Here is a 140,993-nt window from a genome sequence, read left to right as displayed (position 1 = left end):
GGCCCTTTAACAAAATGTAGCAACAAAATGTGTGTGTGTGTGTGGGGGGGGGGGGGGGGGGGTATCTACCATTAATTACCATGTGATATATTAAAAATATTATAATATGGTTTTCTGCTTCTGGGTATCTATTAGTGGACAGAAGACAAGTATCACATTGTGTTTAACAGGATTTTGAGCAAAGTTTATACCATAAATTAAAGCAAAATGTCTCAGAAACTGTATGTGACAAATATGTCACGTTGGGCTCTTATGAGTTAAAGGCCATATATGCATAGCATTTTTGTTTATGTAAAGCTATTTTCTCTCACATGGGACAGCAAATTATTTCCCAAAACTTTAGTCTAATCTAGTCCTTCATCATAAACAACAGCACTTTCAAAAACGTTGAGATGTGTGAATGCAAATAAAAACATAATGCAAAGAATTGCAACGCTGATAAACCACTATTTTATTTACCATGCACAGAGATAACACATCAAATACTCTAAGAGAAACATTTTACTGTTTTATAAAATACATCAGCTTATCTTGACTTTGATCCAACACATTATTAACATACAAGGGCGTTCGCATAGTTCACCTCAGTCTCTTGTGTGTGTGAGAGGAGAAGCTTCATGTGCATCACAAGCCATAATAGTGTAGTGAACGTTCATCAGGTTTTTTCTTTTACCTTTATATTGGCTCAGGTTAAGAGAATGTTGCATGCTCAAATGAAACCATGAACCTGGAAGGGAAGTTATATGGACTCTTTAAACTTTTCTGAATATTCGCATATCTATTATATTTTTTTAATAGGCTACATGATGTCCATTAATAAAAAGAAAATAAGTATATTGTAGATTTTAGAGCCAAGTAGATTGACAAAGAAGGTCGAACTTATGTACTTATTGGTCAAATAGGGTCTATATTCCTTTCTCAGTAATCTATGCTGAGGCTGTGGCTTCAAAGTCATAATCACATTAATTTATTCATTTTAGTCGTTTACAATGTGAATTTGGCATATTAAAGTTTAACTGGGTGTTATTTATTGTTTGCTGATCCTCTCTAAGTCTTATCTGTATATTCTACAATGAATGAAGAAGTATAAGAAGAACTGGAAGTAGTTTTGCTGATGATTGAGAGGGTATGCACTGTCAGTGTTTCTGTATGATACTGCCCTCTGGAGGCTGAGAAATGGTGTTTCTACACAATCTACATTTAGAATATGTAGCTGAGGAAATAACAAAAACAAACAATTCTTGCTTTGTCATGTAACTAAAACAACCATCTCTACCTTTCATAAACTTGTATACTCTTTCATGGAGAAAGGTTTGTCTGGATCATGTAAAGTAAGAATCAGACTGAGGATATCTCAACTGTGAGCAGCAAAACTACAAAGATGCTTCTCTTCTTCCTGCTTGTTTCTTCCAGGAGGAAAGCCATGCTCATAAACAACATGTCAGCATTTATTGGTGGAAGTCTGATGGGAATGTCCAAGCTTTGTCGCTCCTTTGAAATGATGATCCTTGGGCGTTTTGTCATTGGTGCTTACTGTGGTGAGTCATCCACTGCTCTGTGCCCTTTTTCTGTTCTTTTTCTGTCCTATGATGTTTTTATCAGAATAAATGTCATCTTTTTTTTCTCATAGCATTCTTGTTGGTCATCTAGTTTATTATTATTATTATTATTATTATTATTGTCTTTTCCTCTGCACAGGGTTAGCATCTGGCTTGACACCCATGTACGTGGGTGAGATAGCACCAACAAGTCTTCGAGGGGCTCTGGGCACGCTGCACCAACTGGCTATCGTTACTGGCATTCTTATAGCACAGGTATAGTGCTGTAGGTATAGTAAGGCAGCATATTCTTAGCTTCTTGGCTTAACCTCTTTACTTCAATTCACCAAGAACTAGACTCTCGAAGCCTTGCAGTTTTTTTCTTGGGTTGAATTCGTTAACTAGGAAGCAGTTGATGTTCCCATCTGTCACATTATTATTATTTTTTAATTTAATGTGATTATTCTTTAAAACCTTGCACTCTTGAACTTGTTTCCTCACCTCACACAGATCCTTGGGCTGGAGTCATTGCTCGGCAGTGAGCACTTGTGGCCTGTTCTGCTGGGTTTAACTGTTGTGCCAACCGTACTCCAGATGGGTCTGTTGCCCTTCTGCCCTGAGAGCCCTCGATTCCTCTACATAGTGCGCTCTCAGGAGCACCATGCCAAGAGTGGTGAGTGCATCTAGAGTGGGTCACTTTTAATGTAACCAGGATTTTATGTTATTATACGATTTTACACTTGCAGATGAGGGTTTCTTATTAGAGGAGAAAACTCAAGATGAAGGGAGGGTCTTCTGAAACCATATGTTGAGCTGCAGTATGGGAAAATTACAACTACGTGGAATCTTTCATCATTATTCATTCATCTCTTGTAACTTTATTACAACTGCCACAAGAATGAAGCACAAAAAGATTTTTTTCTTTAGTCACTTCAGATGGCATTTCACTGATCAAGGTTGAGATACTAAGTGTACACTTTTATGTTGTGGAGAACTACCCCCTTAATTCCTTTAATTTATCCAAGAAATATCTATTAACTCAATTCTAACCTGTAGACAAAAGTAACTTTATTTCATGGATTAAAATTGCATGGATTTTTTTCTTTGTATAGGTTTGAGGAGGTTAACGGGTCGGCAGGAGGTGGGCGACATGCTGGCAGAAATGAAGGAGGAAAAAAGGAGGATGGACATGGAGAGGAAGGTGTCCATCCCCGAACTCTTCCGTTCCCCTCTTTACCGCCAGTCCATCATCATCTCCATCTTGCTGCAGCTCTCCCAGCAGCTCTCTGGGGTCAATGCAGTAAGTCTGTTTTTACTGTGATTTACTAATGTTTATTAATCTCCAACAATATTATAGCTTTCTTTACATTTGGCACCACAGTGGCATCAGCTTATGTGATCTTCCAAAACTAGGAATTACTTGAGTGCCATATTGGCCTAACCTAAATCTGTTTAACCCTGTTGCAGATTTTCTACTACTCTACTAGTATCTTCATGAAAGCGGGAGTCCAGAGTCCAGTCTATGCCACCATAGGAGCTGGAGTAGTAAACTGTGCCTTCACCGTGGTCTCGGTGAGCAATCCCACCAACAGGCCTTTATCTTGGCCTTTTACACCTTTCCTCTCAAGAGAATCTGTATATCACATATATCATATATCACAGTAAAGGCTACATTCCTACTATGACCTACATGGACTCAATCAGTGCGTCTCCATTACTGTTTAACGCTGTTATCAGAGAGCAAACAAGATAAGATGAGGTGGTCACTCTGTGTCATGTGCCCGTCTATCAAAATGCTCCTTCACGCAAGTGGGCCAAGTTTAGTTTGTCAAGTTAAGAAGTGTTAGTGTCATAATGCTACTAGCCTGAGTTTTAGGTCTATTTGCTGGTCTACCACTTGGATGAACATAAATGAATTGTAGCCAATTTTGTTCTAATGAATTTGTCAAAAAAAAAAAAAGTTTTTTCATTTTTTGACCCAATTTTTTAAAAATGGTGTTAATCCTTTCGGTTTCAGTTGTAGTTGTCATTGGGGGCTAACTAGCTATTGCTAGCAAGCTAGCACATTATACTTTGAATGTAAATATGGTAAACATAATTTCCATTTGTGACTCTATAGAACCTCATAACCTCAAAGAGCTGCTAGCATGTGTGCAAATCTTTTTATGTTTTAGAAATAATCAGATTTGACAAAGTGATGGCTTAACTAAAGTAAATATGTATAATTTTGCTGCTACTGTGGATAACAGTTTATCTGTTGCCCCATATTTCTCACATGGACAGCTTTTCCTAGTGGAGAGGATAGGTCGAAGGACACTTCATATGTTGGGACTAGGAGGAATGTGCATTTGTGCCATCATCATGACCATGGCTTTGGCTTTACTTGTGAGTAACTCAAGGATTGGAGTGCACTGCACTACTGTGGGTACTTAATCTACCAGTCTCAACAATCTTCTGACTACTCTTTACTTTCAATTGGCAGGACAGCGTTCCTTGGATGAGCTACATCAGCATGCTAGCCATCTTTGGTTTTGTGGCCTTCTTTGAAGTGGGCCCAGGTCCCATTCCCTGGTTCTTTGTAGCAGAGTTGTTTTCTCAAGGTCCCAGGCCAGCTGCCATGGCTGTAGCAGGGTTTTCCAACTGGACTGCAAACTTCATTATTGGCATGGGCTTCCAATATATAGCAGTGAGTACCTTCAAAACATAATGAGAAGCCCACAAATCAGATTTTTTTTTTTTTTTTTTTTTGTATTTATTCCACCTTTTTATTTCTCCTCAGGAACTTTGTGGGCCATATGTCTTCCTGATCTTTGCAGTACTTCTCCTCTTCTTCCTCATTTTCACATTCTTCCGAGTGCCAGAGACCCGGGGCAAGACCTTCGACCAGATTGCAGCAAACTTTAATCAGCACTCAGCGGGAGGCATGATGGATATGGACATGGACCTGGACAAACCCAGCACGGAGCTCGACTATTTGGGGGAGGACAACATCAACTGAAGAGGTCCTTTCAAAAATAAAACTAAATCGAACAAAACTGGAATTGAGTACAACTTCAGAGGAACTTCGTATAAGGGCCCCTACTCTAAACTTATTTCTTACATCTACTGAATTCATATTAATTGTGGTGCCAAAGCAGTGTTGCGTGTGACAATTTAGGTGTTTTGGAATCGTCCTTGGCTGGTACCACTGTAGTACAAGAGTAATGGTTACAAATTTTGTCTTGACAAAGGCTTCAAATCTAAGGGTTAAAGACTGACCATTGTACTTGAACAATATGGACTGTTGAGGCACTGACTGCTGCTGTAGTAGGATGTTATTCCATGCTTATGCACTTGGAAGTATTGATGGATAGCAGAGGAGACACTTTGGAATTCCTGCACTTTAACAAAGACATCCAAAGTTTTCCAAGTTTGGGGATAAATAAAGAAGTTGATGCAACTTGCCCAGCTTCACTTAAGTTGGGAACACAAATTATTTTGACAATATTTAACTTTAGAGAAATAGGTCCTTAAATATCAAAAAGGTCCAACAAAATGTTAAACACACAAAATTGGCACTGTGTAGTTTAAAGTGCAGTGTTTATTTGTTTTAGAATCAGGTCTCTTTTTAGATCAAGACATGTATCTGTACAGGCAGAGCTGTTAAATTTGTAGAATCACATCTATGCTTTGAAATTAAGGACCTAATTAATAAGCCAGCTGTCTAGTGAACTACAACTGATCATTTGGACAGAAAATAATGTTTTTACTGCCAAACTGATCTTCCAGTTGTGTTCCCCTGGGTGTTAAAGTGCATTTCTGATGAGAAACTCGAGGCACAATCTGCAGAAATGCCATTTTTTAAAGAAACCACTTTGGTATGTCATGTAAATAGTGTCTGAAAATGTTAAGGTATGAGGGTCGGAAAGTTTTATTTCTTCATGCACTCCAGCTGGTGTTTGGTTTTGTAAGAAGCCCAGTATGTTAGGGCGAGATGTGCAATTATACAGGCTGCATATAGATTTTGTAGCTGAATTTTATAATCATACAAGTTTGTATTTTCTTTGTCATTTGTCATGTTTGACAGATTTGTGTTGATTGTTCAGTGAACCTGTAATTTGATGCTGTGGTCATACAAATGCTGTAAATAATTTTGCTGTAAACACTCACAGGGCTTCAGTTAATTTGTAGCAAAAGATGGGGTTTGGTCCAATCCTAAAAAACAAATATGGTCCAAAACTTATTCCTCTATTCTGAACTCCAGTCAGACAAAAAGGAACTCAATCATGAGATTTGCAAACAAGATTTATTCATTAGCATTTTAAGTACAACATTGCACATAATCCCCTCCAAAGAAAAGCACAAATAAAACTCAGGAAATAATTTTTTCCATCAATCCATTCTCAGCTGAGGAGATGAGAGGGAGTTGATTCTGGTGGAAACAGAACTAAACTGACTCCCACCAACTACACACCTGCTTGGGGTTCCCTTTAAATTAAAAAGCTAAATAAAAAACAAGGCTGGTTCCTCTAAACTCCTTGATGTACCCCATCTGGTCAATTAAAGAAAAAAGATCTTTTAAGGGAGGGGCTGGAATAACTGGGCTCCCAAGCAGATTTTCCATTTTTCCTCCCACATTCTTTTTAAAGATGCATTTCTAACTTCCAAATATGCACCCACCAGTATCCCCTTTCCTCCCAACTCAGTTCCTCTCAAAAGGTCAGCATCTAGACAGGATAACACAAGACAAGAAGAGGGGAGGGAGGGTCGGAGGGGTGACAATGAGATGAGGAGGGTTGGAGGATTGAGGGAGAAGAGGGGGGAGTGCAGTGCAAAGTTCCAGTCCTCCAACCCTAGGACCTAAGAGAAGCAAATGAAAGGGAAATTAAGAAGAAAAGAAAAAAAACCACAAGAGGCACAGGGATTGAAATTAAACATGATACTTCTAATCCATAGATTATACTGGTCTGAAATCCTCATTTCCAGACTGTGAGCCTAAAAATATTTCCCTGTATTTAACAAAAGCCTAATTCCCAACATAAGCTATATCTTAAGACTCCATAAAAATCTTTTCATCCTTTGATACCAATATTCCACCTTAAATCCATTTATGACCAGACAGCCCCTTAACGGCCATCATCAGGCCTTCTGGTGGCCAACGTGGCAGCACAATAAGAGCAATCTTATCCCCTCCAGTGTTCCAACCTTCCCAACCCAGGGTTGCACAGTTAGTGTGGGGTCCCACCTCTTGCCCAGGGTCATGTGAGTGGACAGTCACTCTGTTGGAGCTTGGTCTGTTGTGGCAGCTTCCTAGGAAGAGGATGAAGGGTGAAAGGTGTTGAGTCTCAAGATTCACTGAAAGTTAACCAAATTAAAATAATGCAGCTCCTTACCCCAGGTGATTTGGGAGATTTGGGAGGGGTTTTTGGTGAGGTCTTTGGAGATTTTGATGTAGACTTCAGGTCTGCTGGTTTTGACGTCTGTGGTGGCGTGCCGTGTTCTGATGCAGACTTCTCTGTATCATTCTGCATGACAGAAAAAGAAAAAAAAAAAAAAATTTACTTTTGATTCTTGTAACCAAAACAGATTTCTTCAGATTTTTAGGAGAAACATTGATCATTGTTAGACATCTTAATTTGAACTGTAGATGAGGAAATATGAGAAATTCTTTACTGATTAAAAACCTAATCTATGAGATCTAAAAATGCTTCTTGTTGAGGGGTTCTCAATGAGCTTGGTGGTGTCACCATCTTCTACAATGCTAAACAAACTACCTTGCAACCCTGCTCTTAGAGGAAGCTTATCATAGATTTAAAAATCAGTTCATTGATTCAAGGCTGAGAACAAGACTGTTAGACTCGAATGTTTAAGGAGCCTGATTGTTTAGAAAAAAAAATTCAATGAGAATAATCTGCGCTGATTCTTCAGCCGTGTTTGGAAAACACCAAGTTCACAGAACTCCTACCTGATGCATTTTATTATCCATAAATAATAAAATCACACTTGCTTTTGAGGCAGAAGACTCGGAATTCCTTTGCCTGCGTCGTCTAGATGGACGCCGTTGTTTCTGGCCTTCTGATGATTCTCCATTGGTCTGAGGGCCTTCAGTGGCTTCAGTAGCCTCCACCTGCTTCTCCTCACCCTGCTCCCGTTTCTGCTCCTGCTTCTGCTCCTGCTCCTTGGTGTCCTCTGGAGCAGAAGTCTTATCATCTGCCGACTGATCAGGAGGTGGGCGAGGACGGAACGGTCTGAGTTAGTGGGAGAGGGTATTAAAATTCAAGCATACTTCAAGTGTCCAGGATTTTTCTAAACAAAAAAAAAAAAAAAGCCAGAGTAACACTGATATACCTGCGATACGGGCGCCAGAATCTGCGTCGTGGTGGCCTCTGCTGTGTTTCTTCACCCTCTTCAGCTACATCCTTCTGTTCCCCAACTTCACCCTGACAAAATGCAACCAAACCACCATTACAGCAGTTTCTTGTGACATTTAACCTCCAATTTCCCGTAATTCCACTGCCTCAAACTTGCCCTTTAGGAATGACTGTTTAATCAGCTGACTGCGAGTAAAATATTCTCATTAAAAACCCTCATTTTATTTTTCTTCTGCCGTCTTTTGCAAACAGATTTCCAACTGCCATCTAAGTTTACGTTTTGTGCCTGCTGCCGCGGTCTGCGGGGCCTACGGCGGCGCTGTTGTGGCCTTACTGCCCCATCCTCCACTGATCCGTCCGTCTCAGGAGTAGGAGCTTGGCCATCAGCTGGCTTGCCCAGGTCACTGGGCCGAGGGTTGCGGGGAAAGAATCGTCGACGGAAACGCCGCTTGTTTGGGGCATAGCGGCTGCCTTTAACTGGAACACCCCCTGGACCAGTCACATTGGCTGCCTCTGAACCCTGAGGGAGAGACACATGGGAATGAAAGATGATTTTCCTATCGGATTAAAAATTATATCACATTATACTTTAAAACATCCCTTACCTTAGCTGCTTCAATTACATCGAACTCGACAACTTCCCCATCTCCAACACTGCGAAGGAATTTCCTAGGATTGTTCTTCTTTATAGCAGTCTGAGGAAACATGTTTATCATCAGAAGGGGAATGGATCAATATGTGTAAATATTGAAGCTTTGATCTCACCTGATGAACAAAAACATCTTCTTTAGTATCATTTCTGTAAGAAACACCTTAATGTTAACAGTGGCTAAGGATTACATTTTAACCATTAAGATACTTTCAGTTATTATCAAAAAAGGAGTACCTGTTAATGAAGCCATAGCCATTACGCACGTTGAACCATTTCACTGTGCCTTGCACTGATGTGGCTGCAACAGAATCGTATTAATATTAAAAGCAAATAAAAAAATTTCACATGAGACAAGAGGTGTGGAGGCAGTCAAAGAATAGCCTACTGTTATCTTTGGATTACTAGCAACTTAGCTAACATCAATCATTAACCGCAAGGATTGAAACCAGGTCACGAGGGAGAAGTGCAGAACAAAAACATATTTTCAAAAAAGAAAAACATCACACAAATAGCTACTCTAACTTACGCGATGAGCAGCCACTTAAAAATAAATTAATAAATAAATAACTATTTTAATTGGTACTTCTGCCATTTAGCAAGATGATTTGCAGCTGCGAGAGGGCACGCGCGACAGTTGATAGGACTAAATTTAGGTCAAATGGTCATACCGTCAGGTTAGCAAGCTCTTCAGTTTCCATCTTAACTTGCGCAAAATTTAATAAACAAACAGTAGACTACCATTTTATTAACGGTAAACAAAGTTTTTTTTTTAAAAAGTCACTTTTTAAAAATCGATTTAATTTTTTTACCTTGTCAAATAAATACTTGCCATAATGGCGTCCATATAGGTCAGGGTCTTGGCATTTTTGGTTTTAATAATTCCTATAAAACAAGCATTAAAGACTTGTACAGCACGTGTTACTCACAAAACCCGAAACATACCATGGTGTCACCGTGTCTCATTGTGATCCGCTGATTCATTGCTTTACATTGATTTGGCTGCCAAATAACTTTCACACATGTCAGCGAGTCAAAAATGGAAAGTGTCATGTCAAACCAAGCCTTTAATTACTGATTAAAACTAATTATACCTACCTATGACTTTCCTCTCGGGCTGCGGTTTCTCATCCACCGGTACCGGGGGTGGAGGGCTCTGCAGCTCGACGTCAGTCATGCTCGCTGTCGGATGACTCTCGTATCACTGCTCAATCCCCTCCCTCCTGCTCCTCACGAAACTTTTCTACCCACAACGGCTAAGTTTTTATCCTGCCATCCCCTTGGGTTGCCACACGGAAGCCGCGCCCTCATTGGTTTCACAAGAGCTCGAGCTTGAATCTGATTGGCTATGTGAGGTCGGCAATTGGGAGGGAAAAATTGACAGGTGGAAGACAGGTATGACTGAGAAGTGCCTGATTTTTATTTTATTTTATTATTTTTTTAAGTACTGAAAGAGCAGGCTCTGGTGTGAAAAGTTTGAGAGTTTATGACTAGCCAGGCACAGTTTATAATGATAAATTTAATGTAAAATATTCAAGGATTTTCTCTTTGCCACGATAGGTTTTTAGACTTACTGTTTTTTTAATGATATATGACAATGTGACTAATTGTCTTTCAAGTCATTAAAAAAAGAAACATTTGCAACAAAGGTTTAAAACAAGTCTCTCTCTCTCTCTTCATTATTATTATTATTATTTTTTTTTATTAATGATCATTTAATATTGAGAACCATAGATCCTTGTTTGCATTTTGCATGCAGTATTCTTGTCTAATCCATTGATGGAATTTGTGAAAACTGGTAATATTTTGGCTCAGATTAACATCACAGTGTGTGGTGGTAACTTGATGAAGTCTGTGTTTTCTATTTAATTTTAATATTCTATAACATTTATTTGATCAAGCTGTTGTAATTCAGTCTGCCAAGAAGAAAAATAGTTCAACATGAGGACTTTATAGATTCAGATATCAATACAGGAGGATAAATTAGCCATACAATATATAACTTTTTTCCCCCCCAAGAAATATATTTTTATCGCTAGATCAGCAAGTCCATGTGTTGTTCTCAACCTATGGCCTCATTAGAGCGACGCTGTTTTCAACCAGAATAGGTGGAAGAAAACTTTATGAATTAATCCAACATGATACACCAAAACATATTATTGCTATAAAGGATTTATATTTGTTGCGATAATTTTATTCCAGGGATATGAATATTTTTCATGCAACTGCATTTGATGGATACTTTTCTTTTCTCAGCACAGAGAGGACTTTCTGCAACTCTACATGGAGCAAATGTTCACCCCAAAATGATTTTCATAGTAGATGCAATTGCTAAAGATGTATAGGCTCGCTTTATATTATAGTTTGAACCATGTACAAATACCCTCTTTGACTTTTAAAAGGCTATCTTTGTGAAGAAACGCTCACTGTTGGGTTTATAGTCCTTTACTCTTAAATGCAACTTCATCTGACGGCAGTAATATAAATTTTATTTTCTCTTTAAGTGCAACTCACATAGGTCATTGGAGTCTAATTTCACAGCACTAAATTTAACTTACCCAGTCAGACAACAGCCAAGTGACACCATTCTCTGCACACTTGTCATAAGTCTTTTACCAGACAAAAAGATTTGAGAGTGCAGCCTAATTATTGGTTACAAAAGAAACTGCAAAAGGACAAACACACACTGACGATTCAGCAGCAGTGACACAAAGGATGAGGAAAGCTCTCAGTAACACAATTAATATATAAAAATAAACACTTGGATCATGTTCAAGATTTACTTGCACTTTCATAAATTTTTAATCTATCATGATATACTGAAATATGCAGTAGGCCTTCATCACATCTGGAGCTCTAATGGGAATGTAGAAAAAAAAGTCTCATGATAGATAAAGATGTTCAATTTGGAATTTATTTTTACTTTTATTTATTTCTTTGCTAAATCTATGTAATTATCTGTATAATACTTTACTGGGTAAATAAATGCAATTAACCGAATAAGAACCATAACTTAAGAGGTCCATGCTGTGTAAGAATGAAAAACTACGCACGCGCACAAGAAGCTTGCCGAGGTTTCTTAATGGGCATTCGTTTGGAAAGCGGCATCAAGCTGCTTTAAAGCAGTTAGAACAAGACAGGAAAAGCTGCAGCATCACCTTCAATGTAAAATTAGGTTATGTTGGAAGACAATGAATAATATTAAACCCTTTTTTTTTACATTTTAGTCATGATATTACAAACAAAATCATACCTATAACGTAGTCTGATATTAAAGCATAAAATTACATTATGCAGATTATGCAAGACTCTTTTTCTCTAGAAATCCATCTTTTACTCAATTTTTCTTTTATACCCAAGTGCCATTTCGAATTTAATGTGGTAACAGCTTCAAAACTATGAAATAAACAGCACTCTGCAGAGTAATGTAAGAACAGCTTTTAATATTTCTTATCTAAAATTATTAGACTTGTTTTAGATTATGATAGAAAAATGGACATGTTCCTTAGTGGTGGCTTGAAATAATCAGTAGTAATTGTTACTTCACATGCAATATCACAGCATTCCAAGTGTAGGATATTTTTCACGTTGGTTTTTAAACAGGCAACTTTATAACTTCTCTGTAATTTCATTTGTTGATCTATTTCAATCTTACTCATAAGGCAGATTTAGTTTTGTGTTTTAATTAAGCCAAGTCATTGTTGTATACAAAATAAAACTTTATTAATTTAATTTAATCTTCATTAACAGGATCTTGCAGAACCTCACAAAAAGCTGTTGGAGAACTATTGCATTTAAATCATGGAAACATCTAAAAAACCACAGACCAGCCCTCAGGGACTGGAGTTGGCGACCCCTGCATTTGGGTGTTCTGTCACCGATGATAGCCGCCAGGTTTGTTGGGGTTTAAGTGTGGGGATTTAGGCAAGTTTGGCTTGAGAAATTGGCACTTTTAGCCACATTCAGCTAGGAGTGGAGCAGTGTTTGGTAATGTGATATTATGATTATTCGGAACAAACAGAATTGATTAAGTATTAACTATTCAACTGGGCCTGGCTTATTAGATTTTGATAATTGTAGGCCCAATCCAGAAAAGAAATTAAAGTTCTTGAAATAGCCTGTAAACTATATTTTCTTTCTTTTTTTAACCATTTCATTTACTTTTTATTTGATCTCTCACGACTTCACAATAACACTGTAATAACTTTATATTTCTGTGGGACATTTATTGTCACAGGTCCAACAGGAAGTCGTGCTCTTTTATGTTCTTTTCTTTTGGTGTGTCCGCTGTGTCCGGGCGGTGGTGGGGAGCTGGATGAGGGAGAGACAGGGAAGGTGGAGTGTAGGGTACAGACAGTACATATACGTAGCGGGGTGCAGGGCTTTGATCCTTTTCGGCCCGGTGGCTGACTTTATCGGTTGCATAGCTCCATAGGAGGTAAACAGTTATCTTGATTGCACACAAAGAGAAGAGGAGAGTCGAGTGGGAAGGGTTGGAATGAAAGAAAAATAAAACAGATAGCTAAAAGCTAACAAAAAAAGAGAAAGCGACACCGCAAACGAGCTACCAAGCAGGGAAGAGACCCGGCCAGCCAGACGACCAGTTGACACGGACATCGAAAGGCAGAGAGGAGGAGGAATTAAAGGGAGAAAGGCTGACAAGTAACACAACAGAGGATACCCATTATCGCTAGAGTAAGTTCCTTATCAAAACATCCAATAGACGGGGCGTGTTTGCGCCTGAGCAGATGAGTTATCCCATGCACATGTCTGTCTGAAGCGATGTTATGACATATTCTCCCTTAATTGTCAGGTTTAGCCTACCAGAGGACCACCTGACCATCCAGCGAACTGTTCCAAGTCCTGTTGGGAGTTTTGTACTCCTTTATTAGCAAAAATTGAAAAACACAAGATGTTTGTTCGCCTGCATCATCATTTCAAGTTTTTGAACCCTTTCAAGAGTTTGCTCTATTTAACCATTTGACTGGTTTCGCTTGCTCTTAAAACACATGCTCCCGGCTGCTAGTCATCCCTCAACTTGATTGGACAGTCTACTGTCTCGAAGCGCTGGCATTTGAGTATTAGCTTAGTCATTATTGTACAGTAGCGGGCCAAAATTCAATCATTTCCACTCCTGTGGGCGTGTAACTGGCCGACCCGGGGTTGGAATAATCTCAGAGGTCCCTGTTATTATCACGAGGGGTTAAACTAAAGTCATTAAATGTTGTCATTTCGCATCGGAAACTTGAGTCTCTTCACAGGGAGGACCTCGGCCCGAGAGTAGTCTGCGCGTACGGATGCGGGGACACATGTTACCGCTGACGGGCCGTGGCACGCTCAGTACGCAGTCAGTAGGCCGCAAACAGACCCGTCTTCGCAACAATGCGGACGTACTTTACAACAGTACCCAGGGGTGTGACTTGCCGCATGTTAGCTTAAAGCATGTAAGGATTTAAGATGAGGAGGCGGTGAAATTAGCCACGCACAGAGACGTCTGTTGGAAGTTTGATTTACTGGTTATTAACACGCATTAGCGGCACCGGTTTAACGTTTCACCAGGAGACTGTTCACCCTTTTTAGAAATTAATCACAAAAAGTTGTGTTGGTTCACTTGTTTTCTATAAGTAACATTGTTTATAGAAATAAGTGTGTAGGTTTAACTAAAGTAAAAGTGTTTGTTTTAGTTAACGGTCACTAACATGTCCTCGTGGCAGGTAGCCGGGCAGCAGTACCAAGATTAACAAGTAAAAATAAACTCTAGTGGCAACCAAATTGTACATTGTGGCATTTAGTTATTCGTTATCTATTCAACAGTATACTTCAGCCATGTTTCTATTGGTATATTAATCTCATTGGCATTGAATGAAAGTCGTTCCCTCTGCTCCTCCAACTTTAATTGGACTCACCATTTCCAACTTGTTCTGCTGAGATTTTGGCAGATATTCACCAAGCAGTGCAGTCTGCTCTCTGTCATCCTCAAGAAGGAGCTGAAAGCATCACATCACTGTTAATTCAATATCCTTTAATAATTTTCCCATCGATTAGGCAAAAAGTCTGGAATCAGATCTAAATGTTGAATTTCACATTTTGAAGCTACTGTGATCTCAAAAGAGAGCAGGAGCATTAGTAGATGCCATAGCAACAGTCTTTAATAAAACAATGGCAATAGAAAAAAGGCAGGGTATTGGAAAGCTTGAAATAAAACCCTAATCCACTCATCCAGTTTGGATGTGCGAGTTCATCATAGGAACAGAGCATCAATATGTTTTGGTTAACACATAAAGAACAAAAATTGTGTGTGCCTTTTCTTAACCAGCAGGCATGGCAGATGCAGAGCTGGACTTCCAGACAGGGGATGCAGGAGCATCCGCCACCTACCCAATGCAGTGCTCTGCCCTGCGCAAAAATGGCTTTGTTGTGCTGAAAGGCCGCCCCTGCAAGATTGTTGAGATGTCCACCTCAAAGACCGGCAAGCACGGTCACGCTAAGGTCAGTAAATCACCGATGTGCTGTGACACCGTGTATGCAGATGATCAGACTTCAGCAACAAACATTTTTTGAACTAACGGGGGAAAGAAAAGCCAGTTGTTGTGCCACTAATTCATAGCTAAAACAAAGAATAATTCTTTCTAATATGGAAACTTTTTCTTTGAATGTCATTAGGGAAGAGAAAGACAGAGGAGAAGAGCCAGCGAGTTATCCATGTACTCTCAATCCAATCAATTCAGTCATTAATATTAATGCACATTAATGGAGACTCTCAGTACAGAAATATTACTGTGTTTCTGTTTGGCTACAGTTTTCATCTTCATACTTAAAAAGATATGCTGAAGAAACTCAATCAAAACAAGAGTTATGATTTGTTGAGTCATATGTTTGTTTGTTTTTTCCTCTATACTTAAATCTTTCCTCTTGTTTTGTACTATTGCAGGTTCACTTGGTTGGTATTGACATATTTTCTGGTAAGAAATATGAAGATATTTGTCCCTCTACCCATAACATGGATGTCCCCAACATCAAAAGAATGGATTATCAGGTGAGACAGATGAGGTCCACATTTACAGCGTTTGCTCAAGTTAAAAAAATCTGCTCCAGTCTGAAATCACATTGTTCCTGCTGAGTCTCAAAACCACCAGCTTTACCAAGAAACTATGTCAAGTGTTGTGTAAATGATGTCATTCCAAAGATCCAGGCCTTTTCTTTTCCAGTATAAGGTTATGAGGAGTATATTATTTGTCCATACTTGAAAATTATACTCATTATGCAGCAATTTAGAAATTAGGAAATTCCTTTGAATCTGAAACTTTTGGAAACATAAGGATGTAAAGACAGAAGAGCAGCAGGCAGCAACTACCAAAGGGACACTACTAATTCACTTTATTATATCAAATTATTATACTACTATGTGTTTTAAGCAATGCAGTAAACTGCAAAGGACCACCCACACCAAGAACAATAACTAAAGCAAAGACTTTAAATAGACGGTTAATATAATACCACATAAAGGTAGAAGAAAACAGTGTAAGACAAAAACTGTTTTTCTGCAAGCTGGTTCTTCAGAAATGGTGAGAGGAGACTAGGGATGTAATGCCTTTGCAATAAACAACAACATGCATTTTTTCCTGATTTAGAGAAGACCGTCTTAAAGGGTCACACAGGTGCAGTGGTGAGTGCATGCGTCTGCATTTGTTACAAGGCACAATGCAGCATGATTGGTAGAATCCAACTTTTTAAAGAAATGTGTAAAATGCATGAATATAAATAACATCACCTAACGCAGGGAGAGAAGAACAATGTACAGTTTTCTTTCTGGCTGCAAAGGGAAATCACTTTTTTTTTTAAATAAAAAAGCACAGTTTAGGTCTAACTCTGCCCCTGCAGCCTGGAACAGCTTACAAACTGACTCAAAACCGTAGGAGCTGATCATTAAAAATGTCTTAAAGTGCTGGGAGGCTGACTCAGTAGGTGTCTGTAACTGCTTGTCCAGCTTACTATGCTTTCTGTATTCTATTGCCTCGTAGATTTATATTTTATTTGTTTTGTACTGTATGTTTTATGTTTGTTTTTTGAATGGTTGAACAATTCTTGTCTGTGATGAAAAATGGACTGCTGCTGTCTTGGCCAGGGCTGCCTTGAAAAAGAGATTTTTTCCTTTATTTAACCAGGATATTTTGTAATCTCAATGGGACTTTCCTGGTAAAATAAAGATTAAATAAAAAAAAAAAACAATTGTCAACATGAACAATAAAAGATAGTTTCCTTCAAGTTGTATGCTGAGATATTTTTGGAAAGTGATTTGTGGAAGTCTTACATTTTTTTAAATGCAGTACTGCTGGGCAGATTTTTACGTTCTGGCGACCCCTAACGAAGGCCAGTTTGACATCCCTCTTGCATCCCGTATCTTCTTTGAGCTCTCTCCAGCCAGTAAAGGTCACTCTGACGTTGACTCTTGTTTTACCTCTTATGCTGTCACTTTCTGTCTTTCTTTTTCTCACTTCTGCTTAAATTTCTTTACTGAATAAGCCATGGTGTGTGTCCAAAATGGCCAATTTGTTGATATTGATACAGCTGTGAAGTGCAGTTTCTGAGCCTGCAGGGTGGGCCATCAAAACAAGTCAGAAGCAGAGTTTTAAAGATGGAAACTTTTTGCTTTAAAGTCTATTTAAAGTTCAACAGTGAGAGCTTCAGTGATTGAAAAGTTTCCTGCAAGAGCTCTGAGCTTGATCAAAGAAGATGCCACTATATAGTGTTCAGTTAAATTGGTCGACAACTACAAGGACAACACTGGTGGCAACTGAGGTCATTGGGATAACTTTTGAAGCAAAATAATATAAGATTAAAAAAAGGATAGCTAATGAAAATACACTAAGACGGACAGCGTCCTGGCTGTGCTACACAGTTTATCATTCATATTTATAATAATTAGTCATTTATAGATGTCCTGTTTGAGTTTCTGAGTACTTCTTTTTTTGTGATGTAATTGATTAATTACATTTAATTTATCCCAGAGATAACTTGCAATGTTGCAGTAGGCTTTTTTTTTTTTTAAATAAAAACAACAATAATAATTAATTAGAAGAATATATTGCCTTGTTCCAGAGGGACAGGAATGATCTCTGATACCTTTGTATCTTGCATTGGCCTTGACGAAGCCTCACACTGAACACACTGTTGTTTCCTCACTGTGCTGCTTTGAGGAGGTGAAGAATCGTCTATTATTTGCAGCAGCTTGTGCAGCATTCTTCTCTGAACAATCAGCTCCAGCAGCTCCAGAATTCTCCCCAGCACAGAACCAGCCTTCCTAAACAGTTTGTTCAGTCTCTTTATGTCCCTGACTCTGATGCGGCTGCCCCAGCAGATGGCTGCAAAAGCTGACTGCACTTTCCACAACATACTTAAAACATAAGATATGCAACATCTTGGTGCAGACAGTGAATGATCTTAGCTTCCTTAAGAAGTAGAGTCTACCTCTTCTCTTCTTGAAGATGCCTCTGTGTTGCAGTCCCTGTCTAGTCTGTTGTCTAGCTGAACTCCTCCACCATACCTTATTCCTTTTAAATCACCAGGCTTTGCACAAGGCTGTCACCTATTAATCATTCAGTTAATGTGATATGAGGCAGAACACTAGACATAGAAAGAGCATCAAATTATTTGCAACCCACTGTGAAGCTGTGACAGGTGCAGGTGTTTTTTTCAAGTGTAGTCTTTATTGATGTCATCTTTGACAGGATCTAGGTTATTAAACTGATAATGAGTCATATAAAAGTATGAATAACATCTTAAAATATTTTTCTAACTCTTACCTTTTGTAGTATTTCACAAATCCACAGTTTTCTGGTATTAACCTGGAAATCATAGCGAATGTTTACCCAACATTAATGCTTATCATTCTTGTTGTCTTGTTGTTTTAAAGTCTTTTCATCTGCTTGTTCTTAAAACTGAGTAGCCAAACAGCTGATTGTGATGTGTCCTTTTGTAAGTACACATCCTTGGTTGAGTTAAAACATTACAGATAGCAGGAGAAGGTTTATGTAATATGCACGTTGTTATAAATCAAAAGCAACCTTTTACAAAAGTGTGTAAAATCGGATCTAAAAGACAACAGGCTGAACATGTAGCAGACATTTTTACATGGCACTGAAGCAAAATCACAAGTGAAGTCCTAAATAATTAAATGAGTAATGCCTGATGGTGTAGTTTCAATGTCCAGCTATTGTTGTTGTTAGTGCACCATCCCTGATCTGCCTTATGTTATGTTCTGTTTGCTTGGAATTTCTTAAGTTGATGCAGTCAGCAACAACACTTAACAACAACACATGCAGTATTTTGTGCAGGCACACACTTTTGCAACCCATCTGCACATATAAAGCTGGGAAGTATGGGTGTGTATGACTGATTTAATGAAACTAAAATAGTAAAAACTCATGTTAAAAAACAACATGTTACTGTAGCGCTCATCCCAGTTGATTTGGTTTGAAGCCATCTTTGATTTTTAGGTCAAGGTTGGTGAGGATCCTCTGACTTTTTAAAACTGAAATCTGCCTCTGAGAGATGTGATAACCACAATAATTGATCATTTGTGATAAAAATTCCTTTAAAATCAGAATATATCTTCATCTTTGTAAAAACCTGCCCTTTGACAAACACCTGACAAAAGCACCATTTTGATAGTTCTGCTATATTAGCTGTTACCAGGTGCTCATTTTGACATTGTGATTCAAAGATATGCACAAACACTGTGTTTTATGCACTGTTAACAGTTTAATTCAGGTTATTGTAGCTGTCGCCCATCATTGCAGTTTCATGAGGTTTTTTTTTTTATCTTTCAGTTCTTTTATTTTGTTTTTTTTGTTGTTTCTGTTACATGAAAATGGATTGTTTTGGCTCTGTCACAGCTGTCATCAGTCTTGTTTTCAGAGAAAAGCCTTTTCAGTTAACCTGGTGGCAGTTCAGCGTGTCAGTGGCCTGGGTGAATGACTCTCCTGAGTCAAAAGCAGGAAGCATCATAAGTATAGAGATGGGGAAAGGAAAAGAAAAGATGACAAAAAGAAAAGGTTAATGTCACACGTTCAGAGAATCCAATTGATGTAAACAAAGAAAGAAAGAAGTTAAATAAAATGGTCAGTGCATGATGGTGTGGTGGTTAGCATTGTTGCCTTGCAGCAGGAAAGCTCGTCACTGGGTCCTTTCTGTGTAGTTTGCATATTGTATATTTTTCCTGTGCACGCATGGGTTCTTTCTAGATTCTATGGCCTCTTTACAAAAAAAAAGAAAAAAAAATTAAGTGTGTTACTTTAATTGGTGATTTTAAACTCAGTAGAAGTGCGTGTGAGTGGTTATTTGCCTTTGTGTTGGCCTACTGATGGACTTGTGATCTGTCCAGGTTGTACCCGTCCCTCACCTGACAGCAGCTGGTGTATGCTGGGATTTCCTGTTCTTATTGTGTAAATAAGAAGCTGTTTGCAATATCAAACCCATTATACACTGAAATGGAGAACCTGAAAGAAGGTATTGAGTTTAACACTGCTGGTCAAACAGTATGGACTCAAACATGATGTAGTAGAAGGGTCATTTTCCTTGGATCATTGAAGCCAGTGTTCCCATACAGCTATACATGTCAGGATGCTCATGTTTGCAGGTTCACTAATCAGTCGCAGCCTCGACTCTGATATATGACAGTGGAAACAATTCAACAGGGCAGAGCTGAACAAGAATACTGTAAATAGTCTGTGTAATGAAGACTAGATTTTAATTTAATAGAGCAAAGACGCTGTAAGGACCATGCTTCCAAGTGATTTATCATTCTGATTATTATTTCTCTCTCTCCACTTCCAGCTGATTGGGATCCAAGATGGCTACCTATCCCTGCTTCAGGACAGTGGGGAGGTGAGAGAGGACCTTAAGATTCCCGAAGGAGACCTGGGAAAAGAAATCGAGAGCAAGCACGAAGCTGGAGAGGAGATCCTGGTCAGTACTGCCTCAGTGACCACTCTAATATGCTGTTTATATATTTACAAAAAAGTAAAAAAAAAAAAAAAAAAACCCGTTCTTATTACTTCTTGCTTTTCAGATCACTGTTCTAAATGCAATGGATGAAGAAGCTGCAATTGGCATCAAAGCCTTTGGTAAATAAGCCACTGCAGGTAAATACAGAGCTGCAGCTGTTCTCTCACCCCACAACTACCGCTTGACCCAAGCCTGCCCGAAGAGGAGAGTGTTATGTAAAATTATGTATGTGTGCGTGTGTCCGGGTGTTGCACCACAAGCCACCAGCATGTGCCATGCCAGTTCAGTGTGTGTGATGTCATGTTCTGCAGCAAGGGGAAGGCAACTCCAGCCGTCATGTTCCAAGGCTGTTACTGAGGTTTGTCATTCAGATTGGACATTTAGTATATCAATCACCATTTTAAGTTGTTAATATTTACATTTCTGTGCATATACTATACTGGAAATATCTGTATTTGTCATATTAATGCATAGCTTAATTATATTTTTATGTATATACATGTTTGAATTAGGCATGTAGTGATTAGGTGATATTTTAACATATACATCTGGCAGAATGTAACATATCAGTTGAGCAGTGTGCCACTGTGGATTTGCCTACCCCTTAATATACTTTCTCTTTCATTTGAACACTTTTATGAGCATGTGTAATATTTTATGTAGCACGATGGAATGAGAGCTTACTGTATGGTTCATATTGTATTTTGGAGCAATGTTCCAGTTTTTTCTTCAGTGGGTTGCACTTCATTTTACAGCCTCATCATAGACACTTTGTCCTGTACTCCTTTTTCCTAAGAAACAGCTTGTAAATCTGTTAGGCCAAACTGTTTCATGCACTTTGTTTTCTATTCTTCACCCTCAAACTGTGGGCTGTAGAATTAAGTGTCCACAAAATATGTGCTTAAAGATGTTGTGCAATGTTGACTAGTTAAAAATAATCAACAAAGAACTAATTAAAATATGGTTTCTCTCATGTTTTATTCAAGCATCTTCCTTTTGTAGTTCCTGACTTCCCTCCTCTTTCTTGTTATTCCTCCCCTTCCCTTGTAATTCTGTTTCAGGGGCAAGCGTGATGCACTGGACCTGGGGAAAAGGAGGGGATATTGCATCGCCAATGCTATTCGCCCTCTTTTTTTCCATCTGTTTTTAATATTTTGTCCTTCACTCTACTTTTTGATCCTTCTTTGGGCTCAGTTGGAGAACTTTAATAGTTAATTGGAAGCAGTAAAATAGAAGGAGAAAAAAAAAGTTCTGTATGTATAGTATATGCACATAATCTAACCTCGCCTGAATTCAGGCGTGCAGGTGACAAAGCTAAGTAGTGGGACGCCATTTAGGTTTCAGTTGGTCAACAAATATTCTGTAGCTGCCCCCCTTTAAGGGCAAGTTGTTTATAATGTCCCAACTGGGTTTTTTTTTATTTTTATTTATGTTCCTAATATATCAAGGGCTTCAACTCTAGATCTGCAGTTCTGTTGAGGCTTGTTCAGCAGGTGCCATGCAGGACATGACTTGATTTTGTATTTCTGCATGTCACTATTCCTTTAACGAGCCCCTCTCTCTATTGCTTTAGCACCAGAAACTTGTCTATTAAACTAAGATTGCCAAGACGGAGCAAGGTTCTACTTTCTGCGACCTGAAAGCTCATAAATTTGGCAAAGATCTAAAGATTCCTAAAGGCCTTTAATGAAATGTATTCAATTCATTTGTTTAAAGATCTTGACAGAAACCCTCACTCAGCTGTTTGGAGAAACAACTGGAGTGTTACTCAGTTCGCTCACAAACTTTGATTCCAGGAAGATGACTTATGGCAGTTTGTGTTTATACATCCAGTCCAAACTTCTGCAAAATGTTTCCATGGCCAAAAAAAAAAAAAAAAAAAAAGAATAAAGATTACACAAACTTGATGTGGTTTATCTTTTATTAAGCAACATTTATGCAAAAGCTTAAAATTACAACAGATCTAAATTTGACTTATGAACAAATTTTGGATTTGTGGTAACCAAGGTAAGACACAGTTTAAGTCTCAGAAGTGTTCATCAGTGTGTGACCAGTAATAAAATTAATTTATTTACATATTTGATAATGAACAACTAAAGTTAAAAAAAAAAAAAAAAAAAAAGTTTTCTATATTCTGGATTTTTCAGTGAGAAGTCATCACAGACACTAGTGTGACTGAGAACATGAAAAGGTAGTGGGTCATGAAGTTATCAACAGATGCACACTCTATAATGGCCTCAGCATATGCAAAACATCCTGTTTTTCCTCAAGTAATAATATTTATTTGAAAGTGTGGAAAAAAATGGGGTTTTAATGCTCAAAGAAGCACGCAAGGTTGAGACCGGTCTATAACTCATTACTAAAGTCTAAACTCATGAAAACATACTGTACAATGAATAAAACAAATCATATGGCATAATCCAACAAAAGCCTTTTTTTTAATATATATAAATCCGTTTAGATGTCCTGTTAGATGTCCAACAGAATGTCCAGACTTTTGAAAGACTGAAAATGGCTGAGAGTTACTTTCCGTGGTGGTAGAACCTCTGCCCACTCTGGCTGTGGGAAAGGAAGCTGTGACGAGGGGCACTCTGTGGAGAGCTCTGGAACGGGGCCTGACATTAGAAAGATACATGATCAATTTTCTTTTTCTTAAACAAAAAAATTATAATCCCAACATTGCAGCAGCACAAAAAAAGTCTAGCATCAGAAGGCATACAACTACAAATTTAAAGACTGAAACTGTGTTAATTATACCGAAGCAGAAGAAATGTTACGTTGCTAAATCACTTTGTGAATGAACTACTTTCCCCACTTGGGTGAAAACTGAGTGGAGTTAAGAGGTAAAAAAGGACAGCTGCTTTTATCGAGTTTTCACCTTAGCTGTAGGGATCTGGACCATGGGTGTGGGCAGCAGGCCTGGAGCAGAGGGATGCATGGCAGATGGATGCATGGGCCTCAAACCACCCTGAAAGGAAAGAGATGGAACAAAAATGCTGCAGTCAGTCATCAGTTTCTGTCCCTGACAGGTGAGCAGGTTCAGTCTTACGAAGCCCATATTTAAACATGAAATATAGTAATTAAGACAATAAAGATCATGTTTTTCAACTGCTGCAGCTGTCAATCTGCATGTGTCTGCAATCAGAAAATGACACAAACCTGATCTGCACATGAGGGATGGCTGAAGAATACTTAAGAAAATCTAAAAGTTTTCCAATCAACCTAAAAGCAGAATTCAGGCCATTTGGGAAAATAAGCTCCAAGCTGACAAATCCTAGATAAGAGTAGACATGTAGACATGTGGTGGGAGTGAAGCCTTTAACTGGGTGTGAAGCATTGTGGAGGTAAATGCTGCATCGCTATCTCTCAAGCTGATTCAGCTATGAACTCTGGATCATGCTCTTGATCAAAGAGAATAATTTGAAGTCTTAAGTCCAATTACTTTAGTAGCTTTTCAAAATGCTACTCAGCACACTGGCAAATCCAACAATTAATAAATTGGGAGAAAGTATTATTATTGGAATGGCCATGTTGGATCTAAAATGGCAGGATGATAAAACTGTCAATATCTTGCAAGTGAACTAGTTTACATTATGGAATAATAGCCTCCAGAGTTTATAACTTTTCTTGTGGTATTGTTCACGTCTACCGCCTTTATTTTAAGACAGTGTTGATTAAGCTTGGTTTTCTTATTTAAATGTGTTAGAGATAAATACATAACCATCAACTTGCAGGAGGCACAGCAGCATCTAAACATAAAGTCTTACAGCATCAGTGAAGCCCGACTGTTGGTTGGCATGTTCCAGCTGCTTCTGCAGGGGTATTGATGCTCCAGGGATGTATCCTGCAGGAAACAGACACATTTCCATTTATCAGACATTTGTGATTCTGTGATGGTGGAACAAAGCTCATTTCTGAACACCTCAACCATGACTAACGCACGCTTACCTGTTCTACTTGTACTTTTGGCCATTTTGAAGTAGTTTATCATTTAAAGCATTCAGAGGTGAAAGCAAAAAGAAAAAAAATCCTTAGCCTGAACATTTTGAAGGTCTTCCCTAACGGACACCGCGATAATTGATCTGACGTTTCAGCACAATTATTATTATATATTAACAGAACACATTCCACCTTTTACCACAATAATGTCCACAACTATTTCAATATTATTATTTTTTTTCTCTAAATTGCTTACAAGCAAAAAACTTTCCCAATTTTAAAATGTTTAAGAGATTATTTAAGAAATGACCGTGTTAACCACTGACCTGTCCTTTGGCAGAGCCAGAGTTGTGGTTATGGTACAGCAATATAAAAAAATGTTAATAGTAATACTCCATGTGACTACAATATCGTCCACATGTGTAATGCTTTTAATATCCAAAAAAAGTTTTCCAAGTTGTCAGTGACAAAGGGAATATACTACTATACCCTGACCATGTTTATTATGTGTTGCAGACCAGCTCAACACACCTTTCCTACGCAGACTCAGGCTGTTTGGGATCCGACCTGAGTTCATGCTCATTGTCTATAATGCTCTTCTTAGTATAATCACCAGATACGTAATGGCTGCATGGTTTGGCATATTAACAGTTGAGTCTAAATCTAGAAAGTAACTGGGTCAAATAATCAGTATCCAGTAGGTGTTCAGTACTGGGACGCCCCAGTACAGTCAAGTCAGCCACAGAAGCTGACGTCAGATGAAGGAACATCCACCACTGATCAATACATCCGATTTGACTTCTATTAAGTCTGACAAAAGGCTGAAACTGTGACATGTCTGACAATTAAGTTTAACCATCACTCATTTACAGAATGATACATCCAGACCACGACTGTAGCAGCAGTGAAATATTTCTATATGTTTTTCTAATTCAGCACTGAAAAAAAATCATTGGTTGTTTTTCCAAATTTAACATCTGATGATCACTTAAGTTCTAATAATCAGATACTTATTAATAAAATCTAGGCCTTTAAAAAGATAATAAAAAAAATATCATTTGAGCCACACTTTTCCTGGTTTGTGCCCCTTCCTGGCCCCCTCATTAAAACCTTTCTAGACCAAACCCTGCATATAAACCCTTCTATAACCACCTGGTTAGAGAAGGGTCCTGCTCTGATTTGTATGTCAAAAACTGTTCAAAATTTCCCTTCACCACATTCATGGCTCCTAAAAGGTAAACCTGCCTATCCAACATCTGCACGGCACCAATGACTTAGAGAAGACATCCCGTTGTTTAATCCTGACACTCACTAGATATCTGAACCTAATCCATCTGTGTGTATAATGACCGGTAGATTTTACAGCTGTGCCACCAGCAAACCCCAGCTAATAATGAAAAGAATATAAAATAAATGCAAACTAAAAGTTATCTAATTGAAATGGGCTACCGTTTTAAGTAAACATCCTTCTAGTTTCCTCCTCCTCAGAACAAGCTGAACGATAAACTACAAAAGAGACACACTGGGACAAAAAAGCTGATCAGCTGATTCAAGGAGCAACAGGAGAGGGAGGAGGAAAGGAGGGAGTCACACAATGGTGGGAAAGTGTTTGGAGAACAGTAACGGTTAAATGATGGCTAAGGTTGAGAGCCAGAAGTCTCATCCAGAAGTTTTTTTTTCCTTTTAAAACATGTATCCTGCATTTTTTCCTCCCTGACGCTCAACCCTGAGCACTGGTACATAAGGGTGGTAAGAGTGGCATGATTTACCTGGCTGGGAGGTAAAGTGACTGTGAACAGGGTAACCAGCCTGCTGGTGAGGGAGATACTGCATTGCTTGAAATGCAGATGGACCTGGAGGGAAAAAAAGGATTTCTACATGACGCATTTCCATTTTTGCCCAATTTTCTATAAATAAAATGTTCCAATGATCTGAACACTGAGATCCTTGCAAATGATTGTGTATAAATTTGTGATAGTCCATAATTCTTACCTCTGATCTGAGAGCTACTAGCAAAACTGACTGGAACAGAGGGTCCAGGTGCATAGGTGGAAGGATGCTGGGACGGGGCCACTCCATAGGGCTCGTGGACCCCTTGGCCTCCACTGAACTGCCCATGCTCTGCTGAGCCTGAGCTGAACCCAGGAGTCTGATAATGACGAGCCTAACGAGAAGATAAGATAAATACACAACTTTTCTATATTAAAGAACACTGTAGTAGCACTAGCATTCAAAGGATATTCATGGTAGCTCTCATTTAATTTCCCTTAGCATTTTACATGTTTAATGACCTGTACTGCCACATGTGTGCATCAGCTGGCAATAAAAAAAAAAAAAAAAAAGAATAAAATTGTACTTCTTAGTCTAATTTTGTTCATCTTATTTTATAGTATGTGCAATTCGATTTCTTGACAGAACATATTTAAATTAGTGCTGGGCACGTTAACGCAACACTTAATTAACGCTGTCAATTTTTTTAATCGCGCGTTAAGTTTTTTTTTTTTTTGCATGTGAGCTTTCAGCAGAGGAGTCGTTTGTTTGGGTTCATGAGGAGACATCATCTGTATTTACACATTTTTTTCTGACTTTGTTTTCTTAACTTTTGTTGGTGGTCATAGAAATGGTTTTGCTGAGCTGGTAGCTGAGATTCTGGACTTTCTGTGGATACCACACACGTTTATAGTTACATCTACAGACCTGATGCTACACCCAGAAACAAGATGTTAACCCCTTAACTCCCGGTAGCGGAGGCTGCAGGTGCAGTCAAGCTAAAAACGAAAGTTTAGAGAACTTATAGGCCAAAAATTTGGATAATGAAGCACTGAAAGTGCATTGATAGAAGTTATTCTGCATATTGTGAATATTTCTCTCCTCACCATCTAGAAGCTGTGAGATTCTAATCCTGCTTTCTGTCTGTTCACCTGATGCTGATATTCATCACATATTGTTCTTTCTGTGTTTAGAAGGAAGCAGCTTCACAGTTTAAATTCATCCTGCTGACTTTTTACCTTTTAGTTAGTAAATCCTGAATATTTCATCCTTCTTTCTTGTAAATATTAGATTTTATAAATGAAGAAATATTTTAACTGTTGCTGTTTAAAGAGAAAACTGCTGCTAAACCTGTTTATGTGTTTAGTGCAGGGGTCTGCAGCCTTTCCAATCCAAAGAGCCATTTTTCAGCCAGCTAAATAAAACTCCTTTAGAGCTGCAAATGTTACGAGACTTTTCAAAAAGGCAACTTAATATATATATATATATTTTCCAACCTAATGACAAGAAATATTTTTAGCCACATATTTAGAGGCATTGTGGAAGGTCCAGAAAGCCACTTGCAGCTCCAGAGTCGCAGGTTGGAGACCCCCGATGTAGTGTTAGAAAATCAAATTTTACTGCATTCTCTTTATATAGCCGTAGGCCTTCTTTTAAAGGAAAGAGACATTTCGCGCGTAACAATGCATGTCATGTGATTAATTTGAAAAATTTTAATCGTTGCCCAGCATTACTTTAAATATAACTAAAAATTACTATAAATACTTAAATCTCATGCTTTCTTTGTAAACAGTGAATCTGAATAGCGATTTAGTACATAACTGAATCAGACAATACTTTAAATTCACAGCCCCAGGAAAGAAACAGATATGAAAGTTTTAAGCGCTTAAATGAAAAACCTTTACGTACAGGGATCACAGCAGCTGGGAACAACTGCTTGCTTCGTTCTCCGAGCAGAGCACCAGATCGACTGTGGCTTACTGGGCTTCCTGATACAAGAAAAGAGGAAAATGAAGTATCTAATTAAATGAATGTGATAAACGAATTCTAATAATTTCTAACATTGGTTTGGTGATCTCACCTTGAATACTGAGAAGGTGCTGTCCTGCATGCATAGGCAGACTGGGCTGGTAACTGGCTGATGTCAGTGTAGTGATATCACTGTAAAAATGCAAGTGCCTTCAAAGACAACTGTAATACACATGAAATAAAAAAAATATAATAATAATGGTTTTAACATAAAAATGACTACCTCTGCTCCTTTCTGCGTCGCTTTTCCTCCTCGTGAAGAACTTTCTTGAGCTGTAAAAAAAGTTGATGTTTCTCTTCTTGAAGTCCCTGAAGTTTTTCCCCCATCTTCATCACCTGATGTTTGCATTTGGATAGGAAATTGTGAAATATGCAAAGGGATTGACATATCTGCTGTTTCACATTGTTGATTTCAATGAAAAATTTGGGCTAAAATATAAATTTGAAAGTGGAAACAGACTACAACATCAAACTAGACTGTGTGTGGTTGTTAACACTTTTCCACAACCTGCTCTTTGGTTTCCTCTAATGACATCCTCTCCTCAATTTCCTTAGTCCTCTTTCTCTCCTCCTCTTCCTTCAACTTTTGCTCCATCATTTTATCCACCTCCTCCTCCTCTGCAAAATTATATACACAATATTCAGAAAGGGGAAAACTAAATTTGGTTAAACCTTGTGAAAAACAAACAAGAGCCTAATGTAGAAATACTTATTTTTATAAATGTGTAGTACAAGTTAAAGTTCAGCTAACAAGATACACAACTGAATACAGAATTTAATCATATTAACATACAAAACGGAAAAATGTGCACATAAGAGGGGAAAAACGTTGCAAAGTAGTAAAACAAAGTTTCTGCATGCTTGTCCAGCTGTTGCAATTCAACTAATTATTTAAAACTCGCTTTAGAAATGGCTTGAATTACCAGGTTCAAGCTAGTATCGGCTCAACTCTACATTCAAGTTTTGACAGACACACACTAACCTTGTCTCTTGCGCTCCCGTTCCCTCATGATGTGCTTGTGGAGGGCTCTGGCCATCGCGTTGGACAGCTTGGGTCTCTCCAACAAGGCGGGCATAGTGACAGGTAGTGGAGGTGCCAGCTATTGTACATAGAAATGTCAGTTGTGAACGCATACGAGCTCTTATGTGGTATCTAAAGTACACCTAAAGGCATAAACGATTTTGTGTATGCGCTCTAAATAATCTCGTGTCACGACCAAAGGCCTAGCCAACTAGCTGCAGTCGGCTAACTGCTAAACTAGCTTCGGCTGTTGCCCCTCCTGTTTTTGCGAAAATATTTTAGTGCAAACCATCAACAGATACTTCAGCATTTGAAATGAAGATATGTCAAGCTTAAACACGTAAACTGGCTATAAAAATATATTAACTTGTGCACGGGAGAACACATTAGCTTAACCCAATTAGCTGCTGAGATCGTAACTACGCTTTTCTTGGCATTTCAGTTATTCTTACCTTAGAAATCTTAAATACTTACCTTTATCGTTTCGTAAGTCGTTTAATTAGAATCTAACCGCCCAGCGGACTCCAGTATTTGGCTTCTTGAGTGTAATTGGTGCTGTCGACTTGTTCTAAACTTCTGGCCAAAATATAAACACAGAGGATTTTTTCTCTCTCTTTTTTCTTTTAGCCCGGGTGAAAAAAATACTACTTCCGGTGACAAAGCAACGCCCCACCCCCCGATTTGAACTTTGGGAGTTGTAGTTATGCATTTTAATTTTCCTGAACCCAGATAGGCCTGCTCCTCTAATAAAGCAAACACAAACTTCCAGAGTCCCATTTTCACGAGATTCTTATACTGTTTAAGGCCCTGTAGCAGTAACAATTTCAGACACAACATATATCAAAATCAAATCAAATTTTATTTATAAAGTGCTTTTCGTGCACAAAATAACACAAAGGGCTTTGCATACTATTATATTAAAAACTCCCATCCTTATACTGTCTTTTCACTTGATGTAGTTATAAAAAAATATATCAATCAAAATAAACATCTGACTTGACGCTGCTGTGAGGAGATGATATCTTGGGGATTAAGTCACACCAGAAGCTAGCCCACCCATGACCACAGAGGGCACCTACCACAGGAACAACCCAGATCAGGGCAGGCCGGGGTTCACACCACAACCACAGAGCAGGACCGCCTGCCACCCAGACAAGAGCAATCACCATGGCAACAACCCTGCAGACAGAGGTACGGTGTGGAAAATCCCCAGGAGGAAAACACTGGAGTTAGAAAGTAAAAATACAGATAAAGGAGTTCATATAATTGATAAAATTAAGTGAAATAAAATATAATAAATAAGTTTATAAAAAACAGTGTTCTTGGGTAAAACAAAACAATAAAAGTGGAGAGCCACATAAATAGGTGGCATTAAAAAATAGAAAAGTATATAATTAGATAAGTGAAAATCTATTAAAAAAATATGATAAAATAAATTAGATGGCCAGTACCAGAGGATCTTAGTATCTGCAAGCGTACATAATTTAAAAGGTCAGATAAATAAGGAGCCTCAAGACCATTAAGACATTTATAAACTACTAAAAGAACCTTAACATAAATAAATAAATCCTAAGCTTAAAAATCTGTTTGTGTCACTTATTCTGTTTTCTTATTAAAGTAATCATTTAAGTAACAGTTTATTGAAGAAATATTAAATTAATATACTGAATGGTCTTTAAAGCCTAAAATTATGTATATTAAGATGAGGTAACTTTGCCATTTTTCCCCAAATTTATTTTTTCCCGCCTGTGTGTGTGTGTGTATCTATGTATGTATATATATATATATATATGTATGAACTAAATTTTTATGGATTTATCTACTAGAGAAAAAACTGAGAACAGTCTCATTGGGGTACAACACTTTCGTAAGAATCACTGTGTTATTGTCTTCATCCTAACTCCAGTAGCGTATCTGTAGTGAGATATGAATGTTGTCCACTTGTCTCATTTGGTACTGAACTCAACTTTCAAAGTTTCACTTTACTACTGTGTCAATCCAGCTTCTGGTATATATTTGTCCCCTCTTCTAAATTATTTACAGAATACTTATTTTGTTGTAAAAATTTGAGAATTTCTGATTAAACTGCCGTCTTGCATTAAAGAACAGATGGGGAAAAGAAAAGAAAAATCAGATTTCCTTGCAAAATTTGAGTGGCACACGTTACCTGAGCAGCCACAAAACAGTAAGACAAACCATGCAAATATAGGAACAAAAGTTGTAGGACAACTGAGCCCGAATAGTAGGTATTCTATCTTCTTCAAGTTGCAGTGTGCAATGAAGACAAGAAGCACAAATGGATTTTCATCACATTTTATCATGTATGGTCATGAGTGGAGAGAAAGAGCCAGTTACGCAGCTGTATACAGAGTTCAAATTGTATTTGTGTTTTTTTTTTTGGTTTGTTTTTTTTTTGTTTTTTAAAAGAGACAAACTTAAAAAAAAAGAAAAGAAAAATTGCACTCAGCTTTACAATATCTTTAGAAAGTAAGCCATCTAAAATGAACAATAACAATAATTAGCACTCAACATAATAGTCTTACCACTGAAAGCAGAAGATGATTGTGTAGTCTGAATTCTATAATTACTCCTTGGGATCAAATGTGGGGCAGTACATCACACTGTCATTCACAGTCTTTTTCAAATGGGAAATCAGGGAAAGAAGAAGAAGAAAAAAAAAACAACCCATAACCTAGACAGTTCACCTTTTCCTCTAGGAAAACAACTGCTGCTAAACAGTTATCCTTCACTCTGCCAGAGACAAAACTATCTGACTTTCAACTGGTGAAAAGTATTGATTTTCTAACCTAAACTCAAAACATGCCTTTTTCCACATTACAGGCGGCAAAAATAGACACTCAGCATTTTTTTTTTGGTCAGTAAGAACTGATTTGAACAAAGATTGTTTATTTCTTCCCTTAATCTGAAGTAACTATAATTACAGCCTACCTCTAAGAAGACTTTTTCATTTCTTCTAAGTTTTTTTTTCTAGTAAGGTTTGATCGGTTATGACACTAGAAAAATAACTGGCCATGTGATTACATAATCAGAGTTGCTAACGATAAATGGAGGCAAAATACAATTCAGACTGCAGAATAATAAAGATAGATGCAAGAAAGGTGATGTACAAGAGGTGAAAGTGCATTTGACAAATTTACTCGGGGAACTCTAGGCTGCTGAGCTGGATTTAATATTTAAATGAATGAATGGTGGAGGTCTCAGAAAGGTGGGTAGTAGTTGAAGGGGATCAGATTTCCCTTTGGCTGTTCCCATAGACACTCTCATCACTGTAGGCAATGTAGAGGAAAAAGTCCTCTTCATGATGCTCCTGAGAATAACAGGAATAAAAATGTTGGAATGATATTAAAAATGCACATAGAGGCTGGCTTTAATATAAGTAGGACAAACCAAAACAACATGCTGGTTAAGACATATGACATGCGAGAGCAAACAACTCTTGCCTGATACAACAGTCCCATGGTAGCTGAGGTGGGTGGAATGACATTGTTTACAAAGAAGAAGAGTGCATCCTCTGCCCGCAAGTGGATTCTTTTCCGGATGAGGAAATAAAACTGGCCCACTGATACAAGAGAGAATATTTAGTTATAGAAAATGTTATTACAGCAAACTAATGTTTCTAAAACCATGATAAGACTTTAACAAACCGCAATTTTACCTGTCAAGTCGGACGGGACAAGGTATTTCTTCTTGTCCAGATCTCCTATTCTCGCTTTAGGAGCCTTCTCCACAATGACCTAAGAGAAAAAATGTTCATAAATAACAAAAATAATTTATAGAACTATTGGAGTGTGAGTCCTTAAGTGACACATATACAACATTTTCACAGAGCAAAGGCTATGTGTATTGAATGAGAAGATTTTGATTGTATGATTCACCTTTTTCAGAAAAGGGATCTGAAAATATACCACTGGTATTTAAGCAAGGCAACCAAGAAGTGGCTTTTTATTTAAACAGCAGCAGAATTCTCTGGTATGAAAACTCTGGTATGACCTATTCAGAAAAATGAAATAAGACCTGGTGCTTAGTATGGGGCTGTAAGAAACATAAAATGAAAGTATTTTGAGTGTCGCCTTTAGGTTGATCTAAAAATAGGATTAGTAAAGAACTAAATACCATCACAGCAAGATAACAGGAAGCTATCCTTACAAAGCTGTAATGCTTAGTTGCTGGGCAGAGTAAATAAATAAATAAATAAATAAAATAACGCATCCACAACTATGAGAAATGACATGATCAAAATATGCTGACTTTCCTTTGTGCTAAGCAGTTGTGATGATATGATTACAAGATTGATATCTAATGAGTCTTACACTACAGATAAAAAAGTAAAAATAAAATCAGAAATGTGAAAATATTACGTGGAAATCAGACAACTTGTGTTTAGATTTAATATAAGAGCCTTCATATTTCAATTGCCAAGGAAATTGTGGTTACAACAGTCCATGACTGTGAAATGAAAGATGACGACACTAGAAAAATAATTTACAATGAAGAGCAACAAAAACCCACAAAGGGCAGGTGAGGCTTTGATCCAGACAGTCGTGTTAGGTCAGTTTGAGCAGTAGTCACAAAGACTGTGGACTATACCATCTCCATTAGTTTAAACGACGTAAACAAGTGCCCTGTTTGTTGACACCAACTGCTGAGGAGTGTTTCAACATCCAGCTTTAAAATAACACCCAGCTACGTGTCTTTTAGTATAGAGATCGTCACAGTCGTTTGTATATTGTATTATCACAAAAGATAACTGATAAAGATTCAAGCTTTTTCAGGCTTACATCGTCATCTATCGTTGGCCTGTACAATGCGGCCGCAATTCTTCATGGTTAACCCCTATCGTTATTAGCGATCTGCTGTACTGTTTACCAACGTGGCAGTCTCCACATTTTTGCTAAATTTTACACGATACAAATTGGGGACTATTATTTCTATACTTTAGGTGACTTCAGCTTGTATTACAGACACAAAACCACCCTTAAAAGGCTTAAGCTTCAAGTCAGAAATCCACTTAGCCGTGAAACTGCTAACAACATAGACGGAGCTACCAAGCTAACGTAGCTACTTACTGGAACCCTGTCCGGATACTTCTTCCTTATTTTCTCACCCTCGGACCGCCTTTTCTCAAATGGATGCTCCTCTTTGTACTGAAACTTCATCGTTAAAGAGATGACAGACAACAAAGTCGGTCACTCCGGAGTAGTGCGATGGGTGTTTGCTCGAGGAACAACTCAAATCGCTGACACACAAACACAGAAGATGCTAACTAGCTTTAGCTTGCCACAGCTGTTTTCCTAGTGCAATGCAGCGGAAGGATACAATAACAACATGACGTAGATAGAGTATAGTTCGTAGGGTGTAGCTCACAATATTTCGGATTAGATTATTTCGATGTTTAATCAGGTTAGATAACTAATTTTAATATCAGATATATTTTAAGAGTGTCATTGTTCATGAAAACGATTTTTCCTGGGAACTATTTTATTTTTATCAACGGCTGCGCATAAAGACGCGGGGCAGGGCATCGAGGAGGTATCTGTCCTTGTCATATGACCGCGGCCCAGCAGCAGGAGCGGAGAGGAAATTCCTGAGCATGCGACATTCAGCCGTAATTCAGGTTTTAACAAGCTTCAATGATAATTTAAAGTAATACATCGATACATTTTTAGGAAATATAAGAGAGGTTGTTTCTCATACAATTATATATAAAAATTGAAGTTCCCCTGAAGTTTTAACATTTGAATAATAATAATAATAATAATAATAATAATAATAATAATAAATATTATAAAAGTTTAAATCAGTGACTTTGACCAATCTTAAAACATGTAACTCAGATATAATCGGATCAAAGATAATCATTAAGAACACATAAAAATAAGCCTATTTCATTGTAGTAATGTCTTTGTGTCATTTAAATTGCACCAAATTCTATTCTATTCTATTCTACAGTCATTTAGCAGACGCTTTTATCCAAAGCGACTTACATTTGAGAGGAAGAACAACACAAGCATGAATTCAAACAAGATGGGACGTCATAATTAAGTGATAGTCAGACCGCTTTTGAGTCCAGTTGGACCCAGGTGCTGTCATGTAGTGCTAGTGCAGTGCATATAATTTTTTTTTTTTTTTTTTTTTTTAGTCATTTTATTTAAATACAGGATCAAATGGCAGTAAATTATTAAAGATGGCTGTTGCGATAACTATTTTATTCATTATTAAGTTTTTATGTCAGTTTGACATGCATATGTTAATTTCCTGAAACACTTATGGAGCATGTGCTAACCTGTTTATTGTGCAAGCGACAACTCAATGAGTCACTCAGCATGCTCATGTGACATTCCTGTGTTTTAAAGTCATGTGATACTTTTTTTTGGTAAGACGATAAGTAGGGAGTATATAAATTTGAAGAAAAAAAGTCCCTTATTTATTATAACGGCAACCTATTTGAAAATTTTGAAAGTGAAAACATTTAAATCAAACCAGGATATTAGCTCATAATTAAGATGGTGCCATTTGTCCATTCAGACATTCATGTGGAAAGCTTCGGCTTTGGTTAGGGTGTGTCTAGCAATACAAAACCTTATCTTGTCTTTTGCATATCAGGGATTTCGTATGGACTATAGGTTCCATTCAAAACTCTGATATGGCAACATTCCTTATCAAAAAAGATAACATTCCAATAACATGAGAAGCAATGGGCCCAAATTGCAGCGGAGACAGGAAAAAATGAGTTTTTTTTTCATGAAAACAAAGTGAAATAAAGATGCTGAAATGGAGGCCTAACACATTTGTTTGCTTTGAAATGAAAATTAGAATCAGCAGGTAGTTTAAAAAAATCTGAAAAAAGACAAGTAAATTGTAAATTATTTATTGACTTAACCTAAAACAGTTGTCATAATGCACTTCCTACATCACGCAATGTATAACATTAATTTCAGATACAACCACCTATCAGCAGCTGTAACCTCTTAAGGTTGAATTTATTGATATCAGAAACTTACCTTTGTAATAACAGAGGAAGATCACATTAAAAGCCCAAGAACTTTGTTTTTCTGTAAACTTATGAAAATAAACTACGGCAGCGGAAACCACAAATGGGAAAAATACAGAAGTAAATTTTAATCAACCTGACTAGCAGGCAAATTCTATGTTGATGAGGATCAAAAATGATGGAAATGTGCAGTACATTTCCATAGACACCTTGATGTCTATGATTGATCTTAACACAAAATAAAATATTCAATCTAGAGCTCCTATTTATTTGTCGTTTGCCTTCATGTAAAATGGTAAAAGGATGAAAAGTCTCAAAAATAGTTTGTTTCCTCAACAATGAAGGAATTTGAAGCACACTGGTGCAGTTTTCTGTTGCACCACAAGGTGGCAGCATTTTACAGCAACAGAATTCTTGATTAAGATTAGTAATTTAGTGCCTATTGTAAATGCTGACATCTCCGTTTTTATTGCTATTGGTTAGACCAAAGACAAATGTCCTGCCTTTGTGGGACAAGTTCTTCAAATCAAATCTCCACTTAAAATGAAGTTAGTCCATTGACAAGCTGCAAAGAATTATTGCCCAAATATGAAATGAAAGACTGCAGGATTATAAACATTTAAAGAAAACAAGCTGAATAGTAACTGGTCGATACTGACAAGTGTTTTATTAGTAACACAGACATGGAGACAGAGCCGATAAGAAGCCGCTGTGAGCCTTAACAAGACTGACATTGTTCAGAAGGCATTTAAAGATAGAGGGTCTTGTAGCTGAACCCATATAGTAAGGGGGAGTGGGTAAAAACAGAACAGAGATGTTTGCAAATTTGAGTCAAATAGAAAACAAACTGCAACAAAAACAGAGGGGGACAAAATAAGTGCAATTCCTATTAGATGAAATCAGGATGGCATCAAATGGTAAAGAGGGAGAGCAAAATGTCATGTTTGCAGAAGTCATTCTATAATATATCTTGGTAACAGAGAAACAATCAAATATGGAAAGGCGACACGGCAGTTCACATATCGAAACAAGCCATTCTCTTTTTTTCTCACAATTTTTAAATCTTATCACCGAGTCCCATCAGGAGCTTTGGGGAGAAGAGTTCTGATTAATGGCAGGGAAAAAAGAACTGTCCAGAAAAAAATGACTGGATGGTTTGTTGCAAGCAAAGGTCCATCAACCACTTTATTTAAATCCATCCATTTTTGCTGGGGGGAAGGGAAAAATAAGAAAACAAGAAACTCTGGAATAAATGAATCACCTCAGGGGTATAAAGTTAATCCAAAAGGGGATAGTTTTCTGTTTTCCCCTTCTCATTTGGTCTGAGAGGGCAAAACAGTAAATTGATAAGTTGTCTGTTGAAGTGCGATGATGATGGTGGAGAAGAGGAAGAAACAATGTAGAATAGTCTTTGTTGCTTTGCTGATCCTCTTCTTCTCCAACCTCCCAATCTTCAAAAAAGTTTAAAAAGGACTAAAGAATTCGGCAAGCATACTCCAGCTCGTACACAAGCTCACCTCCATACGCACAGTCAGTATCAGGAGCTATAAGGCAGAGAGGCTCCGTTTTGTTTTGGAAAAAAAACAACAAAACAAACAAAAACAAATAAAGAAATGAGGGAAAAAAAAAAAAGAAAAAGCAAAACAAGCTGGCTACCTCTACCTCCCCAGTAGTTTTTTTTCGGGTTCTGGTGATCCCATACTGTTCATCCCAAATAAGGCGGTCACCCCAACCCTTATCTCCTCTCGGAGAGGGCTGGTGGGTCGTCTGTGTGGGAATGGAGGGCAGGATGGACGCCAGGAGAGAGAAAAAAGGCTAGTCAACAAGCCCCTCTCAATTCAGCCCATCACCAGAGCCGGTGCTGGTGGAGGTTTCGACTGAGGACGGAGCGGACATCAGCAGTGAACCTATGAAACGGGAAAAAATACAGTTTGACTCATTTATCATCTTAAGCCTGGTACACACATAACGATTTTTTTAATCTTGTGAGATTTTTTATCTGGTCGAGACCTCACACGTGAAGATAAAAAAATCAGTTATGATCGTACTGTGTGTGGTGTGCTCTGAAAATGTAATCACGGAACAACACACACATTACGATGCTGTACAGTAACTCAAATACAATCTAGTCCTCCAAGCCGGGCAAACGTTAAAACGTAGAAGAAGAACCATCGCAACAACTGGCAAAAAAAACGTAGAACCATCGCAACAACCGGCAAAAAACGTAGAAGAACCATAGCAACAACCAGCAAAAAACGAAAAAGAAGAACCATAGCAACAACCGGCAAAAAACGTATAAGAACCATAGCACAACCGGCAAAAAACGAAAAAGAACCATAGCAACAACCGGCAAAAAACGTAGAAGAACTATAGCAACAACCGACAAAAAACGTAGAAGAACCATAGCAACAACCGGCAAAAAACGAAGAACCATAGTAAAAATCGAAAAACACAACACATATCATGGAAGGGGATATATAAGACGAGGGAATGATGGTGATCTTGGGACTATTGTTAACAGAAAAAGCGAGAACTGAAAAAAATGACAGATTGGAGACGGTGTGAACACGGACTTTGTTTACTACCTTGCGCTCCAGTCAGCTCGCTCTCTGATTGGCTACATTCCGCACCACGTCACCAACCACGCAGTCAGAATGTACGTGTTGTCGGCGTTCCTCAGAAATCGGCATTGAAATATTAAACATGTTCACTGTTCCAAATAGTCAGCTACGACCCGTTTCTGAGCGGATTATCGGGACAAATCGGCTCATAACACACAAGAGACCAAATGATAATTAAACAGGGAAATCTCACGGTGATCGGGCGTTTGCCGTCCGAGGTCGGGAAGAGGCAAAATCGGGACAAATACAGTCCAAATATCCTCATGTGTTTACCAGGCTTTAGTCAGAAAAGAATGCTGTGAGAAATGCACTCATTAACAATCTATGATCAATTTTATCAATGAATTAAAAAAAATGCCCGACTAAAATGGGCTATAAATTCAGGAAGGTGCACGTGTGACTTAAAATGGTAAACAAAATAAGCCAAAACTTCAGGTGTTTGCCTTTTCTGTTTGCTTTCACACCAAAGTTATTATGACTTTTACCTTAATGCGTCCAGCATAGGCAGCAAGTTAAGAAGTGCTGTGTCACTAGGGTCACTGAACCAGGACTTGATAGGTATTGCATTGTCTGGAGGGCAGACAACAGTGGGTCAGTCGTGTCAGAGAAATTGACATGGTTGTGGTTTTGTCCTCTTTGAAAAAAGAAAATGTTACAATAGCTGCAGACTTAACTCCAAGCTAGCATTTACAACACAGGCCTCATAGAGACAACTGCCTGTTTAGTGACACACATTCTTCTGATACATTACAAAGTTGATGTACATTAGAACTAGGTTTCACTTGATTCTTTGCACTAGAGATGAAGACAAACAGAATACAAGCAGCTAGACATAAATCTCAAGATGCAATGAAAAGGTTGGCATGTCACAACCTGTTTCCCTGATGTTTACACAGGCTGACATATGAACCGGTTTTCATACATGTAAATTTACTTTGACAGGTCAAATGTAAATTTTTCCAAATGGGTTTGTTGGGCCTTTGATTTAGATTATTTAGAATTATAGACTTAAAAAAAAAAGATAGACATTGATACTAATGCTTTGCTCAGACATTTCTTCAAATCTGAAACTTATTAACTTTTGTTTGACAAAGCTCAGGTGTAACAACAAGGTGAGGGTGGAGCAGCTCTGACAGACTTATATTACATGAACATCTACAAATAAACTACCAGAGATATTTAAAATGCATTTGGTCAGCATTTTCTTTGGACGTCAGTCACCATGGGTGCATGAACAGCTGAGTCAAACTATGGTTATAGCTTAGCTTGGCCAGTTAGCTGGATCGCTGTCCTTGTCCCAGTATATGTGCAAGGGAGGGGAAGTGTATCCAACTTTTCAGTGGTAGTGTATTTAAGTCTTGTGTTATGATGCTGTAGACTTGAACACAACATACAAGACAGTCTGCTGTCTCTAACTTACTCTTTGGGAGATCACTGTACATGCAAGTACATAGATATGTCTTAACTAAAATAATTTTATTATATGGCACTGCTGTTTTAAAACTAATTCAAAATATTAGGATTTTATTAACGCAGTGCAACTATCTGGAAATGCTTTACACAACCTGTTCATGCAGAGTCCGAACAGAATTCACCTATAATATACTTATACCTTATAGTTTTTACAAAATCAGGCGAAAAAATTTTATCTTTTAGCATGTGCAGTGTCATTACCCATTTCAATCATTGTTTTGAGAATACATGGCAGACTTATTCAGCCTTCAACTGTATTAACCCGGGTTTGTCAGTCTAGCGTTGGGAATTTTGATTTTATGATTCAGGTTGGACTAGCATGTTTACAAGCATTTTAACAGTTTAGTTATAGTTGGACTTACTTTTTTTTTGTTAATTTAATTGTTTCATTTTCTCTTCTCATTTCATATAAACATAATGAGTGTAAAACATAAAGGAATGGGTCAGAAGTGGAGTAATGCATGATGGTGTTAAGCCTTACCTGGATGGCTACGATAAGCACCAGGCGAGTTGTCCAGAATAACAATACTGGACAGGTCATCATGTACTACTGACAGGTCTTTAATATAACTACCTAGATCCAATGTACAGTGCTGTCAAAAGAAAGAAATAAAAGTCACTGCCACTAGCAAATACACACACACACACACACAGAGAGAGCGTAAATCAGTACCTGTCTGTAGTATCTGCGTTTCAGGATGTTTCTGTTGTTATCGAGCTTGTCTGCCACTGCAGAGCCATAAATCTCCATACTGGCTGTGAAAACCACCAACTCATACCACTGGCTCACCTGTGTACACAAAGCGTTTAGGTACACAATAGCAGAGGTAAACCAGTTAAAGGCTTCGTTTAATAAGTCATGAGAGAAATTTATACAAAAGCAAATATTAGTTTGACATCACAGAGCATAAGAATTCAGCACTATTTAGGAAGGCTGGAAGGTAACCTGTCCAGAGCAGCGAAGTTTGTGTGGTTTAATCCTCACTACCATGTTACAGTAAAAATAGCAAATGGAAGGACACTCACCACTTCTAAAAAGAAGTCAACATGTGGCCTTTTATGTACGAAGAATCTGACTGGATGCTTATCAATGACGACCTGCGTGGGAGAGTAAACATATTGACCTAGTTCATATAGACGACAACAGTATTGTACTGTAGTGATACATATATACATGTATGATTTCCCATACTTTGAGGATAAAGTCTGGTGGCGTGCCAGGTCTCACTGTGGGCCTAAGGACCCCATCGTGGTGAGAGTGAATCAGTGTCTCATCCAGATCCAGAACCAGAATCTTCCTCTTTACTGCGTCTGGAATGTATTGGACACTTTGTTCACAAAATTATACATATACAAAATTTTCAGGTACTAAGAGAAGTTAGGTTACATTTGAAAAGCTTTACAAGTAATGGAGATATATTAACCAACAGCGTGTGCAATGTAAAAACTGAGATTTTATTATAGAAGAACACCTGAAGAGAAGATCAATTAGCTGCTCACAATTCAAAAACCAGCATCCATGATGGTGTAGGGGAGAATTAGTGCATTCAGTCTAGTTGAACTGTAGATCTGAAGTCATCATTATTCCTTAACATTAAATGCATGTTTTCGAGCAACTTGTACTTCCACTCAGATTACGTCTTTGTCAGGGAAGTGCTTGCTTGTTTCAGCAGAACAATAGCACATTCTGCACATTTCTGCATCCAGATCTGCCTGCTATTCAGAGATGTCAACCAATCAAAATACTGATGCATTTTGAAGAAAACACTAACATCAAAGTAGGACTTTAAAGTGCAAAAATGCTTTTGATTCAGGTTGGAATCAAAAGCAACTTTTATTAATTACAATGGCTCTAAAGCACAAGACCTTCTCAGCAAACATGGAGTCTGTTATTTACAAATCTGACATTTACATGTTCTTTTAGGTCTTTTTCAGTGCCAGTTTAACTTTTAGTTGTACTATTAATTAAAGGTTTGCATAAATTCAATGATACATCACATTAACCTACTCACACAGCTGTGATTTATGCACTTTTTTTTTAGACTTACAGCATATAAACCCAGAATAATCTATTTATAAAATTATCCCCAAGTTTGGAAAGAGCCTAAACACTCACTATGCTGGTATACAACATACATCACCTATAACTTAGTCAACTAAATTATAGGTGAGTTATAGTTGTAGGGCAACAAAAATGACCTGGAGGGGAAAAGCATAAAGCTCTTTGTTCACCTGAAGCAGTATGCAGAAACAAGCCGACTTATTTCTATTACATTAACAGCTGTAGCACATTTACTTAGTGCCCTGCAGGCTAAAGTGTATTCAAAACCAGTTCAGCAACTACCACTACTTCAGATGGGACAAGTCTGTAACTATGACAACAAGAGGGGACGGCAAAACACAGTTTTACAGGCTGTGTTGGACTTCTGTTTCTAATAACCATGACTTTGAGACAATCATGGTAGATAATTATTTGCGACTGGACCATGGATATCAGTAGAACTTGGAGTGGACTACCAGCAGAAAAAAAACAGTGAATCAGTCTGATTTCTTTCATGTCTATGGCCTGTTGCTAATAGTTTAAGAGCATCCATTTAGGACATTAGGGTCAGTAAAGGTGTATTTTTGTATAGAACAAGTGAGTAGTGCCCATTTTTGTAAGGCAAGGCAAGGTAAGGCAGTTTATTTGTATAGCACATTTCATGTACAGGACAATTCAAAGTGCTTTACATAAAACAAAGGCATTACAGATATTTAGAAATAGTAAAAGGCATCAACACATAATCACAATGAAATAATAAATTACATTAATTACATTTCTTTGGATCTAAGAGCTCTGCTAGGTTTATATTCTCTGAACATATCACAGATGTATTCTGGGCCTAAACCATTCTGGGATTTGTAAACAATCAGAAGGGTTTTAAAATCTATTCTGTGACTGACTGGAAGCCAGTGTAAAGATTTCAAAACTGGTGTGATGTGTTCAGATCTCTTAGTCCTGGTTAAAACTCTAGCAGCAGCATTTTGGATGAGCTGCAGACGTTTAATGCTCTTTTTAGGAAGTCCTGTTAAAAGACCATTACAGTAATCCAGCCTACTGGAGATGAATGCATGGATTAGTTTCTCTTGGTCTTTCTGGGAGACTAAACGTTTAATTCTGTTGATTGCAGCCCAAAGTGCAACGCCTGCTTAAAAATGACCATTAGTGTGTTGTGTGTGCAACGAGTGTTGCGTTCCCATCAATACTGATAGGAGCAGAAGCCAATTAATACCAGTGACTAGTGCAGTTATTTCATGCAGGATTGAAAGTTCTCCGTCACACTTAAAACCCTGACGTACGCAGGTCTTAGTTTTTTTTTTTCTTTTTTTTAACCAGTGTAAACAGGGCTTAAGTGTATACTTTTTTGGAAAAATATAAGAGAGGGGTGGCCGGAGGTGGCTTAATGGATTTTAAGCACAAGTCCATCTTACTGCTATTTGACACTTTTGACAGTGTTGCTTTAATCCTGCACTCAGTTGTCAATACCAACATAGCAGATAAATTAATGTAAAGGAATCACTTGTTTAGTTGAGACTGGATCTGGATTTCCAGCTGAGGTCACTGAAGTGAGTGAGAGCCAAGTCAAGTAGAACTGAAATACAATCCTTCTTCTAAGTCAAGTGTGCACTGTTGAATGAGCTCTCCACTGACAGAGGGGAAGTTCATTCAGGCCACCACACACACGCACACACACACCAGTCTGTGCTGCCAATAACATTTGAAATTCCTCTCCACTACCATGCCATAAATACGTCATGTTGGATCAAAATTCATGGCAGGATACTAAATTTCACATATTTTTGGTTGTTATGCTACAATTTCAATGGGACTCTGAAATCTACCTGACAGTAAACTTCTTTACATACATTCTTTTAGATGTATCTGACAGGAGAACAACTGTTTATTTCGCAGTGGTTTACCATCTACAGTCGAATCAGGCATCTCTTTTATTGTACAATGACATTATAGGAATTGAGAAACACTGGTGTGCAGTAATTTCTAATGTCAAATACTGATTATTATAGCATTATCCTGCAGCGATACAACATTATCCTCAATTAACTCGTCAATTCAAGATCAGTTGTGAGTGCAATCTATTAGCATGCTTCATTAAAACGACATCCTCTCTCCTTACTGTGTGCATTTATAGCTGTGCAACAGAACAACACTTCCTTTAAAGTGCTATTCCTATCTCTGGGAAATTCAGGTAAACTCGGAACGTCATTCTAGTTATTCAAAATATTTAGCTCTCGACTGTGATGACGAACTAATGTAATTTCCTCATCAATTGTGGAGTCAAGCTGAAGCCAGATAACTTATAAGCAAAGTTATTCTTAGTTGATTTGTTACTGAAAAGTAAAAGAACACAACAACTGACCAATGTAGCACAACTGGTTTTTCCAACCGAAAAAGAAAATAAAGCATAACTGCAGTTATAATCCAAACTCGTGACATTTGGATGAGTTTGTTACAGCTAGTCTAGAGTCTCCTCAAGAGGACAAAATAAACAAGACTATGAAAATGAAGTCTGATCTGGTGGTCACATACTTTGCATGTACAGATGTTAAACTCTGTTGTTTATGATTTGCACAAACACTTCCTCCTTGACTGGTTTAACTCCTCATCTTTACACACAACAAAAATGTTGCATTACTGTATCTCCCTTCTGTGTTATTGAAACGAAGACAATACTAAATTCAGTGAACTCTTTCCAGCGATGTTTAAAAGTTTTACAGCTTTCCACAGGATCCTGGATGATTGAGCAGGGTGGTTACATAATGAAAACAATCGTGTACTCACTGAGTCTGTTTCTGGAGATGGGTGACAAGGGCAAAGTGTCGTATCGCACCGTCTGATACTGGATTATCTGAAAAAGAACAAAGCAAATGAGACTGACAGTCTTCCACAGGCCAGAACAGTTAAAACAGAGCACATACAAAATGGTAAAACATGGTGAAGCCAATGTGTTGTAAGATTTAAAGTGGGATTATAGATGACAAGTGCCCTTTAGCCTCTGAACTTTTTTTTTTTTTTGGGCTCCTGGGCACTTAGACTGTATCTGTATTTTCAAAAGATCAATTGTGCTTTTTATACAAAAAAAAGTATTACTGCTATGGCAATAATAATGAAGATGTGGATTTTCGCTGTCAAATCAAATAAGACTCATAACTGAACATTTACTGTGCTCAGATTAACTTGGATCAGAGGTAAGGCTACTTCTGTGAAGGCCTTTGAAACACTTATAAACAAGTATTGCTATATGTCAGCTGCTTACAACAAATAACTTGAAGACCCCATGATGAAATAATCAAATGAAGTTGCCTCATTTTGCCCTGCAGCTTTTTTATAACTTTCTTAATCTGACCACAGTGACGATCCCTCCAAGCGCCACTCTTGTCCAGAGGCTCTGCGCTTTTCCCCGCAGGGTTATTTTTGTCCCCCCCAGCTGTCGGTGGGTGTCAGCGGCGTATGGGATACACGCAGAAAAGAAGACTTGCAGGGTGACTTTGGCTGAGAATGAGCTGCTTGGTCCTTTATCAGTGGCCAGGGGCTCCCTGTGTGTCCCCTCCCACTGCTGCCTGGCAGAAGGAGCTTGGGGGAAGCCTACTGGAGGTGGCAGCAGCTGCTGGGCACCACAGGGGGACCTCACCCACAACCCTGCTCTTTGCACATCTAACAGTGTCCATCTATATCTCGGCTTGCAAACTCAGACTGTATCCTTTCCTTCTAGAGTACATTTACAATTAGACTTCTAAACAATATTACTCTCTTAATCTGCGAATGCAAACTGAAAATTAATCACATGCAACAGTGACAAACAGGAGGCTCTTGCATTTGTGCAGCTGTTTCCAGGCCTTAAGTCTTATATGTCATGTCTTGATGAGCGATTAATGATTTCCTCGAAAGCCCAAGATGACATTACCCATCTGTTTTGGCCAAATCAATAAAATAAAAAAAGAAACTCATCCATCCATTGCTCAATGGAAACTAAATGTTTTTTAATTTTACAATGACAAAAAAAGATGGAAAAACCTCTCAAAAAACAGTTTCACAACTGTGACAACAGACTCTGACATACTTGTATGAACATTTGAATGAATAATTAACTAATTATCACAATGGTTTCTTTTTAATTTTTGTAGATTAAATTAAAAAAATCATTGAGGTTTGATCATTGACTTAATAAAGTAAGAGTTTTGTGTTAATTAGCTGAGTGTTTCGACATATAAACAACATTTGGCTACACATGGATACCGTATCGTACAGGATAATAAGCAACGCCCTTATGCAACTCATATCAGTAAGATTAATAAACAGTCATCTCGTCATTTGTTGACAGTACAGTAGAGTAGCGTGCACAGGATTATGATCAGCTTCTAATGTTCATGATCCAATAAAGCTTTTATCAATCCATGTTTTTGGATCAGGGCGCTCTGTATTGTTACAAAACAGATTATTAGATCTATAAAACAAGTTATTCTACATGTGAGTTTGTTGTATCAAGGTAGATTTTTCCTTGTACTTCAAACATCTCTAATGCCTACTTATGGCATCACCTCCATTTTAATGCTTAGAACAAAAGCCCTCCCTGGGTCATGACAGTCCTCTAGTGCATCACAGACTGTAAACAACAGAGCTAAACTGTTAGTGAAAATGAGAAAAACAGAGGGAGAGGGAGAGAACAGGGCACTCTCTGTGCTGACATAATCCCTCTCACTTCAGCCATAGCATGCACTGAACTACTCACTCTCCGGGCCAGCTGACAACCTGCAAGTGTTTGTGCCACACAATAAAATAAACTGCAGACAAACCTCGAGCAGCAAGATTACAACACACAGGGCACTCCTCCAAGCTTTGTTAGTTTGATACACTGCAAAAGTCGAAGTCCACTCATGTTACACCACATATGCGCATCTATTAACAACTTGGCAACACTTGTGTGCACTGGCAGGTGCCTTCTGTCAGATTATGTTCATTGTGGAGGCATTTTGGAGCAATTAAAGATGACCTGTAGGTTTGTGTTAATGGCTTCTTGAATTTAACATTTGGTTCACCTAAGTTTTGACTTTGTACTGCAGCTAGAAGCGCCCTCCAGTCACATAATCTCACCTAACAAAAACACCTAGATAAGAGCTGAAACAATCAATGTGATCAGACAGAATTAATCTACAAATATTTTTATGATCAACTGGCATTTTTCCTGGAAAGAAAATGTGTTGAGTGTTTATGTAGTACTATAAGACCAGATGCTAATATTTATGGTCTAAATGCTTAAGTGAAAATAAATCATGTTCTTTTCATTGAGCTGCAAATAAGTGATAAAATACACCAGTTGACAAACACTACAATATTGATGGGAGTTGTAGAATTCAATGGATTTTGAGACTAGTTGATGGGCATTTAGCCATTTTGGTGCACTTTGACATCCTCTCTGACACTTTATATAACTGTTCTGTTGTATACGTGTTTAGAACATTTAAAATGTATTTAAAAAACACTTTTAACACCAGTTTTAAAATACTCCTTACTGACGTTCTGCTGGCTGATACACCATGCATACTGATGCACATAATGAAACAAAAAATCACAGCTAAAGAAGAGACATGAAATATTTGGATTTATGAGGGTATGGCGACATAAGAAGAGACTTGGCTACCTTGTCAGGCAGGACAAACTGCCAAATGTTATTGTTAAAACCCTTTCTCACCGTTCGTAGGTGCTTCCTGAGGATGTACATGATGAAGCCCCATATTCTGGACGTAACGCTGAGGAAAGTGCGGATGCCAAGTAGACACTGCCGGGTCTTCAGCATGTTGATGACCCCACAGCAACTCCACTTCAATTCTCACTTGATAACAAGCTCTTGAGCTAAGTTGCTCTTGTAATTACAGAGGGAATTGCTTGTTAACCAGGCAAAATTCGTTTTTAGCCTCAGCCGCCAAACTAGCAATTCAAATTGTCAAGAGGCCAGTCAAACGTGTGAGTACCTCGCTCTGCACACTTGTGGCGAAAAAAATTAGCATCCAATAAAGACCACTTGCATTGTAACAGACAGACAAGTGTGGACGTGGTCAAAAAGAAAAGCCGCTGCACGACGACTGCTGCTGCTGTATGGACCTTAGCACGCAGCTCGTTGACAAGCTAGCTCTGGAGCTAGCTGGATGTATACGAACCACTGTTAAGCTAATAGCCACAAAGCTATCGCTAGCTCGACAGGGTGACCACCTTGAACCTTTGACAAAAATGCCACCAAAAAGCTATGGGGCCTTTCGTTGACAAGCACCGGTTTAACACGATTTCAGTCTGTGCGGCATCCGAAGATAGACAGCTTTGCAAAAGTTCTCAAAAGTCTAACCGGTCCGGTTAAAATCAGTTTGTAGTCCAGTGGAAATCCGGAATGAAACTGCGAGCCGCCATAGCCGCTTTGCCGTCACTTCCGCGACGAGCTCCGGGGTTGCGCGCAGCACGTCCACGTGGAAAGAAAACAAACAGACATGGACGAACAAGTGTGTCTTTTTAAAATCTAAAATCTGTTAAAATTAGCCACGTATCACACCGCTGTCAATTTATCCTTTGACCTAATTAAGCTAATAGTAGTGTATCGTATTTCAAACATGACTTTTGGTGTCATAAAAAACGTTATTATGACAGCAGCTTTATTGGTGTCAATAAATCTCGCTAAACTGCGATTTAAAGCTATTCAACAATGACACTTGCCAAGAGCAGTCATTTTAGCTATAAACATTGTCTGGCCAAGCTCTGCCATTTATTAATATTTCCCCTACACTTGATTAAATATTAAAAACATTTTGGAAGTAAATCTACCCTGACATAGCTTTTGACCACTGATTTTGATAATGCAAAGTGGTGCTGCTAGAAATATATATTGAGTACAAAGCTCCAATGAAGTAACTCAGTGCTTGCAACTTATCTACCAACTTCTCTTTAATTTATAGCTTATCAAAAAATGGTAATCACATACATTTCAAGGAGGTAAATCACTGGAATGATTGTGTTTAGCAATGATCTGCTCTTTTGTGCTCTTGTCACATTTTCTTAATTTAATGGATATGTTTGACAAGTTCTTTTTTATTTAACTTGTACAGTAAGATAATTAACAGAAGGCTACATCTTAGGAAAATAATTTCTATAATGGAAATATGTTTCATTTTATTACTTTAAATACCCTGTGACCCCTTGTACTGTTTTTTTTTTTACCCATAGACCACAAAGCAGAGATATAGTGCATGTGATGTGACTAACTTCAGCACAATGGCTCAGAAAATGTATCATAACATGTTTTCATGCCATGAAAAGCTTAAAGAAAAGGCAATCCATAAAATTAGAGAAAACTCTTGCATTTTATAAAGAATATTTCTTAGAGACATATGACACATTAATTTACATAATCAAAATTCCTTTAGGTGATATAAGGAATTGAGTCTCCATTGATGGACATGTCTCATTGTGTTCAGTGGGCAAGGAAAATGGCACCAGGCTTTATGCCTTAATCCTAAACATCAAGATCGTCATCAGGATCCTCCTGGTCATAGTCGTCATTGGCATCGGGTTCATACAGAATTCGTCCCGATCCCGGGCCTGAGTGAAGCAAAGCGGTTTTTCTGTAAGATATTAAAAAAAAAATAAAAAGAATTATACTTTTTTTTCTTAAGTCAAAGAGGAAACATATGAATAAATTGTGGAAAAGTTTCTGACTTCTCTTTGCTGAAGACAAAGGGAAGTGCAAGTTTCTCCTTTGCCTCGCGCTCTGTCTCAGACAATCGAAGATTGAAGGTCAAGTTAGCTGTTGGGTCCACCTATAGAAACACAAAAATACATTTTTTTTCTGCCCTATCATGTCTTTCCACCCATTTTTATTCAATTTTATTCTATAAAAGTAATTAGCATAAGTTAAACTGCACCTGTTGTTCATCAGTGTCATTCTGTTTGTGTCCAGGATTGCAGGGCTTGCTCTGGACTGTGACTGTAAGATCCTCGTTGATGCTGAATATCTCCTCCTATAGATAAAAATACAAAGCTATCAATGATTCATAGCAAAGAAAGAAAAAAAGTCCCAGAACAAACGCTGCTTACATCTTGCATAACTTTCCCCGATTTTGAGCGCTTTGTTATTTTCGCCACTGCTTCATCTCCCTTCATTCCAGGTGTCACAGTGATGACTGAAGTTGCTAAGTGGCAGACGCTTCCCACAGTCCCCTTTTGATGCATGTCTGCATGGAGCAGGCCTATAATAGCTCTCACAGCTCCCCCTAATGAAAACACAGTAAACAACTCTTAAACAAATGAAGCAGTGCATTGTCTTTCAGCTTTACTTTACACCAAAATAGGTCAGTATAGATACCTTGATGATATAGAAATTATTTGCTTTTCATGAAAGACAAGAATCAAAACAGTAATGTAACTCTGGAAGTCATAACTTTACACATTCAAACAAAACCACATAAAAGGTTCAACACAACACAGACACAAAATTTAATATAATTTCTCACCTTTCTTGAGCTGCTGAAGTGTCTTGCACACAGCAGGTGGATTCACATGTCTTAATATCCATGACAGAGAGTCAATCACCAATGTAGCTGGTTTGAGGTGTGAGGTCTGTTTAATCAGATGTGTAAGTTCCACCAAACTAAACTGTTGAACTGTGAAAGTTGGGTGATCAGACCATCCAAGTGGGTCTATATAAGCACTGTGAATGTGTAGCCTGAAAGAAATAAAGGAAATAATCACTTCGTCAGTTTAATCAATCTATCAAAAAAAAAAAAAATTATATATATATATATATATATATATATATATATATATATATATATATATATATATAGCTTGGTGTCTTCTCTGGATACAGAATCAGCTTTAATAAATCAGAGGTGATGCCACTGGACAGAAAAAAAATGGTCCATTTAAATAGTAATTATGACTAACTTTGATAAAACTGTATTAAACTCATTTAATTCCATGTCTGAACATATTGGATTGTATTTGTTGAAATGGAATATCCTTTATAGATCATGGCTTGGTCATGCTGATATGTTGTGAATGAACATTCTGCCTCAGTTATTATACCCAAATAAAATGACTAGTGTAATTTTTTCCATAACTGAATTAAATGGATGGTTTGCTCATTTAAATTGGAAAAATCCTATTATGGAAAATATTGTTCACGCATGGCTAGTCATTTAAAACAAAAATGGCAAAAAAGAAAATTAATGTAGGCATTACAGATTATTAGTGGGCCACTGCTTGAAAAGGTGGGAAGACATTAAGTGTTTGTAATACAATACAAGCTATGCAGCTCACGATGTTACACAGAGCCCATGTATCTCCATCTCAGAAACATAAGTTTGAAACCACACTTTCACCCCTTTGCTTCAAGTGAAAAACAAAGACGGTCAATTTGACCCACTGTTTGTGGTTGTGTTGAAAAATACACAGGTTTTGGAATTTTGTTAGGTAGGAAATAAACATCATTATAGGTTTTAGTCTGACCCAAAATGTAGGTTGCTTGGTATACCAATCATTGCTGCTAAAAACATAAAGGGAACACGTAATCATTACCATGTACCATGTAATTCAAAGCATTGATGCTATGGACTGGCCATGTCGCACCACAGACAGTCCAGGGGTTGACTGATACCCTAATCCAGGTCTGGGAGGAGATCCTCAGTGGAACATCCGTCGTCTCAACAGGAGCATGCCCAGACTGACTTCAGACATGCCTAGACTACGGAACCTCATTTTGACTCGTCTTGAGGAATTTCTACAGAAGTTGGGTCTGCCTACGATCTGATCTTTCCACTTTTATTTAATATTTCTTAGTACGATTCTGAATCCAGACCTCCATCGGTTAATATTTTAATTGATCATTCTTATGTTAATTTGTTCTCAACACATGTCACTATGTAATGAATAATGATTTTCCACTGGAATACAGTGCCTTGCAAAAGTATTCACCCCCTTGGCCTTTTACCAAATTTGTTACATTGCAACCAAATCAGAATTTTATTTGATGGATCTGCACAAAATAGTCCAAGTTTTGAAGTGAAATGAGAAATATAAATACAAAAAAGACATTTCAAAAATAAAAAATTGAAAATTGCCATGTGCATATGTATTCACCCCCCCAATGTCAGTACTTTGTAGAGCCACCTTTTGCGGCGATCACAGCTGCAAGTCGCTTTTGATAAGTCTCTACGAGTTTACCACATCTTGCCACTGGGATTTTTGCCCATTCTTCAAGGGAAAACTGCTCCAGCTCCTTCAGGTTTGATGGTTTGCGCTTATGAACAGCAATCTTTAAGTCTGACCACAGATTCTCAATTGGATTGAGGTCTGGACTTTGACTAGGCCATTCCAACACATTTACATTTTTCTCCTTAAGCCACTCAAGTGTTGCTTTAGCAGTATGCTTGGGGTCATTGTCCTGCTGGAAGGTGAACCTCCGTCCTAGTCTCAGATCACTGACAGATTGATAGAGGTTTTGCTCAAGAATACTTCTGTATTTAACACCATCCATCTTTCCCTTGACTCGGACCAGTTTCCCAGTGCCTGCTGCTGAAAAACATCCCCACAGCATGATGCTGCCACCACCATGTTTCACTGTAGGGATGGTGTTCTTGGGGTGATGGGATGTGTTGGGTGTGCGCCAGACATACCGTTTTCCTTGATGGCCAAAAAGCTCAATTTTAGTCTCATCTGACCAGAGCACCTTTCTCCATACATTTTGACAATCTCCCACGTGCCTTTGTGCAAAGTCAAAACGTGCCTTCTTATTTTTAGCAGAAAGTAATGGCTTTCTTCTGGCCACCCTTCCATAAAGCCCAGCTCTGTGGAGTGTACGGCTGATTGTGGTCCTATGGACAGATACTCCAGCCTCTGCTGTGTAACTCTGCAGCTCCTCCAGGGTTACCTTCGGGCTCTGGGCTGCCTCTCTGATTAATGCCCTCCTTGCCCGGTCTGTCAGTTTTGGTGGGCGACCCTCTCTTGGCTGGTTTGTTATGGTGCCATATTCTTTCCATTTGATGATGATGATGGATTTTATGGTGCTCCTGGGGATCATCAAAGATTTAGATATTTTTTTATAACCTAACCCAGACTTATACTTCTCAACAACTTTGTCTCTGACTTGTTTGGAGAGTTCTTTGGTCTTCATAGTGGTGTTTGGTTAGCGGCACCCCTTCATTAGATGTTGCAGCCTCTGAGACCTTTCAGAAGAGGTGTATATATACTGATAGATCATGTGACACTTAGATTGGACACAGGTGAACTTTGTTTCACTCATAGTGTGACTTCTGAAGGTAACTGGTTAGACCAGAGCATTTTAGGGCCTTCATAACAAAGGGGGTGAATACATATGCACATGGCAATTTTCAGTTTTTTATTTTTGAAATGTCTTTTTTGTATTTATATTTCTCATTTCACTTCAAAACTTGGACTATTTTGTGCAGATCCATCAAATAAAATTCTGATTTGTAAAAAATATTCAAATTAGAGGTTGCAATGTAACCAATTCGGTAAAAGGCCAAGGGGGTGAATACTTTTGTAAGGCACTGTATTTCATTCAAGAGCTAAGATGTGGCGTTTAAGTGTTCCCTTTATTTATTTACAACAGTGTAGTTTCTCTTGTTTTGGTTTTCTCCCCTAACTTAACCTTGCTTTTAATTTTTCATTTCTGTATTAATCTATGAGCCAAATGTTTTTTGTGGTTGCTTAAGTTGGTTTCTAGCACTTTTATTGTGCTGTAGAAGTAGAAGTTAAAAAAATCTAAATGAAATTGATCAAATATACTGAAGAGAAAATGGAAGTAAATAAAAATACTTACATGGGAGAAATTTCGCATTTTAAATTATTTCATAAAAAAAAGAAAAGCTGATCACCAATCTTAATTACCTGTGTGTGACTAATGTTTTCAATCCATCTTTCAGCTCTTCCTCACTCACATCAAAACCCAGGACGTGGACAGCCTCCTCCCTAACGTAAAACATTATGTCAGGGAATATATTGATGACTGTTAGTGAATATATACTTTACACACGCAATTAGATACAACGTAGTCGCAGACACCACACACATTTCTTTAAATACCTGTTTAAGGCAGCATTGATCAGGCTCTTGAGGAGGTTGCGTCCAGAGTAACAACACGTATCTATCAATATATGTACATATTACACGGGTTTATCATGTCTGGCCAACAAATGTGGGAATGTTATTTTTTTCCATTAACAATCTAATTTAGAAAATATTCAAAGCATTTACCTTGTATTATAAGAAACCCTCCAGTATCGGTCCCTTGCAATAATTCTGACAACATTGTACTACCCGGCTATAGGGAACACACGTACAATTAGCTAGTTAGCATTCTTCAGAATGTTAGCTAAACGTCAGTAATAAAAGCAAAAATCAAGATGATTACACGGAAAAATAACGACAAACTTCAGCGCTAAGAATACTGTGTACTCCAAGTTGCAGAAAGCTATACTTAACAAACCACAGGGTTTTCTTTGCACCTTAAACTTCTACCTTTACTCGCTTGGTACCAGGATTAGGTTACTCAGATTTACAAACATCATATCCCACACTTCCCCTGGATTTCACGTAAGTGTGGGAAACGAGTTCAATAAAGTCAACAACCCCGGTTTAACTGAGGGACAAAGCTACATTTAAAACTACGTTACCCAGCATACACTGGAGCGATAATTTCATTGCTTCTTCAAGGTGGCTGCTAAAGTGGATCAGCGCTGTTGACTAACTCCACCTACCCTCGCCTTAACAACCAATCCGCTACTTCTCGCTAACCATAAGAACCAATCACAACAAAATATCCCTCCCGCTGCGTCCTTAGAGAAGATCCAATGAAGCATCGAACCCTCAAGAGGTTTCTGCCGCGCACGAACAGGACCGTGCGAAATAAAGCCCAAACTCTGTTCATTTGTACGTATAGGGAAGAATCGATCAACTTAAACAGAGAAGTTTCTATTATGGATCTACAATTATCATTTGCACTTATATAACGAGATTCGGAAATTCAGATGTCTTTTTTTAGCGATGGATTTATAAATGTATGGACGAAAAAAGGGGAGCTTTAAGTGCACCACGTTAAACGTTAGAAGAATTACTGTTTTGATTCTGCTACGTTAACGGGCGCTGTTGAATCCAAATCGAGGTTGACTCGCAACGGTGCTTCTTCAGGAAAAATCTCATCGGTCCTCCGCATCCTTGGTATTGTGTTGGTAAAACTACAGGGGAAAAGGTGCAGCCACGCTGGGGAAAAGCTCCAAGCGACGGCCGCTGCCATTCTCCGGCTAGCTCGCAAGCAGCTTCTTCTTATATCAAGGCCTTGTCGGTGAGGCGACAATGCTTGACATAATGTCTGAGCACCAAGGTAATGCTTCACAATTATTGTTTCTAATTATATATAAGTTTTTTTTTGTTTATTTTAACACTTGAATTGTGACATTACTGTGTTCACCGTAAAACGGTCGTTTTGCGAGCTTTAAACTTGCTAATCAAATGTAAATTCAGACTAATACTACTGTTATTCTTGGTTGCGTATGCTTAGTTATTAGCATGGTTTTCAACTGACTAAATTATTAACTGTTGTAAAACGGCCAAAAGCCGCGTTGTTAGGAAATAGGTGTAGTTTTTACTAGATTATTGTAGCTGGCTTACTAAATGTTATCGTTACAGGTCACTTAGCTTGCTAGTTAGCTAACGCGCCTAATAATCAGGTTAACGTTAAATAATTACTGAATAGTCTATATTGTCACACCACTGAAAACAACGTTAACAGGTCAAATTTAAAAAGAGTTAGGTCTATTTTCTACAAAAAAAAAAGACTTATTATTGCATTGGCTCGAACCTCAGCCGACACGCCCGGTGAAATGTTAGCGGCACATTGCTAACGCCAAGTTAGCTCTCAAGCTGCTTTTCCTTCCAACTTGAGCCCCCACTTCCATTTCAAGAAATAAAGCGTGATGTGCCAGTTGATTGACTGTTCGATTGTTAACCAAAGCTTTCGTTTCCAATTGTCATATTAAATGTGTTATTCTTATAATAGTATATGAATGTTATTAAGTAAAACTAGCTCGATTTACTGTTATTGCTGCAAACCGAATAATACGATGTTAGCTTCCCATCCAGATATGAGCTAATGTTAGCAGATGGATTATAGAAATCTCTAACTAACGAGTATTTGACATTCCTGTCCGCAACACCTTTTAAAGACATGCTTTTAAAATAAACACTCCTTTTTAGTCGACACTAAAATGTTTATAAAGTTAAAAAAAAAATCGTGACCAAGTGACACCGGTTGCGGTTGTAGAAGTACACAGCTACAACTAGCATTAGCGTCCGCTGGCATACTAGCTTATTATTACGTTAAAGTTGCTGTAAATAAACTGTCGGCAATTTAACATAACTGAACAGTCACGGTTATATAGTGAGATCAAAACGCCTGTTGCTAATAATCCCGATTAAGATATTGAGCTGTGTTAGCTAGCTAATGCTAGCATTATTATCCTCGTTTCTCAACACACCCCCCTTGGCAATCCTTTATACTCGGCAATTCTGTGGTGTTTCACGACCAAATGTTGAGCCAGCCAAGAAAAGTCACTTGTAACATACACATTTGTTGACTTTTCTTTTCCTCCTTACCAGATTCACTGTTGACGTGCAAAACGGAGCCTCTTGTGAGTACTCTTTTATTTAGGATAATTAATTCAGTTTAGCCAGGTAACTGTGGTTTAGCTTTCTCTAACAAATGTGTCCTCTATATAGCCCCCTGAAAGGAGAAAGAGGACTGTTGAGGACTTCAACAAGTTCTGCAGCTTTGTCCTGGCCTATGCTGGTTACATCCCCAGTCCCAAAGAGGTAAGCAGTTTTTAATGTTGCCCATAACATATGAAAGTTAGCTACTACCAAAGCTGCACAGTTTGTGGGCATGAATAAGGTGAAAATGTATAGCTAGAGACTGACAATTGGTATTTGTTTCAGCACACGAAGGTAAGTGATGACTTCAGAAAGGCAGGATATTAACTCCGCAAGAAACATCAGTAGATAGTTATGAAATAAATTCCTACCAAAAATAAAATGAGGACAGTGTGATTTAATTGAATGATTGTATGATTAGTGTAATGCCACATCAGGTTGTGATTCAAAACTTCAAAATCTATTATGACATGTTAAATAATCGACTCTAGTCTGTATTATAAATACAGTGGTGTGATAAGTAAGTATTCCTGCAGAGATTTAACTGCAGTAGTCTTCTGCTCTTCTTTGCATTGAAACTTGTTTTTAAAATGTGCTTTATAAATAAAGTGGATTGGATTGAAAGTTATTTACCAGCATTGGAGGAAAAGCTGTTTTTGTTTTGTTCACTGAAAATAATTTCTTACTTTTAGTTTTGTTCTGTTCTCCTAAAAAAAATAAAATAAACACAATCATGTCAGAGTGATTATAAGAATGTGAAATGTTAGTTTTGCATTCCTGGTACATGACCATTATAGCCTATTGTGCTCATGGTGTAAAGATTAACTTAAATGTTTTTTTGTTTTTGTTTTTTTTAAACTCTGTAGGAAAGTTCCTGGTCTCCAACTTCATCCAGCTCTGCACACAGTTCAGGACTGTCAGCAGATGGAGGTGGTGGGGGCAGCAGCTCCATGGGTAATACTTGGGCAGATGGGAGCTCCGACATTCACACCATCCATACTTTTGTCCGCAAAGCTCGAGCAAATAAGGGCAAAAATATTCGTCGCATGCACTCTGATAGCACTCTGCTGGACAAGATGCGCCTTAAAGACTCGTTGTATGAAAGCCATGCCGCCACAAAGGCAGAGCGCAAAAAGGATAAAAAACTAAAAAAGTTGTCTCTGGGCTCTGCCATGACGGCAGCGGATAGCGGCAGCAGCGAAAGCGAGAAAAGAGCCCGCATCAAACGCAGCAAAAACTCCTCCAAACAGCCAAAAGCTAAGAAGCTCAAGAGTTCAGCTGCCCAAAGCGAGACAGACTCTGAGGCACGGAATATACACACAGAGGTGCGTGCTGTCAGAGAGGAGCTGCCGGCGCATGGGGGCTCCACTTCAAGCATGAAGACACAGCCAGATGAATCCATCAGAGAAGCAGATATGAGTTCCAGTGAGGGTGAAACATGGATCGCTGATGAAGACATTATGGTAGAGTCAGGTATGACATTGTGCGCTTTTTTTTCCTCCTTTAAAAAAGGGATTTTTTTTTTTTTTCATCTGCATCTTGAATGTGTACTACAAAATTTTCATCTCTCTTAAGCTGCCCTTTTCCCAATGCTTAATCTGCACTGATTAGCAATTATGTGTTGCAAATAGAGTACTCTAACTCTGATACCTTTATCCACACAGGAGATGATTCATGGGACTTGATCACCTGTTACTGTGGGAAACCATTCGCGGGGCGGCCGATGATTGAGTGCAACCAGTGCAGCATATGGGTGCATTTGTCATGCGCAAAGATAAAAAAGTCAAATGTTCCTGACATCTTTTACTGCCACAAGTGCAGAGACGTGCGGCGGTCAGGACACAAAAAGGACACCTAGACGTGAAGAGGATGGAAGGGACAAGGAGCAAGCCCGCCCCCTCCCCCCCTTTTTTTTCTCCCCTTTCTTGCTGTCTTCTGACACGCAACTCACTTATTCTGATGCCTACAGCCAAAACAGCCTGAATTATCACCTGGATGGCAACTGTATCATTAGTTTGTAGTAGGATTTTTTTTTTTTTTTTTTTTTTTTTTTTTTGGAGGGTGGGGGGGACAATCACAACCGTTCTTATTCTTATTTATCCCTCACATTTTATTTTTGGTAACTGAATAACTGGATGTAAGACAACAGTGATAGTTGAGAATCATTTACTTGCCATAAATCCCAACATTAATTTTATGTACAGTGCTATTTGTGTACACATAATTTTTGCAAACTTGTCCTCATCTTCATTGTGGATGTTTTTTTTTTTTGTTGTTGTTTTGTTTTTTTTTTCTCAAGAACTTAAGTAGTTTAAAAGAATATGATTCTCTGTTCAACTTTCTTTTCAGCCTAAAATTGATTTATAAAATTTAAAAACTGACAAAAGTTAGCTTATATTGTATATCTGAAGAGATGAAAGTTGTCAATCCTTTTATTTGTTTATAATATGCCATAATGATAGATGGGGCAGCTCTTTTAATTTTATATATATATATAAAATCCCAGGTAATTTTTATGTTTTTTCAGTGGCAATCACTGAATTTGAAAGTAAAAAGTTCTCACACTGCAATGAGAGATAATCAGAAATGACCTCCACGTAGTTACATTTGAAGTTGCATACAGACAATTCTTTCATCGACTCACTTTGAAAATACAAACCTAAATTCAGTTTTCTCTACGTGGCTGGAATTGAAGAATCTGAGCTGCGGCTGATGAGCTTGTACCCAGCTGCATACATTTATAACCAAGCATTTACTGCTTCTGCCTGGCTCCTTATTCAGTCATTCATAGCCATGTACCATAAACATTTCCATTAAAAGCTATTTCATTTTGATGTTTTTGTTTTGTGTGGTTTTGTTTTATTTTGTGTGTTATCAAGTCATCTGATACGAGGAGGGCAACGTTGCTATAAAACAACTGGTTATGACGCTTTACGCTGTCAGTGACTGAGGCTGGTTTTATAAATGGTTGTACATTTTTTTCCATGTCATTGTTTATTTCTTAGCTTTCTGAGAAGTGGGGTTAGAGATACACCTGCATCAGAGAGAGGACACAAGATTGTCTCATCGAGATCAAAGTGGTAGTGTACAGGACACAAGTCAAGGCTGTGTAGGTTGTGGCGTTTTTGTTTATATGGTTTCTACCACATGCTTTTTTTTTCTCTATTTTTGTTGGTGGGAGAGTCTTGGCAAGTCTTCAGTAGCAGTTGCACTCCCTGCACAACTTCAATTCTGTGTACATATCTTGTTCTTTGACAACTGTACATATGTGAAAGTGAAGAGAATACCCAAGCAAATTCTATATTTTCTGCGGTCTGATATTGTTTTCTTTAACTGTAGCTTGAAAAATAAAAATATTTGGGAACATAAAAGTTGTATTTTTTAATTATTTGAGTTGAAAGGACACAACAGGTGTTGAATCACATTTTCTTTTAATAGATATTGTCACACTGTAAAAAGTGTCTGTCATGTTTGTCTTCCACCACTAGAGGGTGATGGTTGACAAGAAAATCACTGGTATGGCAGTAAATTAAATAGGTTTTTTGAATAAATATAAAGATATACAAAGTCTACACATTTGTTTGAATGTAGAAAAAAGGAGAGCAGCTTTTGAGATTTGTCTAATCCATATTGTCTTTTCTGTTGACATCTGGTCCATCCTGCAAAATAAAAGCACTGTAAATGCTCAGTTCTTCATTTTCAGGTAAAAACAAGGTCTTTATGAATTAATAATGGCAATCTAATGCTGTGCTCAGATTAGACGGGGATCCTGGACTAATGGATATCCTGAATCTTGAATATTGTGTAGGCAATAGCAGTAGAAAAATATTAATCGAAACACTGATGGTGCTCATTAAAGCTGCAACATAATTCCCCTGAAGACCCTAATGTACACAATGTTAATGCCTTCTGTGTAAAAAGATATTTTAACTCATTGTTATGCAGGTGTTTGTCTGAAAGCAAGCAATCCTTGAGGCTAAACAAATATAAATTGCAATTAATACAATTTTAACTTTCATAGCAATACACATGCAATCTGTCTCTCATTGCCCACCTTTCTGTGTCGGAAACTGGACATTTGAAAGCGGCCAATGGAATCCAGAGGAGCAACTTTCCTCCTGAAGACAGTAAAGAGAGAACAACCAACTTAATTTGACACAACTGTCTAATTCATCCTCCCATTAACGGTTTTAATTGTGAGCCCTCCCATAACTTGAATAGATTTTCGTCAGGAATATTGAAAATCTTCTTTCAGACTGTATTTCTTTATTAATTTTACAGACTGAGTGCATTGTGTTTTATGTTGAGTATATTTTGTAATAAATTCTTAAAAAATTAAAATACATTTAGTCGTTAACTGACTTTAGATCCTGTGTCCTCACCTTTTTTCATTGGCTTTACGGTTGTACTGGTTCTGGTGCTGTTGCCGTGTTGGGATGATGAGATGACTGTCTGCATCCCTGCTAGTCTCTGTTGCATCCCCCACAGAGAGGTCGCCGCCGTCTGAGTGATCAGACAGACGGGAAAATACCTCCTGGTCAAGCCAGTTAACTTCCTGACAACAGAAACCAGATCATATAAACTCCACATGACTGAAAGTTGTTTGATCCGCAGTTTAGTGTGAGCTTAGACTTACCCTTTTGCTTTTTAATCTGCTTGGTAAAGCTGCAGCAGATATTTGCTCCAGCAGCAGGTAAAGAGTCAGGAAGGGGAGAACACATCTGGAGCAAAGCATCTGCATGGAGTAAGACCACCACCGTCAAATGGATTAGTCTCAAGTTTACTGTAAGGATGCAGTCACGCAAGAAAATGTATCTCAGACAGAAACAACTGATTACCTTAAATCTTCTCTGTGGATTAGGTTCTCAACAGTCTTGGTTGCAGCTCTGAGTCTGTGGCTGCTGATCAGTGTGGAGGGTATTTGTAGCAAGTCTTCAAGGGTGGGTTTATATTGTGGGACTATAATGGGGCTGTTTAGGCTAAGTGTGTGTGAGTGTGAGACTGACTTCAGACATGCCAATTAGATGTGCCGCCTTGCTGGCCAGCATTGCCATCATTTGTTTCCAGCCTCTATTGCCATTCTTCAGTGCTGACAACATGCCTTGACACACGTAGTTACATACACATTGCACATCTTCCCCCTCCACACCCTCGACAAGGACAGATGGGAGCATGATAAGGCCATTTTGTTAAAGGATGTTGTAGCTTTCTGTTTACGGTCTTGCCTTGGGGGCCATAATATTACCCTTGAGCCAGTTTGAAGTGGCTTTAATTCTTTCCCCATCCTCTCAAAACATTAATACAGAATTTATTCTCAAAATCTCATGATTTGTTTTGTCAAGGTACATACAGTAAATATAATTGGTTTTATATTTTAAAATACAAATATTTGAAGTGACTGTAGAGGCTCAAGCAGAAGCAAAAGGTTTTATGCCAACAAATCTGCAGCAACTGTGTGATGCTATCATGTCAATATGGAGCAAAAGTTTTGAGGAATGTTTCCAACACCTTGTTGAATCTAAGCCAGAAAGAATTAAGACAGCTCAAAGCAAAAGGGGCTCAAACACAAAAGTAGCAAGATGTACCAAATTATTGGTTTGTTTTTGAGAGCGATATGTGCTCCTATGTTTACATGACTGTTTTAAGAAAGCAAGACTCATACAGCAAGGTTATACATTTCATTAAATTTAAAATCCTCCAGTTCATGTCAGTGCAAAATACTCTGGTTTATTATTTTTTGTTACATCAAGACACTGTCTCTACCTATTAAAATAATAAATAAATGCACAAACAAAAGACCCACACATTAAAACTGCCACCACCGTGTGGCTGTATGTCTTTAAGTTCCAGTTTGCATCGAGATACGTCCAGACTTCATTTTTCACCCTTTTGATACAAAATGTAATCATTGCATTCTGCTGAGATTAAATGTTGTGATAATTAATAAATACGTTCTTGAGTTAAGATCAAAGTGAGTTTCATGAAGTTTCTAGTTTAGCAATGATAAACATTTTGTTCTTGAATCCATATGAATCTTTGGGTTATGCAGAGACACTGTGTTGACAGAAATATTTCTCTGTAAAATTGTACAAATTTTTTTCTTCCTTTTTTGAAAACAGGGCTGTCTGAACTGCAGCTGACAACAGCCAAGGCACTTTCAGTTTGGAGAATCAGGGACGGGTTCGGTGGAGGAGCCAAGCTAACAGCTATTCAGAAAGGTTCAAGATTCAAGAGCTTTGGTTGTCCATTCACCATGTGCTAAAACACACAGAGGAATTGAGATGCTCTCATCATAGAAATTACATAACAAGGAGGTGAAGTACGACAGTAAAATAAAATAAAATAATAAAAGAAAAATAATAATAAAGAGGCAGTTAAATGTTCCAAAAGTATTTACAATATTTACAGTGCAGAGGGAGGCGGCAGATGGGGGAGGTAGTGATTAGAGTTCAGCATCCTGACAGCCTGGTGGATGAAGCTGTTTCACAGTCTTGTGGAGCGGGCCTGGATGCTGCAGAACCTGAGCGCAGGATGCTAAAGTGGGATTGTGAGGGATCCTCAACAATCCTAATGGCTTTGCTGGGGAGGTGGGTATGGAAAATTTCTGAGAGGAAGGGTAGAGGGACACCAGTAACCTTGCTGGCTGCCTTCACTATGTGTTGCAGGGTCTGTTTGCAAGAGGCGATGCAGCTTCCAAACCACACCGTGATGCAGCCAGTGATGAGGCTCTCATTGGTGCCCCGGGAGAAAGAGAGCATGATTGAAGGGGGAACATGCTTTTTTAAGTTTGAGGAGAAAGGAGAGGTGTCTCTGGGCTTTCTTGGCCAGTTGTGTGGTGGGAATTGTTCAGGAGAGGTCCTCAGAAATGTACATCCCCAAGAACTTGGTGCGAAAGCTGTTTCTGGATTTCAGCTGAACTGAAATCCAGAAACAGCTTTCGCACATATGAGCCTTTTGAGTCCAGGTGGGTGAGGGTTGGGAGGGGAGTAGCTGAGATGGCATCTTCAGTGAACCGGTTGGTCCTGGATGCAAACTAGAACGGGTCGTGATCTAATGTTCTGCATGACGAGCCACTCAAAGCTCTTCATAAGGGCCAGTAGTCATTGTAGCTGCATGGGCCGGGCTTCTTTGGAATTACTCTGGTGGCCTTGAAGCACCTAGGGACAGCTGTTTGGCTTAGAGAGGTGTAAAGATGTCTGTTAGGACATCTTTGAGCTCCTCAGCAGAGTCCTTTAAAACCGGAGCAAGTATGTTGTTCGGTTCTGTTGTCTTACATAATTTAATCTTAGAAAGGGTTGTCTTCATGCTGGGACAGAAACAGAGCCTACTCCTCTGGGGGAGGTGATGTCTTCTGTGCTGCTGTGTTATTAAGTGTCTCAAAGTGGCCAAAGAAATAATTTAGGTTGCTGTATTGTTGTTTTATTTCCCTGATTTCACCTTGGCTGTTGCTTGGCCTGCAGTGTCACCACTCCTGAAGGCTACGTCCCGAGCCCACAGGAGCTTGCGGACCTCACCTGTCAGCCATGGTTTCTGGTTAGCTCGAATAGTGATGGTTTTAGTGTGACATCATCAATGTACTTAATGATGTATGCAGTGACTGTCTCTGCACATTTCTGAATGTCTGTGTGACCATTATAAGTGGCAGCCTGTCATAATGATTTTCATTTTCTAAATTTTCACCATCTAAAAACAACTCAAACCTGAAATAAATGATATTATATACAGCGAGGGTTAAGTTGTAAATACTGACTCTTTTCACGTCTTCATTTAAAGTTCAAGTCATTTTATTGTTCCTAATGTAAAGCTTTGTTCACAGACAGGTCCTCAGGGAAGACGTTACAACCCCAAACAATAAAATCCACTCACATACACCAAACATTTGATGTAATAAATATTTTGTTTTACATTTTCTCAACATCCATGTTACAACACTGTGGTTTGTTGCAATACAGTCCAGGTTGCAACACTTTGACAGACAGCATGAATTGTTTTACTTTACGTAAATTCAGTCTTTTTAGCTACGTAAAACATCTTGATGTTGCTCTCTTTCTCTCTTACCAAAATTTAACTTTTACTTTCAAACCTCAAACTACCTTTCTTAAGCTCATGAATTAATGAGCTACCTTATCAGCGTATAAAGATACACCAGAAAACACATATAACTGACTAAAGCAACTATCACAAATTTTGACAAAGAGAATAACAAGGGAAATGTAAGTCAGTTTATTAATTAATTCAGACTCAGTAAAAGAAGAAGCTCAGAAACAGAGACAGAAATCAGAGATAGTATCAAAACCCCAGTGTGTGTGGTAATCTGGAAGACTCTGCTTCGCCCGACTTCACTAGTGGATCGCCACCCAATTCAGACCACACACATCACTCAGCACCACTCCTTCTCCTCACCCACCCGCCTGACCTGCTGCCTATGTCTCCATAAAAACAAAACAGAGAGGAGACAGAGTAGCTGGGATGGATGGAGAGATTGGCAGAGGATCGGGTGGGGAGGTTTGCTTGGAGGGTATGCACATTCGGACACGTTTTCACTTTTCCTCTTTTCCACCCTGTCCTAATTATTTCTATTTTGGAATGCTGAGGCTCACCAAACATAGAGCTAGTGCTGACAGATCGGGTGAGTATAAATAAACCATGACAAGGCTGGCAGCATGTTAGCAGGGGCAGAGACCAGATAGGCTGCACTGATTACCTCCATTATCAGGGACAGGCCTCATTAGGAGCCTCTGGCTGGGTGTGTGACATGCGGTTTCTTTTATTACAACGCAGTTACTAATATCCTTTAAAGTTAAGATTAAGTCAAGTGTATACCAGTAAAATTTCAAACAAATGATTTATAATAACTCTACTAAAGTTATATTATCTTTTACTTACAATAAATGGTATGTCAGTACCCTCTTTTGAGCACAATGTTCACTTACTTAAACTTTTGTTAATGAAAAATATTTTTGGGGAAAATTTCACTGCATTGAATGATCAAATGTCTCAATTAAATGATCAATGGTAGATTTGGGCATTTCAATCAAAAACAGAGATTTTGGCAATTTGCTGGTTTGGAGATTTCAGGTGTGTGTGTAAACACAATGCCAAGAGAGACAATAGTTGAGAAGGGTTAAGGCCATTTCCAAACAATTTGGAGCCCATCATTCTACAGTGAATGAGATTGTTCAGGAGTGGAAAACAGTTTTCACCCAAAGTTCAGACTGTGTGATGTTCGGAGAAACTGCAAAAAATCCCAAGAGCTGCATCTCAGACTCTACAGGCCTCAGTCAACATGTTAAATGTCAAAGTTAGTTAACCTACAATAAGTTAGAGACTGAAAAAGTATGGCCTGTTGGAAGGGTTGCCAGGTAAAAGCCTCTTCTCTTTAAAAAGAACAATCTAACACAATTTAGGTTTAAGTTGCATCTGAATTAATTACTGGACTTTTAAAACAATGTTCTTCGGACAGACAAGGCTAAAGTGGAGATGTTTGGTCATAATGTACAGAACTATGTTCGGAGGAGCTCAAATGCAGCATATTAGCAGAAACACATATTACCAACAGTCAATGGTGATGATGAAGGGCTGATCATTGGGGCTTGGACCTGAACACCTCCTCTGTGTACCAAAGCATCCTAGAGTCCTGTGTGAGGTCATCTGTCTGTCAACTTGGCTGAAATTGGGCCATGCAACAGTTCAATGATCTCAAGCACAGGAGCAAATCTACAGAAAAACAGAAAAAGACAAGAATCTGCACGTCTTTGCAGTGACCGAGTCCACACCTCAGTCTGTTTAAAATGCTGCAGCGGAAAAATACATGGCTGCAAACCTGAATGAAATTAAGTAATATTGAAAAGGAGAGTGGACCAAAATGCCTCATCAATGACATTAGAGACTAATATCAGTATACAGAAAGCTGTAAATAATGTGTACTTCTGCATATTAGTTAAGTTTTTGTTAAATAAAGACACAATATAACATGCATTGTTTCATCCAAGATTGTTTTCATCTGTTACGAAGACCTGAAGAAGAAGATGAACGGATTTATTTTTCCACATGACTTCACATACATAAAAAGTCAACTTTAGAAAAAAAAACATTAAAAGAAGTAAAAGGTGTAATATTCACATAAACATTTGAAAAGGGGAACCTAAAGTACATTAATCATGAGTAAGCATGAAGTACAACATGTGCCTTCTCTATCTATGTGGGCAGATGGACATGATTTCTGTTTAATGAGCTCTGTTTGTTTCTCTCTCACTGCCTTTGGGTGTGTGTTTGTGTGTGTGTGCTGAATAATCTTTCCTCATACTCCGCCCTGGTCCGGTACCCTATAAGTATCAGGCATAGCAGCAGGTGCTAAATATAGTCTCACAGACAGTCTTGTCCGCAAACGTGAGCATCCCCAGAAAAGATTAGCAGGAAAAAATACAGAAGCAAGATTACACTTCTATTGCAATCTTATGCCAGTAATTTATGTTTGTGTTGTTCACATAAACACTGACGGGTGGACAAAATAACAATTTGGTTCACATAAAATAAACGATAAAAAAAAGGATGGCAGGCAGAACATAAGGACTAAAATCATTAAATTGTTACATTTGAACACAGCCATTATCACGGTTTCTCTTAATAGTCTCCGAAGAAAACATCATGCTTTTCATTACAGTGCATTTATTAAGTTCTTTACACCATGTTTATGTTGAAGAATAAAGATTTTGCAGAAATAATACAGATTCACTTCAACAAAGGTTAAAATGTCTTCATATATAAGTTTGTCAATATTTGATGTTAGATTCGATGTAGCTACATAATTGTCTTTTTTAAATCATATTGGCTATTTATTGGTTGAGGTTAGAATCTATCAGACGAAATCTGCAAGTTAAATATGCTGGCTCTGTTTCCTTTTAGGAGATCTTTTTCTATTTGTATAATATCAGGGAACTTGAAACTCACTACGTTTTTCAAACAGTCCATAATTTTATTTTTTTTATCATTTGATTATAGTCATACTGCATATAGCTATGAGCTCTGATTAATTTATTCCATAAATTGGCTTGTTTAGGCCTTTTGTTTGCCAAGTTCTGTTGAAATGTTTTTGTTTTGTTGTAGCTTTTGGTTTTATATAAATAATCAGCTACAAACGTAGTCACAGAGTTTTACCTGCTCACTTGAAACTCCAAATCACAACATCTGTGGTTCATCAGAGATAAATAACCATGTGAACCACCTACAGTCATTGTAGAATCTGCAGTTAAACAAACATGCATGTTGTTGCATTATATCTATAAAGCCTGATTATTCACCTTTACATGTGGTATAACTAGTCAGCAAGACAGCTATAAACATGTAGGTAGTGCCCCTCAATATTCCCCTGTCAGTATTCTTTCTTGTTCAGAGATTCATGTGCTGCCAGGTGTGTTCCAGTCATAGATGTATGAATGGTTCCTGATTGGCTCCAGAATGTTGGACCTAAATCTATCCATCAGGTTGATACTGTTCTCCCCCACCGAGCCAGCATCATTACAGAGTACATCCAGAATTTGGGAGTGGAGAGGGTGGAATGATCTTCTGTGAGTCCATACATCAACCCAAACGAACACATGTGGGATCAGCTTGGGTGTGCTGTCCATGTTGGTTGACCTTCAACAAGTCATGATTGACAGATTGGATGTCATCCCACAAAAACTTATTTTACTTATGTTATTTATACTTATTTTAGTTTCCTTTTTTGCACAACTATGTACTTGTGTTTTCCGTCTTGTAGCTTTTTATTTATTTATTTTTTTTTTTACTACTCTGTGTGCCACACAAAGGCGTAGATTTGGTATTTGTCCCTACCAGTTTTCGTGGCACATGCCAACTGAGCGATACTGCGCTCTCTCAGCAGCAGCAGCCGCGCTGCTTTAAGTCCCGCCTTATTAAGTATTTAAACTGATCTGATTGGCTTTGCGCTTTTGATTTTGCTACATGATTGGCTGTGACCGCTGTCAGTCACAAAGTTCAGAAAGCTAGTTCATATAGCGCTGAGCGTCTGAGTAGTGTCAGCGATATTGACGGTGGTTACCTTCAGTAAGAACTTCAGTAGCGAAGAAAAGAAAGGACATCAGGAGGTATTTTAGAGTGAGTCAATGTAAAAGTTTAAGTCACAAAGAAATTATTTTCCCACGGCCATTGTGTCACGAATAATGGTGATAATATATCACTAAGCCAGAAACATGTTTCCTTATCATGAATTAATGTTATTTTGTCAGGCGACAGAATCAAAGCTGCAGATAGATCAGAGAAAGGAGAAGACGAGGAAGGTGGAAAGGAAGGTGAGCTTTAGTTCTAAGAGATGTGACTTGATCTACACAATTGAATAAAATCTAATCAAAGTCATAATACCACATACTGAAGTGTTTATCTGACCCTCACATAATATTTTACAGACTAAAATGAAGTTGTTAATAATTTCAATTAAAATGAGAAATTAAAAAAGTTATGGACATTTCCTCTAACATAAATTCTATGCAGTTGCAATTAGCCAAAGTGATCACATAAGATTCTCTTATTCAAAAAATGTTGTGTAACAATAGTTTATGACTTTATAATTTTTTCTGTTATTGTTCACATTTCCCTTCAAGGTTTCATGAAGTTTATTAATATAAGCAGTGGATTTCTTGTACTGAAGGATTAAAGAACATTTTTGTTTGTAAAAGTAGATTGCTTGGTGTGATAATCTTGATGCGTAACTAAGTCTGCCGGCAGATGTCTTCATCTCATAAAATCCTAGAAATTATTAAGTAAAATAGACCTGTATTCAGTTTAGCAAAAAGACCCGATTTTATTATCAGTCACTGAGTAGAATTATTTGCATTATAAACTTCTGCTTGTTTAGATTTTCTATCCACTCACTTTTATGATTGGGCTAATAAACATCTGCCATAAGTGCAATGAAACACTTGTCTTCCAGTTGCTCTTTAGACCAATTTTATGTCCCTACCAATGTCAAAATCAAAACTAGGCACTTTTTTTTAACTAAATTGAAATATAAGCAGGTTGGTGACCAGCATGAGGAGAAGGTTCCAGACTATTGTGGCTAAGTATGGATTTTCTATACTAATGAGGTCCCTAACAGTGAAAAATAAATAAAGCGTAAAAATGTCCAAAATGTGTTGTTTTTTTTCCTTAGAATTATGGGATAGTGAAATCATCCAATCCACCAAACAACTCAGAACAAGAGTGTATACCAACAGAATATTACAGGAGCTCATGGCACATGTTTAGCTATGTCACTCATTCAAAGAATTATAAGTTAAACCTCGTGGTAAAGGGCTCCATGTTTAGTACAGCATCAATTGGTATTATTAAATATTATTAAAGAAGGGTTTGCTTTGTTGGGTTTTTTAAAATTATGTTTTCTCTTAAGCTTTGTGTGTGTGTGTGTGTGTGCGTGTTTTCTGTTTCATTGTTGAGCTTTATAAAATGATTTAGATCAAATTTAAAATATACTTCATTTATCCCAGTTGGGAAATTGGCTTCTGTTTTTAACCCATCCCTAGTTACACTCGAGTGGTGAGGTTGCCAGGGTACAGTGGAGGGGTTAAGGGCCTTGCTCAGAGGCCCAGAGTGGTTAACCTTTATGACCAGTCTGGTGACTTGAACCTAAGTCCTCCAACCCAAAGTTTGCCTGTCTAACCATTAAAATAAAGAGCCTCAAGGGGCTCAAAATCAACCAACACTTTTGCCTCCATACATGAAGGCAAAAGACTTTTGTATTAACACTTTGAACTTTGTTCCATTATAAGTCTTATCTAAATAACTGTTTTGACCGAGGACTTACGCTGTTTATTTCTGGGGGTTTGGCGCCCTCTGGTGGTTATTGCCGACACTGTCTGACAGATCAAACCCCTCCTTCCGGGTCTGCTTGCAATTTTATTAAAACATATTTCCATCTCCCTTCAGTAAACCCGTATATACGTGGCTGTGAGAGTCAGTGTGAAGGAAGCAGAATGAAAAAAAGCGTTGAGAGAGTAACGATATTGATATTGAATGACGTTACCGCACAGAAGCTTTAATAAATGCAATTTGAGACGGAAAAGGGGAGGGGGAAAAAGTAATGGAGGGGGAGTGACGGTAACGCTACAGCTAAGATAAACAGGTTAGGAAGAGGACAGATAGACGTCTGTTTGGCTCCAAGAAACGGATTTTTGTCCACTTTCGTCGCACTTTGTTCTACCTCTGCTGTTGGGACAGCCATTAGAAAGGTGAGATTTCTGTAATATATTTATAAATGTTGGGATTTTTTAATGGTTATATCAAGAATTAGAGGGTTTTAAGGTTGTTGCTAAAGCTCATTTTGTGAAATAGATAGTTAGCCCCCTGTTCATTTGATGGGTATGCCTATCCTTCAGTCTGGTCTGAACTTAAAAATAAATCTTGATATAATTTTTTAATGAAAACTGAATTTAACAATAGAGCAGCCGTAGATAAGCCTGAGTGGAAAAACTAATGGCCCTTTTTTCTACCAACATGCCACACCCACTCTTCTTTCCAAGCCACGTCTTTCAGGCTGTATCCACAACAGGAGAGACGAGTTTTGACCTTAATAAGGTTTTTTCCCGCATCACAGGACTGTCCTAGGATTGTGAAAATTGGACTCTTGTGCCGCATAATGGCGGTTGTAAAGCTGTATGCAGTCATAAACTTTTAGTGTGTTGGACATTAATTATCACAGTTTGAATGGCAAAGCTTGATTGTGTGACAGATAAGGGATCTTAAAGCTTCTGTACAGTCTCTTTCCATGCCTTTGGCTTGTACCATAACTCCTACTTCCTTTATTTTTTTTTCCTTTTTATCCATTTCACTTTCCCAGAGAAAACCAGGGGGGAGCAATTAAGGAACTGTGACCTATTTTCCTTCCAGTTTTAACCACCTCCTCACCATGTCGGCTCCTGGTAAGTAAGAAAGCAACAGAAACTTGGAAAGCTCTCTAGACAAGTTTGATTTTATGAATGAGAGGAACTCTGTCTCCTCTTAAATCACGTGAATACTTTTTTCACCTCATTTTATAATGTCTTGAAGTTCTTGTGAAATGATTAGTTTCCACTTGTCTTTCTCAACACATAATTTCCACTAAATGTAATGAATGAGCACATTGAAACGCCCCCAGATTCCACAACCATATCCTCTCACCTCTAGGAAATATGTAAAATATTCGCTAGAACGCTTCCTTGATGATATTTCTAATTTCTGTCTGATAGGCTGCTGCTTGTTGGTTGGAAAGAGCAGGTTTAGGCAGTGGATTAGTAGTTTAATCCAGTTTTGGGTTCTTGTTATTTAATCGCCACAAAAGCCAGTTTTGCTGCAAATGAAGGATTTTTTTTCCCTTCTTTTTCTTTGGTTTCCAGCACAGAAAGGAATGTGGAAAGAGGTGGAGTAACAGAGAAGTGGGCGATGACACATAGCATCAACCACTTCTCTTTTTCCTCACTCATAGCTTGTTTGAAAGACACAAGTAGTAGGAGGGATTGTTTGTTTTTTTTTCTTTTCTTTCGTGAGATTGAGACTGAAAACCATGGCATTTATCTCTCAAACTGCCTGGCACTGTTGGTGCAGATGACCTTTACCATAACATGGTGGTTTAAATGACTGATTCACTCTAAAGCTAAGGTGACAGGAACCAGTTTGTGTTGCTGTTTCTGTCAGTGAGATAGAAAAATCTCTCCTACAACATAACTGTCATGAGGACAGTAGGCACCATGTTTTTTTTTTAAAGCAGAGGAATAATAATAACATATGTACTATACATATACAACTTCTCGTTGAAAGTACTTTCAGAGTTCTTTACCTTTAAATGTGACGCATACAGAGGAAGTTGGGTTGGAAATACGACCACATAGGCACAAACCATGGGCAAAAGCTCATACAGAAACGGTTTCATTTTGCATTTTAATTTCAAACTCATGCTGAAGGTTTCCTTTGATTATGAAGTTGCCAAGTGCACCAAAGCCTCCTTATCACATGCCAGCTTGGCAGGTGTGGCAATCATCACATGCCAGCTTGGCAGGTGTGGCATGTCATCGAACACGAACCTCCTGTTCTTCAAATAGTTAAAGATTGAACATTTGTAGTGCATGATTGCTGAAATAAAGCAAAAAAAAAAAAATGATCAGAAGACATGCTATGCTTTCAAATAGCTTTTTTATTATTCAGTTTAGAGCTGGTGCAAACAGATAAGCACAAAGTATCTGAAACTCAGACTTTAGAACCTAGGTTTTGAGGATCATTGGCATGTTGGTTAATGCAGCTCTTAAATGATTACTTATCTTTTTAAAAAGTCAGTGTAATTATTATGAAATCAGGGAGTGTAAGACATAATTCCAAAGGTTTTTCTATTCTACAGTTACTTATCTGAAGGTGGTCAGGCAGTAGTGTTAAGGGTCTTGCCAGCAGACCCAACTGGAAGGTGTTAATATTAATCTCCTATGGGATTTGAACTCAAGTCTTCTGCATAGTAGCTGTATGCCCTGTCAGCTAAGCAATCCAGCTACTCAAGCCACAGTCCAGCCACTTTTTCCCTTAATGCAACCCTGAAAAGAGATCACCAGGAATGGATAAATAATCAAAATCAGAAAATGGTGCCTCACAGCCTCAGGAAGGAAACTGCTCCCAAGTTTGCTGGCATTGCAGCAAATGCTTTAGTATTACTTGCCAGAATGAACAGACTATGCCTGAGGATGGCTTTATCTTTATCATCCTTCAGGCTCTGCACAGAGACCTCACTAAAATCAGCAATTCTTCTTGTCTTAACCTCTATACACCCCATGCATGTTTGTAAAGCTTCTAGATAAAATTGTTTCTTTTGTTCCTCTACTATAAACCAAGAGGCCATATTTTCAGGGGTTTACCTCCCTACTCAGTGATGCATAGCTCTTTGTGCTGCAAGATCTGCAGAGGTACAAAGCCAAAATTTCTCTGCAAAACTAAGCATCCTTCTTCACAGATGACATTCTGTATGTTTACATGCACACCTGAGTATAAATACACAGGAAGGAAATTGAGTTATTGATTAAATATGTCCAAAGTGTAAATGCTGTTTGTAAAATGTTTTACTGTGTTTTTTTTTTCCAATTTAAGTATGGATTATCTTTTCTGACTGCTTGTTCTGTGTACCTGCATCTTATGCTATTTCTGGGTGGAAGCCTGGGACGGTAACTGTAAAGCATGCACAGGGCTGCCTAGGCCAGTTTGAGTCTAGTTGAATGTTTACATGCAGGAGTAATTCAATCCCCAACCACATAACTGAACAGGTGGAGAAACAAACACCTATTTTTAGTTTTGTCCCTAGCGCCAACCGTAAAGTCCTGCTTCAGTCTTCATCTCAGTTGCATCTGTTGACTCTATGTTGGTTTAAACTAGCGAAGCAATGGAACAAGTTGTTGTTTTGACTCCTCGCTACTAGCTAGATAACTGTTGGTTAATCCCAATTCATCCCTGAGATTTGCTACACTTTAGACACAGAACAAGCAGATGTCTGCACTCCATTTTTATCAGTGGGCTGACCAACCAGAACAGCTTGGTGCCTTATAGAGATAGGAGCTCAAACCGAGCATTTCAGACAGGTCATGCAACCATTGATTATTTTTACGCATTTTTTCCTCAACTTGAAGGCACGTAAATGTCCCCTAACAATGTAGAAATTGAGTAATTTCTGAGCAACTTAAATATGGTGACATCTTTCGAATGCTGCCATACATTTCCTCTGAGTCTTAAGCCTTTTTAAAAGATGAGCTGATTTGTGGTTAGAGTGGCTAGGAAGCTTCAAGGTAAAATATACACGTCTGTTTTTACCTTTTTGGATAGATCTTCTTTTAGGACAATATGATGGGTCCAGACTGCTGCTCCATCTGAAATCCGAATTGAAAACATACAACTACTATAAGTAATAAAACAAAGATGAAAGAAATACTAAACGAAATAGTACAATAAAAGCAACTTTCATAGTGGGTGAAACACGGGGGAAAAAGAGGAGGGATTTAACATTGGACTGTGAAGACGCCTGTCTCACCTGCAGTACCAGCGAGTTCCACAATTGTGGTCCTGCCACAGAAAAAGCTCTGTCCACTCAGAGCTTCCACACCTCCAGGAGCAGCTGATCAGCTGACCTGAGGAACAGGGAGGAGGCGTACACCTGTAAGAGCTCAGAGAGGTAGGGTGGGGTGAGGCCATTTAAATATTTTACTGGTTGTTCTGCAAATGCCTCCCATTAGACCTAACTCAGGCAATAATTGGTTCTGCACCAGCAAGGAAAGCAACATGATCCACACTCAACAGAAACACACCCTTAAACTCAAGACCAACCATCGCCCACACTTATACAGATCACTCTTACAGCCATCTACTGAATATGCTGTGCTGTGATGATCTTAATGCTGGTCTGAATTATCTTACTGTTGTCTTATTGGAGAGCTTGGAGATGCCCAGGCTTTGCCAATTATCTGATCATTAGATAATAACCCAGGAAGCAGCTGCATCCTTCTTGTTGCCTGCATGTAGTTTTACTCCTGCCAAGGAGGTTGTGTGGTTGTTTGGCTTATGCCTTTATTGAGAGTTATTCAGAATATTTAGAAATATGGGATGAGTAAAACTGGGCTTTTGTTTTTATCCAGCTTCGATGTAGCTATACAGTCTTTGACTGAATGTTATGATTTTATTTTATTCTATTTTTGTTTTGTATGCCTTAAGGTAAGCTTTATTGTTTTTACTGTGAATGTCGTTTGGAGTTGTACAGGGTTTTTAACATTGCACATGTGACAACAGATCTGGATTTATTCTAAATTATTTAACCCATTACGACTGAATGCAGCTTATGTACGTGATATTTCTTTCAGTCTAGATGTAACATTTGCAGGCTAATGTGTTTGTGGAAAAGCACTAACTTTTTACATGTTAAATCCACTTTAATGAAAATGCAAAAGAAGAACAAATATTTTCTTTTTCTCCAGGTTACAACCAGGTGCCCTACCCCATGCCCCAGCCCGGTGGTTCCTATGGTGATCCTAATCAAGCCCCTCCACCAGGCTTTAACATGGGCTACAATCAGGGTCCCCCTACTGTTATGTATCAGCCTGGCCCAGTGGGTCACAGTCCAGGCCAAGGGCCTGAGTATGGTGGCCCACCGGGTGGGATCTCCCCTGCGCCAGCCGGAGGGTCACCTGCCCTTCCCGTCGGAGTCCCACCGGGGCTTGAGTATCTCACACAGGTGGGTCAGACATATCAAGGGAAGTCAGCAAAAGAGGATTATCTGATCTGTAGAAAATGCACAGTAGTGCTGGGTCCTAATTTCCTCAAGATTAACAGGAAATTGGCCTGTGTGAAAATAAAATTAACTCAAATAGATCAGTCATGCTTCATTTCTTCATTAGAGGAATGCATTTCTGTGTACTGAGCTTGTCAGAGACTCTTCTTCCTATTATCATAGTTATTGATTTACCATTTATACACTTGTTCTTTTTGGCTCATTGTACGTATGTAGAGTCGTGTTTGACTCCAATATTGCTTCACATGTAATCTGGCTTTAGCTTATGATGATTTAAGTCTGATTACTGCATCCTCCTTTGTTTTAAAGTCCATTTAGCTCAAGGTATAACTTTGATCCTGTCAGGCATGTGAACTTGCAAAGCTCACATCTCACCTTGTTCTCAGAAGAATGAGTCTCCAGATTTGTTTGTGCGATCCTATGAAGAACCAACTTACAGTTCATTCAGGTTTATTCTGCCTTTATTGCTCTCCAACAAAAACCAGGAAAACAAACTCATAAGAAATAGGGAAAAATTTGTTGACAGTCGAGTCAAATGTCACAGAAACAGTCAGTGGTTTTATGGAAATTCATGATACATGCTGCTTTGCATTGTAAACCTTTTGAATGTGCTTGCAGCTTTTTCACTTGTTCAAAGAAACACACTCTTAAGACAACTGGATGAACGTGTTTTTCAGTGTTAAATAACTATCCCAAAGTTTATCATGTTTTCTTTGTTGTTTTAGATCGACCAGATCCTGATCCATCAAAAAGTTGAACTCCTTGAAGGTAAAGCATGTGACCTCGTTGTTGCATCATGGTAATGTGACACAGAGAATTCTTTTTGTCCTTGTCAGTCACTTTTTCCGCTTCTCTCTCTTTACAACCCCGCCCAGCCTTCATTGGTTTTGAGACAAACAACCAGTATGAAATAAAGAACAGTCTGGGCCAAAAAATCTACAAGGCCAAAGAGCAGAATGACTGCTGCACCAGGAACTGCTGCGGCTCTCTGCGTAGCTTCGACATGAAAATCAAGGACAACATGGACAGGGAGGTCATCCGTCTCATCCGGCCTTTCCGCTGTGTCTCCTGCTGTTGTCCCTGCTGCCTGCAAGAGGTCTGAGTCTCTGAATGGTTAAAAATTACTTGACTCATAAATTATTAGCCTCATATTGTATTGATTTACTTCATGTAGACCAATATTGCTCCAGCTGAATACAAATAATTTTGAATACTTGCTGCAGATAAGCCAGTTACCCTTGTATTTGCTCTGAATGTGTCCTCTGACACTATTACTTTTGTCCATTTTTAATGGTGTTATTATCATTACAACAGCTATTTATTTTTCCTTGGATGTTTTTTTTTTTTTTTTTTTTTTTAATTGATCAAGTCTTGCCACCTTTTTTGACACAAGACATTTAAAACGTACATTTTTTGACACATAATCTTGCTAAACTTGCTCAGTTGTAGCACCTACAGATGATAACACTGCCCCCCTCAGGTTTTTAAGATCTTTATTGGGGATGATAGTTGCAGCAATCCAGCTAATATTCTTATACTGATGCACATATCACCGAGGAACAGAGAGCATCTGGATTTATCAAACCAAATGATTCTTTTCCATTACTTAAGCGTCCCATCTGTAGGTTATCTAACCATTTTTTTTCCCCAAAAGCCTCCCTGATAAGTGGTTTTCTTTAGGCACACAATTGTTCATCTTTAAACTCTCTTTGCAACAGTGTATGAAAATACTTTTTTAGATATTTTATATTATTAGTTGTGCTGTTGATTTTCATCCATTTTAATTTCAGCAGTGTCACAATCATTCAAGACTTTTTTCTGTCTGCATTTCTTCAGTTTTAGTAGTTTAAAAAAATCTTGTTAGCAGTTTTGTTTGCTTGATAAAGACTAATAACTTTCCACAACCAAAGACTGGTTGTTTGAGGAGTGAGAGGCGATTTACTACATTTGGTTAGTGTTAAATAACTTCTTGTTGGAAATAGATTTAGGGAATAATTATATTCCCTCAATCGAAAGCAAGTGGAAAAAAAACATGATTATTTTAGGCATTTTTTGTTTATTTAAATTTTACGTTATTCCCATACATGTGTGGGTTTACTCCGGGGTCTTCATCTCACAGTCTAAACACACTGATGTTTTCAACTCCAAGTATCTTGGAGGTTAGCAGGAAAACAGATTAAACTACAAATGCAACACAGAGGCATCTATTAGAACGGACAGAGCAGACTTTACTTCCTAAGGAAGTTAAGATCATCCAATATCTGCACCAAAGTATTACATATCTCCCCTAAGTCTGTTGTGGAACGTGCAATCATCTTCGCAGTCATCTGTTGGTGCAGCTGCATCAGAACCAGACATAAAGAGACTGAACAAACTGATCAAGAAGGCTGGCTTTGTACTGACTCTGGAGCTGATTGTCCAGAGAAGAATGCTGCACAAGCTGCTGAAAATAATGGACCATTCTTCACATCCTCTACACAACACAGTGAAGAGCCAACGGAGTGTGTTTAGTATGAGGTTAGGTTAAGTCCAATGTAAGACAGAAAGGTACCGGACATCATTCTCACCAGCAGCAATCACCCACTCGAGCAAGACATTATCATAATCTTAAAAACAAACAAAAACAACATTGCAATTTCCCTTTGGGATTAATAAAGTATTTTTAATTTAATTTTCATGTTGAGTTAATTGGAATTCCTAAATTCTTCGTAGGAGTGAGTCTTTCCTTGTGATGGATTAGTGACTTATCCAGGGTGTCTGCTACCTCTCACCTGATAGCAGCTGGGGTTGGTTCCAGCACATACAACTAATAAAATAATACAAAAAATAAAATTTTATATATATAAAATAAATATTTTGCAGGTGGCTGTGAAACATAGTAATAAGTTAAAGGATAACCTGTAGCGTACAAGAAAATGAAGGACAGCGTAGATCACAGGTGTCAAACTCCGGTCCTCGAGGGCCGGTATCCTGCAGGTTTTCATTGTTTCCCTGATCTAACACACCTGACTGAAATTAATGGGTTAATTTGACGAAGTTGACAAGAAGCTGTTGGATCCATTTGATTTTATTCAGGTGTGTTAAATCAGGGAAACAACGAAAACCTGCAGGATACCGGTCCTTGAGGACCAGAGTTTGACACCCTTGTAGATGGTTTAAGCTGCCTCTCCATATATTCTGTAAATACTAATGAGTCATTTATTTATAATCAATAACTTTGGGATAAAAGATTAAAATTAGTTGTACTACTGACGTGTTTCAAAAGCTGAGCAGATAAACTTGACAACTTTTGCATATCTAGCTAAAACAAAAAGTAAATTAATAGACATTTCTTTATTCTTTTCAAATAATTTTAGCTCCTATTGGCACAAATACTTGCAGCCTGACAGCTTGCAGAGGTTTTTATCTAAAGCCCCCCCCCCCCCCCGTTGCCTTACTGCTGAGTGCCGTGTCAGTGCACCAGGCTGCTTGGGCAGGGGGTTTGTTGAGAGGATGAATGACTCTTTGTTCTTTGTTGTCCTTTCTGTCTCCTTGACTCCCCTATCCACTGCCATCCCTCCACCATCCTTCATCTTTCTTTTCCAGTTTAATCACATCGTTAGCAGTCTGTCCACATTGCATTCTCATTGGCCCTGAGCCCAAGCCAACCCTCTCACATACTGCACGTCTCTGTTCACTGCTCAGACAAGCTTCATGTGAGATGCGTTACTTTTGTTATGCAGTCTCACAATGGCGCAGTCAGAGCTTCAATTAGCATCCTGTGTGACCTCGTGATGTTTTATTATTAGCTGTCAGTATTAAGGTAACTAAGTTTGTGTGGCATTGGCATGCATGTCTAACTTAAGGATGTTGCCTACAGATGGAGGTCCAGGCACCGCCGGGCACCACCATAGGGTACGTTAAACAAGACTGGCACCCTTTCCTACCAAAGTTTTCCATCATGGGTGCAAACAAGGAGACCGTGTTGAAACTGGAGGGACCCTGCTTTGCCTGCAACTGCTGTGGAGATGTCAACTTTGAGGTAAATGAGGAAAACTGAAACATGTTAATTGGCTTAAAGGAATAGTTGGACAGTGACAGTGGACCAGTACTACACACAGTGGAGTGATGCTGACAGCTAGCCAATAGTAAGCCCCACACTGCCCAACCAAACAAAATTCCAAGATTTTTTTTCATGGCTGTGAGGAGGCGTTGGTAGTCACTGCAGGAAGGAAATCACTGCAGGCTGCTCAGCAACAACAGAAGTAACATCAGTGTTCTCTAATCAGTGTGTTGTTAAAAGGACGATTTTGTTGACTTGTCTCTGACTTTCTCCTTGCCTACAGTCTATGTCCTAAAGTTAACTGTTAGCCTCATATTTCCATGACAAAAATGAAAGTGTACATGTTTGTATTTAGCATAACAAATACCTCATATAGGTCAGCAATGTCTAGCTTTCTGCAGAAAGATGTTGCATCATACGAACAGCTAATAATGTTAGGAGGTCTCATAAATAATGAAAACTTCTGTTTTGATTTCCAGCTGAAGGGGAAAGATGGGGACACTCCCATCGGTCGCATCAGCAAGCAGTGGAGCGGCCTTTTAAAAGAAGTCTTCACTGACACCGACAACTTTGGCATCCAGTTCCCTCTGGACTTGGACGTGAAGATGAAAGCTGTGCTCATGGGTGCCTGCTTCCTCATTGTAAGATCCTGATCTGAGTGACCAGCTTCTCTTTATTTATTTATTTTTCATCATGTAGGATCTCGCTGAGTGATGCTTATTTCTCTTTCATGCTGTTGCTTTGCAGGATTTTATGTTCTTCGAGAAAGTCGGAGAGGCCAACCAGCGCAGCTCTGTGTTTTCGTAACTGAGGAAAAAAAGGAGAGAGGAAATGGCATGGAAGGATCCTCTCCTGTTTGCTTTGTATGTACTTATTGCATTTGTTCTTTGGTGCAGTCCCACAATCCATTTATAGACGCATACAAAGCAGTGTGATCTAATCAGTTCTTGTGTAAGTCAAGTCTGTCCAAGCTTAGTGACTGATTGCTGGCTACAGAGTTGCCAGTGTTCCTTACACGCCATACAGTGAGTAAATGTTTGATCTACATCCAAGTGAAAGGCGTATGTTCAGCAAGATCCCTGCCAAAGAATTTCTACCTTACCATGGATGTTTTTTAACTGCTCATGCGTAATAAATAGTGGGGTTTTTTGCAACACTGTTGTTTCAAATTTATACAGTTTTTCTGTTGTATTATTTTGCTCATGCTTTATGTAGAAATCACAATAGATAGATGTAACTGCAGCACCGTTGTGGATGTAGAAGCTAAATGCATTTATTCTATTCATGATAGCAGCTACCTAATGGCACTTTCAGTTTGTTCATTCTTTGATATTTTCTCAAAAGTCAGCGTGGATATTCTTAGTCCCTACAGACTTTGATTACTTCTCAACATTTAAAATTATAAAGTTCAGTTTCCTCAGTTCTTTTGCTTGTGGTTTAATACCTATCACACAAGCAACACTTGCTTTACTTAGCAAATATTAAGCATGTAAACAAACTAATATGGATGATGACATGATAAATATTAATACTTACTGAATATCAGTACATTTATAATCATTCCATCCATTGTAATCTGCCTATGTATATGCCAAAATATATTTTTTAACATGGTTGTAGACTTTTTTTTATTATTATTATCAAAAGCTTCATGCAAAATCTTTGCATTCTGTAGCTTCACAAGTAAGCGATGCAAGAAAAGACAGGTAGTGAACCCAAAAGGGTGGCATGTGCTGACAGTACTTACGAAAAATGCCCTTTTTCTGTCTCTTTGATGCCTTAAATTAAAACCATCAGTGTCTTTAGCAACTAGTCTACAAAGGCTACAAAGGCTGTAAAATAAATGCTCAACTGCTCCTTTGGTAGTTAAAGGGTTGCCATAGACACCGACATCACTGCCCAACCACACCCATCTTTTCTCCAGATACCACTGTGTTGAACATGGGAGAGTAGGGGAAAGGGAGTGTGTGTAAGCTGAAGGTAGATATAATGAATGTACAGTATCAAAAAGGAAATACAAAGCAGAAGTTGAGATCGGTCTTACTCGTCTGAGGCAGGCAAAGTCTGGTAGTGATTAGTTTCGAGATACCTAACATTAGTCACAGAGTCCTGAATGTGAATTTTGAGCCTGCTGTTCTTTAGACATTCTTTTTTTTTTGTTGTTTTTGTTCAGATTAAATGGGTGTTCCTCCCCTGAGGCATTATTGCCACCAGTGCACTCATCTGGATATCATTACTCTGAGTGTAACTAAATGGGTCCCATTGCCTTTGGATATATGCAATTACCAGTAATATCACCTCTAAGGAAAGTAAAGCCAAAATATGTAAAAATCTTTAATGCAATGGGTTTTTCAATCTGTTTGATGTTAATCTGCAGCATGTGCTTTGTTGTATAAGTAACATGATCAATTTTTATCTGTTTTCTACCATTTTCCACCTTGTAATTGTACTTTTTCTTTCTACAAAACAAATGTATTTCAAAAGTAAGACAAGTCTCTCTCAGAAGTAAAGCAAATACTACAGACCATTACTTGTTTCATTGTTTTGAGATTTGCTCTAGTGACCAAGAAGGAAAATCAGGGGAGTGGCCTCAGTCTAAACATGGAACATCTGGTTTCACTTTTTTGCTTTCAGGAGAAAATCCAGGCTCTCGTTTTCTTTGGAAAAACAAGTCACTTATTCTGTGTCTAGTATCATCATCTTGATATGTGCTTGCATAAAAATGTTAATTTGCAGAAATATTTTTTTTTCACCTCCTGAAGCATCAGTAAGACAAGAAAATGGCCTCATTGCAATGCGGAGATGCTTGTGTTATTGCTCCATCTCCTGGAAGAATGTGAGAAATGCATACACAACATGTAGAAACATGTCTGCACGTTTATTCAAGGCACTTCTGCAAAATAATGCAGAATGTAATTATCCCTCTAATGAAAGTCATCATGTGGTTCTTACTGTACAGAAATGAACACTTTGCTGCTGGTTGTCACGAGATTACCAGACATTTTACAAGCTGCTTCACAGTAGGATGTGAAAGAAAGTTTCATTTCAAATTAGGAAAATGTAAAAATATCCATCAGACAAATACAAGAACATGTCTAAGATGTTTTAGGCCCACATAGCTTTTGGGAAGGACACATAACGGATTATAATTACTAAAGACAACTAAATTACTAATCTTCCAAAACGGACAGGTTCTTCAGAAGTTTCTCTATGGAGCATTATACACTTAAAAACACATTGTGGTGGTGGCATATACCAAAATCAGTCTTGGTTAATGCAGTAAAATGTTAAAAATCTCTTCTATCAAAACAGCATTTTACATTATATTCTCTGTTGGGATATTGACTTTATAAAACAAAAAGGGTTTTAAATACACACATCGTACTTCTGTACAAAAGTGAGCCCACATAAGCAAAGATTCGTCTTCTTGGTCAAAACCTGGTTGCTGCAAAATCTACAACAAGGTAAACATTGTACACTGCTCAAAAAAAAGGGAACACTAAAATAGCACATCCTATATCTGAATGAATGAAATATTCTTATTAAAACACTTTGTTCTTCACATAGTTGAATGTGCTGACAACAAAAATCACAAAAATTATCAATGGAAATCAAATTTATTAACCCATGAAGGTCTGGATTTGGAGTCACTCAAAATTAAAGTGGAAAAATGTACTACAGGCTGATCCAACTCTGATGTAATGTCCTTAAAACAAGTCAAAATGAGGCTCAGTAGTGTGTGTGTCCTCCATGTGCCTGTATGACCTCATTTATATAATGGAAAAAGACAAAGGTTTTCACATGACAGTTTATTTAACATTTTACATACAAAATATATCTAAATTTGTTTGTTTTTTTAAAGACATAATGGATAAAAACAGTGGAAGACAGTCTTTTTACTAAATTCCAATATTTTAACATATTTTAATTTTTTTTGCATTAACTTCCTTCATTTTTTTCTTTTGGAACATTGAGCAGGACATTGATGGGAAAAGCTAATCTAGTCAAGGCCAGATAAAAATCTCTTCAGACTCGTCTTTCTGTGCTAATCTGAGCTCGCTCCTTCTCGTTGGGCCTCTCTTCTCGATGCCATCGGATCAGGAAGCGGCTGGCCTGCTGCAGGTTCCACTGGTATTTGGAGAGGATCTTCATGCAGTCCTCTCTAGAACAGAGGCTGAGTGAATACAGCTGCTCCAGCTGAGGAGAGAGAGACATACACCAGCTCAGAAGCAGACGTCACAAAACCCAGGAGATATATATATATATATATAAATAAAGGCATTTTAAGACAAGCAAAATAAAAGATGACATAAATTAAGTAAGCTACTGGTTATTTGCTTCCTGCTTATCATACAGAGTCAGAAGGGCAACCATAGTGATTCACTCACAGCTACAGCCAATAATAATCATGAATTACTTGCATATCATCAGTGACTTTTATTTATTTATTTATTTTTAATAATTTGCTTTCCCTACATTTAAGAAAACCATCATATTCTAGTGCTCATACAAACTCTGAATATCTCTGTTTAAGTTATTTAAACTCAAACACTTGATTTGAAGACAGTATTAGACATAGTTCTGCTTTTGTTCATGCCTTTGTTTTATGTAAAGCACTTTGAATTGTCCTGTACATGAAATGTGCTATACAAATAAACTGCCTTGCCTTGCCTTTAACTTCATACACAGGAAAAGAGAAAAAGAAAAGTCAACTGGGTTACTAATTAGTGCAAGTCAATGCTAAAGTTAACATCCTGCCCACCACCCACTGCTGTGTGGTTTCCAAGAGATCAACAAGTGCAGTCTACATATGGCCAACACACTGCTTTCCAGGTCATTGTATCCTGCTGTTTTATCAAAGACAGCAGTGTCTCCACGTTATGAACTAATGTGACCCATCAGGTCCTTCCTTTGCTAGATTTATTCCACATGATTGTAGGTTTCCTGTCAGTTTTATTATTAGTGATTTAATTAAAAATGAACAGACTAACTGCTTTTAAACTAGACTGGAACACAGGGTCTACATACAAATTTACCATTTTACCAAATAAGGGAATGTGATGTCACTTGATTTTCATATTCATTCAAGACTTCCACTATCATACTGAATATTTTATCATCCTTAAGTGTGTCCTGTTACATATTTCATTAATGCTGATTTCATTTAAAGCTTTTATCTTTTTTTTTTTAATAACCCTGTGTTTCCTTCCTGTCTTGTTTTTGTGTTGCTCATCACTTCATGATCTGACCTTGAGTTGTTGCTCAGTCCGGACTGGGTTCCAGTCATTACGCTGAAGTGCACTCTGAACCTCTTCAGTGGTAGCTCCGTGAACTGCTTCCATCACCTGAGCAGAATAAGAAATGCATATTTCCTTTAACTCAGCAAGGTTTCATACAAACAAAATGCATCTCTAACAGTAAGAAAATCATTTCTTATACCTGTGCAATGAGGCCATCTCTTGTGGTCAGTACATGAGGAGATTGTTCCAAATTCCTTATTCGGTCTCTGTCTCTGGTGTCCTCGTCCAGCTGTGGGGTAGAACGTGCCATCTGGGCCATTTTAACCAGGTTGGAGCTTCCAGCCCCCTGCTGAGGTGGGAGCTGTGGTTGTGTCTGTGTCAGTAGGAATTGGCCAGTCTGTGGATGCCACAAGGAACCTGGGGTTGGATCAACGGTGGGTCTCCTCTGAGCTTTCATGTTCAAGCGTTTCAGGTTGGGGGGTGGCGGGCGAGGAGGGGGCATTATGCTAGCCTCACTGAAGCGGCGAGGGTCCTGCTGCATCACCATGCTGTGAGCGACCATCACTTGAGGCATAAGTCTGCCCTGCTGATCCACTCGGACAGCACCTACTGTTTGAGCCCGGGGCCGATGTCCACCTAAGACTGACTCTAAGCTCATAGAGAGGCCTGAGGATACAGAGAGATGCCTTTTTAATGCAAGAACTGCTGAGGAAGAACACAGCTTAGTGCTCACCAACATGTTACAGTCATGATGCAGCACAACTTTGTTCCTTAAGAGACATGCTGGCTAAAAGGGAGGATGAGATCCGTTACTTCACAGGTGGATTTGATGCCACATAAAGAATAAATATTGAACAAAACAACAAAAAGTGAAATCACCACAATCAATTTTATTGCTAGAATGAGTGTGAAAACTCTCAAGTGTGCTCAATTAATGCTCCCAACTCTGCTGACATCTACAACAGGAAATAATGGCATCTGACTGTCTACCAGGCTGTAGTGAATCACAGTTTCTAATATTATGTATTTTTATTTTTGAAAAGCTGTTTTTCATGTTTTTCATTGACAGCAAAAGCATGAGCCAATTCTACACACCAGGACCGAGAGAGTGGCCGAGCAGGCTGGTGAAACGAATGATCTGTTAGTCTCTTAATACTGTGTGTTGTTGCTCCAGTCAGTTTTAAAACTGAGATGTTTTATTCTGTAAACTAATTTAATGGCTGCATTCATTCTCTTAGCAGCACATTTAATATTAAATTAAATGCTCACTAAAGTGTTATGTTTCTGGTCAGATCTGGAGTCAGTAAATATCCCTGACTAAAAAGCTGATTGTACCCTTTCTCAATGATGACAAAAGCCAGATTGTGATTCTGTTCAGATTGTGCAGTTAGTTGTGTTTAGTTCTTACCTGCCATTTTCTGCAGATTGGATCCCTCCCTCTCTCTGCCAGATCCTGAAATCCAGCTGCTGCTGCTGCACCAAATCAACACAAGAGTAAAGGTTGTTTAGATGGACTGTCTCAGCTCAAAAAATTCATTAACCAACAGCAGATGGACGTTAAGGGCTCGTTATTGTGGGATGGGTCTAACTGCTTCCCAAATGCGAGCTGAGCTCAGACCACAGAGAAATTTTACTGCCGTTTAAGTTTCCATTTAACACAGTTATTTTTATCCCTGCAGATAGCTGACGAAACATACTTCATACAACAGGATGCTGTCAGTTTAGCTTCAACGGAATCCAATGTGGAGACAGTAACATGCTTCCAGAAACAAAAGTAAAGTAGAAAAATAGTAAATGTATGATCCTTAGAGTAAACATGAGGCTTTATAATAATTTTTTTTACCACTTTTGTGTCACAAAAGAAGTTTCCATTTTAGAAAACCCCCAAAAAACTAAATATAGTCTGTCTAAGATAGTGAGGACTGAATAAAAAGGATGACTAACTTGTCCAGTCTCTCTGGCGTCCCCCAGCTTCGGTCAGGGTTGACATCTCCGTGCCCCGTGTGCTGCAGACTGCCCTTCAGTGGGGTTGAGATGAGAGGAGAACTGCCAGGTGTGCTAGGCCCCGTGCTGCTGGAAGTGGTGGCAGGGACAATGAGACTGGCGGGGAACCAGCCGAAGAGCAACGTCCTCTGGTTCTGTCCACGCCACTCGTTCATCTCTAGGCTGCAGAGAGAGGGACACGTTTGACATCTCAAACATGGTAGTTTAAAATGGAAGCTAAAATGAAGCCAGTAAGTTATTATCACTACAAGCAATAGTGTAGTGGGTGTGCTCCTCATTCCTCCATCTCTTAATCTCCTTGTCCATCAAATGATGAATGTTTTGTGTTTTGAACTGTTATGTTGAAGACTAAAGTTAGGGAGTAAGGATTAGTACAACATTATTAAAAACTTCATGTTTAAATGTAAACAACAAATCAAATAAAGGCAATTATTAGTCAATGAAAGGCAGAGATACGGAACTTAATGGGAAGATTTGACACACATCGGATTTATTAGTGGATATCCCTTGCAATACATCAATATTAATATTATTACACATGAAGGAGACCAGGTAAGGTTTAGCAGTACAACGCCACATGGTACAGAACTAAACATGGGATCATTATACTGCTATATCAGTAGAAAAAGTAAAAAATAGAGTCTACATAACTGTTTCTAATTATTTATTGCTTAACTTAACTCCAATTGAGAGGCTTGCAGAACAAATTTATAAAGATTACTGTATATATTTCTGAGAGAGATCTGTGGATTCATGTTTATAGAATATTTTATTTTTGTTAGTTAAAATCATTGTATAAAAAACTGAGTAAATTTACTTTTAAAGAAAAAAAAACTGCAAATAGTTACACACTGGATATCACCCTTACATAATCTCCATTATGAAAGTATTAAGTAAAAGTTGCTGGACTTGTTCAAGAAACAAAGCAAAATGCATTCAAGGACTCGAGATTACTACTGGAATGTACTTTTGAGAGTAGGCCTGATTCAAACCCCTGCTTTATCTAAACAAAGGCCTATTGTTTCTGTTTGCTCCGTTGTTCCACCCTCATCTCCCTCACTCACCCATGATCGACGACAGTCACCATGTCATTGGTTGCAAGTGGAAGTTTTCTGGGCTCTGCATAGTCTCTTATTGCCTGGACTTCCATAGGTTTTGCCTTGAAGATTTAGGAAAATTAGGGAGAAACTACAAATAAATGCAGTAAATAAAATTGGGTGCATGCTTTCTGCAATATGTTCACAGATCAGGTAAACTGTACTTCTAATTTAATCACTGAGAATAATAAAATAAAGTTTAATTTGTTCAGACCTCTGCCACCATTGTGGTTAGATGGGCAAAGCTGGGCCTCTCAGCAGCGTTGCAGGCCCAGCACTTCCTCATGATAGCGTACAGTTCCTGAGGGCAGTCTGGTGGCTTCTCCAGTCGCTCGCCCTCCCGTTCTACACGCCACAAAATCTGAATCAAAGTCAGAGTCACAAGCAGTGTAAGGGTGGGGATACACATTCCAAACATGAAAGCTGTACTTTTACTGGCATGCCAACAAGTGCATACCTGTCGGCCTGACAGACCGAACCAGGGCTCCTCACAGTAGGTGAACATCTCCCACAAAGTCACACCAAACATCCAAACATCTGAGGAATGGGAGAAGGAGCCAACACGAAGAGATTCTGGAGCACACCTGGAGGAAGAGCAGGGAGACAGAGCAAATGGAAACTGGTTAGAAATTTATTAAAATATTAGCAGTTATTTCAATTTTAGACTTAGAATTTTCCATCTGCTCACCATGCAAATGGGATCCTTCTGTGTGCTGACATGACATAATGGTCTTTCTCTTGACTCAGGCCTCGCATCAGACCAAAGTCCCCGATTTTCACCATCTCCCTGGAAGCTAGCAGCACGTTTCTTGCTGCCAGGTCCCTGTGGATGAATCTTCGTGTCTCCAGGTACTCCATACCTGCCACAATCTGAGTGGCAAATAGCCAGAGGCGGACCAGGGGGTACTCATACTGACGTGAGCGAAGGATGTCATATAATGAGCCCAAAGGGGCCAGTTCTGTTACCTAAAAGAAGAGAAAAATGTATCGGTGTGCATTCCAACTAAAAAAGTGTGTTCAATTATTAAATGCTCGGTCATCATCTTACCATCTTGAGGGGCTGTGTGAGCACCACGCCATATAGTCGTATTATGTTGGGGTGGTCTAAGGACTGCATTGTAGTGACTTCTTGGAGGAAGTCCGTCAGTGTGTCTGTTTGCCTTGACATGCTGTTCCTCAGTGATTTTACTGCCACAGGCAACTAAGAGGAGATAAATACAAATGTATTAGCCTCACATTACCTCATAATAAATGAGCTAAAAGAGGATAATTATCTGTGGATTTGTGGTTCTGGATCTGCTTGCAATGTAAGAACTATATTTTGCTCTATAAATAATAGAGATGAACAAGTAATTTGGAAATTGCCAAAGGGATGGTCTTGGGGTGGGGGGGTGGGTGGTGTTTTTTTTTTTTTTTATCATGTTTAGTTCAGTTTTCCCTCATGTGCTGTGTGTCACTGGCTCATTAGCTCACCTGGTTTGATTTTCATTCACTTCACCTGTTCTCAATTTATTCTGTGTGTATATATACCCCATGGTTTTCAGTTTGCCCTTGTCAGATCCTTTTGGTTAACTCCCTGTAGTGTGTGGTTCCCTGTCATGCATTTTGGAAATAAACCCTTTTACCTGCACTGACTCTGACTCCGGCCTGATTCTGCCTGCATTTGGGTCCTCACCACCGCAACCACTCATGACATGAAATGTAATCAGATCTCCTTCAGAACATAAGCATGCTAGCAAAAGACACACAACTGTTGTAACTTTGTGTATAAAATATGAGAGAGTGTGGGAAACCGTTATCTGGCATAAGAATGAGATATGAATATGCGGTTAGGTAAAACGAATGTACATAACACCTAATGATAAGACATATTACCAAATGGTAAATAGCCCTAAGATAACTGTTGCAACTATAATACATGACATGGGAGATAAAGTATGAAAATGCTTGTGGTGATCATGATCCATGACAGCAAGTTAAAAAGACACAGATGTAAAAAGCTGCATGACAGGCTGTACTTGATCACACCAAGTCAGTGTCACCATGTCGGCACATTTTTTCTGGAAAGTTTTGTATTATTTTTACTTCAAAACTTCCACATTCTTGATCATTGTGAAATACTCACAGCATTGTCTTGTCAGTTGGTTACAAGTATAATAACGTGTGTCTGTCCAGACTATTTATATTGTATAAAGGGAATGTAAAAATCAGAATAACACCAGATGTAAGGTCTCTGCCAAATTAATTGGCTCACTAGCTTGAATAAACACTGATAAAACTTCTAAATGTGCTCAAGGTCACTTTTGTTATCTGCGACATCTCAAGTCTTTGCAATAAACAGTTAATTATTTCCAAAGAGCTAGTTGTTATTTTTTATAAATAGTTCTGCAAGGTCACTTGCACGTGCCACCCTTTTCCTAGTGTGTGCCAGGGATCTCCACCCAAAATGTAGGGCTGGACGACAATACAAATTATGGTATTGTTCTGATACCAAGTAAATCCAGGGCAAATATCGCCAATACTGATACTTTTTGCTTGAAATTACACAATTATTATCGTAATCAAACACAGTATAAAGATTTTTGTTAAATAAAAATTCTTTGATTAAAAAAAACTAAATGGCAGAACTGAAAATTTTAGATTTAATCTTTTTGCTGAATATAAACACACACACACACACACACACACACACACACACACACACACACACACATATAAATATATAAAATAACATCAACAATGTAATAAAATAATAAAATAACTGTTATTACCTTTTATCACACAAGGGCTTGAGAAAAATAAGTTCAAGAGTGCAAATTAGCTGAATAAAAGCAAAAGCTACTATTGATTGGCTCTCATTCACATACTTTGGCTTTTTGTCCCCAAAGCCCTCTGTAAGAAAAATATAGCTCTCATCATGGTGGTATCGATCTATACCAATACTCGCCTTGGTATCAATAATATTGATATTTTTATTAATCTGCCCAGCCCCACTAAAATGTTTCTAGATCTGTCCCTGTGAGAAATATTGATGTAATTTCTGGAGTGCTTCTAGAGAAACCAGCATATGGTTAGATCCTTTAAGACATATAACTTCACACAAATGATCAGAAATCTCTATACAGTGGGGGTTGTGTAAATGCCAGATTCTGAACAAAATCAGGCAAAGACTGTGACAAAAAGTAATTTGATATTTCACTGTTTATATAACAACATAAAGTCTGACTCATTGGATCTAAACACATAAATTTTAATTTTATACAAATATATGCATGCAGCATTCACCGCTAGAATGTGTCATGTTTTGCACTGCAATGACTGTGTTTTGTAGGAAAAAGCTTGAAACTTCAGCAGATTTGCTGAATGATCTCTTACCACTCTTCCTGTGGGTGTGTGCCACTCTCCCCTTTTCACCACCCCAAAGGACCCCGAGCCCAACCTCTCTCCTAGGATCAGCTCACTGTCCTGGATCAAACATGGCAGAGCCCGGCTTCCGGCCTCCTGACCACCTCCGTTCCATGGCTCCTCCGCATTTTTGGACGCCTGTAAACGTTGATACGCTTAGCTTACTGCTAGATTTGATCACATTACTGTTCCAATGAAATGAAGTCTTTGACAAAGCTCCAGTAACAAGATAATGTCAGACCTTGTGCATCCATGACCGTCCTCGTGAGGTTATCTTGTAGTGTTTCAGAGCATCCCATAATCTTCTTTGTGCTGCAAGATCAAAAAGTTGTTGTATTTTGTTTTTTCTGTATCTCAAAATGTAAACTTTGGATTTTTTTTTATATTTCCTACACCACATGAACAACGTCAGTATTTAGAATAAAATAACCGGGTGAATGACTTTTGATATTTTAGCCTAGAAGTAGGCAGAACAGGCATTGCAATCTAGACAGTGATGTTATCCATCAGACACACTTTTCTAACAAATGAAACCACATGCCTGCATTCCTGTAACAGTCCTGACAGATGACAGTGCTGATGTGCATCTGTTTGCGTAGCTGTCCATGTTCCTCCAAAAGATATTACATTTCATTGGCTGAAACTGAAAACATTAAGTCTTGATTTGTGTGTCAAGGACAGAGGCTTTAATACTTTCGTTTGCACATGAGGGCTGATAAAACAAACAAAAAAAAAACAGATCAAACTTTTTATGTGCAGCATCAACTGCTGAATTGGTGATTAATTTGTTAAAGAACAGTTAGCTCACAAAAGGTTTAAAAAAAAAAAAATCTCAATCATTTTATGTTTGTCCACAAACAAACTAATCTCCTTATCCAAAGCCTATTTTATTTGACTTTCACTGATGCCCTTTATCATTTTTATGAGAGTTGCCAGAAATTTTGTTGTACTTGTATGATAACAATAAAGTTGATTGACTAAAGCTGTAGATAAAAACATCAAATGAAGGTTCTCAGATGTAAAATATTTGATTTACAAAGACAAAATAGAACCAAATATGAAATAATGAGGCGGCATCATAAAAACGGAGCTTTAAAGTTCAAGGGTCTATGGCAATGCCGGCGTGATCAGATCATGTGATATTTACAACGCACCGCAACAATAAAGAAATTAGTCCTCTGAGGCTATGAAGCAGGATTTTCTCTTGTCGAGGGTCAACCTGAGGTTTTCCGTGCTACAATGCTGGTTAACCTCTTACCGGGGACACTCATCATGGTAACACAACCTGCTGGATAATTCTAATAAATCAACGAGTATCAAAAGCATCACCTCCTGACCAATCAGTCCTCTTGGAAAAAAGGCCTGCCCATTTTTAGAAGATCCCGTTGACGTTGGTGCGTGGATCTAATAGTAGTGAAAGAGGTTTTAGGGACAGATGAAGAAATAACCTTTTGATGAATAAATAAAGTCTTGTCACTGACTGCTTTGAAGTATGTTTTTGTACTTTTTCTTGACTTGTTCTCCAGTCCATTTGGCACCACTAGGGTTGCATCTAAAATAATGAGATTAATAATGATGCTCACACATGGCAGAACTGCAGAACCATGAATTTCTTGAACGCACAACTACCCGTGCGTCATGGTGAGGAATTAATATTCCAACATAAAACCTGCTCACACGGGGTGCTGAGCCTCAAAAGAACTGAAAGGAAAATATACAAGAAAGGAAGGAACTGAAGAAGCATTATGACTGAAACATCTGGGCCATGATAAAGTGAAATTGGGTGATCATAGCGCTGTCTATTATATTGTCTAATGAATTATATTGTATAATCTGACAAATTTACGCATTAACAGAGCTGACAATTTTCTGCCAGCATTCCTTCTTGGCTGTTGCTACAGCAACAGTGTTGCTGTTGGCCTCAATTATGCAAGTAATTCTTATTTCTGAAGAATGATTGCTCCTCCATGGTGAAGCTGGCTGCTCCGAAGGATTTCTCAATGTCTTTGATTGGTCAGAAGCTGCAAACACCACGCCCCTTTTTTGTGAGTTCACACTGATCAAGATTGGAAAACACTGGGTGAAATTACCGAGTCACTAAGCTTCATAGTACCGCTTATCCGGATCCTGAACATCTGGCTAATTCAGCCCAGGTAACAGAAATATCCGGGGTATGTACTTTGTAGTACCGGCCTCTGGGGAACTGATGTCGAATTCACTCAAAAGTGCAAATTTCAAACTCTCTTGCAGTTGCTATTTGATGTTGATGTGTAAAACTGGAATTTCATAGTGCAAGAATATTTATCTGAGTGCAAGAGTGGGATGGGGTGGGCAGGCATGCAATATAGTCGTCATTTTGAATAATTTTACTAAATGAAAAATGGTTCAGCTGGTAATTTGAGTATTTTTTGTATTTTTGGTCCCAATATGTCAAAAAAGAAGTTTAAAGTGAAAAAAAAAAATTATTTGATCATACACGTAAAGTCGTGCTGGGAAAAACAAACCAAACATTGATATGGTAAATATTTTTATGTTGTAAATAAAGGCAAACTTCATAATTTGATACTCAAAATAGGCTTAGAAGCTGACAAGTTATAATCAAGATTCCTAGATTTAATCGCTTCTGATGATCTACATTTCTAAGCAATCATGATTCAGGAAAAAAAGAGGCAACTGTCCCTCAAAATGAACACTAACATTTATTCCATCTGCTGACAAATGCCATCAAAATGTGACTTACAGCAATGCTTTTTCTTTTTTTAATCAAACACTTTATAAAAGTGGACCATTTATCCATCAATAATGTAAATCCCATATTGATTTATGGCCTTTTAGAGGCAAACACACTAAGCAGAGCACTTCATTGTAAGCTATACATTACTGAACCAAAGCAGAAACCTCCTCTGACTGTGGAACAATGTGCGTATTGACTTTCATCCAGCGTGAATGATCAGAAACTCACCAGGTTTGCTGATTCCTATCTGCTCCAAGTCGGCCTCCTTGACGTAGGCAAAGTGCTCAATGCGGGTAATGTTGAGGCCATCTCTGATACGCAGGTAGAACTTCTCCAACTGGACCTCGACCAGGAGTTGATACAGCCACTGAGTGTCCTGGTCCATCAGCATGACCCGGCCAACCAGCCTGCAGGGAAGATGTTTCAGGCGTTTTTTGTTGTTTTTGTGCAGGTCTATTTATAAATCTAAATTCTTTGAATTAAACTTTGTAATAGAAAGAGTGTTGAGTTGCATTTCTGCCTTGTAGATGTATGAGTAAAAGCCACAGATATCAGTTTAATGTTGCTCTGTCTCAGTGTGTTTTCTTCTCATCAGAGACCCTGTTTAACGATAACTTTAAGCCCACTCAAACTGTGTTGAGTTGCCATGGAATCCTAACAAAAACCCCTTAGATAGTGATACTGAGGGGGAGGGCATTGTTCAGCTGTGAGCTCTGCACTGAGTTTGAAAGCTTTTTTGTCGGTATGCATGATCAAGACTTTCTGTTTACTAGTTTATCATTTACTAAATGAATTCACGGTGTCACAAACAAAATATAAAAATACTGTAACTTGCATATATTCACACTTCAAGGCAACCACATAGCTACACAAAAGGAAAAAAAAAGATACTTGAATTTACAGGAAAGAGAAAATAGTGGACAAGAGCAGAGGAAAGAAAAAGGAAACCCTTTCTTAGAAGCATGAACATGGAGGGTTAGTCTGCTTTGGAAGGACCTCAGACAACAATCCTGCAGGGAATTCTGCAACACTGTGAAAACCTGAAAGGTGGAAACTTTAACTTGGTAGTGGTTTAGGGCCACCAGTCCGACCGGATCTTGTTCACACAGTATTTATGCAACTACTAAGTGACAATGTTTTCTAAAATTACAGTGTAACAGCAGGGTGACAGAGAATAAAGTCTGATGTGGGTGATAGAAGGACTATTTCCTGCCTAAAATTAGCTGTCCTAACGGAACAAAAGTTAATAAAAAGGTGGTTGAACAATTCTGAGTCATAAGTTCAACACTGCCGGTGAATAACTCCCTCTTTGCTACTAATACAATTCGGTAAATTCTTTTTTCTACAGATAGTCTTAACCTCAAACTCCTACTCTTAAAGTTACTGGAAGGCTGTTCAACTATAAACTGCCTGCTTATCAGCACAGAGCTTACAGGTATGAGTCAGTTACCTTCAACATTCCCCTGTCAGCCACTCTGAGAAACATTAACATTCACATGAAACACCTAGCAGGACTAACATGTTTTTTGCAATAACACCAATTAAGTCGATGAGTTGAGTGCAACAATGCACAAGCCTGGACTTGCATTAAATTTCCAAGGTCAACTCTCAGAAAAATCCCAGTTAAACGGAATGAGCCTGAGGAAAATCCTTTACAGGTTATGCTCAAATTCAGTAGGGAAACCTCCCACTAAGATGCACACTGGTAAAGAGGTCTGTGATCAGTCCTTCTGTGTACAGAACGATGAATGTTTAACCTGTTCAGCTACTGAAAAAATCCACTAAGTCTAAAAGACCGTATAACCAAAAAGTTATTTATAACCGCTCATTGAAGCTCAAAAGCCACTTGTAAAACTGGTCTGACCTTAATGACACAAGCCTTTAGTTGCACCTTCAAATGACCAGTTATTTATTATCCTACATGTGCTGTTTGTTTACCCTGCTGATAACTGCTTCCTCCACCTGAGCAAATTCATAACAACACTCGAAGGCACAGGACTTATTCATCAGTGACAGAACAGATCTAAAGAAACTTCATTTCTACAGATTGTGGATCACTTCAGACATTATATATATATATATATATATATATATATATATATATATATACACACATATATTTCCTGGGTTTTGTGATGTCTGCTTCTGAGCTGGTGTATGTCTCCCTCTCCTCAGCTGTATTCACTCAGCCTCTTTTATCAGAAAGAGGAAGAGCGTAGTGGTGTCGTATTATACTGTTATAATTAGCATTGAAGTGTGTAATGTCATAATACCATGATCAGCTTTATAAGCTGTTGGATAGTTGACTGTTGTTGACCTATGTGACTATTGTAATAAGAAATTAACACAAACATAATTTAGGACATCCATTGAAACATTAGAGTTTCTTAAAATTCCTAGACACTATTTTAGACAGCTGATAAATCTCGGATATTTACCGTTAATCAAAACAAGACGATGGCGCAACGCTTGTCGTCTGTTTCCTCAACCACACACGTCCCAAGACGGATGATCCATGTTGGCATTCAAACTTCTGGTGTTGTCGACAGATGGCTTTCTCTTTGTATCACAAATCCAGATTAAATCTGCAACTTATTTTTTATTTAACTGGTTACCGTGCGATAATAAATCCAGACTGGGTTTTCTTTTCGGCAAATAAGACGCGGTCTGTGGATTTATGCTTTCAGTTCCGTACTTTAAGTAGTACCTGTAATCCACCCGTGTTTCCTCCACCTCTTTTCAGGTTCTCAACAAGCCACACCCCTTCCTGACTTCTCTCACCTGGATTTTTAACACAAAAAAGGTGCTTTAGATAATATGAAACTATAATACTACACGACATTTACAGTAAAACCAGCACATAACCAGAGCCCTATGCTGCTCCCCAGATGTCGCCGCTGTGGTACAACTGAATTAAAATAAAGAAATCTTAAAACATAAAAAATAAAACAATAATAATTTTAAACGTGTCATATTTATTCACTCAAGGAAAATCGTTTAATTTGCTATTTTAAATTTAAGCGACGGAGAAGAAATCCCAGTTTAATATTTGGGTTTGGCATTTAACAGTCCCTAAAATGATAACACTACAAAAACGAAATTAACCTAAATACTTGTAAGAAATCTCAACAAAAACTATTTTTATATTAAGAATTTATCAAGCCTCATCACAATATTCTTGGACTATAAAAGTTATTTTTATATTCAGAAACAAGATAAACACTTTCTTACCTTAAAACTTATTTATAAAATGTTTATTTTGTATTTTCTTTGCTTAGACTGTTAAAAAAACAAACATGTTTTCAATTGATACGTCTTGTTGATCTATATTTACTGCGTCTGATGACTAAATTCACACGAAACTTGTCTTTAGCCATGAGTCAAATAAAGAAGAAAATAATTCTTGTCTATATATGTTTCCCTTTTCCATGTCGGCTGTTGCCAAGCAAGTTTGACAGGATTTTTCTCAGCATAACAAGTGGCTGTCATTTGAATGTAAACTAGGCGGCACAGTGCAGGACCTGTCTGAACTTTGCACTTCCTGGTACAGTATCTTTTTGAATCTCTCCTCCCTGCTTTCCTGGTTGAATTACTCAACACTGAAATGATCTGCCATTCAAAGGAGCGAATAGGAGCAGCCATGATTTTGCTTTCTTTCATGTACTGACAACTAAACCAACTACAGAGGCACAACAATGTGTTTGAAGATGGATTTAGGAGTTGAACAAGTATTATTACGAGCACAAATGATAATCAAGTGAATAATTAAAACTATTATTATTATTATTATTCATAGCTTCAACAAGTCATCCACAATCCACCAGATGGTATGACGCGAAGAAACTGTCATTTAATGTATTTATATATTTATTCTCTTGTTTTAGATTTTGTGTTTTTGTGTTTTTACAGTGTCAATTTACACTATGCAAACTCTGTTGAGTTTCATGTGTGACAAACAAGCTTGAGTGGAATTTCTGTCCCAAGCCTGTGACTTGGAACATGAATCACTGCTGTGAGAATATTACCTGTGAGAATTTAGTAGGGAAAGCAGAGAGGAAACGTTATAGTTCTCACACTTTATGGTATGTAAAGAGAACAATCATAGGATAAAGAAAGATACAGCACTGCCTCAGGGATGGGTTGTGAATATGTGTAAATAGTTATCATCTAAAAGCAGCTCCTGTTAAAGTAGTAGAAGTCTCATATGCCACAACAAGATTTTAAAAAAAGAAACAAATAAGCAAACATATAAAAACCTTTTTTTTTCTGACAACAAAGTATGTATGACATGAAGAATGCAAGGCATGTATTCACAAGCTCTGCACATAAACTTATGTACTAATTCAATTACATTTTACTCTCGATGCAATTTATTTGTAAGACAACAATAAACATTTTTTGTTATAAAATGCACAAGCAAACAAGCAAGAAAATAATTCACCAATAAAAAAAATGAATGAAAATATTGGTTTTTTATTTTTTTTGTTTAATTTTAAAGGGCTTTTTTTTTGTAGAAAAGGACATTAACAAATAAAGTAAGCAAATACACACAATTATAGACAAACCTTAAGAAAAATAACCACAACATGGTCTCTATCAGCAACTAACAATCTGTTACAGCTGGCTTTTGTTTTATTATAATTGTTAATGTAGACGTTAAACTCAGGGGTTGGTTTGTGTGAAAGAAAGCAAACTGTAATAAAGTTGAATTAGTATTTAATCATAATCATCACATATTATTTTTTTTTTTATAAATCAGGTAAAACCATTTTTTGCATTATTTGCTAATAAATATCGTATAAATTACTGTATTATGACACTGATTTGGCCACCGATTAAATCTTTGCTTTGCACATATAAACAGCGACCTCTAGTGGAAAATCGGAAGTGAACGCGTTCCATACGTCATCATTCAGCGACAACATTGACTTCGCTTCCACAATCCTGATGTCATACTTTTGCTTTTCTATGAGCAGAAATAATTTAAAATGTGCTTGAAATCAGTTTATTATTAAGTTTTATAACTTAGTTCCGGATTTTGAACATTTACCAAGAATTTATTTAACATAAAAGCTCCCAGGACTTTACTTAGTAATCGTAAACAAATGCTCGTGGTGTTCTCTGATGTTTAGGTATGCCCAAACTTTTTGATATAAAGTTTCCAGGAGAATGTAAGACTCTTCCAGAAGGTTTCTGGTCAGCAATAGACGTATGGATAAAGAAACCTCATGTTATTAACAAGCGTCTTTGCGGCGTTAAAGAGACAGAGAGTAGAGATTTGGACAGAGATGGGCTACAGCTCCTACTGGACGATGCTGAACTGTTCCAGGATGCCATGTTGTTCCTCTCCAGCGGGGTTTTACCTGCACAGACGCGTGAACAGGACAAACCTTGGTCATTTAGCGTGAGAACTGTTATTCCTAAAGTGAACTGTTATGGAACAAACCAGCAAAAGGAAGTCATACTGAAAGGTAAGAGAGCTTTTCTTTAACTAAATCTGTCTCAGCTTTGTGCACTTGTATAATCCTTTTTTCTTCTGCAGGCTTTGACAAACAACAAGTGACTTTTCTACCATTTGAGGAGAATGCAGAGGGAAAAGTGTCTTTTAAGAAGGGCAACATTTATAAGATTCTCCTCTGCAGTCATGGCTGTGAAGAATGGTGAGTCTGAAATGCCTCCTTTAGAATAAATAAATATCAAATAGTGCATAATGTAATAAAAACACTAACGCATGGTTAGTAACAGAGATGCTATTCTAAGATAGAAACAGGCTTTCACTGTTTGATGTAAGGAAATATACAGAAAAAATAAATGAGAGTTAAATATTGTGTATTGTTCAATTAATATTTTATGTAAAAAAATGGAGCCTTCCATTCCATTGTGATATTTGCTTTAGTTAGACACAGTGTTTTAATTAGCAATAAAACAACATTTTCCACAGGATTAAATTCTATAGTATGTAGGTTTATGTGGTTATATGTCTCAGATTATAAAATCTGAACTCAAAAGAGGATTCTCTTATATGACCCCACTGTAAATCATAACAAGATAGTCAAGTAGCATTAATGTGGGGGTTTGTTTTCAGTAGCACTGACACACAGAATACCTTGTTATCTTTGGGGTTTATTATAAGGGCATTATACATTGGGATACAAAGGTAAAAAGAGGTGCAAAATAAGTTCCTTCTACTGCATTTTCAGTGTGTCGGTTTAACTATTTTTTATGTTATACAGTATGTTTTGACTTAACAGATTTTATAGTAAAAAAAAAAACAACAAATAACTACATAAGAAAAAACAGCTGAGAGACATTTAGTCAGAAATGCTTTAGCTACATTAATCTGGTTATTGATATCTGCTAGTTAGTGTTTACAGTAAGATGTTTTGGTTTGTTACAGGAAAAGCATAGATGGGATAATTTTTGTAAATTATGGTATCATTTTCCATATTTTCTGGTTTATCTTCAGTATTAAAAATGCATTATCACCTTAGATATAACCCAAAGCTTAAAGAAAAAGATACATGCATGCTTTTGTATTTTTTACTTAATGAGGTGTATCCAGTTGTCTCAAAATCGCGCTCGCAAGACTTTTCAGCAACCTGACCACTACCATTTTATAAACCCTGAATTTTCTTGTGTGGTCAAATTTTCCAGGCAGTGCACCTCAGCTTCAGTATCCACTGCAACTCTTTTTAAAATGTGAAGTTTTTGCACCATAAGGAACAGGTCCTGCCTGTTGCAAGGTGGGAATGTACAGCTACTTAGTAAGAACTATGAGAAACAGCTGAAAGAGGAAGCTTGCACAAGCCACAAGAAATGCTAGCTGGAGGACAGCAGCTTTCCAGGCCGATGGAGCAGGCTTTGACTGCTAACGGCTATGACTATGTCCTACTGAGTGAGCATGTGCTTAACGCTCTTCACCTAGGGCTGAATAAGTATGCAGGCAACAACAGCCAGTGTCGTTTAGGCCAGTCACTGGACATCATTGTCCACTCACCTACTTAATCCTATACAGGTGGATGGCAGCCTGGTACATGTATACAGCAGGGGTCTATATTCCTACAGCAGCTAGCTACTGATCCAACTTATAATAAGCTACCACTGATATCTGAGCAGCTGACAGTGGAAAGTGAAGGGAGACTATTTATTCAACCTGAGCAGTAACTCAAGCATTTAACAGAGAAATTCATTGGATAATTTGTGGTCTTGGCTAAGCGTTAGCATGCAAGGCCAACGACTAGCACTTCTAGATATTCTCCTGGTCATTAACCTTTCTTTGATGGCAACCATCATACAAAGACAGACAGCCTAAATCATCTGTTGCCTCGGTTACTAGCATGCTGAAGCAATTTGGAGTAGTTGCTGTATTAGCTTGTCTACTAGGTTGTTACTGCAGCCTGTGGCTCCCAACATAAGCTAGATATCAATTGCTAGGACTTCTTGAAAACTGTATGAGGAAAAATAAAGACACAAAACATTTTCCGTTTTTCACTAAGTGGTGTGTGTCTTGTGGACATCTTGGAAGATTGAAATAAGTTAAATGTCTTCATATGCACAACTGGAACTGGTTGACATTTGCACATAATTTTGCTACTGGGCACATTTTTTGTGCTCAGTAACCTTGATTTTGGCCTTTTAATGGTGGCCTAAAATAAGTTATGCCTGTACTAGACCTAAAAATCTTTATCTTCAGGGCTTTGGAGCTGCATTTGCTGACTCTGGACGCGTGGTTCTTTGATGGCGTCGCTTATGCTAAGCTGCCCTGGCTGTCCTCAGATCTTCTACCTAAATTGGTGCGCTGGGCCACTGAGTGCAAGAGCAGTGAGTTCAGGAGCACCTTGTCTCTGCTGCCAGTGGAGAAGTACAGCCTCATGTACCAGCAACTGAAGGAGAAGTACAAGGCTATGGTGAAGGTAAAAAGAGCAGGTACTCTGAATGCCTGTTGTTTTTATCTACTGAATGGCCTGATTTGTTATGGTTTTATCTTTTTATCGCAATTTCTAGGTTTGGCCTGAGGTTACGGATCCTGAGAAATTTGTGTATGAGGATGTTGCGATTGCTACATATCTCCTGGTGGGTTCATACCTGATTATTTAGAACTAAAATAGATGGTTTCATGTGTTAACTTTTTTTCTGCCGAAATTGGAGACCGTAGTATGTTAGTGATAAATATTACAAAAATGTTCATATATGTATATTTGTGTCTGTGGAAATCATGTTATCTGTCACATACTGTTGGGTCATGCAACTAAAGCTGGGTCAATCAATCTGAATGTGAACCTTGTGAATCAATACGTCTTCTAGAGGCAGGTGAAAGGGTGTCAGCAGCTGTAGCAGCAGGTGTCACGCTGCAGCTGTAAATTGGATTTTACTACCGTGATTGAAAGCTCGCTGACCTTACTGTATTGAATCTGTCACTGTGGCTGCAGGTGCTGTGGGCTGAGGAGAGAGCAGAAAGAGGTTTGACTGCCATACAGTCCTTTGTGGACCTGGGCTGTGGAAATGGCCTCCTAGTTCACATACTGACCAATGAAGGGGTGAGTTAGGACTGTATTGTTTGAAATTAATCTGTTACATGAAAACCTCAAGCTGAGTATTATGTGGCACTGAATGAATCAGCAGGTCGCTGCATTTGACTCCTTGTCATGGCTGACTAAAACGGGATCTAAACTTTTAAAAATTGTAATACTAAAAGTACTTGAACAGAAAACTACTGGACTTTTTACATTGTTACATACAAGTTGCTTTCTATTCAGGCACTTAAGATTATGATGATCACAACATGGTCCTTAGTAAGTGGCAGAACATTAGCAAATGGTAAACTGAGGGGCCTTTCTGTGTAGTGTTTGTATGTTCTCCACATGTATGCATGGGTTCTGTCTGGGTTCTCTGGATTCCTTCCAAAGTGCGAAGACAGGCATGTTAAGTGGGGTACACACATAAAAATTATCGGGCTGTTTTTGTCCTGATTTTTCCCCTTCCTGACCAAGGACAGCAAACGCCTAATTATCTAAAGTCTTATAAGATTATCTTATAACATGATTCTTTAGTCTGAGGTGTGTTAAGAGTGAATTTGTCACGATAATTGGCTACGAAACGGGTTGCAAATATTAAACTTGTTCGATATTTACGACCAAAAATCTTCACGTGTGTGGGGAAAGCCGACGACTCCCGTTTTGTGACGTGGAACGGAGTGTAGCCAATCCATAGAGCGAGCTCTCTGGGGAACAAGGGAGGACTATAAAGTCTGTGTTCATGTTGTCTCCAAGCTTTTTTTTTTTTTTTTTTTTTTTTTTTTAGATTTTTCTGTTAAAAGTCGCAAGACCACCATTTGTTACATTACGTTTGATCTTGTGAGATATTTTTGGCTCGGAGGACTAAATCCTAGATCGGCCGGTGGGACTGAATCCTTATGTGGGGTGTTCTCTGCTGAGAATATTAGAGAGCACCACACAGTACGACCAAAAATGTTTGATGCCTGATTTTTGTATCTTCTCAGATACAAAAACTCCTTCTACTTAGTTTGGTCCTACGAGGGCCGCAGTCCTGCAGGTTTTCTGTGTTTCCCTGCTCCAACACACCTGACTCTAATGGATCTAACAACCTGTGAAGTTCTGCTCAATGACTCATTAATTTGAGTCAGGTGTGTTGGAGCAGGGTTACATTGAAAACCTGCAGGATTGCAGGACCGAATTGATTATCCCTATCCCTGGTTTAGGCTATAGTCCAGCTACAGTCTTTTTGAGAGTTAGTTTAGACTACTTAAAACTGTTTACGCTGTCCATACACTTGCAGGGATTGGCTGAGAGGGGAGTGGGCCAAGACCTTGGAGGAAGAGTTAGTTTTAAATAATTCCTGCAGACTCTTATACTGTGTTGAGCCTGTTTTCCAGCTGCAACATAAAAAAAAGACATAAAAGACAACTGGAGCTTTATGAATTTATTTATCCTCACTGGTTTTCTGAAGATTTTTCACAACAGCCACAAAACTGAATAGAAAACTGAGTAAATGATGATTAGATTAGTCACCATAGTTTTTATTTTCCACCTTTACACAGATGGAGTTGCAAGTTTTTAATAAGTTGCTATTTGTTTTCAAGATTAATATTTTTTTCTTATATAGCACAATGTTTTATAGCTAGTCCCTAAAATCAAAGATTTAAAGATTCACACAAAAACAACATTGAATTGTCCTCTAGTTAAAGCACCTTTAATAAAACATGGGAATCTTAAAGAAGTGCCCTCAATTAGCCGAATTTTCACCAGTAGGCTAATCGATGACATGGAGCTGGCCTGAGTCCAGGTGACCAGACTTGTACCTCTGAATATTTTAAACCTTCTCCACTATGACGCTACAAACACCAATCCCACACAAGGACAAGGGTAATTGAAATTACACACAGTGGTCGAAGTGTGAATGTGGCCAAGCGTGATTAGTCACTGACCGTTACGCCAACTTGTGTTGCAGCACCCGGGAAAGGGCATTGACGTCCGCAGGAGGAGGATCTGGGACATGTACGGCCCTCAGACTGTGCTTGAGGTGGGTCAGCTGTGACTGAAAAGAGATTAAATCAAACTGTGTTTTAGGTAACTTATGTTGTCTTTTCACATGAAACAGAAAATACGAGTAATTACATGAAACACAAGAATGAAATCATGACCTTCATCTGCTGATGGAGTTCATTTATTTTTGGTAGGAATCTCAACCCTCAAATTTAAAGATTATTTCCCACTTTTTTTTCAAGCAGTTCTTTACAATCCCTCAATAACTGACTAATCTTTACACGCTGATGATTTCTTTTAAATTTATTGAAAACTCTTGGAGTGCCTTAAAGCAAACTTGGGAGATTTGTTTTATTTGCTCATTTCAAAGGAAACAGATATTTTAGGAAGATGCTCCTTTAAAGATGTAAACACAGAATGAATAATAGATAAATGGATGAATAAACATACAAAATACTCGTCCTAATGTGTGTTTTTGGAAATTTCATTAATACATAATGGTCAACTGTAGATTAATCCTTTAATGTTCATTTTTCTTTACTGTGACTTGATGGGAGAAAAATGTCTTATTGTATTAGAAAAGTTATATTTTTAAACTGGCATTACGTAAAGCAGACGTTTGTATGCTTTAGAGTCTCCTGCCTTAACACATGCTCCAAGCTTTCAGACAAACCTGCTTTCACGCTGGAGTCTGATGCTGAGTTCTGACAAATTCATATGCACATCTCCCAAGAAGTCTGCCCTCAAAACACAGCGCTTCCCTGTGTGGCTCATGGCCTCAGTCGCTCGTTTGACAACAAGCTGCTGACTGCTTCCATCTCAAGTCATCTATTATTGACAGATTTTTGAGAGCGGATGTGGCAGACCAATATTTCTGGACCTGCAGGGCTGCCATACTTATTCATTTGAAAAGTCTCCCAACCTCACAAGCTTCAGTGCTTTTTGCTTGCATGATTTGTGATACTCTTGTGACTTCTTGCTCATACATGAAAGGGTTTAGATAAATTCTAAGCCAAAATAGCTTTGATATTAGTACAGTGTTGTCAAGAAAAATTTAGAGCACAGAAAAAAGGCCAGTTGAATTAAATAACTTGATAAGTTTGACCTCATTCCTTGCTTTGTTATGCATTAGGAGTTTGAGAGGATAAAAAAAAAAGTCAGTTTTCACTGAGTTATTCTGAATAAAACCATGCCAATTTACAACGTCTATGCAAAGCTCCTCTGCTTTTTGGGTCTTTGCTATTTTAGGAAAAAGCAATTACTCCCAGTGAGAGCTTCTTATTCCCGGGTACAGACTGGCTGATTGGGAACCACTCGGACGAGCTCACACCGTGGATCCCTGTTATAGCAGCCAGGTGAGCCATCGGGGACAACAATCACACTCAGCAGCGCAAGTGGCAGCTGATCTCTTATGCTTGGAATAACATTATCGGGAGGGGATGATGAGTGATGCGAGTGTGTCTGGGAGTGTTTGTTCCCATGAGTGTCTGTTTACAAAAGTGTCAGTGTTGAGGCAACCACCTGGTGGCGACGTTGAGCCTCAGTCCTATAAATCTGCTTTACCCTGTTCCTGATTAAAGATTATAATTTGAAGTAAAGGCTTGTTGTTTCATATCTGAGAGATTTATAAAAGTGCTGGGCGAATGTTAAAACAGTTCAAAGCTCATGAGTCACTACATTCCTACAAAAGAATTATTTTCCTTTGCTCTGGGTAAAAATATTTTTTTTCTTTTCAAATTGCAGGTCATCTTACTGCTGCCGTTACTTTGTCCTCCCCTGCTGTTTCTTTGACTTCTATGGCAAGTACCAGAGACGCCAGTGTAAGAAATCTCAGTATAGAGAATACCTCGACTTCATCAGTGAGGTCAGCCAAGTCTGTGGCTTCAACACTGAGGAAGACTGCTTGAGAATACCATCAACTAAACGGGTAGGCTTAAAAAGACTAGAAGGCAGCTCATCATCAGCTGGCTACTTTAAAATTCAGACATATTTTAGATGTTTTTTTAATATGTATTGAGTATAATTTCTGAACATAATCACTCAAATGTGAAACAGATGAGTCTAAATTTTCTCTAGATGTATTCAGTATAGTATAGTCATAGGGTACTTCATATGAGTAAAATCTAACAATTTCCTTTGAGTAGCACTTGGTTACAGTGACTTGGCTTATTTAGAGCTCAGAACAAGACAAGGAAAGCAATGACAAACAAACATGCAGCTATAAAACATGTAGGTCTGTCAGCATGGTACAAGAAGAGAAAAAGCACAAACCACAGGAAAGAAGATAAAATGAACTCATCTCCCAGCAGCTTTCATCTATTATAGCATAACTGAGTGATGTTTCACTGTCATCTGAGCCAGTACTAAGTATAAATGTTCCCAAAAAAGGAAAGTTTTAATCTTGATCTTAAAAGCAGAGCGGGCATGTGCCTCCTGTAAATGTTCACAATAACACAGGGATCTTTTTAAAATCTTTATTCTAGGTTCATGCACAGTGTTTGTCTTGGTCTTTTCTTCACATGGGCTTTATTAAGTAGACAGTCATGGATAAATCAAGTATTTATTGCCTCCAGAGAGACATTTCTTCCATAACTGGAAGCCATTAGTAGCTATAGTACACATAAAAATACCAGGGAGTTATTTACTGGGCTGATGTGTTGTAATAATTTGATTCAGTGAAGGGAAGCTTAAAAAAGCTTTTGTTTAGTTTTTTTCCTGTTTTTTTCTCACTGAATCATGACATATCTTCATTATATATCGATGTTCTTTTGAAAATATTGTTGTAAATGAGTGTTGTTTTTGGTTTCTGGTTTGCAGTTTCAGTTCTCTACACCCATGTGAATCATGCTGACACTCAGTTCTTCCTCCTGCAGGTGTGTCTGGTGGGAAAGTCCAGGAACTATGAGCTGCCTGACGAGGTTGAGTTAGAGCAACAAAGAGCTCGATACATTCAGAGCCACCAGACGTTTCCTGGGGTCACAGTTCAAAGGCCAGACGTTGGAGTTGATGGGGACTGTTGCCATGGGAACTCAGACTGTGATGGCACTTCTGGGAGCACATGGGGAGCCGGGTTCCAGCCCAGAGAGCGGGTTGAAACGGTTAGAAACTGCGCCGCTCTCCCGAGGGATTTTGTCGACAGAGTTGTCCTGCAGGTCGCTGATGTTCTACTGGGAATGACTGGTGGAGGGACCTGCGGTGACTGGAACCAAGGAGGTAAACCACAGAATAGCAGCCACTAAACAATAAAGATCAGGAAAAAAAAGTTGGGCATGAAGACATAACCCGACACCTGAAACAAAAAAAAAAAATATGTATATAGTCACTAAAAATATATATATTTCTAGTTTCTTTGAGGCAGTCAGTAGAGTCTGACTCTTAAAAATGCAATCTGATACCCCCCCATCATTCTGTCTTCCTCCCCACCGCGCTTGTCACCACCCCGTCCCGTCTCAGCATCAGTCTTCTGCAGGGCTTCGGGACACAGAGTGATGCCTCTTTGAACTCTGTATCTCATCCTGTGCTTGTCTCTTCCTGCACCAAACAGTTCAGATAATGCTGCACACAAAGTTTCACTCACACCATCCCACGCGTCACCTTTTTCAGCGCCTCTGCACCCCATTGCTACAAACACACACACACACACAAAGATGAAGACTACTATGATTAAAACAGAAAATTCTCTGTCAGGGTGCCGGTGCTTAAATTAAACGCAGAGAAAAATGAGGGAGAGTGCATAAAGGGAGGCAGTGACTATGTAGAGATGACTGGATGAATAATGCACCACTGTCTATGATTTATGCATGAGTATGCATTTGTATTGAGGTATTCCACCAGTTATCTGTTGTGTAAGAACAAAGAGTAAAGTCAAGAGGAGCCAGCCTTTGTTGAATACATTTTGGAAAGATCTCAAAGTCATCAAAAGGCCTTTTGGATTTAGTTTCTTTCTATTTTTAAGCATTGTATGGCCTATTGTTGGTGTAAAGTTCAAATTCTGCTCATGTTTGGGTTGCATTTCTTCATTGGATAAACACTATGAGAAGTCTACAGAGTGACACTCAGCCCTGGTGTTGTTTATTTCACGTGCACTAAGCTTAGAATAAATCTCACAGTTGATGTGCGAAGCAGCTTCCTGTAACTTTGAAGCGAGTTACTAATTCATGCACGCTTCACTGCTGACCTGGCTCACATTGTTGTGTAACCATGCTGAGAATATAAAAGGTATGTACTGAACACGCTGCTCACTCTGCAACACTAAACATTAGCTTAGTGAGATCTTAGAAGGACAAAAATTACATGAAGATACATTATTGTAAACAAAAACAGCTTGCATGGAAGAGGCGGTGGATGAGAAGTGGCTACAGCTCTGTTATTAACCAGGGAACACCTCTCATCACACCTTTTTCCTGTTTAGACTAACAATCCTCCAGAAAACCAGAGCTTTACACTTTAACAATAGTCACTTTTTTTTTAGTTTTCTTTTATATTAGTTTAAGTTTCAGTTTCTTTGTGTAACAACAAACAGTTGTAATGGGAAAGATTTAGTAGTTCAAGTAGATCTGGTACAAGTGTAGAGCAGAGAAGTCATTGGTTGAAATACAATCATGAAAACTTTATAATCAGACCACAATTTTTTGATTTTTCATATGCATGCAAATCCATCGTCCAGGCATGTGTTTGCAGCACAGGTGGCCCTGAAACATTGCCATTGTGTTCATCGGTTATGCAGAGAAAAGCTCATAATATTCTTGAGGAATGTTCTACCTGATTGTCCCATGAAGTAGGCACGAGGAGTGATATTGGTTTGATTTTAGGGTGTTCTGATTAATGTTGTTTACAAATGCAGCATTTATTGTTCCTCTCTTTATTTACACCCCTGATTGCATTCATAAAGAGAAACCGCAGGCATCTTCAGGGTGAAAAGCATTAAATTTGAGAAATTAAATCTAATTTACCCATTGTTTCCCAGCTGTTAATTTCGGAGACACAAATACATCCACAAAATCCATGTGAGGATGTTGGACAGATTGACTGGTGTCTGCCCATCTACTGAATTCAGTTTATAGCCTAAAAATGTCCCAGATGTCTCTCAATAGAGATTGGTTAGGGTAAGACTATGGAGGCAGATTATAGATGGGTTGTGCCTTAATCTTTGCGGGCACTGCACATTTCCTCTACAGAGAGTGGCAATTATTGAATGAGATGAGATTGAGGTAAATGTGACTGGAATACTTCAGCTTTCTCTGGTATTTTAGAGACCAAATCAATTCATATTTTAAATACTTGATCAGCAATTTGTAGCCCTTGATTTATGTTGTAATTCATGTCTAAGACCCTCTGACAACGAACAACTACAGTTTGTGATTTGAGCTTTTTGACATGGTGCATTATCCTGCTGGAGTTAACCAATCTAAAGATGGGTACACTGTGGTCATAAAGGGATGGACAAGGTAAAAAAACATACGCAGGTAGGCTGTAGTGTTTAAACAATACTCAGTTGTTTATGAAGGGGAACAAAGTGTGCCAAGAAAATATTCCCCACATCATTACACCACCATCGCCGATACAATCCTGGTTGGATTCATGCTTTTATATTGTTTACAACGAATTCTGACCCATCATCAGAATGTGGGACCTGAAACTGAGATACATCACACCAAGCTATGTTTGTCCAATTTTGGTCAGCTTGTGTCACAGTTCTGAAGCTCAGTTTGAATGTCCACAGGTCTTCTTGATCTCGTCTACATGCTTAAATGCACTGAGTTGCAACTGTATGATTGGCTGATAAGCTATTTGTGTTAATCAGCAATTGAACAGGTAGAATTACCAGTAAGTGTTTAACAGCTAAGGGTCATGGCAATTTGGTCCTTTAGTTTAACTCTATTAAAAAAGAGTTCCAGTGGACAAAGGTCTGTTTTGTCTACTACGATCTACTGCTTGTGCAGTGTCATCTCCAAAGACTAAGTGCTCTTGGAGGGCGGCGTTTTAGACCATGTTTTGACCATTTTTATTGTGAAAGTGACGCAAATGTACATGTAGATGATACCATGACTAACATAACAGTTTTTTGTCTCCAGGGTTCTCCTTTCAGATTACTTTTATTTGAATAGACTGAACAGATTTAGCATCCATCTATAAGTTTAAGTATTACATTTCCGTATGATAAAAAAACCCTAATAGCAATCATGTATTACAGCTGTTTTCTTTTTAGCTAAAAGTTGTTTTATGTACGATTTACTGAGGTCAGCTAATTTATTTTTCTCCACACTCAGAATTATTCAGAATTGATTTGAGCAGCAAAAACAATCTTCCACAGTGCGCAATCAGTAGCTGGCCACCTTATGCTCAGGGGACATTTGAACTTAAGCGACTCCATCAAGTCAGACCATTAGTAATCATCTGCACCTGGTCTAAGCCCAAGCAGAATGCACTGTGTCAATACTGTGCCTCTCCCATTAATCCACATTAACATTGCAGGCAGTAAAGGGCAGCTCTAAACAGTGTATTGATATTATATTAAAGCCTGGAGCTCCCTGGCGTCTGAACTGTTGGATGACAGTCTGCCCAGTTTTACAGTCTATGGCACAGGACTGCGTTTGGCTTTGCTTGTGTCTCTGAGTGTGGGAATCTGTTGCATATTTCAAGCATTAAATCAGCAATTTGACCAACTACGTTCAGGATGTATTTGGGTGGAAAATGTGTTTTTGTAAGGCCTTTTTTAAATGAGGATTTTTCTCAGCAGAGGAACCATAAAAACAGGGATCCTTTAGAGTTGAGGTTTGTGTATTTACTGTAAAATTGTGAACTGAAGTGACCAGCTGGATTCAGATCAGAGACGTTGTTCCCTGATATTAAATAATCTCAACATGGGTTGCCTGAAGCAAACAGAGATTTGGAGAAGAAGACTGTATTAACCTATCTCCAGATTAAGGTCAATTGTAGTTATGAAAGAGCAAAAGAAGCAATATGTCAAAGGAAAGAAGAGGAAGATTGTCATTTGTGTGAACCAAAGGTCAGCCCTGATTGAATTCTCTTGGGGTGGGAAAAGGGCAACGCTAGAAAAAAAAAAAAAAAAAAGCTTGAAGTGTTGGACTGATTATCTGTTTATAATCTGCTGAACGCAGAGCTTAGAACTTTGGACGGTTTCAACATCCCTTTTTGTCCTTTTCTGCCTCCCCTCTGTGTAAAATATGTGTCTCAGATTAAGCAAGACAGCAACAGCTCTAGGTCTGAAATGGCCTTTGGGAGAGGAAGCAATGAAATGCATCCTGGATGCTACGACAAGCTTGTTAGAGCTTTAACTGAGTACACTTTACAGCACTGACAAACACTGTAAGACAGCAGTAGTTCTTTTTTTTCCTCTCTGTAAAACGGTCTATATACCAGATTGATCCCCTTTTTTGCAAAGAGCATTTCAGACAAAAGCAAAGTCTGCTGCTCTCAGAACATCAACTCAAGCCAGTCGGTTGCATCGGGTGCTTCTTTCCTAATCTGAAATAGCGGATAGAAATTATTCCTGTGCATGCCCGAAGCTGTGTGTTAACATATTGATGAATGTAACATCGATAGACTTCCTCCTGCTCCTTTGTCTCCTCTATCTTTCAACCTTTCCCTCCCGGTCTTCCTTGCTCTTCAGGCAGCCTTTCCGTGAACGAGGTTGCTGGAATGTTGGAGCAGGAAACTCTGCAGCTCCTGAAGAAAGAGTGCGGAGGCCTTCAGACTCTTCTAAAGAACAACCATCAAGTCTTTCGAGGTAGTTTTTGATTGCACACCTTTATCATAATGGATAGTTCACAGGAACTATGAGGAGATCTATACTGGCTTTTTGTTATTATAAGTTTTATTATGGCTCCATTTAAGATAGAAAAAATATTTAAGAGAGGAAGGGTAAAAGGTTTTTTTTTTTTTGGCCAACTTAAGATTGTCATTCAATACTTTTTTGTTTTAGTAATGTAGATTAATTTTCAGTAAAAACCTATTGATGAAAATAATCTCCTGTGTAATTTAACAAGTATTTTTTTCAAATGGCTACAGGTTTAAGTAGTTTTCTCTCTAAGAAGTGGCATTTTCCTTCAGTTAATTCTGTTGAGTTGTTTCCACTAGAAAGAAAGCAGAGTCAGCTTTACCCACCCAGGTGTGTTAAACCACTGTTGTTTTTGTTTTCCAGGGAACCAGTTGTGTTTTGCTGCTCTCTGGTTGAAATTTTAAAGCCAGTTTCAAACTTCAACCAAACCAGTCACCAGAAAGATTTTCCATTACTACAAACCATAAGCATGCAATGTCTCCTTTCAGTACCTATTATTATATAAGTGCTTGTATACAGTCTTTACACACCTTATTTACCTATTTTATGTTTCTGTTCTTTCAATTTGGGGCACATGAATGATTGAATTTGCAGTTACACATGGATGTTAAGACTATTAGCCAACAAACAGAATTATGTTATGACACCTATCACTGTTTTAACAGTAATATTAGGGGAACCTGTCATTGTTTTTTTTTTTTAAAGATTATTTTGTTTTGCAAATAAAGCTAAATGGGTTGTTTAATTTTAGAAGATACAGCACCTGATTAAGGTGACAATGAAAATATTTGGTAAGGGAGATATAGCTACATGGCTTGCTGCTACAAGTGAGGCTTGTACACACTGTGCAGGTCTTTACAAGCATAAAAAAAACCTATGCACTGAATAAATTCACCTCACATTTATTTATTTTTGTCCAGGAGCAGTTGTGGAGAAAACATAATGATATTTGTACTGAAGCATCTCTCCCACTTCTGTCCATAGATAATATCTATACATTATTCTATGAGAAGGAGGATTAAGCCACTGCAGATTATCAACAATAAGGTTTTTTCTTAACTTTTGGCTTAGATTAAGGCGCAGGTTATGTTCCTGTGGTTTAAGACGTCTTCCAAATGTCCTGTTTCTGTGTCTGTAGTCAAATTGGCTGCATAGTGCTGTCCTCTTTCCTGAAGAGTCTCTCCAGGTTTCCCAGCAAAAATGAGGCAGGCAGTGAGTTCTGGGGAGCAGTGATTGTATTAGTCATGTTGCTTCCAGAAGATAGTGACTTAGAAAGCTTAAGAAAGCCCTGATAGTTTGTTTTAATGCAGTGTCTGAATACAGGTTTTATGGATCGTTTCCTGGAGTGAAAAGTTTATATCAGCTCAACCTGTTTTCTAATCTGAAAGACCAACATGTAATTTTCTTTAAGTTGCTCTATTTTACACTAAAGAAAATAATATTATGTACCCTGCTTTTGTCTTGTTAAACATTGTTATTATTTCTCATTATTTCTCAGCCTCGGCATTGAGCTATTTTGTTCTATTATCGTCTTCTGGATGCAGAAAACAGACTATTTGCCTCTGGGATCCTGGCTTTACTCTGAAGCTGTTGGAAAATATTTATTTGAAGCTTTTGTGAGGACTTGAAGGATTTTATATCTCCCTGTAATTTGTTCTGTTTCAGTGGAGGGAGGGAGAGTCTACATAAGAGACTGGCGGGAGAGGAAGTCCTCTAGTGCCAGTAACCAGAGGAAGCCCATTGCCCCATGTGCCCTAAAAACCCGTTCCTGCTGGTTTCATGCTCACCACCCTCAGGGCTGCCCCCTGCAGGCCGAAAACTGTGCTTTTGCCCACGGACCAGATGATCTCCGACCCTCCACAAGGCCTCTGAAGAAAACAAAGCACTATGTGTCTTGACTGTATCATTCCTTACCGTTATATGTAGCTGATTTTTAAATTGAGTCAGAAGTTTTGCTGCTGGATCTTGCTGAGACTTCTGGTCTGTTTTGCAAGATTAAATTTAATTTAAGAGGATTTCTCTGTCCTGACTTTGTAAGACGAGGGTTTGTAAAGTTTAGAAATTGTGGATTATAAGATACAGCTTTGTGTTTATCTTAAATCTGTTGTAGACTTTCTTTCTCTATCCAGCACTCATAGTATCTTTCAACTTTTTCATCCTCGACATAAAAACTTTAAAAGCCTCTGCGTAGTTTTAGTATTCACATCTGCGCTCCACTTGGATATTTGATTCACCTCAGACATGTACTTTGAGGTTCACAGACAGGGCGGCGGATAAAGGCTGGACCGCGTTGGAACAAAGTAAATGTTAGCGCTATGAATTATTTGTTGGCAGGAGTTGAAGGGTAAACTGCGTGTCGTCCTCTCTCGATGGGTGCTCGCTGCTGTGTCTCCAACACAGTTTGCTGTCGCTGTGCAGCTCAAATGTCAAAGACACTAAGGCCCTCCCAGGGACTGCAGCAGGGCAGTGAAACAAGCCACCTCGAGGGTTTATTTGTTTTTCTGACAGATAATATTCAACCCATTGGATTGAGATCAAGGTTATATCTTCTCAACTTTGCAGGTAGACACTAAGATCTGGCAAAATTTTTAGTACGCTTTGATAACATTTAACGTTTTTCACTGAATGCCTACAAATCTCCTGAGTTTAGTTCTAATATCAAATTAAATAGTCACAAATTAAATGTGTTCCATTTTCAGGAGACAACAGAATAAATGCTGACCATTATCACACAAGTAATATAGATGCAAGTCTTGCAGTGGTTGTCAGGGACTTCCCCAGTGGCAGCAATGAAAAGATGATTTGCTCAGTCTTCAGAAAGAAAGAAATAGACGACTCCTCAGAGAGCCATCATGGCTCTCGTAGTAACAATGGAGGCTAAAAAGATAATTTACCTGTGATGACAGGTTATTTGGACACAAATGATGCAGCTGTGATGGACGTGAACTGCTAGATGAGTGCAGGTGAAGGTGAGTGTGGTTTTGACAGCCTCTACTCAATCATGGTGTGTAAAGCAATGTGTGGGCTTTAATAACCTGTTTAAATAATTTTTTCCCTTTCTCATTCTTTCCACCATGTCGTTATGCTTTCTGAAAGAAATCAATTCATGAAAATCTTCCCGCTGCTCTAAGTCTGCAGAGATCATGTGATCCAATCGACCTGCTGTCCTACATTTAACTGCTAAAGAGCGTGATGTTGCTCAGAGTGGAACATTTACCTCCCTGCTACCCTTACTCTGCATACACCTGTAGTCAATGTCGTCATGACCTTTTGGCCTACTGACTCTTTACGGCTGTCGATTATTTATGACTTCGTATCTGGTTCAGCACGTTGTCTTGCAGACTGGGAGAAAAAGACCCAGAGCAGATGAGCCAACCACACGGAGTGAGCCTCCATGACCCTCACATTAGCACACCATAAAGTGTTTATGTGAGGACTGCTGCTCACCCATCATGCCAAAAACAAGAAAAAAACCTTTTCTCAGTGCACTGGTGATCATGGCATCTGGGTTTAAATAAAAAATATGGAAAATGGTTTATGTTGAAAAAGCATAAAACTGAGTGTAACCATTCCTTATAACTAGCCATGTTTCATCCTTGTGTTATCTGATACTTAGGACTAGCAATCCACAGTGTTATGGCAATAACTAGAAAAATTAATCCATATCTTGACAACTAAACTTGGATTACAATTACATGAAAACTATATGTTACATTTATCTAATTTCATTTCTCATCAGAAAACAAAATTCTCAACATTTAAAAAAAATGAGTGATGTTATTTAGAGATAAAGCAAAGTTCATGGCAAATTATTTGACAGTAATCATTAATTATACAGAAATAGCGTAGTTATTGCTGCATTCTTTGGCAGCTTTTAATGATTAATATTACCTCTAAGTGATTATGACATTGTTACTGTCAGTTTATTTTAATTCTATTACCTAGTATCACAGCACACATTTATCTCAAGTGGCTGTACACCATGTGACAGAGTAGCTTTATAGAAGATTTACATTATAAACCAACAAAGTGTTGACATCTTGGCTTGTAAATGTTAAGAGTGTGATCTGTTGGGGCATTCAGCAACTTGCAGGTGTTGCCAAACAACCTTCATGCCTGTTTTAGCACTATGAAATGACAAACTACAGAAATGTGCAAGAGTAAAATAAAGCCATCTATTACACAGATGTACCTGTAGGAAAAGAAATATCCATACAGGAAGAAGTAGACAGGAGAAATTAAACCATCCAATCCATATTCTTTGATGATATTGCAGCATATATTATCCAGCCTCCAAAAGCACGTGAGAAATATTTTCACTCTAACAGAATCATATCATGAAGATATGGAAGAAGCTTTTCTTCTACAGACCTTAGACTTGACATTTAAGAAAGCTAGAGAGTAACTCTGAAAGGTCTCCTGGCTAAGGCCAAGACTCTAATATGAGATAACATCATTTAATCTGTACTTCCACTGACCATCAACAAGGTGTTTGTATGGTTGGAATGAGCTTTTGGGATTTCATTCACAGCATTTGTGTTTATGTTTAATCAAAAGATAAGCCTAGCAATATTTCCTTAACCAGTGTTTCCCCTACCATTATCTTAGGGGGACACCCTGCCCCCCCTTGTCTAGCAGTCTGTAGTAAGTGTAAAGTTATTTTAGTAAATTAGGACAGCAGTTCCCAAGCTGAAGGTCAGGATCCCTGTACAGGGTCTAAAAATAAGTTCTGTTATTTAGAAGAAAACGGTTTCTGTATCAAACTGCTAGATACTTTTATTTATTGGTCATACACATGCATGCTTTGACAAATAATCAGACTCAGACTAAATGTCTGGTTTAAACGCTTTAGTAGAGTCCTGGTGCTGTTTTCATTTCAAACTATGTGAATCATGTGAGCTATGTAAACAAATGGTTCTTTTCAAAAGTGGGATCTGCTGCTTTGCATGTTTATTCTTGTCCAGTAATGGCAGAAAATTGTACCCATATAAGTCTATTCTCATCCAGTGTTTGGACATTCTTCATCAGCGTAATAAATGAGGCAAGACTGAAACCAAGTGAAAGGAGGAAAGGGAACACATTAGGAGACAAAATTACTCCACATGCCCAAAATCTAGGTCAGGGAGAAGTGGCTGCATCTCTTTACCCAAGCCAACAACTTTCCCTGTGTTTCCCTCATGCTTTATTCATTGTGACACCATGCGGCTCGATGTAATGCACCATTTCTGAGACATTACTTTGGATGAACAGAAGTCTCTTTCAGAAAAGCAAACCATGTTGGCCCCTTGACGCTGACAGCTGTCACAGCCATGAATTCTTTTTGACAGTCACTGTTGCTTAGAAAATCCTGTTTTCCTCCTTAGTTTTATGATATTTGAGAGTACTCTGGAGAGAGGAGTTGTTTACATAATAGTGTTGATATCTGTGCAGGATTTGTGAGACAGCAAGTTTAAAAAATTCTCCATCAGTTTCCCACCCAGCTCACAAAGCTTGTTGCAGCACCTGTCAAGATTTGCTATTGCAAATTCCCAATAACATCTCTAAAATTGATAGACCCCCCCCACACACACACCAAAAAAAACTGCCATATTCTTCTGTTAGTATTCGTTCTTTTTTTTTTTAGCTGTTTGATAGACTATTGACAATTTTCACTCTTTATTCTATTCCCACTGTCAGGACTTTGCTTGTGGAAGATCCATACTAAGTGTACCTCTTCCTCATACTGGTCACCAGCCTGTGAGGTTGTGTTGATCACTCTATAGTATGTACTGCACATCCAAGTTGATCTCATAAATGTTCCATTGGGTTGAGGTCTGTGATGATCCTGGCTCTGTGGTGAGAGCATTGTCATCTTGGCAGATGGAGTTAGGTCTCAGAATCTGGAGACTGCTACTGGCTGCAGAATCTCATGAGTGAGTATGTCTTTAAAACAGGTGCCACTCAGGCCCTAGTCATACATCGCTGACTGGAACACACCTGGCAAGAGTGAACACCAGCAGGAGAATATTGTAGATTTGCCACAACTTTTGCAGACACTACTTGCATGTTAAGCTGTGCTGTTCATTCCACAGAAGCATAATCCTTACAAGTTATATCTTGTACTAAAGGCAACTTATCAGGCATTCCAATGATGTTTAATACAACAATACATCACATCATTTGGTATTCTTAACCCATCACAAATTTCTTTACATTTTGTACTAAATTTAGTGAAAAAAAGCCTAAAAAATCTCACAACTGAAAGACTTGTGCATAAAAAAAGTGGCGAGTAAATATCAACATTTAATCACAAATAATGTCTTCTTGCTCCTTTTTGTGTATGTTTTATTTGCAAGTTCTCCAAAGACAATTTTCCTGCAGTCTAAATCTCACAAATCTTGTCCTACTTGAGCTTTAACCCTCCAGCAGCATCTCCAGGTTGAGAAGTTGGTAGTCACAGCAGGGGCACATGACTCCCTTTTTGTGTGGACTTAGCACTCACAAGTCACACTGTACCTTCAGGAAACCCTTCTTCACCTACTTCACGTCCACTCTCACCCTGCCTCAACTAATCATCATCCCATGAGCCACTACGATTTACACCCCTCCGACAGTCACACGTGGTGCTCCCTCACTCTGGCTTTGCCTGAACTACAATCCGCCCCCACAGCAAAAGGTGGGAGGGAGAGGGAAGGTTTGTTTGGAAATGTTTCCATTTGACATTTTACCAATTAACACATACTTCACTTGAATTTCAAAAAGTTGAGCATTGTGCCATCATGAGTGGAGAGCTGCCAAGCGTAGATGGTACTTCTCAACACAGAACTGGAAGTAAACACATGGGTTCTGCTATCCACCCAGTACACTCAGATTCACATGCATAGCACACTTCACAATTCCATGTAAATATAAGATTGTGCAAGACATTCAGACAGATTATATAAGACATTCCTATGTTGAAATTATATTTTTATTATGGTGTAAAATCCTCCACATGAACTCAGACTACAGTGTGTGCAGAATTATTAGGCAAATGAGTATTTTGACCACATCATCCTCTTTATGCATGTTATTCTACTCCAACCGGTACAGACTTGAAAGCCTACTACCAATTAAACATATCAGGTGATGTGCATTTCTGTAATGAGAAGGGTTGTGGTCTAATGACATCAACACCCTATATCAGGTGTGTATAATTATTAGGCAACTTCCATTCCTTTGGCAAAATGGGTCAGAAGAGAGATTTGACGGACTCTGAAAAGTCAAAAATAGTGAGATGTCTTGCAGAGGGATGCAGCACTCTTAAAATTGCCAAGCTTTTGAGGCGTGATCATTGAACAATCAAGCGTTTCATTCAAAATAGTCAACAGGGTCGCAAGAAGCGTGTTGAAAAAACAAGGTGCAAAATAACTGCCCATGAACTGAGGAAAATCAAGCGTGAAGCTGCCAAGATGCCATTGGCCACCAGTTTTGCCATATTTCAGAGCTGCAACATCACTGGAGTGCCAAGAAGCACAAGGTGTGCAATACTCAGGGACATGGCCAAGGTAAAGAAGGCTGAAAAACGACCACCACTGAACAAGACACACAAGATAAAACGTCAAGACTGGGCCAAGAAATATCATAAGACTGATTTTTCTAAGGTTTTATGGACTGATGAAATGAGAGTGAGTCTTGATGGGCCAGATGGATGGGCCCGTGGCTGGATCAGTACAGGGCAGAGAGCTCCACTCCGACTCAGACACCAGCAAGGTGGAGGTGGGATACTGGTATGGGCTGGTATCATCAAAGATGAGCTTGTGGGACCTTTTCGGGTTGAGGATGGAGTCAAGGTCAACTCCCAGCCCCACTGCCAGTTTCTGGAAGACACCTTCTTCAAGCAGTGGTACAGGAAGAAGTCAGCATCGTTTAAGAAAAACATGATTTTCATGCAGGACAATGCTCCATCACACGCATCCAAGTACTCCACTGCGTGGCTGGCCAGAAAAGGTCTAAAAGAAGAAAAAAGAATGACATGGCCTCCTTGTTTACCTGATCTTAACCCCGTAGAGAACCTGTGGTCCCTCATCAAATGTGAGATCTACAGGGAGGGAAAACAGTACACCTCTCTGAACAGTGTCTGGGAGGCTGTGGTTGCTGCTGCACGCAATGTTGATCGTGAACAGATCAAGACACTTACAGAATCTATGGATGGCAGGCTTTTGAGTGTCCTTGCAAAGAAAGGTGGTTATATTGGTCACTGATTTGTTTTTGTTTTGTTTTTGAATGCCAGAAATGTATATTTGTAAATTTTGAGTTGTTATATTGGTTTCCTTGGTGAAAATAAATAAGTGAAATGGGTGTATATTTGGTTTTTGTTAAGTTGCCTAATAATTATGCACAGTAATAGTCACCTGCACACACAGATATCCTCCTAAGATACTAAAACTAAAACAGCCCCACTCCAACTTCCAAAAATATTCAGCTTTGATATTTATGAGTCTTTTGTGTTCATTGCGAACATAGTTGTTGTTCAATAATAAAATGAATCCTCAAAAATACAACTTGCCTAATAATTCTGCACAGCCTGTAGTGTGCAGTCTGTGTAATCTTTGGTTTTCAAAAAGTCTGAAAAATCAATTTAACACTCTGTTACATGTCTCATAAGACATGACACATATGCCTAAGCATGTCAGAGGGATCACATCTCCCTGACAAATGAAATGGTGATCTTAAAGATAATTAGTCTGTCAGTCTTATCACCCTATGTATGGACACAAGTCGTAGCCCATCATGTATCAGCTCAGAAGTACTCATGAGTATCCAGAACTGCTCTAACAACTAAGTAGGTGTTTTTATTCTGACCAACTCATCTATAAAGGGACCAAAACTTTGTGATGTCCTTGCAAAACTCAAAATAGCAGGTGTGATAGGAGTCAAAGCCCTTTTAACTTTGTCTCACAAGTAAAGTGTGACCTTGGGTGTAATATAACTGCAACGGAAATCAATTTCATATAAATATTTTACTAATGCATTGGGTTTTTGTAAATATAACCCAATGCAAAAAAATTTTCATATTTGTACATCTGTATACTATCAATTTTTGCTGTAAATATAGATTATAAAAATAATTTGTGAGCGTTTGTCTCTTTTTTTTTTAGTTTTGTGTTTGTAATGGCATCATTCAGACCAGATGCTTAAAAACATAAAACTATCCTGCACAACTATTGTTTGACCTTCACCTTCACACCAATTACATCAGGTTAATATAATATGAGATGAAATTTTGTGATTTGATGCTGCTTTCACACAGTTGATTATCAGTTGTCACACACCCACAAGTTCTACTTTCTCCAGGTTTTCAAAAAGTGTTACAAATTCATAGTTTTGTGGTCTCAGTGTGCCTATTCAATGTTTCAATTCAATTCAGCTTTATTTTTATAGCACCAATTTACAACAAGGGTCTTTTTACAGACAATCCAATTCAATACAAGTTGTCCAATTATAGTCCAATTAAAACAAATCTTTTATAGGGTCCACATTAGTCCACATTATGACAGCTGTGTTCATTTAAGTTGATTTATTCACGATAACTGCCTGTCTAGGGAAACCAAGAAATTGCATCAAATCTTCCCTTTGATTTAATCGCCTATCCAGAGCATGCACAGGGTGGTGGGTGACAGTAGAATAGAATGAAAAGGAAAAAAACTCCCTTTTAACAGGAAGAAAAACCTCCTGCAGAACCAGGCTCTGGAAGGATGGAAGGATATCTTGATTGATTGGGGATGTTGAAGGCAGGAAAGAGAGGTGAATAGGCACCATAACTCTAAGACAGGGACACCTGCTAAGGAAGAAAAACAGAAGTTAATGACAACAATAATGTCATCATTAGTTTAGTTAGCATGTACAATTAGTTATTTTTAGGATATACACTGACAAATAGAAAAACAATCAAGTTTATGAAATGATCTATTTTTCTGAAGATTTGAAGATATGATTTAAAGTGCATTTGCAGCTAAACACCAATCATTTACAGCATTTCATCTGATCATTTAAAAGAAAGACAACTGATTATCACAGCAGCTGTTTCAAATGACAACTGAATAAAATAGTTAATACTACTGCTTAGGCTTCAGTGTGTTCCTGCACAACGATGTCCCCTTCCATAACTTCAACTAAAGAAGTATAACATTCCTAGAAAAAACTAAAAAGTTTGTAATTATTACTAACTTTACTCTTGAGGGGACATTTATTTTTTGTAAGTGTGCCAAACAGACATGACGCAATATAACTTTCATCAGATTTAATATGACATCATACCTTTAGCAGATTATCAAGTGAAGAAGTGCCGTGAGCAGCCAGTCCCCATGAGGTTATCTACTTGCCCCAAGAAAATCACTAAATTGAGGGGGGAGGTGGAGAGCGAAGGGGGTGGGGGCATCAGACAAGCATAAGAGCAGCTCAGCAGCCTCTGATGTTAAGTGTAAATGGGAGTTGTGACAAAGGCAGACCAGGGATAGGGTGCTGTTTCCATGGGCAACAGGCCGATGTGACCCAGATGGCACAGAAGCAGCTGAGCCTACAGGGCCACTGTGTTTTGACAGCTACACTTAGTCCTTCTGATTTGATCAAGAGAAAAATGGTGATGTTGCACTAAACAGATGTATGTTGTCAATAAATGGTCACACCCCCTGAGTAAACACAAAGGCTGTGTCCAAAATCAGTGCTTCCTTACTGCTTCCTGTATGACAATTAGCTGTTTGCTCAACATTGAAGGGTAAATTGATATTTTGGACCCGTGTGCCATGTTTCAATTGTCCATGACCACACAAACACAGAAAAGTCCATTAATCTGTTTATCCAAAGCATTCATGCATTTTTTCCAACTGCAGCTAATGTGTGTGCCTCTGTCTGATGGTGTGTACCACAATGTGTAAAATCCCTGTATTTCACATGTTGAATCTAATAATGTTAACAGTGATAATGATGGACATTGCAGTTAGTGATATCTATTGTTTGACCACCCCACTATAACTTCTATCTTATCTTGGCCACCCCATTTGGAAAGGTTCTGGATATACCACTGTTGCTACATCTCACTAGATGATGATTAAGATATTTCATGCTTGGTCTGTCATGATATTGTGCTACGTGATGACATCCATGATCAACACTGAGTGGAGATCACCCCTATCCCACCACCCCTACCATGTGCATTCCAACCCTTATAATGAAACATACAATGAAATGTGCCACAATTAGTATTGTTTGGCAGAGAAATAAATTTTAGTTTATTGGCTGCTACTTTGTTAATTATAGTTAAAATCACATTGGTGGTGGAAGGAAATATTAATTCCTCTGCTATAGTGTGAGACTTTTTAAACCAGGAAACTCTGTACATGACTTTATATGAAGCAGCTTCATACAGTCAGATGCAATTTTTTTGAGACATACAACACACCGATCTCTCTTCATGTTTAGAATGGATATGGCATCTGCAGTGATGCGGACTCTGCATCGGTCTGTCGTGGTGAAGAGGGAGCTGAGCCAAAAGGCAAGGCTCTCGATTTACCGGTCGATCTACGTTCCTACCCTCACCTATGGTCATGAGCTGTGGGTAGTGACTGAAAGAACAAGATTACAAATACAAGCGGCCGACATGAGTTTTCTCTGCAGGGTAGCCGGGCTCTCCCTTAGAGATAGGGTGAGAAGTTCGATGATCCGGGAAGGGCTCAGAGTAGAGTCGCTGCTCGTCCGCATCGAGAGGAGCCAGATGAGGTGGCTCAGGCATCTGGTCAGGATGTCTCCTGGACGCCTCCCTGGTGAGGTGATCCGGGCACGTCCCACCGAAAAGAGGCCCTGGGGAAGACCCAGGACACGCTGGACAGACTACATCTCACGGCTGGCCTGGGAACATCTTGGGATGAGCTGGTGAATGTGGCCGGGGAGAGGGAAGTCTGGGTTTGCCTGCTTAGGCAGCTGCTCCCTCGACCCGACTCCGGATAAGCGGCAGAAAATGGATGGATGGATGTTTAGAATTAGAAAAAATAGTTAGGACTTATTCATTTGGAATTCACAGGAACAAAATATGTATTTCCACATCGTAAATTTTTTCTTGGAGTCATTGTCGTTCCTCAGTCCCATTCACTTCAACTACAGGAAGAAGGTGCAAAAACCCAGATCCAGGGGAGAAATTTTGCAGCCCCAAAAGGCCCTTGTATAGGATTGCTTTGAGATGACCCTGAACCTTTAGGAAGTAGAGGGCAGCAAGCACTGAACATTTCTGATTGGTTGAGTACTCCCAGTGTTTTATGACCATCTTTTTTTCTCAGTTGTATCCCAGAAATAGCTGTTACTGTTTGCAAACACAAAATCTGAGCAATGTAATGTTTAATTCTGAAATTTTACTCTGGTCATGCTCTAAGACTTCTTATATTATAGGCTACTCCTATAATATATGAAGTGAAGAGATTGTAGAATTTATATTTCTAAGAAATTGGGTAAAATTAAACTGGAAATGTCCTTAAAATGTAAAGCTAAAATTGCCTACATTTGTACACATGTTTACATGCAAAGCATCATGGTTAATATTTGCAAGGTTAGTGGCTGTCAGTTATGTGTAGTCCACCAGACTAGGGAACATATGATTCCCAATAGAGTGTGAGTTGAATAATTTTGTTGACAATTGTGTAGAGACTAGTGGGTGATTTTCCTCCTGCTTCCTCCTGCTTTTATATGCTAAGCTAAAGAAGGCTTCTCCTTTCTCCAGGCCCTCATTTATTGCACAGACATAACATTGATCTGCAGATTAACTTGTTTGAAATGGTCACCAGTCTTTAATGGGTAGTCTGATTGTCATATCAGTTCAGGGTATTCACTGCAAAATGTTGGCTTGACAGCAAGAGCAGAGAAAAAAAATCCTTAAAAGCAGGTGTATTATGGATCAGAGAGACTTCCTCTTTCAGTTCAACCAATAATTTGATTTGCTTCATCTCTGATGACATTCACTAGAAGCTGCTTCTAGCGTTATCATTTAATCCAGCATGCATGTCTGAGTGAAGCAAACATATGCTTTAAAATGGCTTCCTTTAATCTGGTCACACTTTGACAGAAATGTTCGGTTGTCATTGCTTTGCATTTAAAGATTTCCTGTGCCTCCCCAGAGAGGGTAAGAGTGGGCGATGCCAGCTGAAAATAGAACTCCTTGAGTAAGGATGAATCAACGCTACACCTTATGCTTAATTAAAGATTAACAAGAAATTGCTTGCTGGTGTGAAGGTTTCTCAAAGCCTCACTTTACTCCTCTGATTAGGGTTATGCAACACTTTTTAATGCTGCATGAACCACACTAAAAAAGTAATGGCATCTGTCAGTGTAGCAGAATCAATCCTGTCATAACAGGCTGGAAGATTTGAGGATGGTGTGCTGCAAATGGTCATAATCTGTGAGTTTTGGTTGTGTTTTTGGTTCAGGTTCTGCTAGATTTCTACCTTTTGTTGTGTTCTCTAATTTTCAGTCTGATTTCCTTGAGTTCAGGTTGGGGTTATCTGTGTTTTTGTGATATTTTGTTCTGTCTTTTCTCCCATTTATATTGTTAGTTTGGCCTCCATTTAATTTTTTGTAGAGGTTTTCTACTTCAATAGTGAATATGTACTGCCTGCTTCTGTTTTCTCCTGGTTCATAGTTGGTGGTTATGGCACACCTTGTACTTTAATCATTAACTCCCTCAGTTTAAATATTCCTTGTTGTCGTCTGCTCATTACTTGACCCTTGTCTATCAAGGGACTGCTTTGTTATTTAGTTTTGAGTTAACTACTTTGTTCATACTGCCATTTCAGTGTCTTTGGTTCCTTTAAACAAAAGTCTTCATTAAAACTACCTGCCTGTATTACAACCAGCAGTCCTGCACTTGGATCCTTCTTCCTCAGTCATGGCTCATGAGACAAACTTATTGATGAATTGGTTTTTCACAGCTGCCTAATCACTTAAATCCTTCTCATTTTTGTAGAATGAATCTAAATAAATGATAGACCCCTGATGGAAATGTCTGAACAGTGGATTAAATTAGTCTTCTGTCTATTTGATGGACAGAATGGTTTCCTTGGCTGATTCAGGGTGATGAAAACGTGCTGCAGGAGCAAATGAGTTCAAGAGCTCTTTGGCCCTAATTTAAAAAAAAAATATGCTTTTAATATTTTATCAAAGTTTAAGAGAGGACAGCTATCCCTTTTATTGCTGTTATTACCAACGCATAGCTTGAAGAACACATATTTTTGAATCCCAAATTTTTTTTCAGACAGAAGGGGTCACTGTTAGCCTGGACTCTTATAACCTTAGATATTAAAAAATTATTATTTGGTTGATAAACTAATCCTTAGTTGCAGCTATACTCTTCTATAGATGTAAATAATAGTTGAAAATATTAAACTTTGAATTATTTCAGCCCCCCTTTATATGATTTAGGAAGTGGGACAAAAACAAACAAACAAACAAACAAAGAAGAACAACAATAAAAGAAAATCTTAAAATGTGAGTGCTCCTTAAATTTGATCATCTTCATGTTTCACAGGAGTATAAATATGTTAATAGGCCAGTGTCGAGGCCAATAATGATATTGTCTTAGTTATCTTAGTTCAAGGGGTTTCCATGCCAACACTTTCTAATCAGCCATTAACTAAAGTACAGCTGAAGATGGAAATGTTGTTATGCTGGTGTATGCATCAATCAGGCATAACATTATGACCAACAGCGTAATATTTAATAGCTCCTCCTCATGCTGCTCCTCATGTGTCTGGTAGTCATGGCAGAGCCATTTTTCCATTACATTTCTGCTCACTGGGTGAATGTCACAGACATTTGTGACAGAAGGTTACAAATTTGTGCCGGATTTGGTTTAACATGATTTTGCCTGTGCAAAATGTTATAGTGGCTCTTCTTCTTTTCACGACAGCTTCTCTGTGTTTGAAATAATTTCACATTCTTCCACAAATGTGCTTCTTGTTTTTTTTCCCAACCTGTTTTCTACACTCATCTGTTAGCTATGTGATCTTCAAAGTCCCATGGTTTCCACTCTAGACTGTCTTGGTTGTATTTTGCACAATATTTTCACTCCTCGGCTCTAGCTGCCCAGTTTCTCAGTCTTTTGTTAGAGTGCCCATGTGCCGAAGTGGTACCTACACCTGACCATTATTATTTTATAGATTTTATCTTTTTATCAATTTTTATTTCTGTTTTTATTTTTATTGGTTTTTATTGTTTTATTGTATAGTGTTTATTTTAACTGTGGAGTGTTTTTGTTCTGTTGTTCAGCACTTTGGGCAACTGCTGTTGCAGAAAATGTGCTATATAAATAAACTTGAACTTGACCAATTAACCTTTATACCAGCATATGTGACCTAACCTCTTCCAACAATCCCTTTGGGTTTTCAGATATCCTGCCAAACTGGCCATAGTGAAATATTATATAACCACTACCACCCCCCCACCCCCCCCCCCCCCCCCCACCCCACCCCCCTCCCCCACAGTGGCATCTTCATTTTTAGGTGCAATAAAAACACATTTCTATTTATGGACACAGTCAGTGGGAGTAGCTGTACACATAAACACACATTTGGGGACTACCTACCACAAATGCAGTCATGTACTAGTGATAACTCAGTCATGTAGCCTTCCTTTTGCTGGTAAAAACTAAAAACAAGGAGAACAGAGTCTGTTTTAGTATTTATTTTCTTGTTGGATCCTTTATAAATGAATAATTATAAGTTAACTCTATTATTTACATAAATTGCACAAATTACTTGATTGTTTCTGTGGGGGCAGAAAGCATAAGGTGGCTGTTCTGACATGGAGCAGCGTGTAAAGTGACTATTTTTCTTGCTTGGCCCTTCGTGATTCATTCGACATATTTAGAATGAGTCACTACACGGAGGTCCACACCTCCTGAGAGCATCCAAGCCTGAAAAATGCCTTGGTGGATCGTTGAAGCAGATGTTTTTAGATACAGCCTATTCTGGGGGCGTCTTCTGCTTAAGGCCAGCAGATTCTAGCAAAGGTTAGGCAAGATGAGTAAAAGCACATATATACTGTGAGATGCATGAACTTGACAAACTGTCCCTTAAGAAAATTTGTCATTGGATGTGTTTGTGTGTGTGTGTGTGTGTGTGTGTGTGTTCAAGGATAAGGGGGAAAAAGTGCCAAGAAATGTGTGAGTCAGTACTTGGACTTACTGTATTTACTATGGCAAAAGGATGAAAGCTGGTGAAAGGATATTTTCTTATAATACATTCAGTGTATTGCTTTACTTAATATGATTCTGCAACACAATCTCATCACAATTTGTGAAACACATTCTAATCTAATTTTTGTCTTACATGTGAAAGCAAATATAACTTCACATAAGGGGTGCAGCCTTGTGGCATTTTGAGAAAAATTGAGAATATTGTCACAAAAGGTGTGATCATCACTTTTGCAAGGTGAAAAAGTAGTAGTAGTGTGTAGCTGGAGGGGTTTGGTGGTAGAGTTGGAGACATGTTTGCCATCCAAAAGACCCGAATTTGTCTCTTTGGACCAACTTTTTTTTTTCAGTAACTTTAATCCTCCCCGTAAAACAATTTTAATTCCAAAATCTGCCTTTTTGAAAACATGCTTTCCTCTTAACAGCAACAGGAATGAATAATGAACATTTATCCACCTAAAACACCATTAAATCCAACTGTGTCACAGGGATATTATGATACAGTTTAACTGCTGATGTAAACAGTGGGGTTTGATTGTGCATGGCTGACATGCATAATATAAAAACTGTACAACAAATAGAAGGCTACATTCTATACACACTTCCATGAATCTAAACATTGAAACTCCTGTCATACCTTATACTATATGTTGGATAAAAAGGTATTTGTAAGGAACAGTTATGAAAAATGTCTGCATTTCTTCCACTTTTCATACCTGGAGGGTACAACAGTTCTGTTGCAGCTTTTTCAAAATGGGAAGCAAATCACTCCTTACATACAAAACTTTGTAAGATGAACTTTATCAACCCAGCAAACCACCACGGTGGCAAATATAAATCATCAATATCACCACAATAAACATTTATAGTATCCAATTGACTGTAGCCAATGCATTGCTTAGTAACAGAAGCGGTGACTAAGATACGTTTTCATGTTATCTGTGAAAGATATCATAACACAGACACAAAGGTCTAATTTTGTTTACATATGATAAATAATTCTGCTTAAACTATCCAGCCAGTAAATTTGCTTTAAACAAATGAAGCTGTTAGATTAACCTGACTGGTAAACTCAAGCTCATGTACAAGTTTGAAGGTATCTTTATTACCAAAACGGCTTTTTTACAAGTGTTTAACTAGCCAGAGTAGTTTGAGCAGAATATCTGTGTAACTCATAGGTCACCATCGTTTGGTAACACAAACTGATTACACATTTTTTTTGTTTGTAATATTAATTAGTATGTATGTTTAATATAGCAGAATATAAACAGATTCCCATTTTTATATGTATGTTGCCAGTTCAGACCTTGTAGTTTGTCATCTGACATCAGTAATAGGTTACCCCTTTTAATTTAAATAAAATTTTTTAAGTTTAATAAAATGTAATTAATTTTGTTTGAAGCATTGCTTAACAAGCAAGTACAACCAATAATGATTTCCCCACAGATCAGTTTAATTGTTTTTAGACTAAAAAAAAGCAGGTAGAGAGATGAGCAAAAACAGGTTAAAGAATATTTCAGAAATAGTGTTCTGGAAAATTCTACCATCATTGGGTTTGTTGGTGGCAAGTGATGGTGCCAGGGTGGATATAAAAGGAGCATCCCCCAAAGTTTTAGCCTGTCTGAGCAAATACAGGTCAGAGAATCATCATTTTAATTAAATAAAAATAAAAAAAATTATATTTCCACATTTACAGTGCATTGTTTGAATCATCAGGGGATTCTGGACAAAACCTGGTGCACAAATGCCAATGGTTGAAACCATCATTAGATTATGTTATATATGCATGTTATATATATTTGTTATATATATTTGAGCCCTCAGGCAGCACTGTATAAGAAACCTTTATGTCACTTTGATCAACTATATGAGCCCAGAAGTACCTTGAAACTTAAAACCACAATAATCAAGAAATGTTACCTGATATATCATTAGTGAGAAGGGAGCCATACAATAAATCTGCTTTTTATAAAATCTGTTTTAACAACAAGATGAGAAAGACCAAATAAGCTGTTATCAGAAAAAGGTGCAAAAACCAATCCAAAATGGAAATGGGGTTTGCAATTTGCCTGCTTCTTTTGCTATTGTGCACATGCTATTAAGAGTGCAAAGACAGCACAAGCTTTACCATTATCACACGTTTTTAAATTCAATAAGAAATTTAGACCAATAATATTTCTCAGACAATTTTCAGTAATTTACAGTAAAAAAACTGGAGAAAGCCTTTTAAGAGACTTGAGTCAAAAGTCATACTTTTCAAAGAACAGTATTTTCAAAATATGCAGTAAGTAACTGGATTTTCTTCCCATTTAAATGGAAATGGAGTGGCACCCTTTTTGCACAAATAGTCTTTAGATAACATCTTGATACATTCATCTCAGAAGCCCATTGTTTTACTTCTCTAATACATTACCACACTGTTAAAGCCTTCATATGCAGTGACGCACTAAACAGTGAGAGCAGTTCAACATAATTTCTAAAGGCCTGTGCTGTTCATTACACCCTCCCTGTAAAAAGCCTGTTAAGTAGTGTTTTCTTCATCAGTGTGCCTGCATGGTTTTATGAGGCGCTATTTAGAGCTTGCTGCAGAAGCTGTGTTGTGGCATCACGTGCCTGATGGCCAGCTCTCTGCCCACTGAAGCCCAGGCTGGCTTCAAAGCACTCCTGTCACCTAATGATAATGAATGCAGTGTGTCTGCTCATTGTGCTTGGAGGCTCACTGTCAATCCGTTTCACTCAGACTCGGGTTACAGTGTGCTGTAGCACCGCTCTCCCTGCGAGAGCAATCACCAGTAGAGACAGTTTTTCTGGTTCAGTTGCCTGTCAACCACTCTCAATCTGTGGTCTGAACCTCCTTTAATAACATGTTTGTAACTTGTGGTTCAAATGGGGGGAATGCTCTTTAAATCCAAGGCAAACACATCAGCCTGCTGCACATCTCACTACTGAACTTCTGTACTATTCCTTCCCACTTCTTTTGCAAAGGCATCCAGGAAGCGTGTGTACATACTTCAAAGCTTTATAAAGAAAATCTTTGGCCGCATGAAAACATTGATGAAGAAATCAATAAATGGGTAAGGCATTTCCAGCTGGGTCATTAATAAAACACTAAAGGAGTCACCTTCAAATGTGGCTTTATGTGGTCTGTCCTCATTGGGTCAAAGCAATCTATTTATGCCCCTTCCTCACCCCTGCTATCGCTCCTTCCACTCCGTTTGGTCTCCAGATAAAAGAGGGCTCGTAGTGAACAAAGCACAAGGTTTGACAGAGCTTTGGGTACCTGTGGAGGACCAAAACACCCTGTTTACTCAGGCTGGATAAAACAGGGGCTATCAGTGAGCAGATGAGACCACTTGCTTATGAGAGATATCAGAAGTTTCATTGCTAGCTAATTATCGAGCAAACATGTTAGGGCTAGCATTTCAGGCTTTAGATGCTGCTGAAATATATATCTTGTTGCATAGATACCAAAAAAGGAAGAGAGAGAGCGAGAGAGCGAGAGAGAGACAGAGAAACAAAAATAAACATACATAAGCTACTTTTGGACCTTTTGATATGTAATTATTTTGTAAAAAAAAGCAACAACTTTCATTAATAACCTGCTTGTAAAAGATATTTACATCTACAGCATGTGCTTCCAGAGATTGTGCCATAACTTCTCTAAGGTGTTGCTATGGAAACATGACTCATCACAAGTCTTCCTGCTTTACCTGTGGCAGCTGCACAGTGCTCATGAAAGCTATTTCATGCTCCTTTTGTTTGCCAGCCTGCAGGGCTGAGCTTCAATTTTCAATAACAGATCATATCAGATGGCTGGGATCACACAATGAAACAGCGGAGCTAAAAAGGCTCTATTTTTTCATAGAAGGTTTATGAAGATGTTTTGTGCACTTTATTACATGAAGCTGAGCATGAACAGAGCAAGGCTGCTAAATCAGTCAATCACCCCTTAGCTGTCAGGAGCAACCAAGACAGAAACTTCCTGAACAAAATGCTTGTGATTGTGACATCATGTTTCCAGTTAGTCATGATCATAGAATTTGATGATTTTGTCAAGGAGAGTGGATGTGAGGACCTAAATGCATGCAGATGAGGCAGGAAGCAGACTGGTACAGGAGCAAGGTTTTAATAATTACAACAAACCAGGGGAAACACAATGGGTACATGACAAGGAGGAAACATGACATGCACATTACAATTAACTGGCAGAGAGTGAATGACACAGAGGAGTATTTATACACAGACAACTAACAAGAAGCAAGTAATGGTAAATTAGCAAATTAAACCAGGTGCACTAATGACAGGAAGCAGAAAGCAAAATAGAATATACAAGGGAAAACCTATAAAATAAGACAAGAAAAACAGAACTAAAGAAGACAAGACTACACAAATCTAAATCAAAAAGAGTAATAATGCAGATATAAAGTAGATGGAATAACTTATGCATACACAGTTTGACTGCATGGACCAGCACCCTTATCCAATATTTACAATTCTATGCAAAATTCTCTATCCACCCTTCATTTCTTCATATTTTGCTTCTTAAGAACCAGACTGTTTTATACTCTTTTAAAGTTTTCTTGAGCTATAGTTTTCCAGACTTCCTGGAGGTGTTTTAGTACTTTTCTTTGAACATAGGCTGTATTTTGCACTCTTTTTTCAGTTCGGTCCTTGTACTTGACCCCCCACCCAAAGAAGAGCTTTGAAATGTCCTTTACAAAGCTTGGAGAACAATTTCTGTAGTCTACTAAAATTTCACCATACACTTCATTTTCATTTATGTTTGCATGTTTCACTCATTTGGAGCACTTATTTTACCAAGAATGTAGGCGTGCTTCAAGACTTGTGAAGAGCTGTAGTCAAGTCATAAATACATTTATTTTCAATTAATCTAAGTGAACTAGTAAACAAAAAATAGATGGATTTTTTTGCCACTGATTTAAAAAATCTGATCATTTAAAGAGTCAGGAACAAACTGTACATTTTCGACATGTTCGAACAGGCAAACCACATCAAAGCATGGCAATCAGAGGATAATTTAAAATCAGGTATGATTATATTTTCATAAATTTGCAGGTTTGTTTTAGACCAAAACATATGGTTCTGAGATTAAGACGATTCTTTAAAACAGATTTCCATCTGCTCTTGACCCAGTCACATGTTTCTTTAGCATAGGGTAGGCTTTATGATGGTAAGATCTTGCAGAGGAGTACCTTTTAGCTATGTAGCTAAGTACTAGTACCTGGCTCAGGTGGTATAGCAGGTAACTGAAGGGTTGGTAGTTTAAACCACTGTATACTGTTTTATTTCAGTAAACCAAGTTGCAACAGGTCAGGTGAGTATATGAATGAAGAAATAACGGTATAGAGTGCTTTATGGCTTTGGAAGTAAAAGAACAAAACAACACTATACAAGCGGAATCCATCCACCATCCCTTTAAATATGAAAAGAGTGTGTAGCACTCACATTGTAAACAGCATCCGCTGTCACCACCAGCTATACCATAATAAGGAAACACACACATGGCAGGTGCTACAGCTCAGTTTTGTCTCTGTGTGGTGCTTCAGGTAGGCTGTCATATACTGAAAGGTGTGGAGGAGGTCCATCTGTTGCAGCACTAACCCTCCAAACAGAATCCAGAGCTGCCATTCACAGCACACCCACACCTTTTAATCCTCACTGGATACTTCCCAGCAGGCAGCATGATGAAATGAAATTCAAAATGTAGAACACCTGCCTCCTGTGTGTTATGCAGAAATATCTATTATAAGAAGAGTCATCTTGTATTTTGATGCCTGCAACTGAAAGTCAAAGTATGTAGCCACAGGTGGACTTAATGATGAAATATTAGTCGGTATGTGATAGATCACTGCCTGACCCGGTTCCTTTTCATGTTTCCACTAATTAATTTTCTTTCTTTCTTTCACGTTGCCCCTCGATGTATCTATCAGGGTATGAATGTGTGGGATAAAGAAAAATACTTAGAAAGTAGAAGTGCTGTATGAGTGTGTGGGTGAATGTGACATGTGGTGTAAAGTGCTTTGAGTGGGCAACATGACTAGAAAAGTGCTATATAAGTACAGTCCATTTACCATTTAACAAACAATCAGTTTAGAAGAAATATAAATGGGAATTATTCAATTTTCCTGTCTTCACTTGTCAGCACTTTTACAGAGTTGTAATTCATACTGCATGTACCTAATGGCCTCTATTAGATTTTAAAAGGCCAAAAAAGATGTGGTTAAAACATCTATGACACCATCATAGTAATTGTAATATTATATTTAACAAAAACAGCTGGCAAAGTGTTTGAATTTGCTGCCAGTTTACACAAAATTTGGTCTCAAGTATGCAAATTACATTAAAACAGTTTTAATTTGTTAGAGGTAATAAGATGCAACTTGTTTTTAGCTACACATATTAAAAGTAACAGAATCGGAATTCAAATAACCCACCTTAATTATTCTCATGCTTAGTGCAAACCTACAGACTGATTAAAAAACAATAAAGTGGAAGCATCTGGGCTGAATGGCAAGGAAACAGGTGTGGTAAATTAGGATCAAACTGGGCTTTTGCATATTTTAATACATTTTCCAAAGCAGTTCCAAATTGACTCCAAATTTAAACTACACCTTCTGTGCAGGTATGAATCAAACTAATTTCATATTATGATATTAAAACTGCTGGTTGAAAGAGGAAGCTAGACATAGGTAATCTGTCACATTAAGTTACCTTTATCAGTTGGTGAAAGTCTGCAAACTTCCCTGCAAACAGCGAAACTTCTTTAACATATCCCTTTTTTTTAAGTTGTGAGTTTAAGTGTTCCAGTAATAAGAGTTGAAAGGATAAACTCATTATTTGCACCTCTAGGAAATAGAGCTAAATGAGGTATGTGTCCACATTACACTACATCTCTTTCTGACCTTAAAACTCTGTGCCTGTGACTTGTTTTGATGGCACAGTGACTTTTTGTATGCACAACCTGGGAGGTGTCATTGCCCTGCAGTGTTCTGAAGATAGGCTGTATACTTGGGTATGTAAAGGTTAATCTTTAATCATTTTATTTGATGTTAAAATCATTTTACTTTGGTATTTGATTATTGCCGTTGTTATAGCATTTTGTGCTGCTTTTTTGTATGAAAAGTGCTATATAAATAAAATTTGATTGATTGATTGAAGTGTTTAATTTGCCCTTTGACAAAATGCAATAAATAAAATAAATAAATAAATAAATAAATCCCTCCTGCAACTATAGGTGCAATATGTTTTAGTAAAATCAAATTTGATACACACAGCATTAAAGGGTTAAAACATTAGGTTTATTGTGCCCTAAGCACCCTTTTGCATAAATCTGGGTAAAATAAAGTGTTTTTTTTTTTTTTGGATGAAGCTAATTTAACCTCAGAACCATACCAGAGACACCTGGTACCAGTATTTAGCAAAATTTCACAAAGGAGAGGCAATTTGTGGTCAAGACATACAGAGCAACCAGTTCAAACTGTGAATTCTTTAGTGACTGAATACAATACAGCAAAGAGCAAGGAGGATCTGTGCACTGCTTGACACTTTTAACCCCATGAACCTTTCCAAAGGCATTATGTTACCCTCTACTGTATCTTGTGCTGGAACTATGAGACACGACGCACCAGCCCTGGAGTTACCTAATGCATGACCTGAGATTCTCCCTTCTTCTACCGGTCCTCAGGCACTATGTTGTACTCTCTGGACTCCGTGAAGGCAGTGAAACTTAAAAAGGTGCAGTGCAGGAACAAGATGCAAGTGACATCCAAGGGTACTGTAGGGCCTCAGGGGAATTTCACAACCGTGCTGAGATCACACTTTTTCTGAGCAGCTCAAGCACTTCCCCATGCTGTCTAGAGGTGATCAGGATGTGGGTTTTTCTAAAGATCAGGAATTGTTAAATAAGATAATGGGCTACAATGGAAATCTGAAAGCTCTCAGAGAAGCTCTTTGTTTAAGTCCGAGGTTTTGAGGTCCTCACAAAGATTTGATTTTACTCCAGTCATGGTTAATTTAGGCTTGAAAGAAATGCAAATATAGCAAACGTTACCAGTTGACCTTTCTGAAATGTGTGTTTGGTCTTCTGTGAAATAATTTATTCAACATGGTCCCGATTTTTTTTTTTTTTTTTAGACTTTCCACCATGTGTGTTCTGCAGAATGTAAAAAACATGGAGAAAAGCTTGATTTATCTGGCTTACAAGCCTGTCCATATTAACATCCATTTTCAAAGGACAAAAAGCAGAGACTGCCCCAAAATAAGCTGATTAATCAATAACCACATCTGCAGTTCATCTGCAGATTGACTTATCTGGGCAACTGATAAATAGAATTTCTTTTGTCTTTTTTCTTTTCTTTTCTTTTCTTTTCTCTTTTTTGGGTTTGGGAAACTCAGGAAAAGAAAAGAACAAAGCTTTTACATGGAGAAATCAAGTCATATTGCCAAACTAATTTAGATTAACAATATTAAGAAGATCCATGTGGTGTGGCAGCACAAGATGACACTGTTTGTCTCTGCGTGTATATTTCTTCAGATTGTAAACTATGTTTTTGGTATGAATTGATTAACTTTGCATGAGATTTAATGTCACAACATCTCGAAGTCCATAAACTGCATGTAGGTAGCTGGTTGCAAGATCTAATGATTCAACAGCCAATGTTAAACCAAACACAGTATAATTTCTAAAAGAAGCTAGTGATCCTTTTTAGACACAATCATAATTCAAAACCAAATATGAACATTTCAAAATGTTCGTGTGAATATGCTGTGTTGACTTTTTTACTATAAATAAATAATGAATTTTATTATCTACATAATTGCTATTGACATTTGCCATAGCGTGCATCCTGCCTGTTTGGACTCTTGTTCTGCAGCGATGAAAAGGTCACATTTCAGTGATGCCTACATGACAATGATTTTAAAATACAGTCTTCTGCTCTGGTCTGAGTGAGCAGATACATTTGATGACTACTGTACTTTTACATATCATCATTATCTTATTTTCCTTATGTATCATATAGTACTGTGGTAGTTTATATTGTTTTTTTGTGATGTGTTTTAGGCAGCCTAGACAACTCTTATTTCCATATTTTTAATCCTGTCCTTTTCTCCTCCCCCCCCCCCCCCCTCTTCCTCTATCTCCCTGTCAGGTTAAGCACTGCCATATAAAGACTAAAGAAAATAAGATTACAATAAAAATAATAAAAGCCATGTATATAACATGTCTCCCTTGGTAGAGCAAATCTGTCAAGCAAAATATGTCACACAAACCACCGTTCTTTAGAATGCTGGACAGGACAGGGTTAAAAAAAAAAAAAAAAATACAGTGATATTGATAAAAACATACTTTTTTGTGGAATCGTGGGTTCGGCCTTTATTTGTAGGGTCCATATTTATTCCACTTCAACTAAATTTTTGTTTGTTTACTTGCTTACTGATTACAAGGATTTGTAAATCTGCTTCTGGTCATTTTGGAGGATACCTAAAACTGCAAGGGAGGACTCCTCAAAATACATAAAGAAATTTTCTAAAAGCTACCTCATTTGTGGCTCTAAAGCTGTATTCGGTGCCTCACGCTGATACATCAGTTAGATAATACAGCGGTGCTGAGAGTTATATTGGAGGTGACACCTCATCAGGCCTATAAATAGCTTTGCACTTCTCTCCCAGGAGCCCAGCTGTAGCTCTCTCCCAGGCATTTGATCACTTGGTTGTAAGGAACTGACATCACCCACTGCTGCTTTGTCTTTCTGACTTTTGACTCCTGGATACAAAAACATGCACAGCAAAACACACCTAAACACACAGGCTGTCCCTGGTACTGTTGTGGCTTCATTACTGCTGAAATACTGTGCGCAGAAAGAATTTATGGAGCTACTGCTGTGATGCTTTTAAGAGGCACTCACTTCACAGGTAGTTTGCCTCAGGTTTTCCCCTAAATTGCCTTAAACAGTGATTCACCTTTTCCCTTCAAATGCTAAGCTAAGGTTGGCATGAACAAGGCAACAAGCCTGCAGTAAAGTGAATCTGATACTGTATCACTCTTAAATAAATAAACCAGTCAACCTAATTGGAAGGGATGGAGATTCAGGCACAAGCCTCAAAACAAGTAGGAGGATGAAAATGAAAAAAAAGATAGAAAAAAACCCTGCAGACTACGCCCGACTCCACTGAGTCATTGTCTACACAAGCTTCTCTGGAGCTGGACATGACTCAGTAACAAGCACTAACATCTCTGAATAGCACTTCTGTTCCTGGCTCCACAATGTTATTCCAAGCTGGATGAAGTACCACGCAATGCCCAGTATTATACACTATTAATCAAAACAAACAGTGCTGGTTATAAATTCCTGCATCTCTTATTTTCTCACTAGTCTTTAGTTTTTGATTTAAGAGTCTACAAAAATGCCTCAGTCTACATGATTACACATATAAATAAAAGTGCATACTTTCGGAAGTAAAGCAGTGGATATGTTTTCTTTGTAGGCAATAACTGTGAGGGGTTTAAGACTAGATGGTACAATCCCAGTCAGCATTGCTTCTTTCTTGGTGTTTTTTTGTGGGAGAGGGGTAGGAACTTCTTTGGAGTCATCAGGTGGGCAACGTTCATCCTCTGTGTTTTGCTGATTTAGGCCCACGACACCTCCAGAAGGAGGCACCTGGCATCCCAGGTGTGCCCACTCCGTTTCTACCCTCAGTTGTCATCTCGTAGCCCAGCTGGAATCCTTCATCTTGAGCCACAGCCAGTTGCTGCTTCATCCTGCAGCTTCCCCCCCCCCATTATTTTCAGGAGCCTGGTTGTGGTCTTGGCAATAAACCCTCTGAAAGGGAACACCTTAGTATGCCAGCTGCGTTGCTCTGCCTAGGCTGTTATTTCGGCATACTTCAGGTTTTTCTGCTCGTGCAACTCTACGGTAGCAGCTTCCCACAGTGTAATTAGCTCCAAGTTGTACAGGAATTTCTTAGAAGTTGATCCATCTGTTCAGGCACAGCACATAGAAACACATATATTAACTCTTAAAACAACTTTTTTTGCTTTATTTTTAAAAGCATTTAATCGTTATTATAAAAACAAATAAATAAATAAATAAATAAACAAAGAAAAGATGCTATATGATGCTATTATTACTGCAGGTTTTACATACCTGTACAGTACCAGCATGGAAATGTTTAAAAGCAGCAGTAAAACATACTTTTTTGCTTTAGAATAATAAATTATTTCTAAATCTCCAAAAAGTAAAAACAAAACTCAAAGCCAAGACCAGTTTGTAGAGTAGCATGCTGAACGCTAAGTAACTGCAACAACACTGTGCATAATGTAATTAATATATTTCCAATTCAGCATTATTAATATTACTTAACTATATACACTAACATTACTTAAATTACTTTATGGTGGAAGCCAAAATGATAATGAATCCCTCCCAAATATATTTTTAGCTCGTTATTCCTGCTTTTTAAGTCCCACACTTCTTAACACAAAACTA

The 140,993-nt window shown here is 38.3% G+C and overlaps 11 protein-coding genes across 22 annotated transcripts in view; 5 read left to right on the top strand and 6 right to left on the bottom strand.

The window, feature by feature from the left end:
- The window catches only part of LOC121639437 (solute carrier family 2, facilitated glucose transporter member 4-like), an 18,966-nt gene extending 13,220 nt beyond the window's left edge, over positions 1–5,746 (top strand). For all 3 annotated transcript variants that reach the window (XM_041984659.1, XM_041984660.1, XM_041984658.1), the window contains exons 4-11: positions 1,414–1,538; positions 1,699–1,814; positions 2,049–2,211; positions 2,651–2,838; positions 3,006–3,110; positions 3,822–3,923; positions 4,021–4,224; positions 4,318–5,746. In XM_041984659.1, the coding sequence (XP_041840593.1) occupies positions 1,414–1,538; positions 1,699–1,814; positions 2,049–2,211; positions 2,651–2,838; positions 3,006–3,110; positions 3,822–3,923; positions 4,021–4,224; positions 4,318–4,536 (1,222 nt within the window). In that variant the 3' untranslated portion in view covers positions 4,537–5,746. The remainder of the gene's footprint in view (positions 1–1,413; positions 1,539–1,698; positions 1,815–2,048; positions 2,212–2,650; positions 2,839–3,005; positions 3,111–3,821; positions 3,924–4,020; positions 4,225–4,317) is intronic.
- Positions 5,747–5,804: 58 nt separating this feature from the next.
- LOC121639440 (Y-box-binding protein 2-A-like) lies at positions 5,805–9,790 on the bottom strand. Of its 3 annotated transcripts, XM_041984663.1 has the most exons (10): positions 9,636–9,787; positions 8,775–8,838; positions 8,654–8,687; positions 8,494–8,583; positions 8,166–8,408; positions 7,866–7,957; positions 7,525–7,765; positions 6,911–7,042; positions 6,763–6,827; positions 5,805–6,377 (listed from the first exon to the last, which is right to left on the bottom strand). In XM_041984663.1, the coding sequence occupies exons 1-9, from the start codon at positions 9,712–9,714 to the stop codon at positions 6,792–6,794; spliced, it is 1,011 nt and encodes a 336-aa protein (XP_041840597.1). In that variant the 5' UTR covers positions 9,715–9,787; the 3' UTR covers positions 5,805–6,377; positions 6,763–6,791. The 3 variants fall into 3 exon arrangements, with proteins under 3 accessions (XP_041840597.1, XP_041840596.1, XP_041840598.1); XM_041984662.1 differs by having other exon boundaries at positions 5,805–6,827; positions 9,636–9,786; XM_041984664.1 differs by lacking the exons at positions 5,805–6,377; positions 6,763–6,827 and having other exon boundaries at positions 6,968–7,042; positions 7,521–7,765; positions 9,636–9,790.
- A 3,046-nt stretch (positions 9,791–12,836) lies between these two features.
- LOC121640289 (eukaryotic translation initiation factor 5A-1) lies at positions 12,837–22,450 on the top strand. Of its 5 annotated transcripts, XM_041985997.1 has the most exons (6): positions 12,838–13,232; positions 14,854–15,026; positions 15,469–15,573; positions 20,373–20,504; positions 20,608–20,680; positions 21,605–22,450. In XM_041985997.1, exons 2-5 carry the CDS (start codon positions 14,859–14,861, stop codon positions 20,668–20,670), a joined length of 468 nt encoding a protein of 155 aa, XP_041841931.1. In that variant the 5' UTR covers positions 12,838–13,232; positions 14,854–14,858; the 3' UTR covers positions 20,671–20,680; positions 21,605–22,450. The 5 variants fall into 5 exon arrangements, with proteins under 5 accessions (XP_041841932.1, XP_041841931.1, XP_041841930.1 ...); XM_041985998.1 differs by lacking the exon at positions 21,605–22,450 and having other exon boundaries at positions 12,837–13,232; positions 14,857–15,026; positions 20,608–21,516; XM_041985996.1 differs by lacking the exon at positions 21,605–22,450 and having other exon boundaries at positions 20,608–21,516.
- A 536-nt stretch (positions 22,451–22,986) lies between these two features.
- Positions 22,987–29,944, bottom strand: gps2 (G protein pathway suppressor 2). Of its 2 annotated transcripts, none has more exons than XM_041985993.1 (11): positions 29,776–29,944; positions 29,263–29,380; positions 28,789–28,898; positions 28,504–28,616; positions 28,333–28,430; positions 28,161–28,240; positions 26,475–26,646; positions 26,252–26,335; positions 24,311–24,387; positions 23,422–23,511; positions 22,987–23,158 (listed from the first exon to the last, which is right to left on the bottom strand). In XM_041985993.1, the coding sequence occupies exons 2-11, from the start codon at positions 29,354–29,356 to the stop codon at positions 23,066–23,068; spliced, it is 1,011 nt and encodes a 336-aa protein (XP_041841927.1). In that variant the 5' UTR covers positions 29,357–29,380; positions 29,776–29,944; the 3' UTR covers positions 22,987–23,065. The 2 variants fall into 2 exon arrangements, with proteins under 2 accessions (XP_041841927.1, XP_041841928.1); XM_041985994.1 differs by having other exon boundaries at positions 28,333–28,412; positions 29,776–29,941.
- A 1,654-nt stretch (positions 29,945–31,598) lies between these two features.
- LOC121640631 (gamma-aminobutyric acid receptor-associated protein) lies at positions 31,599–34,618 on the bottom strand. Its single transcript, XM_041986431.1, has 4 exons — positions 34,389–34,618; positions 32,978–33,056; positions 32,763–32,881; positions 31,599–32,629 (listed from the first exon to the last, which is right to left on the bottom strand). Exons 1-4 carry the CDS (start codon positions 34,476–34,478, stop codon positions 32,549–32,551), a joined length of 369 nt encoding a protein of 122 aa, XP_041842365.1. The 5' UTR covers positions 34,479–34,618; the 3' UTR covers positions 31,599–32,548.
- Positions 34,619–36,961: 2,343 nt separating this feature from the next.
- LOC121640635 (CTD nuclear envelope phosphatase 1A) lies at positions 36,962–48,912 on the bottom strand. Its single transcript, XM_041986437.1, has 8 exons — positions 48,156–48,912; positions 45,248–45,314; positions 41,600–41,718; positions 41,434–41,505; positions 41,081–41,197; positions 40,889–41,000; positions 39,420–39,504; positions 36,962–38,220 (listed from the first exon to the last, which is right to left on the bottom strand). The coding sequence occupies exons 1-8, from the start codon at positions 48,258–48,260 to the stop codon at positions 38,160–38,162; spliced, it is 738 nt and encodes a 245-aa protein (XP_041842371.1). The 5' UTR covers positions 48,261–48,912; the 3' UTR covers positions 36,962–38,159.
- Positions 48,913–49,574: 662 nt separating this feature from the next.
- On the bottom strand, positions 49,575–56,343 carry elp5 (elongator acetyltransferase complex subunit 5). Of its 2 annotated transcripts, none has more exons than XM_041986085.1 (9): positions 56,325–56,343; positions 54,722–54,788; positions 54,551–54,611; positions 54,356–54,436; positions 50,959–51,170; positions 50,543–50,718; positions 50,371–50,466; positions 50,165–50,265; positions 49,575–50,070 (listed from the first exon to the last, which is right to left on the bottom strand). In XM_041986085.1, the coding sequence occupies exons 2-9, from the start codon at positions 54,774–54,776 to the stop codon at positions 49,962–49,964; spliced, it is 891 nt and encodes a 296-aa protein (XP_041842019.1). In that variant the 5' UTR covers positions 54,777–54,788; positions 56,325–56,343; the 3' UTR covers positions 49,575–49,961. The 2 variants fall into 2 exon arrangements, with proteins under 2 accessions (XP_041842019.1, XP_041842018.1); XM_041986084.1 differs by lacking the exon at positions 56,325–56,343 and adding an exon at positions 54,973–55,333.
- On the top strand, positions 55,358–60,006 carry phf23b (PHD finger protein 23b). Its single transcript, XM_041986083.1, has 5 exons — positions 55,358–55,847; positions 57,122–57,153; positions 57,242–57,334; positions 58,039–58,645; positions 58,837–60,006. The coding sequence occupies exons 1-5, from the start codon at positions 55,820–55,822 to the stop codon at positions 59,028–59,030; spliced, it is 954 nt and encodes a 317-aa protein (XP_041842017.1). The 5' UTR covers positions 55,358–55,819; the 3' UTR covers positions 59,031–60,006.
- An 11,130-nt stretch (positions 60,007–71,136) lies between these two features.
- LOC121639965 (phospholipid scramblase 2-like) lies at positions 71,137–83,038 on the top strand. The gene is made up of 8 exons (XM_041985562.1): positions 71,137–71,415; positions 72,024–72,105; positions 76,156–76,412; positions 77,195–77,237; positions 77,345–77,565; positions 80,329–80,490; positions 80,991–81,152; positions 81,259–83,038. Exons 2-8 carry the CDS (start codon positions 72,093–72,095, stop codon positions 81,316–81,318), a joined length of 918 nt encoding a protein of 305 aa, XP_041841496.1. The 5' UTR covers positions 71,137–71,415; positions 72,024–72,092; the 3' UTR covers positions 81,319–83,038.
- A 1,114-nt stretch (positions 83,039–84,152) lies between these two features.
- tnk1 (tyrosine kinase, non-receptor, 1) lies at positions 84,153–96,641 on the bottom strand. Its single transcript, XM_041985561.1, has 14 exons — positions 96,578–96,641; positions 95,220–95,398; positions 92,499–92,569; positions 92,228–92,395; positions 89,901–90,053; positions 89,541–89,818; positions 89,310–89,436; positions 89,067–89,213; positions 88,820–88,914; positions 87,696–87,917; positions 87,160–87,224; positions 85,951–86,417; positions 85,761–85,856; positions 84,153–84,708 (listed from the first exon to the last, which is right to left on the bottom strand). Coding segments are annotated over exons 1-14 (2,241 nt in total). The 5' UTR covers positions 96,580–96,641; the 3' UTR covers positions 84,153–84,537.
- Positions 96,642–99,896: 3,255 nt separating this feature from the next.
- trmt44 (tRNA methyltransferase 44 homolog) lies at positions 99,897–115,476 on the top strand. Of its 2 annotated transcripts, none has more exons than XM_041986640.1 (11): positions 99,897–100,462; positions 100,534–100,651; positions 102,685–102,904; positions 102,996–103,064; positions 103,421–103,528; positions 105,459–105,530; positions 106,742–106,848; positions 107,237–107,420; positions 108,367–108,706; positions 113,127–113,243; positions 114,960–115,476. In XM_041986640.1, exons 1-11 carry the CDS (start codon positions 100,126–100,128, stop codon positions 115,190–115,192), a joined length of 1,905 nt encoding a protein of 634 aa, XP_041842574.1. In that variant the 5' UTR covers positions 99,897–100,125; the 3' UTR covers positions 115,193–115,476. The 2 variants fall into 2 exon arrangements, with proteins under 2 accessions (XP_041842574.1, XP_041842575.1); XM_041986641.1 differs by lacking the exon at positions 114,960–115,476 and adding an exon at positions 114,279–114,943.
- The last annotated feature ends 25,517 nt before the right edge of the window (positions 115,477–140,993 follow it).

Source organism: Melanotaenia boesemani, chromosome 5, assembly GCF_017639745.1.
Source record: "Melanotaenia boesemani isolate fMelBoe1 chromosome 5, fMelBoe1.pri, whole genome shotgun sequence".
Classification (NCBI taxonomy): Eukaryota; Metazoa; Chordata; class Actinopteri; order Atheriniformes; family Melanotaeniidae; genus Melanotaenia; species Melanotaenia boesemani.
This window is presented reverse-complemented; position numbering and strand designations above follow the sequence as displayed.

What these genes read in the sequence shown, in the direction of transcription:
- LOC121640289 (XM_041985997.1), top strand. Translation starts at nt 14,859, where the DNA reads ATGGCAGATGCAGAGCTGGACTTCCAGACAGGGGATGCAGGAGCATCC. An exon ending in GCAAGCACGGTCACGCTAAG is followed by an intron (nt 15,027 to 15,468) that starts GTCAGTAAATCA and finishes GTACTATTGCAG; the next exon opens with GTTCACTTGGTTGGTATTGA. An exon ending in TCAAAAGAATGGATTATCAG is followed by an intron (nt 15,574 to 20,372) that starts GTGAGACAGATG and finishes CTCCACTTCCAG; the next exon opens with CTGATTGGGATCCAAGATGG.
- tnk1 (XM_041985561.1), bottom strand. An exon ending in AGAAGGATCCCATTTGCATG is followed by an intron (nt 89,437 to 89,540) that starts GTGAGCAGATGG and finishes CTCTTCCTCCAG; the next exon opens with GTGTGCTCCAGAATCTCTTC. An exon ending in GTGACTGTCGTCGATCATGG is followed by an intron (nt 87,918 to 88,819) that starts GTGAGTGAGGGA and finishes CTCTCTCTGCAG; the next exon opens with CCTAGAGATGAACGAGTGGC.
- LOC121639440 (XM_041984663.1), bottom strand. Translation starts at nt 9,714, where the DNA reads ATGACTGACGTCGAGCTGCAGAGCCCTCCACCCCCGGTACCGGTGGAT. An exon ending in GCCCGAGAGGAAAGTCATAG is followed by an intron (nt 8,839 to 9,635) that starts GTAGGTATAATT and finishes ATTCTGTTGCAG; the next exon opens with CCACATCAGTGCAAGGCACA. An exon ending in AAGATGTTTTTGTTCATCAG is followed by an intron (nt 8,584 to 8,653) that starts GTGAGATCAAAG and finishes ATGTTTCCTCAG; the next exon opens with ACTGCTATAAAGAAGAACAA.
- gps2 (XM_041985993.1), bottom strand. Translation starts at nt 29,356, where the DNA reads ATGCCCGCCTTGTTGGAGAGACCCAAGCTGTCCAACGCGATGGCCAGA. An exon ending in ACGGGAGCGCAAGAGACAAG is followed by an intron (nt 28,899 to 29,262) that starts GTTAGTGTGTGT and finishes ATAATTTTGCAG; the next exon opens with AGGAGGAGGAGGTGGATAAA. An exon ending in TAGTAGCTCTCAGATCAGAG is followed by an intron (nt 26,336 to 26,474) that starts GTAAGAATTATG and finishes TTTTCCCTCCAG; the next exon opens with GTCCATCTGCATTTCAAGCA.
- LOC121640635 (XM_041986437.1), bottom strand. Translation starts at nt 48,260, where the DNA reads ATGCTGAAGACCCGGCAGTGTCTACTTGGCATCCGCACTTTCCTCAGC. An exon ending in CATCTCCAGAAACAGACTCA is followed by an intron (nt 41,719 to 45,247) that starts GTGAGTACACGA and finishes AATACATTCCAG; the next exon opens with ACGCAGTAAAGAGGAAGATT. An exon ending in CCTATGCTGGACGCATTAAG is followed by an intron (nt 38,221 to 39,419) that starts GTAAAAGTCATA and finishes CCCGTTTCATAG; the next exon opens with GTTCACTGCTGATGTCCGCT.
- trmt44 (XM_041986640.1), top strand. Translation starts at nt 100,126, where the DNA reads ATGCCCAAACTTTTTGATATAAAGTTTCCAGGAGAATGTAAGACTCTT. An exon ending in AGTCATGGCTGTGAAGAATG is followed by an intron (nt 100,652 to 102,684) that starts GTGAGTCTGAAA and finishes CTTTATCTTCAG; the next exon opens with GGCTTTGGAGCTGCATTTGC. An exon ending in GCCCTCAGACTGTGCTTGAG is followed by an intron (nt 105,531 to 106,741) that starts GTGGGTCAGCTG and finishes TTGCTATTTTAG; the next exon opens with GAAAAAGCAATTACTCCCAG.
- elp5 (XM_041986085.1), bottom strand. Translation starts at nt 54,776, where the DNA reads ATGTTGTCAGAATTATTGCAAGGGACCGATACTGGAGGGTTTCTTATA. An exon ending in AGGGTTTCTTATAATACAAG is followed by an intron (nt 54,612 to 54,721) that starts GTAAATGCTTTG and finishes ATATATTGATAG; the next exon opens with ATACGTGTTGTTACTCTGGA. An exon ending in TTTGTCTTCAGCAAAGAGAA is followed by an intron (nt 50,071 to 50,164) that starts GTCAGAAACTTT and finishes AATATCTTACAG; the next exon opens with AAAAACCGCTTTGCTTCACT.
- LOC121639965 (XM_041985562.1), top strand. An exon ending in AAAAGTTGAACTCCTTGAAG is followed by an intron (nt 77,238 to 77,344) that starts GTAAAGCATGTG and finishes AACCCCGCCCAG; the next exon opens with CCTTCATTGGTTTTGAGACA. An exon ending in TGGGTGCCTGCTTCCTCATT is followed by an intron (nt 81,153 to 81,258) that starts GTAAGATCCTGA and finishes GTTGCTTTGCAG; the next exon opens with GATTTTATGTTCTTCGAGAA.
- LOC121640631 (XM_041986431.1), bottom strand. Translation starts at nt 34,478, where the DNA reads ATGAAGTTTCAGTACAAAGAGGAGCATCCATTTGAGAAAAGGCGGTCC. An exon ending in TGTCCCGTCCGACTTGACAG is followed by an intron (nt 32,882 to 32,977) that starts GTAAAATTGCGG and finishes CTCTTGTATCAG; the next exon opens with TGGGCCAGTTTTATTTCCTC. An exon ending in CCATGGGACTGTTGTATCAG is followed by an intron (nt 32,630 to 32,762) that starts GCAAGAGTTGTT and finishes TGTTATTCTCAG; the next exon opens with GAGCATCATGAAGAGGACTT.
- phf23b (XM_041986083.1), top strand. Translation starts at nt 55,820, where the DNA reads ATGCTTGACATAATGTCTGAGCACCAAG. An exon ending in CATAATGTCTGAGCACCAAG is followed by an intron (nt 55,848 to 57,121) that starts GTAATGCTTCAC and finishes CCTCCTTACCAG; the next exon opens with ATTCACTGTTGACGTGCAAA. An exon ending in CGTGCAAAACGGAGCCTCTT is followed by an intron (nt 57,154 to 57,241) that starts GTGAGTACTCTT and finishes TCCTCTATATAG; the next exon opens with CCCCCTGAAAGGAGAAAGAG.